Source organism: Arachis hypogaea, chromosome 1, assembly GCF_003086295.3.
Source record: "Arachis hypogaea cultivar Tifrunner chromosome 1, arahy.Tifrunner.gnm2.J5K5, whole genome shotgun sequence".
NCBI classification, from domain to species: Eukaryota; Viridiplantae; Streptophyta; class Magnoliopsida; order Fabales; family Fabaceae; genus Arachis; species Arachis hypogaea.
Window position 1 is genome coordinate 111702938 of NC_092036.1, and position 133306 is coordinate 111836243.

The 133306-nt window shown below is 34.5% G+C and overlaps 13 protein-coding genes and 1 long non-coding RNA gene across 22 annotated transcripts; 8 read left to right on the forward strand and 6 right to left on the reverse strand.

Annotated features, from left to right (window-relative positions):
• Positions 1-4775: 4775 nt before the first annotated feature.
• Positions 4776-11727, forward strand: LOC112710495 (delta-1-pyrroline-5-carboxylate dehydrogenase 12A1, mitochondrial). Of its 6 annotated transcripts, none has more exons than XM_072203337.1 (16): positions 4776-5134; positions 6120-6199; positions 6557-6660; positions 7046-7113; positions 7629-7686; positions 7824-7937; positions 8220-8303; positions 8941-9045; positions 9351-9464; positions 9608-9739; positions 9830-9919; positions 10075-10164; positions 10637-10846; positions 10959-11073; positions 11256-11331; positions 11432-11727. In XM_072203337.1, exons 1-16 carry the CDS (start codon positions 5055-5057, stop codon positions 11568-11570), a joined length of 1659 nt encoding a protein of 552 aa, XP_072059438.1. In that variant the 5' UTR covers positions 4776-5054; the 3' UTR covers positions 11571-11727. The 6 variants fall into 6 exon arrangements, with proteins under 6 accessions (XP_072059438.1, XP_025618522.1, XP_072059436.1 ...); XM_025762737.3 differs by having other exon boundaries at positions 10959-11069; positions 11252-11331; XM_072203335.1 differs by having other exon boundaries at positions 4985-5134; positions 6108-6199; positions 10959-11069; positions 11252-11331.
• A 4316-nt stretch (positions 11728-16043) lies between these two features.
• On the forward strand, positions 16044-20732 carry LOC112710518 (uncharacterized). 2 transcript variants are annotated; one of them, XM_025762765.3, is made up of 2 exons: positions 16044-18442; positions 19357-20732. In XM_025762765.3, the coding sequence occupies exon 2, from the start codon at positions 19384-19386 to the stop codon at positions 20587-20589; it is 1206 nt and encodes a 401-aa protein (XP_025618550.1). In that variant the 5' UTR covers positions 16044-18442; positions 19357-19383; the 3' UTR covers positions 20590-20732. The 2 variants fall into 2 exon arrangements, with proteins under 2 accessions (XP_025618550.1, XP_025618556.1); XM_025762771.3 differs by having other exon boundaries at positions 18053-18442; positions 19375-20732.
• A 2335-nt stretch (positions 20733-23067) lies between these two features.
• LOC112710531 (uncharacterized) lies at positions 23068-31447 on the forward strand. 2 transcript variants are annotated; one of them, XM_025762785.3, is made up of 13 exons: positions 23068-24150; positions 24261-24417; positions 24764-24876; positions 24977-25078; positions 25683-25752; positions 26257-26312; positions 27138-27188; positions 27451-27555; positions 27690-27734; positions 27833-27932; positions 28716-28921; positions 29546-29632; positions 30967-31447. In XM_025762785.3, exons 1-13 carry the CDS (start codon positions 23272-23274, stop codon positions 31129-31131), a joined length of 2136 nt encoding a protein of 711 aa, XP_025618570.1. In that variant the 5' UTR covers positions 23068-23271; the 3' UTR covers positions 31132-31447. The 2 variants fall into 2 exon arrangements, with proteins under 2 accessions (XP_025618570.1, XP_025618579.1); XM_025762794.3 differs by having other exon boundaries at positions 28716-28838.
• Positions 31448-31449: 2 nt separating this feature from the next.
• On the reverse strand, positions 31450-34118 carry LOC112710542 (pectate lyase-like). The gene is given in 5 exon segments (XM_072203357.1): positions 31450-31907; positions 31996-32198; positions 32201-32237; positions 32320-32974; positions 33860-34118. Coding segments are annotated over 5 exon segments (1293 nt in total). The 5' UTR covers positions 34039-34118; the 3' UTR covers positions 31450-31688.
• A 15618-nt stretch (positions 34119-49736) lies between these two features.
• LOC112710554 (uncharacterized) lies at positions 49737-51260 on the forward strand. Its single transcript, XM_025762824.3, has 2 exons — positions 49737-50281; positions 50560-51260. Exons 1-2 carry the CDS (start codon positions 50140-50142, stop codon positions 51129-51131), a joined length of 714 nt encoding a protein of 237 aa, XP_025618609.1. The 5' UTR covers positions 49737-50139; the 3' UTR covers positions 51132-51260.
• Positions 51261-51488: 228 nt separating this feature from the next.
• Positions 51489-56912, forward strand: LOC112710547 (protein QUIRKY). Its single transcript, XM_025762817.3, has one exon. It carries the CDS (start codon positions 53584-53586, stop codon positions 56752-56754), a length of 3171 nt encoding a protein of 1056 aa, XP_025618602.1. The 5' UTR covers positions 51489-53583; the 3' UTR covers positions 56755-56912.
• A 2589-nt stretch (positions 56913-59501) lies between these two features.
• Positions 59502-61374, forward strand: LOC112710574 (mitochondrial outer membrane protein porin of 36 kDa). Its single transcript, XM_025762853.3, has 5 exons — positions 59502-59714; positions 59885-59971; positions 60065-60126; positions 60222-60448; positions 60781-61374. Exons 1-5 carry the CDS (start codon positions 59666-59668, stop codon positions 61088-61090), a joined length of 735 nt encoding a protein of 244 aa, XP_025618638.1. The 5' UTR covers positions 59502-59665; the 3' UTR covers positions 61091-61374.
• A 76-nt stretch (positions 61375-61450) lies between these two features.
• Positions 61451-64235, reverse strand: LOC112710562 (hypersensitive-induced reaction 1 protein). Its single transcript, XM_025762836.3, has 6 exons — positions 63861-64235; positions 62926-63124; positions 62521-62641; positions 62329-62420; positions 62141-62237; positions 61451-62020 (listed from the first exon to the last, which is right to left on the reverse strand). Exons 2-6 carry the CDS (start codon positions 63112-63114, stop codon positions 61653-61655), a joined length of 867 nt encoding a protein of 288 aa, XP_025618621.1. The 5' UTR covers positions 63115-63124; positions 63861-64235; the 3' UTR covers positions 61451-61652.
• Positions 64236-64973: 738 nt separating this feature from the next.
• Positions 64974-70257, reverse strand: LOC112710585 (protein NRT1/ PTR FAMILY 4.6). The gene is made up of 5 exons (XM_025762870.3): positions 70089-70257; positions 69886-69988; positions 69578-69795; positions 66945-67391; positions 64974-66316 (listed from the first exon to the last, which is right to left on the reverse strand). The coding sequence occupies exons 1-5, from the start codon at positions 70089-70091 to the stop codon at positions 65348-65350; spliced, it is 1740 nt and encodes a 579-aa protein (XP_025618655.1). The 5' UTR covers positions 70092-70257; the 3' UTR covers positions 64974-65347.
• Positions 70258-78630: 8373 nt separating this feature from the next.
• Positions 78631-79392, reverse strand: LOC112775190 (uncharacterized). Its single transcript, XM_025818713.1, has one exon. It carries the CDS (start codon positions 79390-79392, stop codon positions 78631-78633), a length of 762 nt encoding a protein of 253 aa, XP_025674498.1.
• Positions 79393-88964: 9572 nt separating this feature from the next.
• LOC112782944 (uncharacterized) lies at positions 88965-90049 on the forward strand. Its single transcript, XR_003193236.3, has 2 exons — positions 88965-89104; positions 89239-90049. It is a non-coding gene; the product is annotated as an uncharacterized lncRNA (long non-coding RNA).
• A 985-nt stretch (positions 90050-91034) lies between these two features.
• On the forward strand, positions 91035-93282 carry LOC112710591 (uncharacterized). Its single transcript, XM_025762878.2, has 3 exons — positions 91035-91660; positions 91931-92334; positions 92736-93282. Exons 1-3 carry the CDS (start codon positions 91525-91527, stop codon positions 93114-93116), a joined length of 921 nt encoding a protein of 306 aa, XP_025618663.1. The 5' UTR covers positions 91035-91524; the 3' UTR covers positions 93117-93282.
• Positions 93283-119003: 25721 nt separating this feature from the next.
• LOC112710599 (uncharacterized) lies at positions 119004-120914 on the reverse strand. The gene is made up of 5 exons (XM_025762889.3): positions 120413-120914; positions 120207-120340; positions 119987-120134; positions 119693-119799; positions 119004-119590 (listed from the first exon to the last, which is right to left on the reverse strand). The coding sequence occupies exons 1-5, from the start codon at positions 120651-120653 to the stop codon at positions 119549-119551; spliced, it is 672 nt and encodes a 223-aa protein (XP_025618674.1). The 5' UTR covers positions 120654-120914; the 3' UTR covers positions 119004-119548.
• Positions 120915-124338: 3424 nt separating this feature from the next.
• Positions 124339-128359, reverse strand: LOC112710611 (LRR receptor-like serine/threonine-protein kinase FEI 1). Of its 2 annotated transcripts, none has more exons than XM_025762898.3 (13): positions 128112-128359; positions 127853-127991; positions 127661-127732; positions 127512-127583; positions 127304-127375; positions 127148-127219; positions 126992-127063; positions 126741-126847; positions 126129-126302; positions 125718-126050; positions 125394-125642; positions 124910-125043; positions 124339-124814 (listed from the first exon to the last, which is right to left on the reverse strand). In XM_025762898.3, exons 1-13 carry the CDS (start codon positions 128200-128202, stop codon positions 124593-124595), a joined length of 1809 nt encoding a protein of 602 aa, XP_025618683.1. In that variant the 5' UTR covers positions 128203-128359; the 3' UTR covers positions 124339-124592. The 2 variants fall into 2 exon arrangements, with proteins under 2 accessions (XP_025618683.1, XP_072059423.1); XM_072203322.1 differs by having other exon boundaries at positions 126129-126308; positions 126747-126847; positions 128112-128351.
• Between the last annotated feature and the right edge of the window lie 4947 nt (positions 128360-133306).

The window sequence follows — 133306 nt, forward strand, 5'->3', positions numbered from 1 at the left end:
GCTTGTTGCAGAGGCCTCCTTAAGAATCTCTCAGGTTTAGGACCAGGATCATGAAGAGCTTCTCTATCCCTATTCCTGCTCATAAACAAAAAGAAAAAAAAACAAGAAGAGTAAAAGAAAGAAATCTCTATGTCAGAGTATAGAAAACTCCTTGTGAGAAACTCAGATAAAGAGAAAAGAAAATAAAGGAGTATTTTATTTAAAATGGAATTTTTGAAAATAAAGAGGGGGAAATGGTTTGAAAATTTTCAAAAAAGATGAGAGAGAAAGAAGTTAAAAATTTTTGAAAAAAGAAGAGAGAAAAATTAAATAAACACCAAACTTTTAAAATTAAAAGAAGCTAAAACAAACAATTAACTAACAAGATTTAAAAATAAGATAGAAGATTTAATTTTGAAAATTTTTGAAACCTAAAAAGGAGAAGTCAAAAGGGAAATTTTGAAATTTAAAAATTAAAAAGATAAGGTCAAAAGAGATAAACAATATAAGATAAGATTTGAAAATTTAAAGATTTTTAAATTCAAATTTGAAAGAAAGAAAGACTAACAAACTACTAAACTTTTGAAATTTGAATTTTAAAATGAAGATAAAATAAAAAAATTTTGAAAATCAAAGAAAAAGATAAGATAAAGAAGATAAACAAAAAAATTAAATGAAAAGATTACCAACGGGACACCAAACTTAAAATTTTTCAAATCAAGAAGGAAAAAGACTCAAAGATTTTCGAAAATAAATATATATATTTTTTTTTCAAAAAAATTAAAAAGAAAAGACAAACACTAGACGGACACTAAGCTTAAAGATTTTGAAATTAAAGATATTAATTTCAAAAAAAAAAGAAAATAAAAAACACTCAAAGAAACCACCAAACTTAAAAATTTTGAAATCTAATAAAAGGAAATAACCTAAAAATTTCGAACAAAAAGGAAAGAAACCAAGAATAATTTTCAAAAAATTCAAGAAAAATCAACAAAAACCAAAAGGACACCAAACTTAAGATTTGACACAAGACTCAAACAAAAGAAAAAGATCACTAAAAATGACATTTTTGAAAGAGATTTTAAAAAAGGTTCGAAAATTAACAAGAAAAGCAATTAAAAGAAAAACTAGTAAAAAGTACCTGATCTAAGGAGCAAGACAACCGATAGTTTGTCAATTATGAACAATCCTCACAACGGCGCCAAAAAGTTAGTGCACGAAATTGAACTCCCATAACTTCACTGGCAAGTGCACTGGGTTGTCCAAGTAATACCTCAGGTGAGTGAGGGTTAATCCCATGAGGATTGTTGGATTGAGTAAGCAATGGTTATCCTGCAGATCTTAGTCAAGCGAATAGAAAGATAGTGGTTGTTGTTGTAAGCGCATAAAACAAAATAGTAAAGAAAATAGTAAAGAATTCACGTAGAAACAATAATGAAAAACCAGTTAAGGCTTTGGAGATGCTTTATCTTTCTAGATTAATACTTCTTACCAACCACCTTAACAATGAATGGTTCATTCTATGGAAAAGCTGTAAGTGATTAACGCCATTGGTCGTGGTCAATTAATCTCCCCTAATTCATATCAAACGCCGTTTTCAATGGTGTTTTAATATGAACGAGGATGAAACTCATGCAATTCACTCTCACTTGATCCTACTTAAAGTGCCACAGACAAGGTCAGATCTTTCGGATCGGAGAATGAAGCCGAATATTCTAGCCTTAGCGCCACAGGAACCTCATTACCCATAACTAACGAGATTTTATGTCACATATCCCAATTAGCTCAGATAAGTTATTGGTTCAGGTGACGTATGCTCAAGCTATAGCTTAATACTATCCGGGTCAGGACTCGCAAGAACTCATAGAGAATAAGGGGTCATACTCTCGTTCCACCCCAGATTCATTAAGATGAAGAACGACAATACATAATAGAAAGGAATCAAACATATATTAAAGGAGAAAAGTAATAATATATATTAATCCATAGGACAAGCAGAGCTCCTAACCTTAACCTAGGAGGTTTAGTTGCTCATAATTTACAAAGAAAACTTAGATGTCTAATAAAAAGTCTCCTTTTAATCCTAAGTGATCTCCTCTTTAAATAGGAGATGCTAACCCTAAAAGATGTTTAATTTAAAATTAAAAAGTACAAGGATAAATGAAGCTAAAATTCACTCTGGGCCCACTTTAGTTGAGTGCTTTGTCCAAACCTGGCGTTCAACTTCGAGAATGGGCGTTAAACGCCAGTTACGGGGGGTGAGTGTGCTGTCTTCTGGTCCCTGGCTGGCATTGAACGCCAGTCTTGGGCGTTCAACGCTGGGCTTAGTCTTTCTTGGGCTTTGAACTCCAGATGTGGACGTTCAACGCCACTTTTAGGGTATGATTCTGGAAGAGAAGTATAAACTATTATATATTGCTGGAAAGTATGAAAGTTAGCTTTTCAACTCCATTGAAACCGCGTCAATTGGACCTCTTTAACTCAAAATATGCTCATTGGAATGCGCGGAAGTCAGGATTTGACAGCATCTGTTATGCTTTCTTCGTCTCTAAACCAGACTTTGCCAAATTCGCCAATTTTGCCTAAAAATCCCCTAAAATCATAGAAAAATACAAAAACTCAAATTAGTATACATTTTTGTACTAAAACATTCTAAATCTTAATAAAGCATACATAAAATATAACTAAAATACTAAGAAAATGCAATGAAAAAGTGTATATCATATCCACTTATCAGTGGCGCAGCCTGAGACATGACATTCTGATAGTAAGGATGTTACAAGAATTCTATAGAATAACTTCTCCACCTATTTCACACCTTGCATCCCCAACTTTTGGATTATAGTCTTCTGAAACTCGGTGAAACTCGTTGAAGGTTTGAGGAAAACACTAAGCAGATCTTTATTAGTAAATTTAATTCTAGATCGTATTTTTTTCTTAATTGATTCTCTATAGTGTCCCAAAACTAAAAAAATATCATTACTAGCCATTGTGGATCCTACTATGATAAGAAATTCACGTTTAACTCCTATTTATATATGTTCGCATCATACTAAATCGAATTACTTAAATTCAATTGATATATATAGCTCAATACATACTAATTTTGGCATAATGAATTTGATTTACCACTAACCATCATTGAGCATAAATCAAATTTGTTACATTCGATTTACTAAGCAACTGTAAATTGGATTGACTTAATTTGATTTAATAGTGCACCATATAATTCGAATCATATTGATTCGATTTAGTACTACGAGGTATAATTCGAATTCGATGAATTCGATTTATACTTAAATCTGGTTCACCATGTAATCTGAACACATTTATTTCGATTTAATACTATAATGTATAATTTGATTCATTGAATTCGATTTATATAAAAGCATAATTGAAGACATCTACGTAACGTTATTTATTTTGGGAGATTTATGTAATATTAGCATTGATTTGATTTATTTGCATGTTTTATCTTAATAAAAATTATTTTTTTGGTAAAATAAGAACTTTTTTATTTAAATAGAAAACCTCTCTCTATAGCATTGTTGGTATAGTATATTTTTATTTTTTAGTTTTGGGTCATGGTGATCGGTGAGTATGGTATTCTGCTTGAAACTATGACCGAAAAACAAAAAAATGGTTGGACAAAACCAGTAGAAAGCTTGTGAAGTTAAGTTTTCTTTTTAAAATGTTGGACCTTGGACTTGGACTCACTCAACTTTTCCCCATATTTATCTTTAAGTTCTTTGTTAAGCTTTGGATGGATGGACTATATGTTAGACTCAAGCTTTTTAATATTATGAGTTTACAAGTCCAAAACAGTAATGGGCTAATTGATAACGAAGTTATTGACAATGTAATTATTGACGCACAGATTCGTGTTATTAAGTGCACATTATTTTTAGTGTGTGTGAGTATGTATAACCAAAAAAAAAAAAAAGTGCACACTACCTTATGTTTGACCAAAACAAAAGAAAAATATATTTATTATGAATTTAATTTTAATATATTGAGAATATTATTCATATACGTAATTAATAAAAAAAATAATTATTTTTATTGATATAAGATTACGTAACTAGATAAATATATATAAAATTATTTTATATTAAAAGTATATCAACATTAAATTCATTTATTATATGAGAAATTACGGTGTACACGGCGCAAAAATCATAAACAAATTTCATCAGTTTTATAACGTTGACAGTTTGCATTGGCAACCTTAGAAAGAAGAAAAGTCAGATGATGAAAATAGAGAGTCAGATACAGCGCAATCCTTATCCTGATCGTTGAGGGTTTCATCACGCTATTGAAGTCTATCATATTCTGTTTAGAGTTTAGACATCCACCCATGCAACCATCTTTATGTTGCACGTGTAATAAATTGAGCGAAATATACTTTTATTAGTATGGTACCATTATTACAAATCACCTATACGTATATTTGTTGCTTAATAAAATAAAAAAAATTTAATACATAAAAAACTTAAAAATTATAGATTCTATTTTATAAATTTTATCCTATTTGTAGTGCATAATAAAATACTCACACATATTTTTCTTTGATGAACTTGGACTAACTTTAAAGTTACCACAATAAATAATTATATTTAATATTCTCATGATAAAAAATAGTTTCTTTCATTAATCTAACATAATATCACTTGATGTAAATTTATGAATTACAAATTTGAAATAGTATTTACTATTTAGCATGAGAACAGGGGAGTCCACTTGTCCACAAAATAAAATAAAATATATATATAAAAGACGGAGATTCATGAGATGCTATGACCAGTACACATGGTGCAGTAATACTTGGACAACTGACTCATTGATACGTGTAGAAACGGACAAAGATGATTAGAAATGGACACGTGTCCCCCTTTTATGGGTCCCTCCATGACTGCTTTCGTTCAGAAACTGTCACTACGATCTGAAAGCTACGCGCATTTCTCAATCCCTCTTCCTTTTATGCCCTTATAAATAGACCACAACGCAGAACTGAAAACTCAACTCAGCTTGGAGAGTGAGTGAGTGGAAAACCTAGCATAATCAAGAACAGAAGCATGTTCAAGATCGTTGCCAGCAGAGCGAGGGCTTCAACTCCACATGCCCGCAACGCTCTACTTTCTTACAATGTCTCTCGGTATATTTTCCTTTTCCTTCTTTTAATCTTTTCCCTTTTGTTTTGTGCGAAATGACTAAGGGTTGGAAATGCATCGGGCTTCTGATTGCAAAATGTGTCTTTTTTGAATTGGCGAAAAATCATTAATAGTTGGATGCCTTATAAAATCAAAGAGAAAGTGATGAAAGATGCGTATTTTTGTTATATTCATTCAATGATTACAAATGTGTTTATATCTAGGAGAGAATTCTACTCTGTAAATGATATTATAAAAGAGAATCCTATTCAATGACTCAGCGTAACCAACTATTTCTAAATGATGGGAAATAGAAGATGCATGCCATGTATTAGGTTGGGCATATAAAACAAACGAGAGGAGTAGGAATGGCATGTCATGCATTATGTTGGGTCTTTATTTCAGTCTCTGTATTATCTTGTTGGGACAATTCTGGTGTAGTGTTTAACAATACCTAACTTGATCTAGTCACTGCGAGTATTTTAAGTTGAATTAACTATTTAACCGCCGCTAACCTATGAAACCGTTGAATGTTTGCTTGCTTGCTTGTTTGCCCTTCATCCATTTACATACAATGGTTGAACTTGGAAGGCTGGTGTTTAGACATTCTTTTTTTCGCAATTTATTTAAAATACAAGAAAAAGGAAAGAGAAAGAGGGGGGGGGGGTGTTAAGGCTTTAACCAATTCAGCTAGTGATTACCGCTCAGAATAGAGAAGCTATGATCTTCAATTTATTAGTATCAATCTTCTGAATCTGGGAATTCCTATATTCTGGCCCGTTTCGTCTACTAAAGTGACTGGGTTGTCAATGTCCATTAGAACTGAACTTAAGGGTAGTTGGGTCATTGGGTTTGATCATAATCGTTAAGAATAAACAACTTATGAGGCTGCAAGAAAAATGCCACTTTTGTTTATTTCCTCCAAATTTAATGATAAAATATTCTTATTTGGCTTACGAGCTGTGAACTCATTTTTAGCTTATCAAGCAGGTCTGGTCATGCTCTATCATCTGCCACAGTAGAAGCCGAAGAGATATCAGGTTCTAGACCTGCTGAAGTTTTGAACTTGGGTAGGGTCTGCATTTCCTAGTGTCTTTGTTATTATCATATTCGCATTAATATCTTATGAGTTTCAGAATATAGGTGTCAAAAGTCACAACTATCTTTGTATTTGAACAGAAGTTTGTTGGTGGTTAAGTTTATAAGAGACTGAATTGGAAATTTGATTGAACAAATAAGTATTGATACTTTTTACTCAAAAGTCTATCTTAAACATCTTTATCATAATTTTTGTTTCCTCTTTTATCTGTTGAAATCTGAATGGTACCGCTAATGTAAATTTCTGCACGGCATATTTGTTGATACTTCAACATTAATCAAGCATACTATGCCATAATTCCATGACCTAAGTACATCTGCACTTTCAGTTCAGGGTAAATGGGTCGGAGCTTCAAAGTGGAACACAATTGTGGATCCGCTAAATGGAGACCCCTTTATTAAAGTTGGCGAAGTTGATGAAACAGGCCTTCAGGTGCATTATTTTCATGAAATCTATGTCAATTTAATATTTTATTAAGATATATGTTTTTTGTTGCACATAGAATAAGCTTCTGCTTGGTGAGAGTACATGATATATCCAGAAGCTATATTGTTTTAATATCTCCTCAGTCACCCTTGCACGTTTAAATATTAAGTGACCGAGGCATTGTCTAACTAGTTGCTCTAGACCTGTTCTATGAATGAGACACAAGTTTGAAGCTTCAACCTAAGTCAAGATTCTCATAAATTTGTCAAAGAATTAATAAATAAATAAATAACAAAAATTCCATTTTGAAAGCTATACATGGATTGTTTGGAATTGAACATTTGGGTTGAGATGCTCTTAACTAAACTTTTCCATTTGTTTGACTTATTAGCCCTTTGTGGAAAGTTTGGCCAGCTGCCCCAAGCATGGTCTGCACAATCCGTTTAAGGCTCCTGAGAGGTATGTGCAGATTGTCATTATCTCATCTCCATTTTCTTTATAGAAACATATACAAGTTTCTTTTTTTTTTTTTTTTTTTTTTTTTTTTTTTTCCGGATTGGCTATGGCATTATAAAAAATCAATAATTGATGGGAACTCATACTTCAATATGAATTTATGTTGTCTATTATACGGGACAGTTATCCACAGGGTTTTTATGCTGTGCATAATGGACTTCAATCTTCAAATGAAATTTGTTTCAAACATCATCTGAGTGGACTAACTAAAATACATGCAACCTTGTTGTTCTAAAGCATAAGATAAGGAATGAAAACAAATAATATTTCTACAGTGTTTTATAAATATCATTTTCACTTAAAGGATGGGACTCACATGGGCACCTTATTTATAAGTACTTTATGTGAACCTTATCTATATATAAATACTTTATGTAGAGTATGATATAAATTCTTATATTCTTACATTCCTACTTTGGGAGTGCATAAAGTTGTTTATTACTGTTAATATTTTGCAGATATCTTATGTTTGGAGATATATCTGCTAAGGCAGCTCACATGCTATCACTCCCTAAGGTATTTTGAACTATAGGATTTTTTGTTGCTTTTGCAGTACTTTTGTGAGTTATGTTATCATGAGTTATAGTCAGGATCTTACTTTTTTTCCCCTGTTATTGGAAACTTTAAATAATTTATACTGCATTGGCTATCAGGTTTCAGATTTCTTTGCAAGGCTAATACAGAGAGTTTCTCCCAAGAGTTATCATCAGGCCTGTGCAGAAGTTTATGTGACACAAAAGTTTCTAGAGAATTTCTGCGGTGATCAGGTAATCAAAATAAGATATGTTGGTGCCAAATATGTGAAATTTCAAGTAGGAGTATAACAGTTTCTGATAAGAATGAGTAAGAACCTAAACTGGTATTCATTTAATTCTCCCTTTGTTGGTAGATAAATTTCATCATTGAGGCTTGGATTCTCCTTTAGTGGAAGCTCCCATACACAACTTTGAGCATTATTTGTATACTTAGTTTCCCTATTCTTAACAGATTCAATCATTCCTTTACTGATTCCGCTTTTTCCTTGCTTCATTTCTACAAAATCTCAACAGGTTCGTTTCCTGGCAAGGTCTTTTGGGGTGCCTGGAAATCATCTTGGGCAGCAAAGTCACGGTTTCCGTTGGCCATATGGTCCGGTAAGACTTTTTTCCTTATTGGATAGTTGTTATACCTTATTCTGAACTACAAAAATTATTCTGTCTTCCCCTTGTAGGTTATACTGTTGACTGTGCTAGAATTACCAGTTAGTTCTGTGAAAGTGATTGATTCAAATGTACTCTAGGATATGGAAAAAGATGAAAAATAAAAATAATTTTCCTAAAATAAGTACTGGTAATATGATATATGACTTTGCGGCTTTGATTTAGTATTATGAGGGTCGAACATGGTTATATGGTATAACTGTAGTATACAAACTCAGCTGCCTCTGACAAAACCCTGACTTGGATATTCTTCTTAAAAAGAGCTCAGTGTTTGCAAGTCAAATGCTTTTTTTTATCAATTAAAAGTTCAATTATGTTTTATACTTAATATTACAATATTCTTTTCTTACAATATCTTATTTATGTTCTTGTACACAAAAGGATAAGGTGCTATATCATGTTGAATTTCTGTTTTTAATTTTGTAAATTAATGGTCCATGCGATGTCATGCAGTTTTTCCATGAGTTTCTGTCTTAGTAAGTGAAGAGTTGGTTTGTTTTCCATCACACCACAAACAGTCACCCTCCATGCTGGCTAAATTTCACAACTCAAGGTTATTATGCTTTTGCAGGTGGCTATTATTACTCCTTTCAATTTTCCATTAGAGATTCCAGTCCTTCAACTGATGGGTGCACTTTACATGGGCAACAAGCCAGTTCTTAAAGTTGATAGCAAGGTGAGGCCATGTGTCTCTCATGCTTTAAAAGAATTTTATGGCGTTACATTGGTTGTTTGGGGAGATAATTGCAATGTATTGGTTTCCGTTTTCCTCGTGGTGGAAGGGGAGGGGTGTATGGAAAGAGATTATGTACATTTCCTATTATGAAATTTGTTATTATTAGGTTGGTTTAACCTAGAAACCTATGTTCTTTGCCTTTCTTATTTTGATTTTCTTGTGTTGAATTTTGGAAATATCTGTTTCACTTGCTTTTTAGATCTTTCTGGTGTGTGATTCTGAATTATCATCTGACATTTTTGTAGGTAAGCATTGTCATGGAGCAAATGTTGCGTCTGCTTCACACATGTGGTTTACCTGTAGAAGACGTAGACTTCATAAATTGTGACGGGAAGACAATGAACAAGCTGTTGCAGGAGGTTGGTTCTTTTTGCATTAGATGTTGACCTTGATATTAAGGAGAATATTACTCATGAAGATTGCCAACATTTCAATTGTAACTACATGTTCTTTAGTAATATGATATTGATTCATCAAGTGGTAACATATTTACATTTTACAGGCAAATCCAAGAATGACCCTTTTCACTGGTAGTTCAAGAGTGGCAGAGAAATTGGCTGTTGATCTGAAGGGCCGGATTAAATTGGAAGATGCTGGATTTGATTGGAAAATACTGGGCCCTGATGTTGACCAGGTTTTGTTAATGGTTTTGTTGATTTTTCAGAATGTGCTAACTTATCTTTCAGTTTTATGACCGTTTTTCTCTCGTTTTACTTGGTTGCAGGAAGATTATGTTGCATGGGTCTGTGACCAGGATGCTTATGCATGCAGTGGTCAGAAGTGCTCAGCACAATCATTATTATTTATGCATGAGGTCAGTCATTATATTATTTTGTGCACTTCATTAAGTGTTAAATGTCCCACAAAATTATGCTGAAGTTGTACTTTAATGTATTTTATGATGTGTTACGTATTCACAGTGGTGCATAGTGTTACTAACTCCACAAATTTTTTACTTACTGTGCTTAGAACTGGGCTTCTACTTCCTTGGTATCCAAATTGAAAGGTCTTGCTGAGAGAAGAAAGCTAGAGGACTTGACAATTGGTCCAGTTCTCACTGTAAGTACATGTCTTCCATTTTCTTAAATTTAAAATTAAAACAAGTGTTGGCAGCTTCATACATTTGTGTATTATTCTCCCTAATATATGATTTTTGGAGAGAGAACTAATCTGAAGTGCAGTAAGTGAGAAGATATGAACGAATTCTAGAGTTAATTGAAATAAGTTATACATAACTATTCTAGTGTTCATATCCATGCTTTTGATTGGATTAAAAAGGAGTTTATCTGGTGGGGGTGGGAGCTAAGGACAATTTGCTGCTTTCAGATTAAACACACATTTCCAAGTTTGTGCCCTAGTTGATATAGGTGTGCATTATTTATTTGTTTGACATGATTGGTAATGGTAGACTGCAGACTGTGGAGTCATATATCCAATAGTGTATTAGTCGTTTGATAAATAATTACTCAAGAGGTTCTTTTTAATTTTCTTACTTTATTTTGCTTCTTTTTTTTATTTTTTTTATGTGCAGTTTACAACTGAATCAATGATGGATCACATGAAACAATTACTTGAGATACCAGGTTCAAAGCTGCTCTTTGGGGGCAAGCCTTTAGAGGGTCATTCTATTCCACCTATTTACGGTGCTATTAAGCCCACTGCTATTTATGTTCCCCTTGAGGAAATTGTGAAGGACAAGAATTATGAGCTTGTGACAAAAGAAATTTTTGGACCTTTCCAGGTACGAAAATGAGGGCTATTAACATGAAAATTTTCAAGTGTTTCCCCCTCTTTAAATTATAATATCAATATACACTTTGTATGAGATACATGAGTTCTATTCCTTTATCCAGATAATTACTGACTACAAAAGCAGTCAACTACCAACTGTGTTGGATACATTGGAAAAAATGCATGCACATTTAACTGCTGCTGTAGTTTCAAATGATCCTCTCTTTTTACAGGCAAGTTTTTCTGACTCACATTGGAGTTACACATTTACCTTGATGCTTTTATTCGCACAACGAAAATATAGATGTTTAGCTTTGGATTTGAGGTTTATACTGCATGCCAATCTTGGAAGTTTACTGTAATTTTGCTATACTTATGTGTTGGATTCTCAATCTGAAGTAGTTAACATTTTCAGGAAGTCATTGGTAGATCAGTGAATGGTACAACTTATGCTGGTCTAAGAGCAAGGACTACTGGAGCTCCACAAAACCATTGGTAAGTGCATGATCTTTTGGATCCTTTTTAAGTCTCATTTAATTTTGGGATGGATTATTGAGCCTTCAATTTTGTCAAAAATAAAATGGTGCCACTACAGGTTTGGACCTTCTGGAGATCCTAGGGGTGCTGGAATCGGAACACCAGAAGCTATAAAACTAGTATGGTCTTGCCACAGAGAAGTTATATATGATTATGGTCCAGTACCAAACCGTTGGGAAATTCCTCCATCAACATGAGAAATCCAATTTGTGCGGGAGATGAATAAGTTTAGCCTTGTAGACAATGAGGTAGCATATTAGGATTATATTAGCTTGTATTAGCCGAGGTTGAGAACATGTTACGCTATATCTAGATTTGGGTAATAAATTTCACGATATTACAAGTTTTCTTTAATGTTTTTTCCGTTTTCAGTATGTTTTTTCTTCATAATAAAGGAAACTAAACTCATCTAGACTAGCATTCTTGATGCTGAACTAAGATAAACACAAGTAATTTAGCGTTTGCAATTGTGAATTAATGACCAAATTAGCAAGTTTTAATTTCTTGATTTTAGGGACACGTGTGTTTGTGTGACTACTACTACTACTGCTATTACTACTGTTACTGCTATTGTTTCTACTTTCTACTCCTTTTTCTCTTCCTTCTCCTAATAATAATAATAACAATAATAATAATAGGGTGTAGTAAAGCTACAACAACAACAACAAAGCCTTATCCCACTAAGTGGGGTCGGCTACATGAATCAAACGACGCCATTGTGCTCTGTCATGTATCATGTCTACAGAGAGACCGTTTACATGTAGATCTCGTTTGACCACCTCATGGATGGTCTTCTTAGGTCTTTCTCTGCCTTTCGCCCTTTGTCCATCTTCCATCTCATCCACCCTCCTGACTGGATGTTCTATCGGTCTTCTTCTCACATGTCCAAACCACCTGAGACGCGATTCAACCATCTTTTCCACAATGGGTGCTACTCCAACTCTCTCCCTTATATCTCCATTCCTTATTTTATCCAATCGCGTGTGACCACTCATCCATCTCAACATCTTCATCTCTGCCACACTCAGCTTATGTTCGTGCTCTCCTTTAGCCGCCTAACACTCCGTACCATACAGCATAGCCGGTCTTATAGCGGTGCGATAGAATTTACCTTTAAGTTTTAAAGGCACTTTTTTGTCGCATATAAAACCAGATGCACTCCGCCATTTTGACCAACCTGCTTGGATCCTATGATTTACATCATGTTCAATCTCTCCATTATCCTGTATGATGCACCCAAGATACTTAAAACTTTTAACTTTTCGTAAGGTGTTCTCTCCAATTTTCACCTCTATATTGGAGTTTTCCCTTTTCAGACTGAACTTACATTCCATATATTCCGTCTTGCTACGGCTTATGCACAGACCATACACTTCTAGAGCTTCTCTCCATAACTCCAACTTCTTATTTAGGTCTTCCCTTGACTCTCCCATAAGGACGATATCATCGGCAAAAAGCATGCACCATGGCACAGGCTCTTGGATGTGCTCTGTGAGTACTTCCAAGACTAATGTGAAAAGGTATGGACTTAAGGATGATCCCTGGTGTAATCCTATACCAATAGGGAATTCCTCTGTCACACCACCTTGAGTCTTCACACTAGTTGTGGCCCCATCATACATGTCTTTAATTGCCCGAATATATGCGATCCTTACTCTCCTCTTTTCTAAAACCTTCCATAAGACCTCCCTTGGTACCCTATCATACGCTTTTTCCAAATCAATAAACACCATGTGTAGATCCCTTTTATTACTACGATACCTCTCCATCATCCTTCTTAATAGGTATATCGCTTCAGTGGTAGATCTGCCTGGCATAAATCCAAATTGGTTCTCTGTTACTTGTGTCTCTTTTCTCAACCTCCGTTCTATCACCCTTTCCCATAACTTCATAGTATGATTCATAAGCTTAATCCCTCTATAATTTCCGCAACTTTGTATATCCCCCTTATTCTTGTAGATAGGTACCAAGGTGCTCTTTCTCCACTCATCAGGCATCTTCTTTGACCTTAAAATCTCATTAAAAAGCTTGGTTAACCAGTTGATGCCTTTTCCTCCAAGACCCTTCCAAACCTCAATCGGGATATTATCAGGTCCTACTGCCCTGCCATTTTTCATCTGCTTTAGAGCCTCTTTTACCTCGAAGTCTCGAATCCTTCGATAGTAGTCAAAGTTTTGATCTTCTTCCCTTGTGCATAATCGACCAAGGCTCGGAAGAGTCTTCTGTCCCTCATTAAATAACTCGTAGAAGTAGCTCTTCCACCTTTCATTAATCTTCTCCTCTTGAGCCAACACCTCTCCATCCTTATCCTTTATGCACTTAACCTGATCCAAATCTCTCGTTCTTCTTTCCCGGCTCTTTGCAATTCTATATATACCTTTTTCTCCTTCTTTCGTGTCCAAAGACTGGTAGAGACCCTCATATGCTCTTGTTCTTGCTTCACTTACAGCCACTTTTGTCTCTTTCTTAGCCGCCTTATATTTTTCCCAGTTATCTGCATTGCGGCATAAAGACCACTCTTTAAAGCATTCTCTTTTTATCTTTATCTTTTCTTGTATACTCGCATTCCACCACCAGTACTCCTTGTCTCTTGGTCCTATTCCTTTAGATTCACCAAAACTTTCTTTTGCTGTTCTTCTAATAACTTCTGCCATCTCCCTCCACATCTCTTCCGCGCTTCCATTCCCATCCCACCTTGCCTCTTCTCCTACCCGTCTTAGGAAGCTTCTTTGTTCCTCACCTTTCATCCGCCACCACCTCGTCCTTGGGTTCTTCGTATGATGTCTTTTCCTCAACTTTTGCTCAACGCGAAAATCCATGACGAGCACCCTATGTTGTGTTGTCAAACTCTCTCCCGGGATAATTTTACAGTTAATGCAAAATTTCCGGTCGACTCTCCTCAACAAGAAGAAGTCGATTTGAGAGCTTGTCATGCCACTCTTATAGGTTATAAGATGTTCGTCTCTCTTTTTAAAACATGTATTTGCGATGAGAAGATCAAAAGTTGAGGAAAAGTCCAAAATAGTTTTACCCTCGGCATTGATCACCCCGAAACCATGGCCTCCGTGAATACTCCCATATCCAGTCACTTCTCTCCCAACATGGCCATTTAAATCTCCTCCTAAGAAAATCTTATCTCCCAAAGATATGCGTTGAACTAAACTCTCTAGATCCTCCCAAAACCTTATCTTATGTTGTTCGTCCGAACCCACTTGCGGTGCATAGGCGCTAATCACATGAAAAGCACCTCCCTCCACCACAAGTTTGATAGAGATGATCCGATCTCCCACCCTCTTGACATCAACTACGTCCTTCTTCACTGCTTATCCACAATTATTCCAACTCCATTCCTATTCTTCACCTTTCCTGTATACCAAAGTTTGAAACCAGAAGAATCCAACTCCCTAGCCTTTGCACCAACCCATTTCGTTTCTTGTAGGCACATAATGTTAATCTTCCTCCTTATCATGGTATCCACCACCTCCATGGACTTTCCTGTTAGAGTGCCTATGTTCCATGTCCCAAATCTCAACCTTTTGTCGCTTCGACCTTTACCTTTTCCTTTGTGAACTAGCTTATTTACCCTCGTCCGTTCACGAAAACGCGAGAACCCTTGCTCATTTAACACTACATCCGGGCACCGATGCAGCGGCTCTTGCTTTGACACCGTACTCGAGCCATACGGCGCGTTACTTCCGGGTAACGACCTAGCTTTAGCGCAATAATGTCTTTGATTCATGTCATGGGGGGTTCGGCTATATTTTTACGTTGGTTGCCGAAGACCTAACACAACCCTCCTCCTTTATCCGGGCTTGGGACCGGCTATGTACCGCAAGTGTAACATAGGCGGAGTTAGGGTGTAGTAAAGCTAATCTTAAATAAATTGGTTTAGGCTTTTTCTGGCTGATATTATTAGAACTCTCCAAAGAGATTTTATTTCTAGGAGGGGTACAATTGATAATATTATTTTAGCCCAAGAAATTACTCATTTCATACAACGCACTAAGTCGAAAAGGGGGTCATGACTTTTAAAATTAATTTAGAGAAAACTTATTACAGGGTAGATTGGAGGTTCTTAGAACATTCTTTGCGAGGATTTGGCTTCTCAAAGAGAACTGCTAGACTTATCTTGACTTGTATTTGTTCTTCATCTTTATCGGTTCTTTGGAATGGTAATAGGCTGCATGGTTTTAATCCTCTAAGAGGCCTAAGGCAATGTCATCGTATCTTTTTGTGATTTGTATTGAGAGGTTAGCTTGCTTTGTTTCCCATATGGTTTCCATTGGTTCTTGGATTCCAATTGTTGTCTCACAAGGTGGTCCTAAGATTTTCCATCTTATGTTTGCCGAGAACTTGCTCCTCTTTTGCAAATCAACAAGTTGAGATGGTAATGAATATTCTTGATATCTTTTGAAAAGCTTTTAGTCTCAAAGTCAATGTCAACAAGTCTAATGCTCAGTGTTCCAAGCATGTTTCTCAAAGAAGGAAAGATGTTCTTATGCAAGCGTCCAGCATCCGATTCATTCAGGACTTGGGGAGGTATTTTTTTGGGGGGGGGGGGGGGGGGTTTAATCTGGGACATGCTAGAGTGACTAGGAGAACGACGAAGGAGGTCATTGAAAAGATTCAAGAAAAACTTGCAAATTGGAAGAGTCGACTTCTCAATAAAGTAGGAAGACTGTATAGTGAAAACGGTAATGTCCTCTATCCCGATTTATCAAATGCAAGTTAACTTGCTGCCTAGTTATGCCCGTGAGAAAATTAATGCCATGATGAGACCATTTTTGTAGAAGGGCCAATTGGATGGAAGAGGGTTGTCTCTCGTGAATTGGCAGACTATTGTTGCGCCTAAAAAGGCTGGAGGTCTTGGAATTAGAGACTTTCACTGTATTAATATTGCTTTAATTGGTAAACTTGTGTGGCAACTCTTGGCTTGTAAAGATAAATTATGATTTGTGAGTCCAAACTTTCTTGGAAAAATATTGGAATAATGCTTCAAATGTTAAACCTATAGTGCAGCAGAATGGCTCTTCTTGTTGATCTAGTTGGTTGAACCGCCGATCACCCAAATCTTAGACTGAGTCGAGCCACCAGTCAGACTGGGCCTACCTGCTTCAATAAAAACCGGTGATCCCAACCGGTTTTCTAAAAACCGAACCAGGTCAAGTTTGAATTTTTTTAGGGAAAAAGATAGATAGGTTCCTGATTTTTTAAATTTTTGACAAATACATTCCTGACAAAATTTAAATACAAAAAAGTCCCTGACTTTAACAAACGGAAGACAATTTAATCTTTCCGTCTATTTGCCTCTTATACACCAAACGGAACTGGCTGACGTGGATGAAACGATATTCAGGTGTCCGTCACGGTGCCACACTGAAAGGGGAATAAAGTTCGAAGGACAAATAAGTCATTAATGTCATTTTACAAATAAAGTTCGAAAGACAAATAGGTCCTTGAGAATTTAGTTCATTATACTTCTATTATGCTTCTATTATGAGAATTTAGTTTATAAAATTATGCTTTTATTTTGAAATCTAGTTAACTTGTTGTATTTTATAATTTAGATTATTTGTATTAAAATTGCAGAAATTGAACTTGTTATGTTTCTACTTTTTTTTCTTAAATTGCATTAGTTCAGTTTTCTCACATTATAGTTAGCATTAGTTAGAATTAGTATATTTGTGTATTATATTAGAATTTGTTAAATTACATTACTTCAATTTTCATCTTGGCATTAGTTAGCATCAGTTCATTTATGCATCAAGTATTCAAGTTAGCATTAGTTCACTTGTACATCATTCATGTATTAAGTTAGCATTAGTGCATTGTGTATTACAGTAGAACTAGTATTTTTATCCGTAATAATATTATGGGAATAAAATTTTTTTAAAATTATAGTTCACTTTGTCTGACAGTATAAGTTATGCATGGCAGATGGCACAAAAGATTTATAAAATCAAACTTCTTTTACAAAAAGTCATAAGTTAACAAAAGTCTCTCGCTAAGAAAACCAAGATATTTGTAAATAAAAAATTAAATAATAAGATTTTTAGTTATTATTTTTATATAAAAAGTCTAATTTTTTTATCAATAATTAATTTTAATATTCGTTATCTAAAATTTAAAATAATTTAACGTGTATAATTTTATATTTAAAATATTTTAATTGTAAAAAAATATCGGATGATATATTTTAATTTGTCAAATTATTAATATAAAATATAAATTATATATAGAGTAAAAATAGTAGAGAGAAATAGAAAAATGGAAAGAGGTAGATGAGAGAATTTAGGAAGAAAGTTTATTAATTTAAAAAAAATATTTTCTCTCAATTTTAATAAGAATGTCATGTGACACATTTGATTACTAAATTAGATAGTAATATATGATACATAATATATGTATATTTTAATTAGATAGTAATATATGATACATATAGAAGCATAATGAACTAAATTCTCAAGACCTATTTATCCTTCGAACTTTATTCTTCCAACGTAATACTGTAACAGACACCTGAACACCATTTCATTTTGTTTGATATATGAAAAATAAATAGACAAAATAATTAAATTATCCTTAATTTATTAAAGTTAAAAACTTTTTTGTATTTTAAATCTTATCAAAAATATATTTGTCAAAATTTTAAAAAGTTAGAAGCTATCTATCTTTTTCTCATTTTTTATTCCAACTCCAAACCCAAAAAAAAAACAACTTCGTTTGACCCGTTTACCCCAATTCTCAATCTCTCAGTAAGCCTCACTTCCCTCCTTGCAGCCCCCCTCCTCTCTCCCTCTCCCTCCTCCCTCTCTCTCTCTGTCTCTCTCTTCACGTCTGTTTCTCGTCTTGATTTTTCTCGTGCTTCCTTATTCCGTTCGCCGTCACCGCCCTTTGGTTATCACCGTCGACATCACAGGTGCGAGCATCCGGTTCTTCCTCTTTCCATCAGCCTCTGCACGTGCTTCTTGCCTCTGGGTCCCCATCTGCCTCTGCTCTGCCTCTTCATATTCTGGTTCGTCGTCTGCCGCTGTTTCTCCTCTGAATCTACCGCTGCGTGTGCAATCTGGTGAGCATTTTTTTTTGTTTCTTTCGTATTTAACTTTTTACAATTAGTTGATTGATGCTGGTAAATATGTAGAAGAATCAGAAAGCTTTGTAGGGAAGAATATATTTTGGGTATAAGAATGAAGGAACCATGACTGAAGAACAAACGTGAAAAAATATTTCTTTTTGTTGTGTGTCTTTTTAAAAACTGTTGTGCCGCTCTGTTTTTTTTTGGGCTCAGAAGAGAGGGTTTTCCCTCTGGGTGAAAGGTTATAGTTCTATGGCAGAATGGTACATGAAAATCGAAAAATGAGAGGAGAATAAGAAAAAGTAAGAATAAAAATACAAATTTGATGATGTGAATTTAGTGTGTTTTGGGTATTGTGATATGATACCCTTTTTTTGTCTGCTTGCTTTATTTCTGCTGAAATGAAAAATGGACCATTGAATTGAATTGAATCTGTCGAGACTTCTAGGAATTTTATTGTGAAAATATATGCATAACTAATTTTGGTCCTAATTAATTAGTAATTAGTGACTTACCAGTTGAATCAATAACCCGGTAATCCATAGTCCAATCAGTTCGATTGTGATTTTGGTTCTGATAACTATGATAGGTCTACAGTAAAACTCACTCAACCTAGTGTATAGAACATGTTTTGTTTGTTTTGTTGCCTCAATGTACTGAAGTTTTTTTTCTATGTTATTTGTTTTCTACTTTGAGTATTCCTAATTAAAAATTTCATGCCTCAACTAGAATGCAAGGGTTTTCTCTGTTAAGCAATTAAGTTAAACGAATTTGATATGTAGTGTATGATTATCTATATTATTTTATTAAACTTCTTCTTATTCTGATATGTTCTCTCTTTCTCAACATGACTACTTGTCTTATTACCGTTCTTGTTTTTTTGTTTGTTCCCTCTTCTTGATTTGCAGATTTTTTTCCCCTTGCAGTTTTCAGTCATGAGTTTGCTTGAAGTCATTAAAAATGCTTCAATCAATTCGAAGCCACTTGATTCTCCATTGGATTATCCTATTGTTCTGAACCCTGATACTATTATACCTAACTTGAAGCCTGAACAAGAAGACGCAGCCGCCTTGTGTCTTGTAAAACCTCTTAGTGGATGGAAAATTTCACAAGCTGATGCCGAACTCATTGACATTGGGAAGAAGTTCTTTATACAGCTAAAGGCAAAGCTCAAGAGTGGTAATAGTTTGGAGAAGGATGAGTTTATTGGTGATTTGAATTCCTATCTGAATAGCATCGCTGAGAAAATAGGTGTTTCGGTTGCTATTAATCCATCTATGCCCAATTATACTAAGTTTTTGATTGACAAGGTTGGATTTTTTATGGGTAAGGATGTTGTTGGTGTTGTTTTGGATGTGTGCATTTCATTTGATATTTGGGATATAGTTGAGGCTTTGATTGAGCATGGTGTTATTAAGCATTCTTGTCATTCGGGCTTGGTTACTAGGTTAGTTGAAAAGAAGAGGTCCGACTTGATATGTTCGTGCATTAAGCACGCGTTTGATCTCGGGTCATCTGAAATACTCAGCATTCTGAGGTATTTTCTTTCTCCATCCAAAGATGCTTATGAGAGTATGATAACTGTGAAGAAGGAATGGGAGAACCAAGCACAGTTGGCCATTGATGGAATTCATGATAGCAGTTGGAACAAAAAGAATCTGCTTGTGGCAAAGGAGGCTTCCATTTTGCTTATGGTAGCTTATGATGATTTCTCTGCATCTGAGATTTGTTTGCATTATCTACTTGCATCGTCAAACATCAATGATGTGCTGTTATCATCTTCCTTCAGTAAGTTGAACGGCAAAGAGTTGATTAACTTAATTCGCTATTTATCGAAGTGGCTAAAGAAGTACGAGAGGTTTCCTCAAGCCGGTCCCTGCCCTGAAGCTGCAGCAACTTTGGGTTTGACGGTTTGCGATTGGGTTCCTAAACTCGACGATGTTGTGAAGTTTCTTGGTTTTGTGCTTGATGAGAACTTTTCTTCGTTGGTGTTGCATCCGGAGTTTCATGCGCAGCTAAGATTAATTGAGGAAGTGGTTAGTTCTTTGACTGCTGAATCCAAATGTTGTTTTTTGATGGCTGATGTGGTGAACAAACTAAAGATGGAAGTAAAAGGTGGAAATACGTATGATCTTTTTTGAAACTTAGTTGTCGATTTTGTTATGTTTATCAATTTTGATAGGATATGAACACGTGTGTGAAGTGTGAATTGATAATCAAATGATCAAATCATTGTAATTTTTGGTTCATGATCTCGACTGCAATTCATTTAGAGGTTTATCTATTCTCACATTGTGCTTTTTTATTTAAGAATTATTCCGTGCCGTGTTCATTAGTAGTCGATTTCTTCTATTCGCTATAGTGTTATTAGTCTACTCCTGCCACTTGTTACTTGGTAAAGAATCTTTTTTTTTTTCCTTCTCAAATGATATCGTTGCTGTTTTTAATATTTTTTTCCTATTTATATTCAAACATTTTAAAAGTAAAGAATATTTACATGTGATCTGAATTTTTTTATTTAAATTAATTAAATATAATATTTACTAAAATGTATAAACAATCAAGTATTTTATCAATATGCATAACATGACATATTCCGGGTACTGTGTTCGTAAACACATTAAAGGCATATACGTAGTCTCCGGAATAAGACACATACGAGTGGATACATCCGGGATATTAAATAAAAGGAGAAACGAGTACTGAATACTCGAGATATGCATATAAAGAGTTAGCGGACTCGGTACTCGAGATATGTTGAAGCGGCTATAAATAGGGAACAGCCGAGATGTTTGGATTCATTTGATAGTTTTTTAGAGTTAAACCTAAAGTACGAAATTGGAAAAAATGCACCTAGTGAGTCCTTTCTCCCTTTTCCGTTGAATATCCTTCTCGGCGGCAATGATGTGGCATTTTTTTGCCATGCTGGAGTAACTAACGGTTACCTGACGTGGCCCATGGAAAGTTTGTAACCCAATGTGGTCCCTGAGTCCCTTTTTAACTCTAACTGCTGATGGAGTAGCGTACGAGTTCTTCTTCTTCTTCATCATCTTCTTCTTCTTCTTCTTCCCTGTTCGATTCATTCGTCGTTGCTGTGTTGGGTTTAACCATGGTTGGACGTGCAAATGAGGGAGACGGGAGTTCTATTCGATCGACCATAAGGACGCCTAGTCGCAGCAGAGCCTCACGAGTTCCAGATCGCTGTGGGTGTGGGAAATGCCCTGTGCTCCGATGGTTTGGAACGGATGCCCACCCAGACAAACCCTTCTTCGGATGTCCGAATTACAATGTGAGTTTGAGTCTAAGAGATGTTGTTTCTATTTTTTAATGTTCAACTCCTGAATCCCTAAATTTACTGGTGACAGTGTAGTGAAAAACGGTGGTGTGGATTTTTCCGATGGGCAGACGTTGTAGAAGATGATAATGGCAATTTTGAAGAAGCTGCAGCATATAAGAATGAAGAAATTAGCATGAGTGTTGCAGTGAGGATTGGCAATTTGGAGGCTGAATTAAGGAGCCATAAATATGTAATACAAATGATAGGATTGTTGATTTTTTTACTGTTAGTTGTTATAGTGGTTGTGATTGTTAAAATGTAACAGTTGTGTATTGTTTATGAATGAATGGGCAATCTTTGGATTATTGGTGTGATCTGTGTAAATAGTTTACAAAGATAATAACAAAACTGAATAAATAGAACAGAATAAGTAAATTGATAAAACCATATTTTGATTATAACTAAGATATTGTCAAACATTGTCAATGGAGTAACAGCTGATAAACACCAAAATACAACACTAAAAAGGAATACAATAAGAGTTCCAAATTTAAAGGTTTATAACTACCAAAAGTAAAAGTTAACCATTACATTGTGGTTATGTGCTACTCCCAAATGAAAATAACCAAAATAAAGAAACAACTAGTGCCTAAACTCCATATCTGATCAGTCAGACTTCAGTAGCCACAGCATTCAATTACTTAGTATTTTTTTTTCTTGGTGGTTTAAACCCTAGAGTCGGAACAAACTTCAAAAAATGAAAACGTTTTCTTCTATTATCATCTTCCTTTCTAATTTCTATTTTTTTTTCCACAAAAAATGAAGCTGCTTGTTGCTAAGATAATTTTTTTCTAGTTAAATTAGTATTTTTCAATATTTTAATTATAGGCAACACCATGAGAAAATACTAACTTGTATTTAATAATTGTCCTGTTAAATAATAAATGTCTAATATAAGACACATTTAAAGTTATTAATGATTTTTTGTATAAAAAGTATAAAATTTAAAATTTTAATTATCATTAATTATTAAAATAAAAATTTTATAACTATATCTTACATGATAGCTATAGCTAAACTTTAATAATAATAATAGAAAGCGACAAATTGATCTCTAATTTTTTGGTTAGTGAATATTTAAATTTTTTAAAATTTAAAAATATATTTAAATTTTTAACATCTTTAAAATTTAGACACATCAATTTTTGAGTTAAATTTATCTTATTTTAAAAATTTTTCTATAAAATTAATGTGTTTAAATATTGAAAAAGTAAAAATTTAAATATATTTTTAATCTTTAAAAATTTAAATATCTATCAATAAAAAAGTCGAAGACTGATTTATTATTTTCTTTAATAATAATAATAATAATAATAAGAAAAAGATGAAGAAGAAGAAGCCAATGTATAAAAATTATTGGACGGGACGCATCGCAGGTGGCGGTGAGTGATGTTGCCCCCTTCGTCTCCGAAAAGAATCAGTCTTTCCAGTTTCCATTGCGTTAATTGTTATTAGGCCTCTTACCTTCCATCTTCTGCTAACAACCATGGACCGTCAATGGTATCCTAACCCTAACCCTAACCTGAACCACAGACCAATCCAACCCAATGTTTGCCCTTCTTGCTTCATCCCACACTTCCCCTTCTGCCCCCCTCCTCCACCCACTTCCTCCTATTACACCCACCCTCCACCACCTCACGCGCCACCCTTCCAGCCACCACCTCCCCACGCGCCCTCTTATTGGCCCCCCGACTCCGACAGAACCTTCAAGAGACAGAGAATCGATGATCCTCACTCCAATTTCTTGGAAGACGAGCGAAGGCTCAAGCTGATTCGCGATCACGGTGTTGCCCTAGCTTCGCAGCAGCAGCACTACCAACAACCACACGAAGAGCTTCGCAACCACAGTAACTACACTACACATGTTCATCAAAACGGGTTCCTAAATTTTCCGCAAAACGGTCAATTCAGTAACGGTTCTTATGCGCACGATTCTTCTAGCGGTAGCTACCATTACCAGGCTCACACTCCTCCGCCACCACCTCATGATTTTCGAAATCTCGAAGGGAATCAGGGTCAATTGAATGGGAGAGTTGTGCAGTACCCTTACCCTTATGCCCATTCTGATAATGTGGCTCATGTGGAAGCATCAAGATTCTTCAGGGGCCAGCCTCCTCTTCCTTCTTCTCCGCCGCCTCCTCTTCCTCCAGCTGATCCGCCTATTAATCAGTCTTTGCAGTTGAATGCTTCTTACTTTTCCCCACCCAAGAAACCGGGGTTTCTTTTTCCTGTTCATGGAAGTTCCCCTGCTTCTGTGGCTCCCTCTCCCTCATCGTATTCACAGGTTCCTGAAACTCATGCGTTGCCCCAGCCTTATTTTCAGAATAAACAAGTTCCAGAATTTTCCACTAGTTTTCCTCCTGAGGTATGCTTCATGCTTTCATGATTGAATAAACAAGTTCCAGAATTTTCCCCAGAATTTTGGGGGGTTGTAGTATGCGCCAGGTGTTTAGTTTTGACTTGCATTATGAGCAGGAACCATCTAAGCGGTTATTGGGGGATGCTCAACCTTTTTCACTAAAGCATTTGCCTGCTGATAAACCTAAAGTCACTGATGCGTCACACTTGTTTATGCATCCACATCGAGCTTCCCGTCCTGATCATTTTGTGATCATCCTTCGAGGTCTTCCAGGTGTGTTTTCATGGTGTATCATTGATTGTTTAGTATTTTGCTTATTTTGGATTGGAAAAGTTTATGACAAATCTCTTTATTTATTGAATTGCTATTTTTATGAAAGCCGAGTCTTAGTGATGGATCTTATAAGTTTTTGATTTAGTGGAAGGTAAAAGTGTTAGTCGTTTCCAGAGTATTTCTGTTGCTGATCTTCATGAAAGCTTCTCCTTTTGCATCTTCTTTGCCTATGAACAGAATTTTATGCTTCTTTTTGGCCCTCGGCACTGAATTTCATGGCCATTTTACATGTGATTTCGATAGGTCCTTCTGTTGATATCTTTGCTGTGTGTTGGTGCCCTTTCAGGTAGTGGTAAGAGCTATTTAGCAAAGATGTTGCGTGATCTTGAGGTTGAAAATGGTGGTGATGCTCCACGGATTCATTCAATGGATGATTATTTCATGACTGAGGTTGAAAAGGTTTGTGCTTACACGCACACACACACACACACTGTCCTTCCTATGTTTGTTTTGATTAGGTCTGATGGAGACTGTATCAACACTTTTTTTTTTTAAACAGGTTGAGGATAGTGATACGTCAAAGTCTTCGAGTTCCGGCAGAAGCAAGAAACTGGCAACAAAGAAGGTCATGGAGTATTGTTATGAACCTGAAATGGAAGAGGTAGCTGTTTCGTTTCATGGAGATTTCACATTCATTCTTAGAACATGACTTTTGTTGAAGTGCTGGTGAAATGATTGCTTCTTCTTCTTTGGGTTGGGTTAGCTTGGGTTGGGTTTTTTGTGTGTTGGTTGGGGGGGGATGTGAAGCTTGTCCTGTGCGGGACAGAGACGCTATGTTTGACACTCTTTGACAGAATCGGTATCCACTGGACAGTGAAACTTAACTTTTTACACCACAAATTGAGCTAACCTTGAATGCAATATGGTTGCAAATTGAGAATTAGGCCATGGAAGCCTTGTTGCAGGAGAATTTTTTCTTTTTCTTTCATTCCTTTATTTTAGATACTTCTCATCAATAAAAATGATTTAGTGGTGTCATGTTATCCATATAATCAATCCCAACTACTGACAGGGCTTAGTGGTTGTTGTAATCTTTACATATGTTTCTTAATTGTGATAGAAAATCTCAGTATATTTGTGGTCTACAACATTCTACACTTGTTTGTCATAGATGACTTCTGTTCAAGTCCTCTGTGAATACCAGTTGACTTGACACGGATTTATTTACCAGATTGACATTTTCCTTCTATTTTCCGTAATTGCAGGCTTATCGGTCAAGCATGTTGAAAGCATTCAAGAAAACTGTTGAGGAGGGATCTTTCACATTTGTCATTGGTATGCATAAAAGACAAATTATGTATTGAAGCTACTCTTTAAACAAATGATTCCACATTTAATGGTTTTAAGATAATTATATGTCATAATTATAGTCTTGTTTGAAAATTCTGCATTGTGTTGCGAGTTCCGCACTCATTTCTGTGACAATGTCTTTGTATATTTTGTCTTGACTGCATTGCACTAAGTGCTGACTTAGACTTAATATCTTCCAGAGAATGAGTTTAGTTGAACTTCACCTAAATAATAATGACTTCTTAAGGAAACTGAAAGGAATAAAACGGAAGTTTTTAGGTGAATTACAAAAGTTTTAAGCATAGAAGACAAAGTGGTCAGGTAGTCTGTTCTGGCTTGCTGTGGAATGTGATAAGTTTAATGATCTAGTTTCGTTTTAGATTAAATAGAGATGCAGTGCCCATGCACTGCCTATTTGTTCACTAACTACAGATGCAGTTTTGTTCGACAATTGACCCTTTTCTTGGTGGTATTTGTGCCTCGTCTTAGTGGATGACCGCAATCTGCGGGTAGCTGATTTTGCTCAATTTTGGGCAACTGCAAAGGTATATACTTAATTCTTTCTTTCTCGCAACATCTGCAATGTGTGCTCAAGACAACCCAAAATATTTATGTAATACTCTTTCCAATCTTTCAATTTCCCCTCAGAAATAGGTGAAGAAGTGGTTTAGGCGAAGACATGTTTCATGTGCCTTGTGTTTATAAGATTTCTTAATTCTCGTTATGATTTTTATGTGGAACAGTAGATAAAGTTGAGGGAGAACTAGTTTATACAAATAGTATTATTAATTGTGAACAACCAAGCTGAATAGTTGAAAGTGCTCTATATGTTCTGAACACTCTCATGTTGTTTATCTGGTTTAATTCCAGACTTCGTATACCCATTTTATGCATAAGGATGCCATGGAAGATTGATATCTAAATGTTAACCAAGGAATTCTTGCATAAACTTAGGTGCATAGGACAATAAATTATTGAGATGTTTTTATTCATTATATTTAATCTTCCATAACCATAGTAGTTTACATTATATTAAATATTAACATGTCAAAAAATGTTTAGTCTAGTGCACTGAATGCAATGGATTTCTGCAAAAAGTTCTATTTAAATGGGAGGGATGGTGCTACTTCTTGTGTATCACTTGCTCATTATGAAGTGAGGTGCTTGCAACTGAAGTTCAAGCTATCATTTTTCTGAATTAAAAGATTTGGTCATTTGAATTGCATGCTTGAATGCCAGTGACTGATCAACTGTTATGATCATTAATACTTATTTTTTGCCTAAATAAATCTACAAATTAAATAGCAGGTGCCCAATATCTGTTGCTTCAATATGTTTCCTTTTTTCATATTATTTCCTCATCTTTTCAGAGGTCGGGCTATGAAGTGTACATTTTAGAGGCAACTTACAAGGATCCTGTGGTGAGTTTAGTTGTTCTTTCCAACACTGAATATCATTTTGTTTTGCTTCTGGGTTTCAATGGACTAAGATTGTAATATTTGTTTGGTGGCTCAATGGTAGAGAAGAATTTTCATCTTTCCTTTTGCCCTTTCAGAATTGGGGATTAGCCATTTGGATAATGGATTCTCTTGTTTTGCCTGTTTTGTTGCTGATCAATCATTGACTAGGCCATCTGCGCAAATTTCTTTGTTCTGTGTTTTACATTTTTCTCCCTATACTCAGGGTTGTGCAGCAAGGAATGTCCATGGATTTACACAGGAAGACATAGAAAAGATGTCTAGGCAGTGGGAAGAGGCTCCTTCGTTGTATTTGCAGCTTGATGTCAAGGTTTGGTGTATTTAGTATTATTTGGGTTGAAGTTTTGGGGATTATAGGCCATAACAATACTGGTGTTAACCTTTTTTTTTTTTATTCATTGCTTCTTACTTTTTTCTTCACTGTGTCTCTTACTGGCTTCCCAGTCATTATTTCATGGAGATGATCTAAAGGAAAGTAAAATTCAGGAGGTATTTGTAACTTCTTGATATATTTTATCTTGTAAGCCTATCCCAACTTTTTTCACATAACACTCTGGAGTGACTGTTTCGTATGTCATATATTCCAGGTAGACATGGATATGGAAGATGATATTGGAGATGCTTTGCCTGCAGCACAAGGAAGAGAAGCCGAGAAAGTTGTTGACCCTCCTGTCAGGGATGACACAAGTAGTGTCCTTTAGCCCATTACCGTTTTATGGCTGTATTTCACCTATGCTATTAGTGTCATTTTTTAGGTGCATTGGATCAGTCTTACCCAACCATAGTGTAGCTGGGTTCCTTCTATAATGTTGTAAAAGTGTATGCTAGCATAGACTTATTTTAAATTATAAATAAATACCTAAAGAAGAATGCCAGTGTTTAACTTAGAACTTGAAAAATTAGTATTCAGGCTAATATTTGAGTCCAGTTGGTATCTGTTAATCCATTTTCATTGGCTTGACTTGGTCTGATTGCAAAGTCAATATACTTAAGGGAGTAATATAGAATTTCTGAAGACTGTTGACTAAATACAGATTTTTATGCAGGGAGTCATCATAATCATAGTTCAAGGAAATTAGATTCATAATTTTTTGTTTGGTTGCTTTCTTTTCTTATTTATTTTAATTGAAGTAAGCAAATATGGCTGTTGTTATCTTCTATGATGACAAGCAAACCAGATTTATCTCACTAGGTTGGGTTACATGGCTCTATGTTTCATCCTAAAACAATGGCTTTAGTTCTCTTATTATCACTTTTTGTTCCCTGGATTTGGATCTTAAACTGTATTATATATAATGGAGGTTTATTGCATAGTAAATAGGATTTCTGGTGTATCACCTCTTAAATATTGATGACTCTCTGTGCTATACTTCATAATATCTTCATAATGTTTTGAGTAAAGTTTTCTGGGATGCTTTTTCTTGTTTGTCTAGCATGTCTTTTCATTGTTGTTAGCCCTTTAAAATATAGGTTCAATTAAGGAGGATGTGAAGGGAGGGGATGCTGAAGGGGAGCATCCAACAGAAGTCAGGGAATTGGGCAAAAGCAAATGGTCAGAAGATTTTGGTGAAGATGACACTGATCAAACTGAAGGTATGAGGGGCAATATTAATGCTCTATCTGGGTTAATTCATCAATATGGCAAGGAACGAAAATCTGTACATTGGGGTGATCAGGTATGATACGTATGATCATGTTTGATACATTTGAAAGCTTGGGCCTGTTCGGATTGTGTTTATGTTTTCTAATTTTAGGAAAAGGAAAAGGTGAAAATAGGAAGTGAAACAAAAAATAGGATCTTAGTGTTTCACTGTTTTTTCTTCACAAAATTTTAGAAACAAAAAGCACTGAAAATGAAAACAGAAAATGTTTTCTTAAACCAAACAGGCCCTTTGAAGTTCCATTTGAAGACTGTTCTAGTTTCATACTTTTGTAGCAAAAAATGCATATTTTCTTTTCCGGTTTCTTTTTGGGTTGAATAGGAGGTAGGGGAAGGGGGATGGTGCAGGGATTTTCCATGACATCAAGTACACAGGAAAGAAAATATCTCTGTAGTTTTCTGTTTTCTATATTTATACATACATGTTTTATTTCCATCCTTGGTTTCTGCTTTGTTATCATGATTCATTTTTACCCTTGAGGTCTCTGAGAAAGGGGAATCACACATATTGCAATTATTTATATATAAGTTCGAAACATGGCCACAACAATAACAGTGGTACAGCTTTTGTGGCTTTTCCATTGTACGTGTTTCCTTAATCTCAGCACCCCCACCCTTCTGCCTTGAATTATCATTTCAGGCTGGCAAGTCAGGGTTCTCAATAGGAGCTGCAAGGAAGTTAAATGGTTTGTCTTTAGTGATTGGACCTGGTGCTGGATACAACCTGGTTAGTTTCTTGCTTTGTGTCTTCGTTTTCATTTCACTACTGTTCTTTGGTTTTCCTTTCTATTCAGTGTTTTCTGATATCTGTGCAAAGATATTCGGTTTGACGGTTTTCTACTTGCATTTTCCTACTTTTCTTTACAACGAAGTTAAGGCTTTGTTTGGTTTTTGCTTTTATTTTTCGTGGTTTACACTTCAGTTATCCATTTTCATATTTCCCTTAACAAAATCTTAAAAATGATAACACTATGGGTGAAGCTAAGCACACACCCAATTTAACTAATGACACACCCTTTGTGTATGGACAAAAATATTATTTTCCCCCCACTAACTATTTCTCTCTTGGAAGCTTTTTGTGAATGAAGATGCGGAGCATAAACGCCATTATCGTTGCATCTCCACCCTCTGTAGTTGCCTCCAATGTTGCTGGTCATCACTACTCGCAAATCCGTCTCCTTCTCAGTCGCCTTCTCCCTCTCTAACTCGGTCCCCTTCTACTTCTGCAAATCCGTTTTTTTGTTAATTAAAAATATTTTATGTGGGTGAGAGAAGAGGTGCTGGTGAGGTGGCAGATGAGAGGCAAGGTGGAGGTAGGGTGGGGTGACGTGGATGGCTGTTGATGGAGTGGGATCCCGCTGGTAGGGGAAAAACAAAAGAATTGTATGAAATATGAACACAGTTTCCATGGAGTGGAATGTTGATGTAAGGATGGTTTCAAAGTCCTAACTTTAGGTGATCGATTAGGGGTTCTGCCTTCTGGGAGTGTTTTTAACATGTGCATGTCGGCTGGAATTCCTTGCAGTGGCAGGATGATGAGGATAGAATTGGTCTGCGCTTGACATGAGACCTCAATATCGGGACTCCCTCTGTGATATGCTTCTGTCTGTGGTTGTTTGTCTAGGATTTGCTATTTTATGCTTATCTGTAGTGCTGTGCTTTTGTTTTTTTGTTTTTTTTGTTTTTTGTTTTTTTTGGTAGGATTGTGTTGTTTATGCCTTCTTGTTGTTAGGCAACTTCTGTGCTTCAATTTAGTTTTTGATATTCTATTTTGCTGAATCAAAAGAAAAGAGTTAGAGGGAATAAAATAAAACAGTAAGGGATGTTTTTGTCCATACTAAAGATAATCAGAAACCCAAGTTTAAGAATTTGTTAAGAATTCTATTTGCTGAATATATATATATATATGAGATCAAGTATGGAATTCTGCTTACTCTGAAACTGAGTATCCCTCCCCCCCCCCCCCCTTTTTTTCTTGCTAGGATTGAAATATATATATATATATATATATATATATATATATCAACTAAGTTTTTGGTTTGGGTTTTTGGTTTTGTACAGAAGTCAAATCCATTGCATGAAGAGGAGAGCCTAACTCATAATAGCACGGAGCCGAAGAAGGGCAGCATATTTCAAGAACAAATCCGTGCTGAACGTGAGTCTTTCAAAGCTGTTTTTGACAGGCGACGGCATCGGATTGGTGGACTCAGTTTGGAGGAGGACTGAATCAGAAGTTTTGGCTTACCAAGTATGATTCATGCACAGCACATTGAATTTATACCTTATTATTGGACTAAGTCCATGTAACTGGGTAAGAAGAAAAAGTTGATATGTTGGTTGGCTGGAAAAAGAACGTTTTCCCAGCGTCAGTTTTTTGTGAATGATGTTGTAAACTTTTATCAGAATGCTGATATACATATATCTGAATCTGATAGGTCACTCCGGTACCTTTGTATATTAGGCTTTCATTTCTTTCTTATACATTGTATCGTATTTGATATTTATATATTGAAAAAAAAAGTGAAAATATTTCTTGGATGAAGATAGATTAGGAATACTTGCTATTATTAAATCGAACTCTTTACAATATGAACGCTGATATATGGATTGCTAAGTGTTTCCATGCCTAGAGATAACAGGCTTGCTCTAACTTACATGTACAACTCTCACTTTAACTTGTTCTCCTCTAATCCTATATTATGATCAAAGGGAAAATGGAAGAGAAAATAAATGAAAAATAGAAAACACTAAATAAGCACAAAAACTCTGATCTGGTACTTTGCTCAGCATGGCTTGTGTACTACACATTTGAGAGGACCTGCAAAGCGAGTGAGACTTGATGTGAAACTCCCAGGCTTTGCAGTAATACCTCCTGATTTGGGAAAGTTTGTAACCTTCGTCCCAGACTCAACAAAGAAGGCTCCATTCAGCATTAAGTCACCCTCTGATCTCCAATTCCAATTTTTCCACACACTTTGAGGAGCATAATCCCTCTTGGTAACCTAAATCACCAAGCACAGCAATGTTATATTTTTCTTATTTGCAATTTGAATATTCACATGGAAACAAATAATTCTTCACTTTATATACCTCTTTTGCAGCTGGGTTTGGAGGTGCGATAAATCGGTTGCCCTGGCTGACGATGGTGGGATGTTGGCTACCACCGACGGCATACATAAGCCAGTGAGTGTAGTCATTGTTGACAATATGGAAGAAACCCCATCTGCACCTTGGCATCCTCTGCACCAATCCTTGCCCAAAATGGTTGAATGCCAATGTTACTTGCATGATTGATCTCCTGAGTAGGCATCACTTGCACCAAGTAATATAACCTGCATGACACAATACATGTAAGCATATAACAAAATATTTCTGCAGAAAAAGGATGTAACAGAAAGTGATGATGTAATTTACATCATTATGGCGAGTCATGTGGCAGTTGGATATGGTAATAGCTGTTGATCCAGCAACGGCATCAATAAGTCCATCATCACAATTTGACAGAGAAACATGATCAATCCAAATGTTAGTAGCTCCAAACAATGAAAGCCCATCCCCATCGCTCTCAGTGCGGATTCCAAAGTGGTCGACCGAGTCTCTTATCATGCCGCCGGCATGTTTCCTGATGCCGTGAATATGCAGTCCATGAACGATTATGTTCTTCACAAACTGTAGAGTCATTTGGGCACCATTGGCAATGTGAACATTGGCACCACGTGCATCTATGGTCTTGTGACTAGTGACTATAAGCTCACTACTAAGCTTGATGGTCATGTCATGTTTAAAAATGATCCACAATGGCTCCTTCTGAATCACTGCGAATCGCAGAGTCCCAGGTTTTGGGTTGAGGAGATCATGATCTGAGGGATCATTGACAACGTAGATTTTGCCACCTTTGCCGCCCGTCGTGCCATGGCCGAAACCAATAGCACAGTCTGCTAACCGTTGGCGGTTTTTCTCCCAGTTGGGGTCACATCTCCAGCAACGGTCAATGGGATTTGTAGCCATACATGGACCTTTGTATTTGCCGGATAAACCCCTTCTCGTTTTATTGGAACCTTCAAGGTCCCTGCTCCATAACAATTTATTATCATGTGCAAAACATTCTCACTAAACACACAAAGGTTTAACATAACATACTATCCCAATTTTTTTTTGACACAATTCAATAATATTAATTACGACACAATAATTCTTTCAAAAAATTATACTAGGTAACTTATTTTTCATCCAATGTATCCACTATCCAATATCCATGGCTCACTAAGTCAATGGGGTTCAGGTATGATTTAAACTCATTTAATAATAAATGATAGATGATAGTGTTCATGTTTTCAGTGACGGAACTTAGGGAGGCCAGCATAGACCATGCTCATATATATATATATATATATATATATATATATATATATATATATTTTTAGTTAAGTGTTTATTAAACATAATTTTGGTATAAGTATATTTAATTTTATTTTAAAACAAGTTAAATTTAAAAAGTTAAAAGCTAAAAATGTAATAGATTTTTTTAGAAAAAAATATTATTAACTATATTTTTAATCCTAGTCTCCTTAGTGTTAGAATTCTGATTGTCAACACAATGAAACAACTATTGGAGATGATCCAAATCCACTTTTTAATAACAGAAATGATGTTTGACGAAAACAAAGACATGAATGCTATCACAAGAGAAATAAATAAGCTCACCAAATGTTTGCACATGTTTTTAGTGTGGCAACCATTTTAGAAAAATAAAAATGAAAAAGGGAGGAGAGAAAAGAAAGTATTATACCGAATAAAGAATTTGTTGCATTATTGTAACAAACTAATGCAAGCTTGAACTTGAACTCAAACATATGATTTATGAGAAATTCTGATTTATATATAGTGCTGTAGATAATTTATCGTTACATGTATATGATTCATACAAAAAATGAGACAAAATAGTTAGACATACTTGTTGACATGTTGATTGAATTCATCAGTGACTGCCTCAGGGTTTGGCTTGAAAGCCTTGCGAGCTGCTTTTTTGGCTTCTATAGATCGCTCCATCCATACTTGGTCGAATTCAGCTATATTAGCATTTAAGGTAGGGAACACACATAACAACACCAATATAAGCATTTTACCTTCCATTAGAACAATTTTTTCCCCCTTAAATCTTTTCTCTTCAATGTCCTTTGTGCATTTCCCTTTGTTTCTCAATTGATAATTTATTTAGCTTTCAATGTTTAACTTGTACTCTTTATTGACCTTACTATATAGATCCTTTTGAGATTGGTTCTTACAACAACAATAGAAGTAGGTGCGTGGATTTCGGTTCATATGATCTATATTTGCGTGATTATAAGCCTTTTAGGCATGGTAGGAATAAAAGCATCGAATCCTCCAAATTGTATACATCAGCCATATGAATCTAAAATAAGATCAAAAAATCCAAAAATGAATAGTTATGAGGAAAGCTTGGAGAGCCTTTACTTTGAGCGATTTCCTTTTGCTCTCTTTGCTTTCTGCACCTATTTTTTTTTTTCAGTGAAATTTTGACTGCATAAGATTGATTAAATAAGATTGTATCAGCGAATGAGACCTTTTCGCCCACTCTATCAGTATTAACCGTTTCAATCATTGTGATTTTTATTTTAAATAAATAAAATAAATATAAAAATTACGAATTTAGACATACTAAAAGAATTATAGTTTTTCTATTTATTATCTATCAAGTTGGCGGTACATATAAAATAGTTATAAACATATTTCGTTTGCAATGTCAGGGACAAAATTAAACCTTTTTTAAAGGGATCTAAACTTTTTTAAGAGAAAAAAAAATTAATGGATAATTTTAATTTTTTTATTTATTTAATGATATTGTTAAGGTGATTTAATATATTAAATAAAATAATTATTCACTTATTTAATATAATAATTTGGCTGCTAATCTCGCCATTTTCAACTATGCTGTTAATCTTGATCTTTTTTATTCCAACGACATACAGTCAATCATAAACTTCTTCCAATATACAAGAAAAACATATCCAATTTGAAAATATGTTGCTTTTAATGAATAAAAAATCACAACACCAATACTTATTTTGTCTATAAATTTTTGAAGGAGGTAGGATTTACAAAATGAAGAAATACTTTACAAAGATAACTGGAAACGTTAAAAATGTTTTTAAAATTTCATATGATGTGAAAAAACATAATAAATTTTTGAAAGAAATTCAGAGTAACAAAAGCAAAAGAAAAGTGAGTTTTAGTGAAGAAGATGATGATAAGATAGAGGATGTAATTGATGAAGTAATAGCGTAAGAAGAACAACAATATATTTCAAGTCAGCTACCATCTAATAAAAAAGTATTTGGAGATGATAAAAAAAAAAAAAAACCAAAGTCATTTCTTCTATGTTTGCACCAAAAATAACTCCACGAGCTCAATCAAGTATTAAAAGTGTTTTTTAGAATAAAGAGGCGATACATGATATTGATAAGCGGTTTGTTAAGTAGCTTTTGGATTGTAGAATTTTTTTCAATGTAGTTATGTCACCATTTTTCAAAATATACTGAATGATTTTGCTAGTATTGAATCTGGTTATATGGATCTTTCTTATGATAATTTATCTGTTTCCTTGTTGGCTAATCCTAAAAGAAAATATTAGATGTTAGTTGATAGTAATAAGAGTGCTTAAAGAGAAAGTGGATGCACTCTCATAGCTAATGGATGAATAGATCAAAAGCAAAGAATATTGATTAACTTCTTGGTGTATTATTCTAAAAGTTTGTACTTTATGAAATCTATAAACACTTCAAATTTGGTAAATAATGCTTTAATGTTGTGTAATTTATTTTCTAAGTGATTGAATGGATTAACCCTAGTGATATTGTGCATGTTGTGACTACAACGAGACTAATTATGTTGCGGCTGGTAGACTTATCAATAAAAAATATGAGAATATCTATTGGTTATTATATTGCTGCTCATTACCTTAATCTTATTTTAAAAGATATATGCAGTATAGTGTATATTTCTAATCTTGCATCACGTACTTCAAATATTACAGTATTTGTATATTATTATGTGGTCTTCTTATATTGGCTTAGAAAAAGGCCTACTTAAAAAGAGAATTTCGTCCTGGTGCAATTCATTTTGCTACTATGTTCATCACATTAAAGAGCATCTTTAACATAAAACTGATTTACAAGCATTGATTGTAGATTTATACTTTACCAATCACAAATTAAAAAGAAGTGCTAACTGTAGAGCTGTAAGTGTCATTATCTTGGATAGCGAATTTTGAAATAATTGTTTTACTATGTGTAAATTTGTGAGCCCTCTGATTAAATTGTCGAGAATTGTTGATGCTGATAATAAATCATCTTTGGAATATGTATATGAAAGAATGTTAAGTATGGAAGATGCAATCAAAGAGATATTTATTTAACTCAAGATGTGAGATAAACATTTGAAGAAAGACCTTCTGGAACAACTTATTTCCTAAATTATGCTTTTTTTTATAAAAATTATAAAAAAGCACCTGATATCATACGAAGTTTACGTGATCTTGTTACCTTGTATTGCAAATGTAATAATTTGGATTCAGTTGAGGCATTCAAAAAAATACACTTATATAGAGATCGAAAGAAAAGTTTCGACAGACCATAATCTATTCAAGCGACAAAAAAACTTAAGCCTGATAAGAATATTCGTTTAATAATATGTTTTGTGTTTTCATTTTCTTAATTGATAACTAATAGTATGTTATAGATTTTTAATTCATAGATGAATGATGGAAGTTATTTGGTAGTTCTGCTCCACATTTACAAAGGATAGTTGTTCACATTTTTAGCCAAGCATCTATTTTCTCTGGGTATGAAAGAAATTAGAGTTTTTTTTATCACATTCATACAAAAAAAATATATTGGAACATGATAAATTAAATGATATTGTGTATGTTACTTATAATTTTTTTAGAAAGAAAAAAAAAACAAAAGGTACAATATAATCCAATTAATTATGAAAGTATTAATTTTATTGATTTTTGGGTGATGGAAGTGGTTGTAGAGAAAGAGTCTGGTTTTTTTAATAATGTAAAAGATTTATTAGATGAGTATTATAGTTTATTTTCTGATAATTTATTAGAATATTATTAGTTTTTAACATAATGATAATATGTGTATTTTATTAGGTAATATTAATGCTGATTTATATCGAAATGGCAATGGTAATAATGGCCTTTATACTACATCTTTTGATTCTTCTACTCAAGAGGGTGGAAACGAAGGTGAAGATGATTGCAAAGCGTTAAATTTGCAGCAAGTTTTTGTAGATTCTGATAATTGATGATAAACTTTTATGTTGGCATTTCATATTTAATTTTTTTTTATTATTTGACTTTTGAGTTTATATTTTGATAAGATTATAAGATTTTGGTTGATGATATTTTATATAGTGCTTTAAATTTGGAAGATGTTTTAAAGTTTGTATTAGACTATAATTATATTTTAGGGTGTTTATTTAAAATGGTAAAGTACTAAATTGGTCCCTTACGTTTCCGTCTAATCTTGTTTTGGTCTCTAAGATTTAAAGTATCTTATTGGAATCCAAAAAAAAATTATTTAGCTTCAATGTAGTCTTTCTGTGAAGTCAATATTAAATAATTACCAAACCTAATGCCCTTCCTTAAAAAAGAAGTAGAAACTCGAGAAGCACAGGATCAACTGCAGATACATCACCGCAGATACATCACCACGAGCCACTGATGGCCTTAGTTCAAGCACATGGAGAACATCTTCGAGAACACGCTTTTTGCGAAAAAGTTTGCTGGTGGTGATGAGGACAATGCCATCGTCACCTCTACTGCAGGAAACTTCCGTCGGCAACTAAAGAGTTTGATTATATATGTTCTGAAAACAGACTTTCGTTAATTATTTAACATTAACTTCACGGTAGGATTATATTGAAACTAAATGAATTTTTTTTATTCAAATAGAACACTTTAAATCTTAAGTACCAAAACATGATTATACCCAAATATAAGGGATCAATTTAGTATTTTATCTATTCATAATTTATTTATTATTTTATTATAAAATAATTTTTCAATTGAACCACGGTTAAACTGGTTAAACTAGTAAACTAGTAATTAGAACTGTTTGAACCTTGACAAAAAAATAATATTCTGAACACTCTTATATTTATAAATTTTATATTTATTTTATTTATTTAAATAAAAAATTCTAATTTTTAAATAATTATAGTAATATTATGAAGTTTTCAAATTTTACTCTTTTTTACTAAGATATTATGAAATTATAAAACTAAGACACTTTAAAATTGTGATCTATTTCAAATTTTCTCTTTTTTTGGATTCTAACTTCTTATTTCTTTGGTGTGGAGTCTAACTTTTCTATTTATATTTAGTGTGCTTTTCTTTTGTTAAACCAAAAAGAAATTTTAAAAGATCAATTTCAAAAAAATATATTTTGCTAATAAATTAATCTTTAAAAATCTTTGTTAATATTGAGCAAAATGATGAAAATAATTTTTAAAAAATTAGAATTAAGATATATTTAGCTACCAAATATCTTGTGTAAAACATATTTACAAATATTTTTATATTTTTATATTTAAAAAAATGATAAAAAATTGATTTAGTTTTAAAATTAATCCAACTAAATTTTCGTCATCTTTCTAAAGTTTTGGATCTATCCTTGCAAGTAACAAGATAAATAGAACTTTATTACGATTATAGTGCACTGAATTTGTTACGCTCTCAACGAATTAAAGCTTCTCATAAAATCCATTTCGAAACTAGCTCTAATTCAAATTTTAAAAGACACCAGCTGCGTTAATTTTTTATGCGTGACAATTTAAAACATATTTACAATGTCCATGCTAATTAATTTGATGCTAAATAATATGGATTAGTGTTTGCATTACAAGAAATGATGAAAAAGTTGGTGAATAATGCAAAACAAATTATATTTTTGAGTATTCATATTTTTTAGGAGTAAATATGTCTCCATTTCAATCGGATATAAAATTTATGTAAAAGTTTAACAAAAAATTATAAAAAAAAATATATTCCAAAATTAACTACCAAATCATCATATTTATATGTATAAATATATTTTATTTCACATATTTTTTTATATGTATTTCGTATATATATATATTTCTTTCAAAATTCGAAGAACTAACCATGCTTTTAAAACATATTATTTTATTAGTCTTCTGTTTACCAAAATCTTGACAAATTTTTTACTCATTATTAATTGCTTTTAAAAGCATATTTATTGGACTGCAACAATTCTATTGGAACTTTAATAGTTCAACGTCTAGAAATTAAGATAAATTAAGGTCATGAATGTAATTTTGTCTGTCTGGTAAAGGAAATTTTTACCATGATCGTTCTAACAGCTGATGCAACTGTTGCGGTTGCATATTCTCCTGCAAATATAAAGAAAAAAAAAAAAGAAGTATCATCTAACTCACTTAAAACTTAAAGAAAAACGATATTTGCATTATTTTGTATGCACGTATCTTTTATATATATATTTTAATCTTCTCTCAATCTTACATCTTATTAGTTAATTTCAATACCAAAACTAAGAGATGTATAAAAAAATATAAAACGTAGTGGATCAAGTAATGATCTAATATTTGTTTCTAAATCTAACAAGTATCAAACTCAAATAAATAATAAAAAGTTTTAGTAGTAATATGCAAATGATTTAAGCTTTTTCATGATTGGTTTCTCTATAATGAGCAAACTACCAATCTTTAAGGGTATTTTTTCTCTAGAATATATCATTTAATAATATGCATAAATTAAAAGGCATAATTAATTCTATTGTAAGGATTTCTCTTGCACTAAGAAGAATTGGAATTTGGATCTTCTAAATTTTGAATTTTTATTTTAGAGGGTAAAGTGTGATCTTGTACCTTTGAATGGTTTCTCTCTTATATTTATTCTTGGCCTCACCTATAAAATAAATGGTGAGAGATCACATTTTACTCTCTAAAGTAAAATTCAAACTTTAGAGGATCCAAATTTCTAGAATTATAACTCTGCCGAAATTCTAAATCAATCAATAAATTAGTAGAAATTAAGATCAATAGGATAATCACTCTTATTTAGCAATTCTCCCAAAAATTTAGAGAGATCAACAATTTCGGCCATTACAATAGACATATACAAAAAAAAATAGTTCAAAATTCCATTTGTGTACTTCAATTTTTTTATTTTTTTAAACACAAATTGGACAGTTATAAAAATTGGACGATTCGATTTTTGTATCTAAAAAACAAACAGTCCGATTTCTATACCTTTTAAAAATCAGACGGTCCGATTTTTATATCTCTTAAAAATCGGACGGTCCGATTTCTACTCCCTAAATTAAATCATCCGACATCTTAGAAAAATACCACAACAGTTCACAATTCAAGAAAACACCATTGTTAATCTAATATTAAAAATAAAAATGTGAAATTTTTCTATCTCAACAATAATTTTGTTCAAGTATCACTACTGACAAGAATAAAATAAGTATACAGAATTAAAGTCGCGATTCTTGTCCCTTCTCACTACTTTCATTTCTCACTCTCAAGGTCACCACGAGCTTGAACCGTCGCCATCATCTTCGGCAGAGGCAGAAGCGTTATTCACCATTGCTGTCTTCATTTTCCTTTCTTCGACGGAGATAGAATGTATTCACTGTCTTTGTCTTTGGCAGAAGAAGAATCGTTCTTTGCCGTTGTCATCGCCGTCTTCGCCTTTTGTCGTTGCAATTTTTGCCCTTACAATATTTGTTATTTCTTTTATTAATTATCTTGTGATTTATGTGTATTTTTCTAATTTCGTACAATTATTTTGTGGTTGTGTCTCATAGATATAATTTTTTTTAAATAATGCTACGTGGCTAAAAGAAATTGGAATTGAATGTTTAAGGTTTTGTATCATGGTATGAGAATATATGATTGTGGATAATTGAATATTTGAAATATTAAAGGTAAGGTATATTTTTGTCTTAACATTTTTTAAATTTTTAAAATTATCTCTAACATTTAATATGAATCAATTTTAGCCTCAACGTTTAAATAAGTTTCAATTATATCCCTAATGTTAATTTTTGCCCAGTCAACTATTAGTCAAATTTTTTCTCTCCAATTTTAACCTTAATGAAAAATCTAATTTTAATCCCTAAATCCATCTAAATATCCTAATCTAATTCCAACCCTTTATCAAATCCACCACCCTCTGCCGTCGTAATCTTTCCTCCTACCTTATTCTTTTTCATTGTCTATCTACCTTGCACTCAACCATCACTATCACCTACCTTTACCACCGCAATAAAGCTTTAAATTTTAAATTTCCATAAGAGTAAATAACTCATTTAGACCCTAAAGATTGAGATGCTTAAGCTTCCATAAAACTAAAATAAAAAAATAAAAAAAATGCGAAGAGAGAAGAGAATAAGAATCTAATCACAAAGAAGTAGAGGTGTTCAAAGTCGTGCTTATTTCAATCCTTGACATGACCAGAGAAAAAATCAGCATCCTCAAACTAATTCATAAAACAAGAAGTAGAACAACAAAAAACCAGTATAAAATTGTGAGCGTCCAAATAATAGTGCAGTAGAATTAGTGTCTACGGAAGAAGTTTGACCTCCTCAAATCTAAGATGCCATGGTTCGTGCTGGTTCACTTTGAGCCCATAAAGGGTTACAAGTTCATCTAGGATACATAGGGGGAGGGTTTCAAGAAGAAGTTGATGGTAATTGTGATTGATCTATTAGAAAAGATTCAACACCCTAATGCCTTTCATATGATTCAGGTTTGCTAAAAGAGACCTTAATGTCCTGAGAAAAAGATGTGATGCCATGTTTGGGGAGCCTCTATGATGCATGCGAAGAATAAATAATGGCTACAGTAGTCAATTTCTCTGGCAATCGATGCGCCGCGCTCTGCGAAGTAGATTTCACACCATATACCATAGTTATCATCCTCTTCGCCACTATCGACCTTCTTCGATGCTTTTTCGATTTTGAGGCACTAAATTGAGAGAGCTGGCCGATATGGTGGTGGTAGTGAGAAGGAAAGAGGTGGGAGTTGAGGTTACGGTGACAGAGGGTGGTAGGTTGACAGAGTATTGGAATTAGATTAGGATATTTAAATGAGTTTAGGGATTACAACACCAACGAAGCCTTGTCCCACTAGGTAGGGTCGGCTACATAGATCAAACGACGCTGTTGAGCTCTATCATGTATCATGTCTATAGAGAGACTATTTACATGTAGATCTCGTTTAACCACCTCATGGATGGTCTTCCTAGGTCTTCCTCTGCCTTTTACCCCTTGTCCAGCTTCTATCTCATCCACCCTCCTGACTAGTTGCTCTGTCGGTCTTCTTCTCACATGTCCAAATCACTTGAGACGTGATTTTACCATCTTTTCCACAATAGGTGCTACTCCAACTTTCTCTCTTATATCTTCGTTCCTTATTCTATCCAATTGCATATGACAACTTATCTATCTCAACATCTTCATCTCTGCCACGCTTAACTTATGTTCATGTTCCTCTTTGACTGCCCAACACTCTGTACCATAAAGCATAACCAATCTGATAGTAGTGCGATAGAATTTACCTTAAGTTTTAAAAGCACTTTTTTTCACATATAAAACCATACCCACTCCACCATTTTGACCAACTTACTTGGATCTTATGATTTAAATCTTATTCAATCTTTCTATTATCTTGTATGATACACCCAAAATACTTAAAACTTTTAACTTTTCGTAGGATGTTTTCTCCAATTTTCACATCTATATTAAGATTTTTCCTTTGGCGGCAAACTTACGTTCCATATATTCCGTCTTGCTACGACTTCTGCACAGACCATACACTTCTAGAGCTTTTTTTCATAAATACAACTTCTTATTTAGGTCTATCATTGAATCTTCTATAAGGACGATATCATTAGCAAAAAGCATGCACCATGGCACAAGCTCTTGGATATGCTCTATGAGTACTTCCAAAACTAATGTGAAAAGGTATAGACTTAAGGATGATCCTTAGTGTAATCCTATACCAATAAGAAATTTTTCTGTCACACCACCTTAAGTCTACATACTAGTTATAGCTCATCATACATGTCTTTAACTGTACGAATATTTGTGATTCTTACTCTCTTCCTTTCCAAAACCTTCCATAAGACCTCCCTTGGCACCTTAGTATACGCTTTTTCCAAATCAATAAACACCATATGTAGATCCTTTTTATTACTAAGATACCTCTCCATCATCATTCTTAACAGGTATGTAGCTTCAGTGGTGGATCTGTTTGGCATAAAACTAAAGTGATTCTCTGTTACTTGTGTCTCTTGTCTCAACCTCCATTCTATCACCCTTTTCCATAACTTAATGGTATGGTTCATGAGCTTGATTCCTCTATAGTTTCTACAACTCTATATATCTCTTTTATTCTTGTAGATAGGTACCAAGGTGCTCTTTCTCCACTCATCTGGCATCTTCTTTGACCTTAAAATCTCATTAAAAAATTTGGTTATCCAACTGATGCCTTTTTTTCAAGGCCCTTCCAAACTTCAATAAAAATATTATCGGGTCCTACTGCCCTGCCATTTTTCATCCGCTTTAGAGTCTCTTTTATCTTGAAGTCTTCAATCCTTCAAGAGTAGTTGAAGTTTTGATCTTCTTCCCTCGTGCATAATCGACCAAGGTTTAGAAGAGTCTTCTGTCTTTTATTGAATAACTCGTAGAAGTAGCTCTTTCACCTTTCATTGATCTTCTTATCTTGAGTCAAAATCTCTCTATCTTTATTCTTTATGCACTTAACCTGATCTAAGTATCCCGTTCTTCTTTCACAGTTTTTTACGATTTTATAGATATATTTTTCTCCTTCCTTCGTACCTAAAAGTTGAGGATAAAATTGATTCAAGTTAAACGTTAAGAATTATTTTAAAAAATTTCGAAAACATTAGAGATAATAAACATATTTTACCAAAATATTAATTTTTGAATGTTTGAAGTTTTTAGTTATATTTTACAATTTTATTGAGGTTATGTTTTAAATTCTAAATCTTAAAATTATGGGTAAAGGATAAATAGGTCCCTGAACTTTTAATTCATGGACATTTAACTCCCTCGGGAATGGAAAATATGAAACGATCCCTGATCTCTCAAAACGCCGTACAAATTGGTCCTTCCGTTCAATCTGCTCTCTAATGTCAAACGGAAAGGTCTGATATGACATCCATGTGGCGATAACAGAGTGATGTATCTGTTACGGGGTAGGTTGAAATGTTGACATTCAAATGGAGGACAACTAGGTCCTTCTGCTCTGCCTCCAAAACGATGACGTTTTGGAAGGTGCCCTAATTCTCCAAATTGGTCCTAAACACCATCACACTTGTATAGTTAGGGGTTTGTTGCGTCTAGGGCGTCTATGGCCAGTGACAAAGGTTCTTCAAGCACCCAATGAGTCCAATTGATGTCTCACATTCGTTGCATGGGGGCTGGAGACAAGAAGGACGACATTGTTCCGATGTGCAGGTGTGGCGTGTATGTTGTACTGTACAAGTCCAGGATGCTAACTAACCCTAACCGGTTGTTTCTTGGGTGCCCTTTCTTCAAGGTAACATGGTTCTGTGAAGTTTGAGGATGGTTCATGTGTTTAGCTGAATTTTGATTTTGTTGTTGATGTTGCAGTTGAAAAATCTATCCCACTGCAAGTACTTTGTCTGGCTTGATGATTATTGGGTTATTATTGTATGTTTGATAGTAATTTGTGCTGCTGTTGTTGTTATTAGGTGTTATTAGATGTTGAGCATCGCTCTTGTGAGGAACAATTGACATAATATAGTTATGTTTATCTTTTGATGAATGATAATATGTTGTTGTTGTAACATTATGTCTTTAAATGTCTATATATAATATCATGTTGATGGTCCGGGTATGTAAAATTCATTAAACTAGTTGGATCATTAAACATTGAACCATAAGATAAGTTTAAAGGGTTACAATCCTAACAAAATATGATAAGCAGTATCATAACAGGTCACAACCTGAGCATCATAATTTTTCCAAAAAGATACTACATTGCATAACAAAGGAAAATAAGTTTGTCCAATTTTTTACATCAGCTATGACTGACTTCCTAAGATAGCAACATCATTTCTTGGAACTGTTGACTCCTGGGGTGGGGATGAACCGAAACATTCTTTTAGTTCCAGTACTTGCTGTAGCCAGAGTCTCATCAGATGGTCCTTCAGTTGCTTCTGCACTTGGCTACTATGATCCTTGAACATGTTGTTTGCGATCATCCTTCCTTCTAATTAGTTGTTTTGATCGCAAGATTCTGTTGGATGGCCTTGCTGGAACTCTGGCTGGAGGTTTGAATGGAACATGGTCTTGCCTCGCAGGGACTGCAGAAACAGGCAGATATGCAGCTTCTAGAGTAGCTTGTTGTTGGACCATATCTGGAGTTGTGGTAGTTGCAGAATGGTCCTGGTTGGTTGGAATAAATGAATTATGCTCTTCACCCTGAAATGAAGAAAGACGGTAAAGTCATCAAACAAATTTAAAAACTACAAATAGGTCCTTTAACACTTTTAAAATTGACAACTAAATCCTTCAATATTTTATCGAGGGGATAAAAAGATCCTTAGTCGAGTCAAGTACTTCTGCCTCAGATGCTGATTGTGAAAGTGGCAGAACCACAAAAGAAAGGTTGTCATGGGTCTTTTTCTTTGGTTTCCTGGTCTTAGGTTTCCCATTTTTATTAGATGGCGCACCCTTGCAAGTCTTATAGTTATGCCCTGTTTGACCACACTTGTTGCAGGTCACATAGAAACTCCTCTTCAAAGTTTCACCTTCAATAACAGTTTCTGCTGGGTCTTTCTGCCTATTATGGACCTTTGGACGACCGATTGGTCTCTTGATAATAGGTGCAGCAGGCCTTGTCTGATCAGTCCATGTCCAGAATTCTTCACTAGTAACAGACTGGATAAAGTGCTCGTAAGTTTTCTTCAGAGATTCCATGCATAACCATGGATGCACATAATCTTCCATGTTGTCATGCCTTTTTCTGATTGCTGCAACTGCATGAGTACATGGCATTCATTTTCCAAAAAATCCAACAAATTCGTAACAGGCATGCATGAAAGGATAACAATTAGGCAAATACAATTTCACGTAATAATAATAATACCAGCAGGCAGGCAAAGACAATAAAAAACAAGTAGAGAAACATAAGTGTACACTGACCGGTTAGTTGCCATCTGTTACATGTGCATGTATGCTTGATCAGGTCCACATCCAACTTAGATCCCATGTATGTGACCTCAAATCGCATGCGCTCGTTATCACCAATCCACTCCACAATCTATTTGTTACTCGCCTTGACAAGCCGCTTCAACCTTTTCTCTTGAACTGGTGCAAGCTTTTCGTGATGGCAGTCTATTAGTCTCTTGTGCTGAACCATACGCCTCATGAGGTAGCAGCGCACTTCCTCGCACATTGTGAGTATAGGGTTGCACCTATACTTGACAATATTGGAATTGAAAGACTCGCACATATTGTTAGTAAGGTTGTCCACTTTTAGACCATGACTGAAGTAGGCCCTTACCCATGTTGCAGAATCAAATTTTATCAGGTATGACCAGGCATCCTGATTAACTTCCTTCAGCCTCTCCATTGTTGCCTTGAACTCAGGCACAGTCGTATATTTTGCATAGTCCCACACAATTTTCCTGATGTATAAGTCCTTCAAACGATTGATGAAGTTCTTCCACATGTGCATGACACAATTCCACAAATGTACATTTGGCATTATCTCTTTCAATGCAGGCATCAGACCTTAACAGAGATTGATTCGAGAAGGGTTTTCATCAAATTGCAAGATAGATATTTAAATTAAGTAGAGAAAGTCACTTACTAACCTTTTACTGGTCGGACATAAAACTTCAACCATGTTGTTGCACATCTCTAATGTCCTTTTGTAGTAGGCTCAGAAACCACTTCCATGACTCCTTTGATTCAAACCTGGCCACAGCATAAGCAATCACATAAAACTGGTTGTTAGCGTCCTGTGCCACAGCAGACAGTAATTGGCCTCCATGATAGGTCTTGAGGAATGCTCCATCCAAAAGAATCAAAGGCCTGCATCCACTCTTAAATCCCATCTTGCAGGCATCGAAACATATATACATTTTTTCGAATGTTGGGGTGCTTGTGGTTGGGGAATAACATGTAGCAAGGCAGTAGACCTTGGATTGCTTCTATATATCTCCATTAGATAGTCTATCATCTTCCTATGCTGTTCTATCTCGTTGCTCATGATCCTGTCTTTGGCTTCCCTCACAGCTCTATAAACCATTTTAGGATGTAGAACTAGATCGAACTCTTCTCTTAAAAAATCAATAGCCTCATATGTGTTCATGTGGGGATGGGTGGTCATCCTTTTCTCCACTTTTTTGCTGACCCAGTGTTAGTCAGTTGCATTGCTTCTCAGATCTTTTGCACACGTATGTTCACTCATATATGTTTTCACTTGGAAACATTATAGTTGTTTATTATAAGAGAGATGGGCAATCCATGGACAATCCTCACCCTTGCAGCCAACTCTAACCCTTTCTTTGTCATTTTTAATCCATACCAACTCTCTCCCCCCAGGAATAAATGAATCCTTCACAACCTCCTTGAACTTCTCTATTGTATTGTGCCTAGCTCAAATCTACCTTCTCCAAAGCCATACTGTTTATCAAACTCAGGCCAGTGTGGTTTGTTCCCTTGATCCTCCGATGAGACAGGGGTATGCAGCTCCTCAGACTCACACTCAAACACAATGTCCTCATCTTCTGTGTCTATATCACTGACATACTCTGCAATGACTGACCTCATGTTAGGCTCTTGAGCAGGCCTAGATCTATTGGACTGTCTTCCTGGCCTACTTGTGTTGGACTGTTTAGCAGGCCTAGTAGACCTTGAGGAACCTTCTCCAAATGAGCCCACTCTTCTTGCTTTAAATCTCTGCCTTTTAGACTCATGTGTTGCTTGTTTTTTTGGCTTCTCCTTAGGTTCAACCCCTTTCATCGACGATGGAGACACTTGTTACCTCTTCCCTTTGTCAGCTCTAACCCTTATGCCCTCATCATCTTCATCACTCTCACTCCCACTTTCATAACCAGTTGGTGGTGGTTTATATAGCTCATCTTCCTCACTGCAATCGCTATCATCATCAGTAGATAAGTCATCAAACTTCTCCAAGTCATTTGGATCGACTTCTTCCTTAACCTCGTCATTTTTCTCACAATCATCATCTGCGATCTCAGGTTGGTCAACATGATGGTAAAAAAAAATTGTAAAACTCTTCATATCTTTATTCCTCAAATTAGCCTGTCGCATTTGGTTGATCCCTGCATCCCCCCTCAGTACATACAACCCTGACTCCATATCTTTACTTTTTGGATCATACTAGTAAGCCTCCTTATACGATTGATATCTTAGTCCTTTGAACATCGTGACCAAATCTCCAAAATTGACAAAATCCAAGTCCATCGGAGAAAACTTCTCAACTTGACTATGCAGATATACTAACTCACCGGTAGGTGCCTTGAAAATTTATCCCCATGATAGAACACGGGAATACCAAATACATCAACCATCTGCAAAATTTTCAATCCACAACACAACACAAAACCAACCCTTATTATCAAAATCTCCAGAACCTCTCTAAACAATACCTGACAAATGACTAACCCCATAACTAATCACCTACAACAGTCACTTACAGTCCCTATCAGTCCCATCCTATGACATTGATAACAAAGAACGGGCATAAGCACAACAAATTTGAATAATGTACTTATCGCTCTCCACGGCAGATGCAGTATAACCACAAAGCTTCAATGGAACTGCTTTACAGAACAGCAAGGACGACAACACGGAGACGAAGCGTTGTATTTTTTGGAGGGAAAAGGTTAGTGATAGGGCTTCCTGCAATTGTTTGTGACTGATATGGGCAGCATTGGCATATCTCATACGAACCATTGCAAAACGTTGTCCGAAATGACGTCATCTTAGTGTCCAAGGACCACAACGTCCCATTACTTTCTCCAGTCGATCACGTCAGCCCCGTTCACACCATCCTGGAGACATGTACCCATTACTATGCCACATAAGCGCCAGGTAATTCGAATCTATAACGTGTTGCAAAGCAGATTAAATGGAAGGACTAATTTGTAAGGCGTTTTGAGAGGTTAGGGATCATTTCGTATTTTCTATTCTTAAGGAAATTAATTGTCCACGAATTAAAAGCTCAGGACCTATCTGTCCTTTACCCTAAAATTATTACGTAATTCCTTTTGCCAATTGAGATAATATTTAGTAAGAAAGCAACAATATTATTACCTGTAACCGTGTTAAAAAAAAAAAACTAAAAACTTACAAAAATGCTCTTTTGATTGTTTGGCGGGATGTTGTTCGTATGTTTCAAATTTCCTATTTGTTACAAAAGAAAATACATTGAATTAGATGTAAGATAAGTTATATTAAGAGTTAGTTTAAGAATTTTATATAACTTTTTAGAATTTGGATACATCAAAGTCTATTTTATCTGAGTATAAAATGAGTTTATTTTCTCATAAATAAATTTGTCAGTGTTTTAAATATTAGTGGGTAGAAATAATAGTTTAATCATAAAAAAATAAAAAAATATTAACCAGATATATGGTAAAACTATACTACATATTTGGGTATTAGAAGATTCAAAAGGATTATATGAACCATAATATAAGGTTTAAAAATGAGTTAGCGTGTTATGAAGTATGAACTAAACTCCGCCGAAAGAGGGTATAGCCTGGAAATAAGCAAAGCAAGGAATAGTGTGCCTTTGCACATGCTATGCTACAACGCTACAAATAGTGTGCCTATCCAAATTCACAGGTTCCTGAAGCTTAAGTTTGGAATAACATTAATGTTCAAGCAAGCAAAGCAAGCTAATTAAGGCGCCCAATGAACTTGATCAACAGGGAAAGAAACTACGCAAATGGTAGCCACAGCAAGCAATTTATCTCATATAACATAACAAATTGTCAAATATATAGCTTCTGCAAGTTCCAAACAAATTGTCTGAAATTACCATTACTAAACTTGTTGCTCCTGAACATCAAATTCTTGAAATTTAAAGCAGAGTCATAATCATATTATAGTTTGATAATTGCGAATGGCAAGCACAAGGAGCAGCGCAAGAGTTGGAGCAGGAGCAAGAACAAGCTCATCACGAGGTCCTGTCGTTGAAGAGATCGTGCCCAGTTCTGGTTGGACAGAGGATTCTGCAGGACATTATCTCTTGGTGGATCTTCCAGGTACTTCACCAAACACCCCCAAATGCATTTGAACATTGAAGAAATAGAATATGCATATATGAATATGAATGAATATGAATGTAGAAGAATAAACAAACTCCATAGTAAGAGAAAGTGAATCTATTTTATTTAAGTGCTTGGTTATATCCTTATTTTTGTTTTCTTGCTTCATTTGTTCACGTAAGAATCATTTAGTTACATTCACGAGACTTCTTGTAGAAAGAACTGGTGCTCAATTTTCCATTTTTGGTTTTTAACTTTTTATCTTGTCTCTTCAGAATTCAAGAAGGAAGAGGTGAAACTTCAGATTGATAGCTATGGTCGTATAATTGTTAAAGGAGAAAGGCACCCAAATGAGCGGAAACGAGTCCGATTTCATTTGACCTTTCCGGTGCCGGTGGATTCCGATACTGATAAAGTAGCCGGAAGATTCGATGCTGGAATCCTTTACGTGACTGTCCCCAAAGTGAACAAAGAAAGTGAGGCTGTGAAAGCAGCAAACGGAACCGTTGAAAGAGCAGAAGAAAACAAAAGGCAAGAGCAAGCTGCAAATGGCAATGCTGAAAGAGAAGAACAACATGAACGCCAAGAACCCATTGTTGATGATGATAATGTGGGGAGAGATCGCATCCAAGAAGACAGTAACAGGGAGAAGGAAGTAAAAAGAATTGAGAATGCACAAATTGGGGAGTTTTCTGAAGGAATGTTAAGGAAGTGGGAGCATGAGCCTATGGTAAGAAGTGTAGTTGAGGTTTTCAGGAAAAACAAAGGAATTGTTATAACTGCTGTTATAGCATTTTCCTTGGGGATTTTAATATCTCGCAAGTTTCAATCCTCTGCACCATCTTAATGTATATACCCACTACTTCAGGTCATGGATCTTAATTTGTATATTATATCAAAATATAAAACGAAGTATCACTATCATGTACTTAAACAACAATAATATAATGTCCCCTTTATTCTTCTTTATTTCCAACGTTAATATCTACAAACAGGAGTTATGTCATGATCCATTATCAGTCAGAAGGATATATAGAATGAGTATGGGGGAAACTTTGGTGGCGTTAATTGGGACAGGTTCAAGGCCACATCTCTGTATGCTCTGTATCTCCATCACAATTTTTCATTCATTGATTCAGTATCAAGTTATCCGGCATTAACTTATGGATGAAAGAAACACAAAATTGCTGCTGCTCAAATCTAAACACCAATTTATAGCAATATATCAATGTCAAGTATTTCAACTTTGCGGCTCAAATCTAAACACTATTTTACACCAAATCCAAACTAATTTAGTCACCCAAAATAATCCAAACTCATTTTAACAAGAAGAATCAAAAGATAGCATAAAAATAAGTGCATCTAATCAAGACAATCTTAAGCAGTATACAATCAAAATAAGGTTATTTCCTAGGAAACTTTCTTCTCATTAGTTCCTTCTCCAACACCTCCTTTGCATATGATTCTCTAAAATATAGTGCTCATCAATCTTCATTGACCTCATTCAGTACCCTGATCCAAATTATGCCAAATCGGAAACCACCATATATCAAAATTTACTTTTATCTTACAGCAGGATCAGATTCTGCAACTATCCACCAATTTGAAAAGATCAAAAGACCACAGTATAGTGATGCGGGATTGGGAAGCTTCTTTGGAATCTGTGCTATAAAGTTGTGAGTCATGGCCATCAGTCCTATCTTCTAACTTGTGAGTGTTCATAGAATATGAGGAAATTAAAAAAAAAAATTCCCTTCCCGATGTTAAAAGAGAGGCACTTTGCTTGAAGAACCTAAACTGTTTAGGTCTCTCTTAATACCATAAACTATTTTCTTTATATTCCCGCCTTTCTTAAGATATATTAATGTTATAGCATCACTCCCCGAACATTCCAAATCTATTATACACTAGTAGAGGAAAGATAAGCATTATATATTATTATTATAATACATCATAGGTCAATTTTGAAATGCTGAAAACAGAAGAGCTTGTTGAACACAAGTGGGATATATGGAAGTTGCAGTGGTAACTTGTGGGAGGTGGAGGAACACTAGTTTAAGCGATGGACGACAGTGCTTAAGACCTTATTAGATGTTGACAAACGATGCATGGGAAGGAATAACGGAACCAAAGGGGAGATAAAGGCGATGCTTTGTCCTAGCACTTTATTCAAAATGTAGGTGCTTTTTGACAAAAGGGAAGGCCCCACGGTTGGGACGCGGAATCAAGTGCCTTCCCTTTTAGCTTCCATTGATTTGGTTATTGTCTACGTAGCCCTATTTCTAAGGAGGATTACATGCCCATGTTCATATACATGAATATGTTCAAACAAAGTTTCAAATGTTTTGAATAATCATGGGGATATGGCTTGGTATACATCTATGATTCCTTTTAAAAACATTATTTTGTATTTTCTAAGCTAATAGCATTTTTGCAAATAGGACTATAGGAGATTCAAAGGGTGATAAAGAGAGCAAAAGTAAAGTTTCTCTCTAGTAGGCATCACCTACTTCTCATTGAAGGGAAAGCTAAGACAAAAAATTATGTGTGAAAAAATTATATTGGCATACAGCAAAAATAGAAGATATTTAATGAAAAAAAAAATCCAACATTCAATTCTATAGTATGAAAGTTTAATCATTCAACTTATGTAAGTAAAACGAAATGTTATTATCATTATCGCAAGTACACATGTGGATTTAGCAGTTTTATGTCTCTTAAACCTAGATATAGAAATTTAGAATAAAGACTTTTCACAATTGGTATTTTGTTGCAACAGCAAAAGAGAGATCAAAGAATCAAGAATAGAAAAAAGGGAGGTGCTTGGGTCATTCTCACAAGTCAGGGAATAAAATAAGATAAAAAAATATCAATAAACAAATCTAAAACATATATTCTCACAAAAAAATCATTTAAGAAGAAGTAACGCTGAGGTGGATAACGAACATGTAGTGGAGGAAGAGAGAAAGAAGAAGGAAGGAAAAAAAGTTGGAAAGAAAAACCTTCGCGAGAGAGCATGGAATCTTAATCTGCCCACTGTCATCACAACCATCTCCAAAATCGAAATTCCGAATTCCGAATATAAAAAATAAGAATAAAAAAGAAAATAATAAAAAAAATTAAAAAAGGCACACCATAACACCAAAAACAAACCTTTGTTTGTTTTCAATTTTCATTTTCCCAAACCCAAACACCCCATCATCAAAACAATAGTACCACTCACCGCCATCAACGGCCACAGTGTCTTTCTCTGTGTGTGAGAGAGAAATACATCATTCCAAGGCCAACAAGATGAGACCATGACGACGCCATTAAACCTTCAGCAGCAGCAGCATCAGCAGCTACAGCAGGCGGCGAGAACCGTGAGGAGGGTGGTGGTGGAGGTTGTTGACGCTCGCAACCTTCTTCCGAAAGATGGACAAGGTAGTTCGAGCCCTTACGTGGTTGCGGACTTCGACGGCCAGAGGAAAAGAACCACCACCCGGTTCAAGGAGCTGAATCCGGTTTGGAACGAGCCCATGGAGTTCATAGTCTCCGACCCGGAGAACATGGAGTTCGAGGAGCTCGAAGTTGAGGTCTACAACGACAGAAAGTTTGGTAACGCTAGTGGGAAGAAGAACCATTTCCTTGGAAGGGTGAAGCTGTACGGAACACAGTTCGCGAGGAGAGGGGAAGAAGGCCTTGTTTACTTCACTTTGGAGAAGAAGAGTGTGTTCAGTTGGGTAAGAGGTGAAATCGGACTCAAGATTTATTACTATGACGAGTTGTTGCCTGAGGATGATAGGCCGCCGCAGGTTCCGCCACCTGAGGAGGGTGGACCGCCGCCGGAGCAGGAGCAAGAGAGGGGGAGACCGCATGGGGTAACGATTGTGGAGGAAGGGAGGGTTTTTGAAGGTCCAGGAACAATGGAACCGCCGCAGATGCATCCACATTGTATGCCTTTTCCTGAACCACAGCCTCACTCGCCGCGTGTGGTGGTGGTGGAGTCTCCGCCGCCAGTTGTTCACGTTCATCACGATCCGCCACAGGGGACGGAGATTGGCGGTGGAGGTACTGGTTCTGGTGGTCCGCCGGAGATGATGCAGTACCCTCCTCCCGTAGGCCCGGCGGCGGCGGAGGTAAGGAGGATGCAGGCGGTGAAAGGGGAGAGAGTGAGAATTCTAAAGAAACCAAACGGCGCCGGCGATTACTCTCCGAAGGTTATTCCGACGAAGCAACACGGCGGCGTTGAGTCCGAACGTGTTCACCCTTACGATCTGGTGGAACCAATGCAGTACTTGTACGTCAGAATCGTGAAAGCTCGAGGGTTAGCACCAAGCGAGGGTCCGTACGTTAAGGTTCGAACGTCAAGTCACTACGTGAAGTCGAAACCAGCGAGTTACCGTCCCAACGAATCCAACGACTCGCCCGAGTGGAATCAGGTCTTTGCCTTGAGCTGCAACAAAACTGATGCTAACACCGCCACATTGGAGATCTCAGTTTGGGACTCACCGTCGGAGAATTTCCTCGGCGGCGTTTGCTTTGATCTCTCCGATGTGCCAGTTCGTGACCCTCCCGATAGCCCACTTGCTCCGCAGTGGTACCGTCTAGACGGTGTTGCCGCCGATCAGATTCCGGGAAGAGTTTCCGGCGACATTCAGCTTTCTGTTTGGATTGGAACTCAATCTGACGATGCGTTCGCTGAAGCTTGGATCTCAGATGCGCCATACGTGGCTCACACGCGCTCAAAGGTATACCAATCGCCAAAGCTTTGGTACCTGCGCGTGACTGTAATCGAAGCTCAAGACCTAAGCATTGCTCCAAATCTGCCACCATTAACGGCTCCAGAAGTTAGAGTGAAGGTGCAGTTAGGGTTTCAGTCAGGTAGAACAAGGCGAGGGAGCATGAACCACCATAGCCTGTCGTTCCACTGGAACGAAGACCTTCTCTTCGTCGCCGGTGAGCCTCTAGAAGATTCCATGATTCTACTTGTTGAAGACCGGACGAGCAAGGAACCTGCACTCTTAGGCCACGTCGTGATTCCATTGACATCAATCGAGCAGCGAATCGACGAGCGCCACGTGCCTGCGAAATGGTTCCCCTTAGAAGGAGGTGGAGGTGGTGGATCCTACTGCGGGCGAGTTCACCTCCGTCTCTGCCTAGAAGGTGGCTATCACGTGCTCGACGAGGCCGCTCACGTGTGCAGCGATTTCCGCCCCACTGCGAAGCAGCTCTGGAAACCACCGATCGGAATCTTGGAGCTGGGAATCCTCGGCGCCCGCGGCCTCCTTCCGATGAAAACAAAGGGCCCAGGGAAGGGCTCGACCGATGCTTACTGTGTAGCCAAGTATGGCAAGAAATGGGTCCGAACCCGCACCGTAACGGACTCGTTGGATCCACGTTGGAATGAACAGTACACATGGCAGGTCTATGACCCCTGTACCGTTCTAACCATTGGAGTCTTTGACAACTGGCGCATGTTCGCTGACGTGGCAGAGGACAAGCCAGACTGCCGCATAGGGAAGGTACGCATACGAGTATCTACGCTGGAGAGCAACAGGATCTACACAAACTCATACCCACTATTAGTCCTCACACGAAGCGGGCTCAAGAAAATGGGTGAAATCGAGTTAGCCGTCCGGTTCGCCTGCCCATCATTGTTGCCCGACACGTGTGCCGTCTACGGGCAGCCTCTTCTCCCCAGAATGCACTACCTCCGCCCCCTTGGCGTGGCGCAGCAGGAGGCCCTCCGAGGTGCCGCAACGAAGATGGTAGCGCAGTGGCTGGCGCGGTCGGAGCCGCCGCTGGGGCACGAGGTAGTACGTTACATGCTTGACGCAGACTCGCACGCATGGAGCATGAGGAAGAGTAAGGCCAATTGGTTCAGAATCGTTGCGGTTTTGGCTTGGGCCGTTGGGCTTGCAAAATGGTTAGATGACATAAGAAGGTGGAGGAACCCAATAACAACGGTTCTGCTTCACGTTTTGTATTTGGTTCTTGTTTGGTACCCTGATTTGGTTGTCCCAACCGGGTTCTTATACGTGGTTCTTATTGGAATTTGGTATTACCGCTTCAGACCAAAGATACCAGCCGGGATGGATACCCGGTTGAGCCAGTCGGAAGCGGTTGACCCTGATGAGCTTGACGAGGAATTTGATACTATGCCGAGTTCGAAGCCCGCAGAGGTGATTCGGGTTCGCTATGATCGGTTGAGGATGCTTGCGGCCCGGGTCCAAACGGTTTTGGGCGATTTTGCTACCCAAGGGGAGAGGGTTCAGGCCCTTGTGAGTTGGAGGGACCCACGGGCGACAAAGCTGTTCATTGGGGTGTGCCTTGTTATTACTATAATACTGTATACGGTGCCGCCCAAGATGGTTGCGGTGGCGTTGGGTTTTTACTTTTTGAGACACCCAATGTTCAGGGATCCCATGCCGCCGGCGAGTTTGAACTTTTTCCGGCGACTTCCCAGCTTGTCTGATCGGTTGATGTAGATGATCCAAATTCAACAGACTAGAATTTTTCTTTTTCTTTGTTTTATTATAGTTTTTTATTATTTTTTTAATTTCTCTATATTAAGTGACAATTTTTTGTTAGAGAAGAACATTTATTTAATATATATTGGAATAGGGATGAATTGATGGGTGACAAATTTTTTTTATTATTATTATTTTAGAGTTGAAAAAGTTGTGAAGCTCAAGAAGGAGGAGTGAAAAAAGAAGTGGAAAGTTACTGGCTGTCATCATTTATTTTTTGCTGTAATGAAATTGATTTAATACTTGTACTAGGAGTAGGAGTAACTATGGTAGTACTATTCAATGCTCGAAATAAGAGAAAGGCACAAAAGAGGGAGCAGAGTGTGCGGAAATTTTTTGGCTGCATGCCTTAATTAGTGGTGGGGAGACTCTAATGAGGGCACATGTTATGTAACTTCAATTAAAAGTAAATTGTTACATGTGTAATTTCAATTAGCTACTTAGTGATTTTAATTTACACATCATTGTTATTTTTTTTTTCATGGCTTTACTTCTATGTTGTCAAATTCTGACTTTAAATTGTTAGGGTGGAAATAAAAAGGTAGAAATCTTTGGAGTGCATAGTATGGCTTGTTCCGAATCCATCCAAATGGAAAAGTAAAGGGAATGAATGCATAGCATAGCGTAGGCTTAGACAGCCACATGACACCTGCAAATTGTAAACCTAAAATTCAAACCAAGGCTCTGCATTCATCAGCTTTTGAGGCATAAGTATGTCCGTCTTTACAGAGGATGGAGTGAGTGACTATGAAGGATTATTAAAATTAAAAATAATTTTTTTATATTTTAATAATATTAGAAGTATTATTAAATAATAAAAAATATTATTTTAATTTTAATAATATTTTTAAAAATATTATAATTATTGTAACTACTATAATATAGAGATACTACAATGACTCTGATAATAAACCTCAAAACAAAAATTAATTAATTAAGTTCATAGAGAGAGTATAGTCAATAGTGGCCGTGCTTTTAATTTGGGCCACAAATTTCTAAAAAGACGTACCCTGCCTCTGCACACAGTATATGCCACTCTCTCTAGTGTGGAAACCAGTCATGAGTATTTGCTGTCAAGATTTTCTCAATGATTTTTTGTGTGGATTGCAATGAGCAATGCAATCTAATCCATACCCTAATATTGTATGCGTAAAACATATGGGGAAGTGTGGCAAATTAGGATTATCAACCATGAAATTGATAGTAAAAGACGTTGATTTGATAATTTAAAAAAGGTTAATAAATAAGGATTATGAACCATGAACTTGGGTTATGGCTAGGCGTGGACAGCGGAAACTAGTATTTTATTTTTTTTTGCTTGAAAAGGGGCATTGACTGTTGTGGATGTCCAAGGAACCAAGAGTGATGCCATGCTCCAAGATTTGTTTATTGCTAGTAGAGTAGTAGTAGTATTTTAGTAGGTTGCAAATCTTTGTCTCCCATACAAGACAATTACAAGTTGGACACCCCTAGCCCTAAGATCCTGGTGATATGTCCTTAACATTTGAGTAAATGTTAAGTGTATATTTTGTGTCTACTTAAACTACTTATGCATCACATGCACTGGTAAAAAAATAAATTAAGCTGCAGTAGTATGGTACTTCCAGGAAATTTACCACGTCTTTTTAGGCTTTTTTTTTTCTTTCTTTTCATGGATTGGACCGTTTTAGGTCTTATATTGGAACTTTATTGCAAAACCCTTCGGTAAATTTGGGCTTCACCAAACAGTAACCTTTATTGCCCAGTGTTGATAATTGGCTAGTCACTCATTGTCTTTGATTATTTTCATCTGAATGACCATAATTTACTTTGGGTCAAAGTAACAAAATATTTGGGCCTCTGGCTCCTTTGTATATATATAAAAAAAAGTAACAAAATATTTAAATACTGTTTGAAAATTTAAATAGAATTTTTTAACTTATTACTACAAGCTTGATTATGATATCTTCATTATTGATTTTAATTATAACAGGATATGATAAATGATAACCTATGCCAAATCAGAAAGTGGTAGAGAAATCATAAATCCTAAACTAAATGTGTCAGTAATCTAGGTCTCAGTGTCTCACACATAAAAGAATTGACAAAGCATGGAACTTATTTTTGTTTGAGAAAGTTATTGCAACATTCTCTTGTGAAATCGTTTCAGTGGCAGTGCATTGTTCAAACTTCACACCATAGTAACCATGACTTCGAGGTTACTCAATCATTAACACGAGAGCTATTGTGTACCCTGATTAAGAACAAGCGCAACGGTAGAGAAAATCAGAGTAATGCCTAAGGATTTGTCCCATTCATAACAATCATAAAGCTCATTAGAACTAATTAATTATTTTAGTAATATTTTAGCATAGTAGTAGTTAAACAACGACAAATTGTTTCCAAATAATATAATATTATATCTAAAAATATTAATAACCATATAGTCAGCTTAACCTTAAAGTAATAATCATTGAATAATATAATGGTTAGCCGTTAAAATTTCCATTTCTTTTGTTGTATGAAACATAAATAACAACCCTATTTAAGGACAATAGAAAATGTACAAGAGGCAGAGTTCAGAAGTATCAGTGTTTGTCTATAACCTAAGGTTAAGTCTTACTCTCTCTATTTTGTTATTGTCTTTTTTTGTACGAAATATTAGTCACTATTGGTTCATGGAAATTTCGTTTTATACAGGAATTTAAACACAGGTGGGTCTATTTTTTTTGTACAAGAGGAAACTTCCCTTTGCCACAATATTTGATCCTAATAAATACTTGGGTCAATAAATCATAGAGGTGAAGAAACACTCTCTCACTCACTCACACCGAAGAAAAAAAAAAGAGAAAAAAGAAAAAAAAAAAAAAAACAAAAGAATTTTAGCAAAATGAGCAAGTGTCCCGGGATATATTTTGATATTGGGAAGAAGGCCAGAGGTTTTGTCAAATCGTATATATATATATATATATATATATATATATATATATATATATATATATATATATATATTTTTTTTTTTTTTTTTTTTTTTTTTCTAAAAGAAATATCTTATGAATCCTGATATGGTGCAGTAATGTGACTCATATTTTGTTTACTTTTGTGGTAGGTGTTCTTCAAAAGGACTATGCTCATCAATCACCAATTCACTTTCACTACCAGTTCATGGACTGGAATGTAGACCTCTCTTGTCAAGGTAATGTAAATAATTAATCAATATTTGTTCATTTATTAGGATATAATTAAGTTGCACTGAGGAAACCAATTCATATCATTTTATCTGATGCAGTAGAAGAAATTGTACCTGGATTCAGGAGCCTTTTCAACTGTACCATACCTGATTCTGGAAAGGTAAAAAGAAAAAACTACCTTTGACTTGTCCATGTACTAATCAGTATCATCATTATTTCTTTGATTTTATTGCATCTTACTATATGGATTCTTAGGTGGAACTACAATATTTGAACAACTTCAGTGGAGTTACTGGATGTATTGGATTAGTAGGAAACTCAAATGGAGGATATGACCCTGCTGTAAATATCTCAGGCCTTGTAGGAACAAGCACTGTCTCCCTTGGAGCCAATGTCGCTTTCGACATAGCATCAAGAACAATCAACAAATTTAATGCAGGCTTAAACTTCAACACTGCCTTCCTTATTGCTTCCTTAACCTTGTAAGCTATCCTACAATTCAGACTATGCTTTTAAATTGTGGTTGCAGTTGCGATTTTACTAAAGAGAAATCATAGTATACCAACTTTTAGTTAGTTAATATTAGCCAACTTTACTGTTTAGGTTTATAATTCAGGATTCAAGGTTAAAAGTTTATGATTCAGGGTCTAGAATTTAAGATAAGTAAAATAATTTATAAAAAAGTTGGCTGATAATAGCTGAAAAAAGTTGGTTATCTAGCGTTACTCCTCAGTATTCTTCTATTTCTTTCTTCACAAGCCTAATGAAGATTGTGTCAAATTATTGTGCCAAACTGAAGATTTGTGTTATGCAGAAATGACAAATTTGACAATGTAAAAGCCTCATGTTATCATGAAGTGAATCCTCTGACCAAGACAGCTATTGCAGCAGAGCTGAGGCATAGCTTTTCGGAAAGCGAGACTGGTGTTACCATTGGTGCTCAACATGCTTTCTTACCGGACACATTGGTGAAGGCTCGGCTGGATAGTACTGGCAAGGTTGGCGCGCTCATTCAACAAGGTTTCTTGCAGAGATTTTTTGTAACTATGGCTGGGGAAATGGATTTTACATCCATAAATGATAAGGCTCCTAAAATTGGAGTCTCTCTGGCTCTAACACCTTAATAATTTTCCAGGGACATGAGTTCGGATTCAATTGAGAGGTTGTTCCTTTTTAAGGAAGATGAGTTCACTTTCTTTTCTCATATGTCAAAATTAGATAAATTGGTAGAATTGTAGTAGCTTCCATGTTTGTTCTCTATTATTTGGTTTTGGATAATTGATAATTCTACTACTTGTAAAGGGGGGAGGCAGGTTCATATTTCTTCATGAAAGATTGAACACTCAGATGCATGTTGCAATAAAAAATACTGTAACATAACTTGCTACATAAAGCTGTAATTTAAATAGAGGCATTGGCCACTAGAAGCATTTTTCATTTGTGCAAAAAAAAAAAAAAAAATTGATTGTGAAGTAGCATACTACTAAATTCAACAATTAGGCTAATTTTATGGATACTAGATGGTGCATCATTCCTTATATTATCATTTTATATATATTTATTTACATTCTGGTTGAACACCAATCAGAACCTTGTTACTGAGTATGAAACTATATCACATTGCACACTGCACATAAAAGAAAATCATAGGTATATATATATTGCATCACCATATTCCCATGCAAACTACTCATGTGTCTGATGATGAGAAGCCTGAAGAAGTCCATCGCGAATCTGCGTAGCTACATCACGAACCGCGCCAGGTCCGTGTGGAATGAACACAGCAGAGGACTTGGAGGCAGCACCAATTTCTTTCATAGTATCAAAATATTGCGTGACAAGGACCATATCCATGACATCTTTCGCAGTTGTCCCCGGTACATTAACTGAGAATCCAAGAACACTGTCTCTCAAACCATCCACAATGGCTTGGCGTTGGCGAGCAATACCCAGCCCGGAGAGGTATTTAGACTCTGCCTCGCCCTCGGCTCGCTTAATTTGCAAGATCTTCTCTGCCTCGGCTTTCTCAGTCGCGGCCACCCTCAATCTTGCAGCTGATCAAAGACAGAATAAACAAGCATATACTATTAGGCATAGAGAGAAACTTTATATGACAAAAAAACATGCTGTAAGAAAACTCATTATCTTATAAATTGAAAAACAAAAAGGTATACCAGCATTGATTTCATTCATTGCTCTCTTCACATGCTCATCTGGCTCTATGTCAACAATCAATGTTTGAACAATTTCATATCCATATGCTGACATAGCCTGTTATAGCCATGAAATCATCAGATTCATATTTGCATCAGTTCATACTTTACAATATCAGTAAAATACTAATTAAATAAAATCATGAAACCTTCTCAAGTCCTTGTTCCACAGCTCTGGCAATATCATTTTTCTGCTCAAAAGTATCATCTAAGTTGAGTTTTGGAACACTCGCCCTAATCACTGCAATCAAAATAGCAATGTCACAATATCACAATAGATGATAGTTTATCTTCTTAACCACAATGTGCTTCTTAGTGTATAGTAGTGTTATGATTTATACCATCGAAAACATAGGCTTGAATTTGGCTCTTGGTATTGCTAAGTTTGTAAAAAGCATCACTGGCTTTGTCTGCCAGGGCTCGATATTGAATAGAAGCAACAACGTTGACAAATACATTGTCCTGTAAGCCCAAAACAAAAAAAAAGGCCAAAACCAATCAAGTGTAATTCAATAGAAAATTATACAGAACAACATGTTATTATGCATAGAATTAATTATTCAAAAAAAGTAGACTGAAAATCTCTCAAATTGATTTCTTTTTGTTAAGAAAATTTAACAAAAACACTTTTGTTAACTACAAAATATTGTGGTTAATAAAAAATATTGTAAAAATGGTAAAAGTATGACCTTTTTAATTTTGCAATATAATTTAGTTACAACCAAAGTATGAAACAAGAGCAAAACCTTTGTCTTAGTCTCACAGCGAACATCCAACTGCTGCAGGCGGAGAGAGAGATGACCGGCAAGCCGGTCTCCGGTGACCCATGGTATGCAATGGCACCCTGGCTCGAGAACTTCTTCAAACTTTCCAAATCTTTCTTTTATAACCACCGTTGATTGTTCAACTACCACACAACAGAAAAGATTCCCCATTTGCTCTTAACTGTAACAATTCAAAAATCCTATCATTCTCTAGGATCATGTTCCCTCCTCCTATCAGCTTAAAAATAACTATTTATATTGCTTTATCTTATGAGCTTATGCTTTTGGAATAAATGGTTTTATGAAATAGTATTAAAATTCTATGTCCAAAGAGTTAAGAGTTCAATTTTTGGTGAACCCAAAAATGTAAAAAATAGCATAACAATTAAAAAGAGGAAAAAAAGCCGCAAAAATCAAGCAAACTGTGTTAGAGTCATGTTGCCTACAAAATCCCAACCAAATCAATGTTCATCATGGTAACAAAATAAAACCCCTACAAAAACCCCTTTTGTTTCAATTGGTGCATTCATGCACTAGAAGTGAGGCACATTTATCAAGGAATAATTGAGTGCACCATTCAACAAAACAGAAGGCAACATGAATAAACTTTGAGTTTAATCCAAAGATCACCAAAATCAGATAGGAATTAGTTGAAAGAAATAAAGAAAAAGTTTGAACAAAACAATAAATAAAATGAACTGTTATGCAGGAAAGAAAACAAAATGGCAAATCAAAATTCACCTTCCGACAAGGATTCCCAAATATTAACAAGTTATGAAACCATTAGCAATCTCATATAATCATTGCATCTTAACTCTTAAGTTATCTGCACTAGTGAGATTATGTTGATCCAAAACTGTACATAAGAATTTAACAGACAAACATAATTAATGACTCAAGATTCATCAAAACAATACCTCAAAATTATAGATAGGCTTTGAAAAGCTGATTTGATGAAAGAACTGAGAAGGCTCTCTCTCTTTGATAACTACTTAATTGGGATTCGGGAAAGAGAGAATTTCATGTACAGTTAACTTAAATTACAAGCGAATCGACAATTACATTACATCCTAATCCTATTCTTGATATTCATGTTCATTAACTATGGCAAAATTTGTTTTCTAACCATATATTATTCTATTGGAATACATATAAAAAACAAATTAGTAACACTGTCTATGAATAAAATTTTATAGCTAACTAAAATGACAAACAAATCCAGCTAAGTTAGCTATCATGTTGTCACAACCTAGAAAAGTATAGGCACTTGGAGATGAAAACTTCAAAGGGATAGAGGTATATGACAGTTGTGACTGTTTAAATAATCTGCCGAATAATTGAACCTATGTTCTGATTATTAGAGGCAATTGAAGCTAAATGACAAAGGTGGCAAAGCATAATTAAATTGTTAAGATTCGCCCGAAATCAGATAAAGCATCTTTTCACTGCAAACAAACAGTGTAACGCATAGTGAAATTGAGCTACAATGCAAGGTAGCTATGAGTTATTTACTAGGGTTTTTTTTAACAAAAAAAAAATCCGTGATCTTTATCTCTCACTCTAAAAGAAAAAAAATATATATAGTTTTGTATTGGATAAACTAGTTTACTTTGCCAAATATGGTTGAGGATTACATTTATTGTCTTTGGCGGAACCATAATTATTAAATTCGGATTGGACCAGATTGTTTAACCGAAAAACTAGTGGCTCGGTTTAATTTTTTTTTTTTTTTTTTTGGTGAGAGCTCGGTTTAATATTTTGATCATTGAAACAAGTGAACTGGTCAACTTCAATAAAATCATTGTGAATCCTCTCTGAATCAGAATAATCAAACCACACACTGATATTAGCATTATAAGTTAATGAAAGCTAAAAATATTGTAAGTTAATTTTTCTTTTAAAAAAAGTTAAAATTAATTTATAAAATTTGAACTTTTAGTGTTAGAAATTTAGAATTCTATTTCCAAATTCCAACAGTAGCTAGTGAATTTGTAGTTGGATTGGATAATATTTCTCAAATGGCCACAAGCTAAGATAAGGTATAATAATATTAGTTACAAGCAAGGTATAATACCAAACTATCAATTATATTGTTCCATGCAAACACCTCAACTCTCAAATCTCTTGCCCTTATTATTCAACATTCCATGGAAGCTAGTAAGGATTCACACCTAATACATAAATAACTAGTCTCGAAAAATTTCTTTAAACGAGTTAAATTTATCATATTACTTTCTAGACACGTTCACATAAAAATTGATGAATCCATGAATAGCAAATGCTTCGTAAATAAAGCTAATCATGAAACTCATTATTATTGTAAATAACCGTGTTTAAAGTTGATATGATAAAGTTGAAGAAGCTGCAAGAAATCAAAGCACTGATCTAGGTGGTGGTATGATTATCATATTTGTGTTGTGTATTTGTAGGAAGAAGCCCAGAATAGATAGTGAAGAAAGTTGATTCCACTAAGAACACAGAGAAACCAGTAAAACCTCTCAAGATGATAGTGATTCAAGTTGGAACCCAACAACCATGGCGTGTGTCCAACCACACTTGTGACCTTGTTAATGAGCGAAACAAGAACAGTGCTGGAGTAATAACCCATGGCAAGAGAAGCCCAAGAAAGCGCGGTTGCAAGAGACCTCATGCTCCATGGCGCTTCAGTGAAGAAGAACTCCATCATCCCAGCAAGAGTGAAAAGATCAGCAGAGCCAAGAAACAAGTACTGTAACGCCACCCACAAGAACGTTATGGGAAGAGGCTCCGTTGAATCCGTTAGAGCATGAATCAACGCCGTTTTCTTTCTCTTTGTTTCGACTAACGCGGCAACTGCCATGGCCACAATGGAAAGAACCAACCCTGTTCCAATTCTTTGTAAATGCGTGATTCCGGTTTCGGTTCTGGTTATTTTTCTTGCGAATGGGAGGATGGCGTGGTCGTACATGGGGGCAAGAACCATGATGAAGAGAACTGGGAATACAGGGAGAGAAGCTGGTGGGACCTTGAAGGAACCAAGATTTGTGTCCATGGTGGATGATTGTTGGATTGAGAAGGTGGAAAGTTGAGCTAGGCAACAGTTTAGCATTATGGTTGACATGAAAATGGGGAGGATTCTTAGGACTACTTTGACTTCTTCAACTTCCTTCACTGTGCATTGGAGCATTGGGTGGCATGGTTGTGATGTCACTGCTCTGTTCAGGAATTTGAGGCTCTCTGATAACGGGCTTTGATGATGATATTGATGATCTTCTTTGACATTGTTGTTGGTTTCCTCTGTTTCAAGTATTTCAGATGGGCTCATGTTCATTATAGCATTGCTTGAGTTCTTCCCTGCTTTGCACCACTTGTCGCAAATTGCTGCTGCAATTACCTGATTGTGTTTCATTTTAGTTTATTCACTGAACTTTATATCTATATATATATATATATATATATATATATATATATATATATATATATATATATATATATAGTAGGTTGTTTTAGTTTTTTCCGGATCAATTATTTTTTAATTATTATCAACCATCCTACCAACTAAAAATTAGTCGTGAAATTAACAATTCGCACAAAATATGTACTAAAAAACTTTATATTATTAAAAGTGTGTAAAACAAATATATTAGAAATATGTGAAACAAATATTATTCACATAATATTTTTTATTATTATATTTTATCTTATATATATGAAATTAACTAATTCAAATGTCAAATATTAAAAAGATCGCGTGTATATAAAATATTAATCATTAAATTAGTCATATATATTTATACATAAATATATATTATTAATTTATTTTTAATATGTATTTTATATTTAGTGATTAATTTATTGTGCAATGGTTGCAGTTTAATGATATGACATGAAATGTAATATTCGGTCAATGTCATCTCAGTAACGATACACTTAAATTTTTTGAAAGACTATTATAGTGATATAATTGTAAGAAGTAAATTAATATTATTGAAAATATATATAAACGGTTAGAGTATATAAACCTTGAGCATGGTTGTGATGGGGCTTCCAACAGGAAGCTTGTTCCTGTACTTGTGAGAACCAAGAAGAAAAAGTGGAATAGAGATCAATATTGATGCAGTTGAGACACCCAAACCCCATTGCCAACCCTTGTTGTCTTCAATCCAAACCACAACAGTGACTGCAATCAAAGCACCACATGAGAGGCTAAACACATAGTAATTAAAGAATGAAGACCTCTGCTTCCTTCCCTCTGCTGTGCTCTCGTCAAACTGCTCTGCACCGTGCGGAGGAAGCGATCCTTTGATGCCGCCGACGCCGAGCGCCACCAGATACAGCCCTGCAAATAGCATAGCTGCATCTCCACCACCGCCAACTTTCTCGCATGCACCACTGTTGGTGGTTCCCATGATGCAGCTTGGTGGTTTCAGTGCTGGTATATGAGCTTGTATTGTTAGAATTAGTAGACCCTGTTTCCATGCATGCATTCATTAATCATGTATAACTATTCATGTTTAAATCAACATTGATGAACTCACATGAAAATTATGTATGTGATCGATCTTGATTTGATTAATCCATGGTTCTGGGTTAAGTTTAGGGTTTTGCTAATTATAATAAAGAGGCTAACATAATTTAAAAATTGATTCAATTGGAATTTTGTTCTACATTATCTTATATCGAGTTGACTATTTTTTTATCATTGAATATAGTGTGAAACCAAAATTAATTAAATCTCATTCTCTATCTTGTAATTGAAAAATAAAAGTTTAATACATAAATATAGAAGAGCAAAGATAACGAGAATATTAGATGACTAATATTTTTTAATTTTTGCTTGAAGCAATACTAATGGATTCTCTATGTTTTTCACTAAATTATTGATTCTCTAATATTTTTCAAAATTAATATCAAAATATTTATCAATTTTGCACATAAAAATGGGGACACTAGCTGGGTTATGTCAAGCTTGAGCATAATGTAACTAAGTGTGGGGCTTGGAACTTTCATATGTGTGCATATTGTGGTATGTGTATCAGTGTATGTATATTTATCATGATTCTTTTGTCTTTAATCAATTTTGTTCTCCAATTTTACTTCACATTTGTATATATATTATGTGCCAGACCCACAGTATCTTACACATCAAGAACTAATTTATCGTAAATTTAAATTTTATTTAAGAATTTATCACTAATTAATGAATTACTAGATAAACCGAAGGAAATTTGAACTCCCAAATAATACAATATTAGAGGTAAGTATTAAAAAAAGAAAAAAACCCCATATATATCATTTATTTCTCTATCTTTCTCTTTTTCTATATCTTTTCACATTCTCACTGTGTATGCGAGCAACTAACTTATCTTAATAGCGAGTTAGCTAGGTTGAGTACTTTTGAAGCAGGGCAACATACATCAAGGTGGGGCTAGGCACCTTACTATGTGGAACCTATCAAAATGGGGACTACATATGGTTATCACGTGCTTTAATATATTTAATTGGTTGAATCATTAATCTAGAATTGACCTTCTAGATATTTCATAGCTGATTCTTCATATATTCCTTTTTAATTGGTTAATTTCGTTTATTTGGAAACTTATTGATCTTATTTTTAGAATATTTTATCTGCTCTATATAAATATTAGAATATTTTAAGTCACTATTTGATACTTATTATACTACTATTATTATTTACCTTCTTTATTTATTTTCTTTTTCATTCTTAGTATAATGAACTTCAAAATAAATACTAATACTAATCTATCTAAAAGCATGATCTATTGTGTGGTAATTAAACACCAAGCATGTGTATGTATTTATTTTATTAGTTTAATTATTTTATTGGTCTTTATAATTTTATTAAATTTATAATATAATTTTTATATATTTTTTAATTGATTTTTTATATTATTTTTAATTTTATAATTAGATTATTATTATTAGTATAAAAGATATTAAAATTAGTATAATATTTTTTTATAAATTAAAAGTATTCACAATTAAAAACCTAGCTAATTATATCTTTAAATACATATTTTTTGAAAGTAATATTCCACTAAATTTAATATTTTCGACTCAAAAATGATATAATTACAAAATTAAAAATAATGTAAAGATCTCATTAAAAGAAAAAAAAATATAAAGATCAAATTATAGAAATTAATAGAGTAATTTTTCATTCTATATATAATTAATAGTATTTGAAAAATATTAAGAGCTAATATTTTTACTAAAAAGAAATAGCTAATAATGTCTTAAATATAAAATAAATAAAAAATTGGTTACCTAGTATTTTTTTTAATAAAATAAGTATCACTAATTATATATATTAGATTCATCATTTAGTTTCTAAAAACATTATTATATATAGAAATAAAATTCTATTCGTATTATAACTATATATGTTTTATGGCTTAAGCTAATTGACCAATAACAAATAGTCTTAGATGAGTTATTATGGTATGACAGAAACTTATTTAACCCTGCTTTTACTTTGCCAATGATTATGTATGCATATGATATTCAAGCACCTAGTAATAACGGAAATAATCTTGAAGCATTTTCCTACAAAATCAACAATATTACTGGCCAACATAATTAAACACTACTAATAGTTGAGGGAATAAGAGAAGAAGGTTAACTATTATATTACCACAAATTCTATAGCAGCACTTATGAGATATATGGAATAAGTGGTGAAGAAAGCATCTGCAAGGAATCCACCAAGAATAGCAAGAAGAAAAGCTGTTCCCATGAAGTTTGTGACAATGTTGGCAGAGCTGGATGGCGAAAAGTGCATGAATTTGGACACGTACATAACAAGATTGCTTGCATTTGCAATATATGCTAGGTTCTCCAATACCTCCACCGCTGTAATTTAATTAATTTCTCATGTATAAAGTATCTAATAATTTTGTTAGAAAGACGATATATATTATGACGTCAGCAAAAGTAACTAACCTAAAACGAAGGAAGCTGCAAGCATTCCACCATGAACTCCTCTTATGGCAGGTCTGTTCCTCCAATCTATGTACCCTTCCCATACCTGCACCTGTGCTTCATCCTAAACAGTTTACAATATATATATAAGGTGTTAATTATTATAATAAGAACTAAGATATAAGAGTAAAGGATCGATCAGCGAAGGTTTTGAAGTGTGTTACCATGGCTAATATATCCGGTGAGTTTATCTTAATTAATGTTTATGAAGCTAATAATAAGGAAAAAAGATATAAAGTGGTGGCATGCACAATTATAATACTGCTACTTCTAGTACTAGTTCTTGATATATATTCTTCAAGAATGTGCTTTAATTTATTTCTGTTATATCTTGGAAGTGTGGTGAACAGATCTTGCATTTATAGCTGTGGCAAATGGAATTTATTACAGAAAGATCCATGGAAAGATCTAGATTCTAGACTTCATGAAAGCGACCTTTCTGATCTTTTCACCCTTACGTTGTGTGTTTGTTGGTGACCTTGACACTTTTCTACTGTGTCTCAACCTCTACTCTAATCTTGGTTTTCATATTGGTCTGATCTAGAGAGAAAAAGTATAGACATAGCTAGAGAGACATGCATGGAAAAAAAAAATATTAAAGAGTTATTAGAATTTATTATTTTTTATTAATTAATTATTAATATTTAAAAATATAGAATAAAATATGTTATTGAATAATTAAAAAAATTTAAAAAATTTTACTAAAAAAATTAAATTAATAATTAAATAATAATTAAAATAATAAATTCCGATGACTTCTAACACTTTTCTATAAAAAACTATGATGAGATTTTTTGTTTGGCGTTTGCTCTATATTTGTATGTGAGTGTTCTTCTTTTATATTATGTCATTAGTAAAATAGTAATTATATTCTGTATATGAATTGGTTAAATAGTTAATTTACTCACTTATATATTTATTAAATATTTAAATTTTATTTAATTTTATGTCTGTAATAATTTATTGATCAATAATAAATTTTTAAATAAAATTTAAATTTACACAAAATTAATTATTAACCTATCATATTAAAAAATATTATAAAAAATTAAAATATATATATTCCATATATGTCTATTTAACTATGTAAATTTCTTATATATGTTACCTGTTAATTTCGGTTGCTTATCGATAAGATATGATTATGATTACTACTAAAATTTTGTTAAGTAAATAATAACTTTTGTAAATAATATAAATAATTAGTTCTAAAATTGATTTAATAAAATAAAAAAATATTTTATCTTTAAATTATCTTTTAAATTTTAGTATTAGAATAAATATGTGTACATCTAGTAAATTGAATATTCACTCGTTATTAATTGTGTATGAGTAAACTAAATAAAAAAATTATATAACTAAAAATAATCAACATAATTATCTGCATATCTATTAAATTAAACATTCGACATATTTATTATTCATATTATTTAATATTTTTATTATTTACCTATACCTTTTTTATTACTATTGGAGAACAAAAATTAAACGAAATGATAGCAAATAAAACTCAATTAGCTAGAAAATTTGAGACATGATGAGGTGTTCACGGATGATATGCTATTATTCTATATATGCATATGCGCATGTGTTGTTGGGAGTTAAAAGGTGGCATTACATAATTGCGTGAAACAAAACCATGCAGCAAAAATATTTTCAAAGGAATATAATTCAATATTAGAGCATCACAAAGTGAGATACACAAATTCAATGGTTGCAAGCTAAGTGGACAACAAATTAGAAAAGGTCATAATTGTATGATGATTTTGTTTGTGAGGGTAAAGTTAGAAATAAAGAAATCTTGTGTTTTAATGAAATGGCTAGCTCTCTTCAAAAGCTTATTAAATTGATAGAAAGATACATATATAAATGATTTTATTTTTAATATATTTTTTAATGTAAATCCTTTTTTTTTTGCATAAAATTTTTTTATTTTAATTTGTCTTATACTATGCTAAAAAAAATTTTTAGGTTGTATAATTGAGATTGATTAGGACTTACTATTATATTTGATAACCAAAGACTAAAATTAATTAAAATGTCAATCTTAAGATACAAAATTTTAGTTCATTTAGTATTTTTAGAAAATAAAAACACAAAAAACTAAAATTTTTAGAGATAGAGACTGAAATTTTAATAATATTTTTTTAATAACTAAGAGTATTTTAGTAAATATTATTATTATTATTTTATTTCCGTATTTATCTTGAATTAAACAAGATACTAAGATATAATTCAGTGTTATATACTTTACACCAAACATAATATAGAAACCTAATTTAGTTCTAGTCTTTTAATTTCTATCTTTTAATCTCAATTTCCTTTTTAAATACAACCTTAAAATTCACAAAGAATGAAAATCTAAATTTGACCTTTTAATTGTAGAAATTTTGATATCATATTATAAAATATTTTTTAATTTAAATTTATAAAAAAATATATGAATAATTATATTTTAATATGTATATTTATTTTTTTAATAATAAAAATAACATATATGAATTAAATAAGACATTTTATTCAAAAATGGCCACACAACACACATATATGCCCTTATACAGTGGTTAGTCCATTGATGTGTGGCTTTATGATAAGCTGGAGATATGATAGATTTGTCTGCTTCAGATCAGAAGCTGTTAATTAGCCTCACATTTAAGTCTTTTTGACCAATAGGAAAATTAATAATAATGGAAGAGGGGACCATCCTTATTCTAAAATGTAAAATAATACACAACCTTGAAAATTAATTAATTAATAGTGTTTGTTTGAATTTGGGTACGTAAATAGTGATGGCGACTATGAATTGTATTTGTCAAGAGGCCATTGAAGGTCATGTGAATTTTGTCTCATTTTCAATTTTCTTAAAGAGAAGGGCTTTCAGTTATGGATTGTTCTCTATCTATCTGGGGTCACTTGAACAGCATTTTCGTATTCAATATATTGTATTCCCTTCTGCTTAGAGTATCCTTTTTTGGGACACTAGTGAGTAACCTCTATCCATGATCATATAAAAAATATGTGGATGTAGCTTTTTGGCATCCAAAATTGATGATATCCGAACTCTTTATGTTATTAAAGATATTAATATTAAGGGTAAAATATATTTTTTATCTCTAAAATTTGGTAAAAGTTTTAAAATTACTCTTAAGTTTTATTTTGTTTTAATTTTGTCCCATAAGTTTTCGATTTGCATCAAATATATTTCTGGCGGCTAAATTTTTAAAAAATTTAAGATCAATCTAACAATAATGCATGAGAATGATACTTGATTTGCTTGTGTTGATGGTTGTTCTTATGAAATTATTGTTGAATTGGTGTTAAATTTTTTGAAAAATTAGCCGTCGAGGGTATATTTGATGCAAATCGAAAATTTTTGGAACAAAATTGAAACAAAATAAAACTTAGGAGTATTTTTGAAACTTTTTGTCAAACTTCAAAAACAAAAAGTATACTTTACCCTAATATTAATTAGATAGTTAGAGACTTTTATATATACATTTCACAACTTATACTACAAGGAGTGCTTCGTTTAGAGTTAATATTCAAAACGACTATTGAAATTTGATTATCGATTCAATTTGGTCTTTTAATTTTCAATCGATTCAATTTGTATATATTAAAATTTTAAGACATGACTAATAAGCGGATAATTTATACGCTTTTTGGGATTGTTTTTAGGTAGTTTTTAGTATGATTTAGTTAGTTTTTAGTATATAATTATTAGTTTTTATGCAAAAATCACATTTCTGGACTTTACTACGAGTTTGTGTATTTTTCTGTGATTTCATGTATTTTCTGGCTGAAATTGAGGGACCTGAGCGAAAATCTGATTTAGAGGCTGAAAAAGGACTGAAGATGTTGTTGGATTCTGACCTCTCTACACTCGAAGTGGATTTTCTGGAGCTAAAAAAGCCCAATTGGCGCACTCTTAATTGCGTTAGAAAGTAGACATCTTGGGCTTTCCAATAATGTATAATAGTTACGTTCATACTTTGCCCGAGATTTGATAGCCCAAACTGGCGTTCCAAGTTAGCATAAAAATTCTAGCGTAAAACGCCCAAACTGGCATCAAAGCTGGCGTTTAACTCCAAGAGAAGCCTATGCACGTGAAAGCTTCAATGATCAGCCCAAGCACACACCAAGTGGGCCCCGGAAGTGGATTTCTGTATCATTTACTTATTTCTGTAAACCCTAGATTACTAGTTCTCTATAAATAGGACCTTTTACTATTGTATTTTCATCTTTTTAATCATCTGTGATCTGTTGATCATCTTTGATCTTGGGATCATGTCTTTGAACCCTTTTTCGATTGTTTCATGCTATTTGGGAGGCATGGCCATTCGGCCATGTCTAGACCTTGTTCTTATGTATTTTCAACGGTGGAGTTTCTACACCCCATAGATTAAGGTGTGGAGCTCTGCTGTTCCTCATGAATTAATGCAAGTACTATTATTTTTCCTTCAATTCACGCCTACTTCTTCTCCAAGATATACTCTTGTTCTTAATTCAGTTAAGTCAGAATGAAGGGGTGACCCGTGACAATCACCCAATCTTTGTTACTCGCTTAGCCAAGATCCGCGTGCCTGACAAACACAAAAGCGGTCTACATGAGGTTCAACGTAGTCATTGGACGCCAGCTAGAGTATACTCTCTTGGATATCTAATACAGGGGACCGAGTCTGTGAGATTAGTATCTTCGTAGTATAGGATAGAACCAGTGGCAGCATTCTTGGGATCCGAAAAGTCTAAACCTTGTCTGTAGTATTCCGAGTAGGATCCAGGATCCGGAAAGTATAAACCTTGTCTGTGGTATTCCGAGTATGATCTGGGAAGGGATGACTGTGACGAGTTTCAAACCTGCGAATGTTGGGCACAAGTGACAGTGCGCAAAAGGACAATGGTCCTATTCCGACGCTAGCGGGAACCGACAGATGATTAGCCCTGCAGTGACAGCGCAGATGGATTTTTTTTTCATCCTAGAGGATCATACAACTTGCCATGGAAGGAGGTAACACATGGTTGGAAGAAAGAAGTAGAAAAGCAGAGGTTCAGAAGCGACAAAGCATCTCCATACGCTTATCTGAAATTTCCACCAATGAATTACATAAGTATTTCTATCTTATTTTATGTTTTAATTACATTTTAATTATCAAAACCTCATAACCAATTTAATCTGCCTGACTGAGATTTACAAGGTGCCCATAGCTTGCTTCAAGCCGACAATCTCCGTGGGATCGACCCTTACTCACGTAAGGTATTACGTGGACGACCCAGTGCACTTGTTGGTCAGCTGCACGAAGTTGTGTATCACAATTTCGTGTACCAACGACTCAAGTTGGCTTTTTGGTTCATTTTCGTCACTGAATAAATGATGTAGCAGGTTTAGTTGGCACCTGATTTAGTCTCTCATCATTAATTCTAAAGCACACACCCCATACTCTAATTTCTCTCATTCTCAGTCTCTCACAAACAGCTGAGAGCTCATTGCTCACTCCTAGACACCACCACGCCATCAAAGCTCACCTCAGCGACTTGGCCCACCTCCATTCACTGCCAATGCACACTCGCCACTGTCGTCGTGTTTCTCGCTAAATCCTCGGCATCGTGAGTTCGGGTGTCGCCACTCTTCTCCATCTGTGCTCGACTACTAGCATCTCAGCCTCGCTGCACCTCTGTCGGTGAGTGCTTGAGGCCTCGAGCTATCCTTCTTAGTTCCTGCAGCGTGTTGTTGTCGTATGCCATCACTGCATACAACCAAATGCCTCGTTTGCTTGCGAAAATTGCCTAAGTTGTTCGGGTCTCACCGCGCCTCCCTCCGCCAATGAGTGCTCGAATTGTGCGTGGTTGTTGTGCTGTTCGTCGCCCGTGGTTATTGCTGCTTGCACTGCATTGTTCGTCTACCTGCATTGCTCGATTCTTTCATTGCAACAACAATGAACAGATAAACTTTTGTTTTCACTTATTCTAATATTCTATATTAATTTTTAATAATTGATTTATTGATGTTATTTTTGTTAATTTTATTGTTGATTGATTTATGAATTTGATTAGAATATAACAAAAAAAAGAATATTCAAGTAAAGACTTTTGGACTTTCATATTAAAGATCAATAAAAGAGTAATGAAATTTTATTGTTGAAGCTTGATTTAACATATTCAACAAGTTTAAGTAGACGAATCAAATAAATTATGTTTTGTATAACTATTACTTTAATATGCTCGAAAATTGAAAATTTTTTGTAAATAAGTTGGAGGAGGTGAGAGAGATTATGCTGAAAGTGAGGTATGATTCCACCTTTATCCACCATTATTATAGGTCTCAATCTTGTGGAGAGTGTTATCATATCTGCAGGGGCGAAGCTCGAACTTCTTTTAGGAGGGGACTAACATATAAAATATAACTAAATAGAGAACAAAAAATAAAATTAGGAAGGGGCCAAATTATAAAATTAGAAGACTTTATAAGTAAAATTTATTTATTTGGGAGGGGCCATTGCCCCCTTTCATGTATACTAAGCTTCGTCCTTGCATATCGGCACATAAATTAAATTCACAAATTGAGAGAGTAATAAATTAATCAAATAAGAAGAGAAGAAAATAATCCAATTAAAAACGACACTTTAAAAGAAATTCGATGCGTGCCACGTTATTTTTTTAGTGATAAAAATAGACGAAAGGATTAACTTAAATCACATTTTAAAATTTCAAAATATAAATTAAATCAATTAAAAAATTAAAAACTTAAATTGAATAAAAATCAAATTTCAAGAATATTTTGAATATTAAACCGCTTCACTTATAACATTTTTCTTTTTTTATTGTTATATATATATATATATATATATACTTATTTAGCAAGATATCATCAAAGTTTTCATCATCTATCTTAAAAAAAGGCAATTCACCAAAATAAAATATTTAAGTTTCAATATTACCAAAAAATACAAATTTTGATGTTTTAGGACGAAAATGCAATTTTTTCTAATTCTATATAATCCGTAGAAAGGGTACCATAGATTTTGAATGAACGTAAATCGTGGTTGGGATTCCACGATTTACGTTGAAACGCCAATGCATGAAAACTGTGGTAGGAGTTCTACGGTTTCTATTTGAATGTGTAATGAGCATAAACCGTGGAAGGGGTCCAGCGATTTATGCTCTACTATAAATACGTGAAAGGGGTGCAGCAGATTATTCAATTCAAAACACTTTCAACTTTAGTGAGAGAAAGTGGAGTTTCTAGAAAGAGGAAGAATAGGAAAAGTTGAGTGTTTGAAAATTTTCTTGGGCCGGGATCATGGTAGACAAACGCAGTCTTTATCTAAATGATGTTGCTCACGTAACCGGCAACATCAACGAAGAGGTAAGCCTGCTATATTTTATTCATTTTATTTCATTTAATAGAGAAATGTAGGTTACGGATTAGGATTATTTAGGTTTAGGATTAGGATTATTTAGGATTAGGATTTGTTAATTAGGACTAGGATTTTGAAATTAGGAGATAGGTCCAAATGTTTAAGTAGAGTATTGTTTCTCTCGTAACTAAAACATAGGGTTCAAACTCAAATTTGATGTTTTCTAAGCGTTCATGTTTGAAAACAAAGTTTTGAAATTTGAACTTTTAAACATGTAGGTTTAAAAAGTAGATTTTGTAAGTTGAACCTCGTGGTTATATTTTCACTCTTAAATTTAAAAAATTATAAGTGTTTTTTTAGCTTTGTTGAACGTTCGATTTAGATTATATCATATTATGTTTAGTAATTGCTTATGTTGAATTAAAGATTCATGTCTTATATTATAGCCTTATTAATTTGAACATAGAATTGTTGTTAGTGATGCAATCTCACTTGATTTTTGGTTTTTCATCTCACCTGCTACAGCCTAGTAGGTGCATCACTAGTGTCCGGAGGTAACAGAACATGCCTTTGCATGACAGGATCATACCGTATCTGGAGAAGGCAGGTCTGTACTACCTGGCGAGGCTCAACACGAGGTGGTTCTGGTTGGATGAACCCCTCGTCAGCGCATTAATTGAGAGGTGGCGTCCTGAGATGCACACCTTTTATATGCCATTTGGGGAGTGCATCATCACGCTGCAGGATGTTGCATACCAGCTGCGGTTGCCCGTGGATGGTTTGCCTGTATCCGGTTGCCTGACAGATTTTGAGAAGTTGACGGAGGATGGCCGAACCACTTGGGAGTGGTTTCAAGAACTCTTTGGCGAGCTTCCCCCACCGAATAAGGTGAAGCAGTTTACGGTTCACTTCACCTAGTTTCATGAGAGATTCAAGGTGCTGCCCAAGGATGCCACTGAGGATACTATACGGATATATGCACGGGCCTATATTATGATGCTGCTATCTACTCAGTTGTTCGGTGATAAGAGTGGAAATCGGGTTCATATTTGGTGGTTGCCCTTTGTGGCGAGACTTGATGACATGGGCAGTTACAGTTGGGCTTCGGCAGCATTAGCCTGGCTATATTGATGTATATGTCGGGTTGCGAACAGGAATGTGACGAACTTGGCCGGCCCACTCCAGTTACTGCCGTCGTGAATCTTCTGGCAATTTTCTAGTCTCAGATCGCGTGGATTCAACGATTTTTCTTTTCCGTTAGCTTCCAGGTATCGATACTCAAGAAAATTAGAAATTCGGTTTTCTTTTTTTAGGTTAAAGTAATTAACTTATCTGTTATCAGTTTATTTGATTATTTAACAATATCTTCGTTCCGGTGGGCCACGTATTTATCGACATTCGACCGTAGGGAGGAGAGAGTCACATGTTGATGCAAGTGGGATAAGAAAAAAATCCAAGATTCCGCATTCTCCCCCTCCACGAGAGAAAAGGCTACGGGCAAGATATTCGAGTTTCCATCTTGTGGGATTGCTAAAAGTAAAGTCCCACCATACTTCCCACAAAGATGAGTCCCGTCGATGCTAACTAATGGCTTGCAATGACTAAATGCTTCAATGCATGGAGGGAATGTCCAGAAAAGACGATGAAAGTACCTCGTAGACTCATCAATCTGATCACCAATACGCACCAGAGAAGTCTTCAGCACTGCCACGGTTTCGTCCCTCGTGGCTTGTACCCCTAGCATCCAACGTGGCAACTCGGCATAGGACTCCTCCCAATCCCCATATATCTGTGCAACGGCTTTCTGTTTTTCCATCCACACCTTCCTATAACTTGGCTTGAATCCATGCGTTGTCTCTGTAGCTTCTTGTAGCACCTTTATCGTAACCGCTGCATCCGCCTTCACCAATGGAAATATCCTGGCACAAATGACATGGTGATCGAGTTGTCGATGGTCGTTGGAAATCGACGTCGCCAAGCAAGTGTTAGGTCTGTTGTACCTTCTAACCTCGTAAGTACCCTTAGGCTGTCGAAGTGTGATGCGAATCAACCACGTGCAGTCATTCCCAAACTCTTTGCATCCCCTATGAAACTTTAGATGATCTGACTCCATCACTCGATACTGAACTCCACGACGGATGCTATAATCCTTAACACTCAACACAGCTTCCTCCTTAGTTTAGAAAGATTGGCCAATCTGAAAGTCTCCAGAAGGATTTCCCTTGTGTAACCCCTGCCTCCCAGAGGTGGGATCTATGTCTGGGTGCTGGCCGATTGCTTCGATATTCAACGTGGAGAAATGTGGCGGTTGTTGGCCTAAACCAGAACTCGATAGCCTCAGACATGCTGGTGGCGTCCTCGGAGTATCCTCCTTACTGTCTCCCAATATGTGATCTGGCTCATCATCCGGATCATCCTCTCGCATCGCATTCTCAATATGATCCGGCTCACCCTCACCAAATAGTCCAAGAATCAAACCAGGTGACCTAGCTGCCACTGGTGGAACAGATGGATGTTCAGCCAACAGACCACCAGCTGCAACGACAAGCATCGAAGTTAATGCACCCCCACTGTCATCGACTGAGGATTTGGCGCCGATACACCAGAACTATCAAAACCATCTTCCAACTTGGTAAAAAGCTTGTGTATTCTCACTTCCGAAAAACTGCGCCGACAATGAAACAAAATCACTATGTCTTCGTCCGACCCTATCACAAATGTTTCATACTGCACCCCAGCTGAAATAACCGCAATCGAAATCTTGTAAAACAGCTTCTTCACCCACTTGGACCCACACAACCCTGCCTTTTGCAAAATGCTCATCTTTAGTTCTGACAGAGTCATCGTGGAACGCACAAAAACACTAACTGGTTTTTTGTCAGTAAACTTAACTCCATGCCTTTCGCTTTTTTTAATTTTCCCAGAGTTGTGGACTAAGACCAAAAAACTCTCCTCACTCATTTTTGAACAAGTGAAAATCACTTTCTACATCACAATAGTTCTCCTGGGTGGGTATTTATAGGCGAAATAGGTCCATGCATAAACTGCTGAACCCCTACAGCGGTTTATGCTCATTGCACATTCAAACAGAAACCATGGAATCCCTACCACGGTTTTCATGCATTGGCGTTTCAACATAAACTGTGGAACCCCAACCACGGTTTGCGTTCATTCAAAATCCGTCGTACCCCTCCCACAGATTACATAGAATTAGGAAAAATTGCATTTTCGTATCAAGGATTCAAAAGTTGTAGTTTGGTAATATTGAAACTCAAAAATTTTATTTTAGTAAATTACCCTTAAAAAAATCTGCTTTGATATGGAGTTTTCATGAATCTCGTATTTTCTATCTTTTTTTTTTAAATTATTTAGTATTTTCTGTATGTCCAAGTTTAAATTTATTAAACACGAATAAATCTAATTAATTTAAAATTTAAATTTTAAAATTATAATTAATTTTTTTAATTTATTGTTTACATTACTAAAAAAAACGTTATTTTCCTCTACTTTCTCTTGTTTCTTATGCAGTTATACTCATTCTATGCCCCAACAATTATTATCAGGTTAATGCCCATCCCAAAACTTAAATAATCGTTCAAAAACTCACCCCATTTAAAGCGATCATATCAAATTGTCATCCCTGTTGGAAAATATTTTTTTTTTCTTTTACCAATTAATATTTAAGGAGCTCCGTACACTTCAAATTTCATAATAATTAATGTCCCTTACTGTGTGTTCAAATAACACTTACTCTATATATGATTGATTTATTATTTAATAATATTTAAAAAATAATATCTAAAATTATCTCATATATATAATATAATATTTATAATTTTATATACATAATATTTATAATTATATATTTATTATATTTAAAATTATATCATTATTTTAATAATAATTTATAAATATTAAATAAAATAACTTAAATTATTTAAACTAATTTTTTTATTGTTTTCCAATTATTTTCATTATGTCATGTCCAAGTTGAGTGGCCAAAAGCCCCTCACATAAATGGCTTGTACCTCACCATTGACCCTACCCCATTATTTCTACTATATATCCATATGCAATAGTTTCTTCTATCTCATCAAAGATAATTTATCTAAATAAAAATATTTAAAATTTATATTTATGTAAATATAATAATTTCAAATTGATTATATGCAAGTCTTATTTTAAATTTATACCAATCGCAAAATTTGTATCATATTTTATTATTTACATATAAATCCTAAAATTTTTATTACAGTTTATAAAAAAACGAATTTACACATAAACCATAAAATTTCTACCACTTTATGAAAAAGTCGATTTACATATAAATTATAAAATTTTTATCACGATTTACAAAGAATTATGTCTCTATATAAGAGAGAGAAAATTGGAATAGTATTTATTGTAGAAAAGATGATAAAATTATATTTTAGGTAGATTAAATATGTAAAAAGAAAATTGATAAAGTATTTAGTCAAAAAAATAGATGAAATAAAATACAGATGAATAAGGAATGAAAAGTAGAAAAAGATCTAAAAAGATCATCTATAAGATGATCAAATGATAATAGAATTTAACAGTATTATTTGATCTATATAATCGATCCTATTTAATAGGATAAGATTTTGTTATTGTTATTGTTGATATAAATAAGTCTAGATAATAAATAAATAATAAAAATGTCTTTATTGAGATAAATTAATTGTAATTTTTCTCTTAGTAACTATTATGTAAAGAGTGTTTATTAGGATTGATCAATCAATAAAAAATGTAAGTGCGAACCATCTTACTAAACTATAATTAGTTATTGTATCGTAAAAATGAAATACCGTGAACCATGTTAAAGTGATAGCAGTGGGGATTTTTTGAATGAAAGATAGAGGTAGGTAATGAAAATATTAAATAATATAAATAATAAATATATTAAATGTTTATTTTATTAGATATATGGATGATTATTTTAATATTAAAATTTAGATAATTAATTTAAAAATATAATATATTTTTATTTAATTAATAATTATTTATATTATTTAAAATGATTATTATTTATCTAGCATTTCCTTTTTTGAATTTAAGTGTGTGATTATGTACTAGTAAATCACGAATAGGTTCAGGTTTTTATCTGATTCATTTGGTTTTTATCTTATGATTTCAGATAGGAAATGATCTTTTTGTGAATAAAGAATTATATTTTTTTTTAATTGTTCTAGGCTTAGCTTCTAGCTGTATTTTTTTTAATTGTTCTAGACTTTGGATACTTAGGTTTATTTTAAAGAAATTTTTTAATAAAAAATAAAATGGAGTGAAAAATAAAAATTTATACTTAAATGTTTAAAAAATATATGCATCGTATATTATAATTTTTTTTAGGTTTTCCATTTATTCTAAAAGAATAATCTTTACCTTTTACCAAAATATTTTTTTTTAACCGTGATATTATCTTTATGTTAAGAAAAAAATAATTTTTTTACCAAAATAATTTTCTTCAGCTAGTATACATAGAGACGTAGTTTTTCATAAACTATGATAAGAATAGACAGTTTATGATCAAACATGTTTTTTCATAAATCGTAATAGAAGTTTTTCAGTTTATGTTAAATTTGTCTCTTCATAAATTATGGTAAAAATTTCATATAAATGGCAAAATATAATAGGAGTTCTGCAGTTTGTATAAATTTAAAATAGAACACACATATAATCAATTCAGAATTAGTGTATTTACATAAATATAAATTCTAATTATTTTATTTAAATAAATCGTCCTAACTTTATTTTATTACGAGAAAACATTTGCCTTTTGACATAATTAAAAAAAAACACACACACACGTAACTTTGTGGGAAGCATGAGAACACGGTTGCAGATGAATAGCCTGAAACTATTTGTCTTCTTCCCCACAATGTTTCCCACTCTTTTAGCGCGCTAATGGGTGCCATTCCATCTGTCCCTTGAACCCATGCCACAGTATAGTGATAGCTATGTCTTGTTGCATTATTGTACTGTGGATAAAGTTCATTATTAATTATCTGTGTTATATTATATATATATGCCGGATCAAATATATTTTATCTCTTGGAATTTTATTTATCCGATTAGAATATATCCATATGGATTTGGAATCAATTTGGTTAATTCAAGGGTTGCATATTGGATTCTTCTCGAGCAGTAGTACTTATATTTAAATTTATTCAAGTCTTATGAAAATAATAATAAAAGAAAAAACTTGTTTCGTCATAATATAATAAATATAAATAAATAGTATAAAGAATTAATTTTTAAATAATTTAAAATTTATGATTAAAATTTAGAATTCAAAATTTAAAATTTAAAATATTATATATATTTTCATTAATTTAATAATTAATTTTTAAAGAACATAAAATATTTTTATAAATTTATTGGTGTATATATATTGACTAAATTTATAAAAATATTTTATATATACTAAAAATTAATTATCAAATATATATATATATATATATATATATATATATAAACAACTTCTAAAATAATTAGGGTAAAATACACCATTAAATCAAACCCAACTCAATATTATACAATTCATCCAAATAAAAAAATGTTACATAGATCTCCCCAATCACCTTTCTATGAAAATCAAATGAATCAGATTAGATTTAATTCTCTATGTAAATTTAATCAGCCTGCTTCAATTTATGCATGCATGCATGTTGTCTTAATAAATCTAATCAGGCATGCATGCATGCTGTCCTAGACATGCATAAATCGAAACAAGCTGATTAAATTTGTAGAGAAAGTTAAAATACACAAAAACATATTTTTGACATTTGAAAAAATTAAATAAATTTTACTAATAATTTAGGTTCAACTAGAATTTAATTTTGGAAAAAAAAAATCAAATTTCGAGCCCATAATAACTATCTATATGTTCACGCACTATTGCTCGTAACTAGTATTCACACAATAGTAGTATCATCTTCAACCTTTGGATAGGTGACTAGATCCGATTTGTGATTCAACCAATGAGAAACGAGCCAACAACCATATCTCTCTTATTATTTGTCTATGATTTTTCATGTTTTTGGTGACTATATATGGATTTATCTCTCACTCGCTCTACGAAGCTCGTATACAAATATATTTCTCGGCCAAAAACTTTTTAATTTTTCTTAGCAAGAATAACAAGATTCAGGTTTCACCATTGAAACTTAAGTTTTGGGTAAAACCACTACAAGAAACCAGGATTTTGCTATGCTTTTAAAGCGTGGCGGAAAGTGGAAAAAGCGTGGCGATAGTTTTTTGTCACGCTTTTTAAGCAACCGGTACGTTTTTTAAAAAGGTCACATCTACTAGCGTGTCGGTTGCTTTATCGCCACGCTTTTTTTGTTGCCACGCTTTTATATATTACTATGCTTTTAAGCATGGCCGTATACGAGAGGATATGGCTACGCTTTTAAAGCGTGCTAGTAGCTAGATACGGCTACGCTTTTAAAGCTTGACAATAGTTAGAGATACGCCTACACTTTTAAAGTGTGCTAGAAGTTAGAGATATGGCTACGCTTTAAAAGCGTGGCGAAAAGTGACTGCTGTATGGAATAGATACACTTTTAAAGCATGGCTATAAATTTGTTCAAGTTCAATTGTTTTTTTTTTTAATTTTCGTAATAAAACCTAACAAAATTCATAGACAATGTAAAATTTAGACAACATAAAACTTTCATAAATTTGTATACCAAATATAGTGGTTGATCACATGATAAGCTCTAACAAAAAATCAAAGTGATAACAACAATCCATAAATTTGTAATACATGCATTACAATTCCAACAACTATTACATTATATACTTTCTTTAAAACTACAAAATACACATTAAAAACTACAAAATACCCTTCTCTCTTGTGATGTCTTGCATATCATAGGCCAACCATTTCCATTTGTCCTTATCTATTTGTCTGTCCTCATTGATCGCCACAATCTTGAAGCTTCCGGAGGAAACCTTGTTGTTGTTGGGGATTCTTGATGTAACCTTCTTCAAGCTGCTTCCGAAGAAAGCTGATAAACTGGGAATTGATGAAGCCACAACCCACAGCTCCAGAACCATTCAAACTCACCTGCAATGTAAAATTACATTATTCTCTTTTTATTTAAGAGTTACTACTCTATTCAAAACTATAATAAAATTCTGTCGTCACGCTTTAAAAGCGTGCCTGTTTCTCTCTATGGCTACGCTTTTTAAGCATAACAAAAAAAACGTGGCCAAATTTTTAATCAATTGCCACCCTTATAGAAGCGTAGCCATTGATTCTTTTCGTCACGCTTTTGAAACGTAACAAAAAAAATATGACCAAATCTCTCTTCAATTGCCACCCTCATAAAAGCATGGTCATTGATCACTTTTGGCCACGCTTTTAAAGCGTGGAAAAAAAGCGTGGCCATAAACCTTCTTTCTTGTAGTGAACACACAATTAAACCAAATCCAACTCAATATTACATAGATATCCCCAAACACCTCTCTATGTAAATCGAGTGAGTCAGACTAGATTTAGCTCTCCATGTAAATCTGTTGAGTTAAGAAATCAACTAACATAATTGATGATGACAAATATTAATTTTATTGGGCCAACAACCCAATTAGTTTTGATGATTTTGTTTTAAGTGATGCAGGCTAAATTTCAATAATGCAACAGCCCAAATAAATGGAACAAAAATCTGAAGCTTTCATAGTGTACTACTCTTTCAAATAAAGCCCAAATTAATTTAGAACAAAGAAATATAGTTGCAGCAGCCCAAAATAATAGAAATCAAACCAGAAACAAAGTAGGCTATAAAATACTAAAAGCCCAAAGTTGTTAAGCAAAAAAATCACTTGGGCTGAATATGAAGAAAGCCAACCCAAACCCGAGTTGCTCACCCAAGTTGATCCCACCAAGCTTCTCATACAAGTTTGAAGTCTACACTATCTCTTATTGCTTCGGTCAGCAACAAAATAAAAGAAAGAGAGATTTGTTCCTCCTGCTCATTTTGTCGGAGAAAAAAGAAAGAAAAAGCTTAATCATAAAGCAAAGATCTAATCACCCACATCAATCCATATTAAACTGAGTCATAAATTAAATGTGATTTATTTCCATTTGCATGCAACTTACTTTCTTCTCTTCATCTCAAATCTTCTGCTTTACCATTTTTGGATAAATGAAAAAAGTGTTCTCTGTTCTACACTGCTGGGCATCTACGGTTATAAGTGTGTCTTGGGGACCAAGTTGTGTTTCAATGGCCAAGATTTGGGTTTACTATTAAAAATTTGTGTTTGTTGTCCTGTATAATCATGACCCACTTTCTCTCTTGCACCTTATCTGCATTGTGCATACAGCATATACTAGCTACTAGCTAGGTTAATGATCCTACTCCTTTTAGTAAATCTTTAGCATAAATTCCGAAGTCTCTCTGGCCATTGAGAGCTCCCCACAGTGGCTCAATAAGTGGTATCAGAGTCGATTTGGTGGCCGAAAACTTCCACGATGACTCAACAAAGTGGTATCGAAACTGATGGTTAATCAGTCTGGTGTTTTAAGAAACTTGAGGGGGAGATTGTTAATATTATAAATGTGAAGAATGTATGAAATTAGTCCCGCATTTGTGGAAAGACACTCTCCTTCGTTTGTGCTCCTCCAGGGATGCACAACCTAGAGACAATATCCAGGTTAGCTACCAAATGTGTCGGATTCTGACAAAATAACTGACACGTGAGCTCACAGCCAATAAGACATGCATGCATCATACTACATTTGTTTACTTTATCTTGGTGTGCGTAAGTGTTTTGCATCATACTATATTTATTTGCATCATCCTTATATATTTTTCAACCATATGATCCAAACTATTAACAAGAACAAACAAAATATCAATTATTTTGTGTTCTTACCATGAAAAAATAAACCATTATTGTGATGAACATTACAAAAATGATATGCATTGCAAACTAAGTCTAACTTGACAAAATTTATCTTTTTTCTACTAAAAGAATTAAAAAATAAACAAAATAGTAACAAAATCTATCTTTAATCGTGTTAAATGTTAAACCATTAATATCTACATATGAGTTGACAAAATAGGTACAAGAGAGTCAGAGTTTAATACCTGACAAAAGAGCTTTGAAATATATTAAGATGCAGTATTTCAACAAATAAGAGTGTCATTAACCAAACACAATTCTCATTATCCAAATTCACACAACAACATATATATAAGGAAGGGAAAAAAACTAAATATAAGAACAATTAATTCATGATTCTAGTATACCTTGAGTTGTTCTTGGTGCTGCGACTCATATACAATGATCTGTCACTCAGAAAAGAGTAGCCATAAGAGGAATTGGCTGAAGATGTGGCAGGCCTTGATGAGCTTGGTGTGCTCATCACTGATGGCGGATATCACGACTGCGATGAATTTTGAAGGAAGTTTGGAAAATCAAAGGACAAAGTGAAAAAAAAATGAATTACCGTAGAATTACTAAAAGAAGAAAATCCTAAAATTTTGATAACGAATTTTTGAATCACTGAATTATACGTTTAGTTTGCAATAAGTGCATGCAATCGAAAACTAAGAAAAGTAGAATCCAATCTGAAAGAACAATTAACTCAGATAAAACCACAAATTGATAAAAGATATAGAAAGAGATTACAGTAGAACGTAATTTTGGAAGCACAAGAACATAACTGAGAGGGAGATTAAGGAACTTGTACCTTATGATTAGAGAGCGATTCAGATTTCAATTGTAATCAGCACAAGCTTGTTCGAAAAAAGGATTCAGATCGCAATTAAGATTGAAATGAAGTGGAAAGAGATTCAAACGATGAAGAAGATGGAATGATGGAAACGTGAGAGCAAGATCGAGAAAAAGAAGAAGATCGATGGGTGGTTCTCAGAGTCCAGAGAGAATGAGGTACCAGAGATAGTAGTTTGAGTGAGGAAAAGCAGTGAGACATTGAGAGAAGAGATGTTTCACAGTTTCAGGATTCAGTTGGTTTTGTTATTTTTAAAAAATTTTAGCATTTTTTAGTGGTAATAATTTAAATAGCTATTATAAAGTATAGTATTAATGACAAATGAACAATGGATTTTTTTCAATTATAAAATAAAAAATTATTATTTTTCCAAACATGGACAACAAATATGGCTTCTTCAAGAATTTTTTTTAATTCAACAATGACAAGTATTGTTATTCGTCTCTAAAAATACATAGGTACACCGGAATAAGTCATATTTAACAAGGATTTTTAGAGACGATAATAATACTTACTATTGTTAAATATGGCTTTTTTATTTATAATTAAAAATATTCTTAAAGAAGTCATACTTGTTGTCCGTATATTTTTGTGTACTTTTATATACAGTTTGTAGATTTATATACTATTTGGAGATGATGATAATGAAATAAAAACGTGAATTTGAAAAAACTTAAAAAGGGAGTTTGTCGAAAGTTAGGCAAACTTGCTAATTTTTATAGAGTATTTTATTTTATTTTATAAGTGAAAAAATTCCAATGTACAATTGCCGCTAAAAGATTTTTTTAAGGAAAAAAAATTGTAACAATAATACTATTGCCACTAAAAATTTATCACTAAAAACCTTTTTTTTTTTTTTCTTATAGTGGATAGAAATCATTGCCCAGGTCTATGACGTCCAGCCCGCCTAGCCTTCCCCATATCGCTTCAATACGTCGTCCAGCCTCCCTAGCCTTCCCCATATGGGCCATATCGCTTCAATTCTCCTTTTCATAACAGGATAGCTATTTTTTCTACCCATGAGTTTGATGATCATTGAATTCCACCAAAGTTTCCAAAGGTCCTGTTTTGCTTTTTCATTTATGACTATATTGTAAAGGCCATCTCCCATGTCTTCTACTTTTATATATGTGCTCTCTCCTTTCTTTTTGTTGTCTTTATCGACTTCTTTCTTATTTTCTTCCTCTGTTTCAGGGACGTTTTATCGATCACTGTCCATCTCGTCATCTCCAATTTCTTCGGAATCGTCTTCATCCTCTGACTCAGGTGCGGCTCTCTTCAGCATGCTTGCATAAGTTCTAGTGTTGTGCCCTTCATCATGGATGTCTTCCATCCAGTCTTCATGTCTGGGAGTTAGCGCTGAGGTTCCTGAAAACTCTCCCTCCACTTTCCTTCCCTTCCTGGTGCTTCTTCCCTAATGGGAGGTTCGTGCTCGTTGGGCCATGAGCCTTGGTATCTGCAGATTAGAACGCACAGTACGGAGAGAAAAACAACTTGCTAACGGCTAGGTTTTTTCGTTATCAGATTAAATCTGTTAAACGTCTCATTTTCACCGGCCTATTATTTTAGCAAAAGTCCAACCATTTGGGGTGTTAAACGAGACAACCCGATAGGCAATGTGCATTTTGATAGCCTTGTGTTTTTTTAAGTCAGGACCTACTTTTGTCTAACTATTAGTTTTCAATCAATGGCCCAGCTACTGTGATGTGGACCTTTTTTGAGTGGTCCTATAAAACTCCCAGGTAGTAGATTTTTTTTTGTCATGCTTTTGGGTTAGAAGTTATAAGGAATCTTCGCAAGGGAAAGCATCATATATATTGGGCCTATGTGATTATATTGTAGCCCGGGGAAAGTTATTTCCTCTTGACTCTTGAGGAAATTTTAGTAGGAGGATTTTTTTGGTGACTTGGTAGGAGGATTAAATTTATGTTTATCACCTCTGTCCATAAAAAAATAAAAAATAAAAATATTGATAATATTAAAGAATTAACCTCATCTTGCAGCCATAAAAGCATAATAAATTAATCAATCAATATTGCGTTCCACAGCCTAAGTGAGAAATGATAATCCTTATGCGGCTTATTTTTTTTAAAATTTATTATTAAAATTTTATTTTTAAAAAGTAATTACCTGTCATCTTTTTGTTAGTGTAGCAGTTGATTTATTATTTTATTTTTAATTATAATTAATTATAATAATATAAAAAATGATATCTAAATAAATAATTTTAAAAGAGTAGTATTTTAATATTAAATTTTAAAAAAGGTGACACATTAATAAAAAAATTTAAGGATCAGTATTTTTATTTTATTATTATTTTTAATTAATAATCTGATATTTTTAGCTTAATAATATAATAATATATTTTTAATCAATAAGTTTACATATTAATAACTAAATAACGGTAAAAAATAATAAGTTTAGACGAGGTTTTAACATTATTCAACCTCCTCGTGTTGAACCAAAACAAAAAAGGGGAATAAAACTAACTCTGAACAGTGAACAGATTAGGAAAACAACCGGCGGTAATTAGGCTCCGTTTGTTTATAAAGACAAAAAAACAGCATTTTAAGATATAGATACAGAGATATAAAATTATATTTAATAGAAAAGACATAGATAAAAATAATATGTTTAGAGATATTGAATTAGTGTATTTTGTGTCTATTTTAATAGTAAAGACATATGAACACTAATAAAAAATATAATTTATTTTTAAATTTTTTTATTATTTTTGTTAATTTTTTATAATTATATTTTTTATTATTATATTTTTCATTTCAAATTTTTTTAATAAAAAAAAATATAAATAAATTAAATTTTTATAATTTATTTTAATTTATCATTAAACAAAATATAATAACACAAAATTTTGTGTCTCTATCCATTAATATCTATCATATCCTATTTTTAGTATCATGTTCTATCCTGTTCTAGAAACAAACGCACGCAGCCTAAAAGAAAAGAAAGGAGATTTGATGTGAAAAACCATCTAAACCATTAACATCACCTGACCAAAAAATAAAAAATAAAAAAAAATTAACATCACATATCCACATTAAACATCTAAATGTGATAAAAGGGGCATCATTAAATAACCCTCCTTCCTCCTTTCAGCCTTAGGCTTCTTATTATAAACTCAACACAACACCCTCTCCATAGTCCAAACAGAGACTCCTAGTTCTCTTCTTTCTTCTTTCTTCTTTCTTCTTTCTTCTTTCTTCTTTCTTCCAAGTGAGTCACACAGAGACTCTGTTTTTGGGGGGGGGGTTTGTTGAATCTTGTTGCTATTCTGAGTGATGGGTATGCCCTGCCGGTGTTCTCACACCTCACACATAACAGAGATCATAATCACAAGCTTCTTCCGCCATAAGTCTTAGATCCTTTGCTTCAGTTCTCATCTCCATGGCTCCTTGAGAAACATATCCATCTCTATCTTCCATTCCTTTTTCTTTTATCCCTTAACACACATCATCGCCCATGGCGGGTGGGAGGCTCTTCAGCTCTGCCTTCTCCAACACCAACAACAGTAACACTCTTCTTCTTCATCAGAACCAAGCTTCCCAGCCTCTTCCTCCTCCGTCTCTCTTCCTATCTTCATCACTTCCTTTTCTCGGTCCGTAATTTTCTTCTTCTTTTTTTTTCCTTGTACTTGTTATTGCTTGTTGTTCTGTAATGGCTCTGATGATGTGATTGAAGTTTGTCACATCGAATTATTAATCTAAGCTAGCTATTTAATCCACTACAACAAGAATTTTCAAAATATTATATTTTTATATTCATCAAAAAAGCGCACTCACCAAAGATTTGATTGGTTCAATCTTATTATCCAATTAATTGAATTGTTTAAACGACCCATGTTCAATTGTTCATGTTAATTGATCAGGTTCTCGATCCATGGTGAGCTTCGAAGATGTTCCAGGAGGGAAGGGGTGTAAAAATGGGTCGTTCTTCCGGACATACGACCCGGCGGAGGAGGACGGGGAGGAGAGCATGGAGGAGTACTTGACGCAGCCGGCGGAGAAGAAGCGGCGGCTATCGGCGGAGCAAGTTGAGTTCCTGGAGAAGAGCTTCAAGGAAGAGAACAAGCTGGAGCCAGAGAGGAAGACGAAACTGGCGAAGGAACTTGGGCTGCAGCCGCGGCAGGTGGCGATATGGTTCCAGAACCGCCGCGCACGGTGGAAGACGAAGCAGCTGGAGAAGGATTATGATTCCCTTCAGGCTACCTTTGACACCCTTAAGGCCAACTACGATAACCTCCTCAAGGAGAAAGATCGCTTGAAAGCAGAGGTCAAATTCAACACTCTCTTCTTTTTTTCTTTTTTCTTTTTTTAGAGCAAACAATTTTTGGGATAGTTTATCAACATATTAATCTTTTTAAAAAAATATTATGTATACGAAACAGTTCAATTGATATATTATTTTGATAACTCCTACGTTTAAGTAAGTACTGAGTGTTCCAATTCTATCTTAAATATGTATCAACTCATTATTATATATTTATATATTTATATACATTTAATATATATTATGTATTTAATATGCATTAGCTAATTTTTCGATGGACATGTAGTATAACTATTTTTTTTTATATCTCATCAAATTCTAGCAGAAAATAGGTGTGGGTAATTAAATTATTTGGAGAGTGAATTATGAGCAGCTGAATGTGTGAGTGCAATGTTTGAATTTAGGTAGCAAGGCTGACGGAGAAGGTGGTTGCAAGGGAGAAAGAAGGCGAAGACAAGAGTGATGAAAGAAAGGGAATGCAGGAGGCAACCGCAGCAGCAGTTTCATCAGAAGGCGAAGGGTCCAAGATATCAGTGAAGAGTGATATGCTGGATTCGGATGACAATATAAATAGCCCCTACTACCACACAACCTCTGGAATGTTCGAGGCAGATCAATCGGATCTGTCACAGGACGAGGAAGAGAATCTCATAAATCGGAGCCTCTTGCATCCATACCTCATCTTCCCTAAACTTGAGCATGTTGAATACTCCGACCCGCCTGAGACTTCATGTAACTTTGGATTCGCTCATGAAGATCATGCTATTTGGTCCTGGTCTTATTGACCATTACTCTCATGTTTCATAGTGTAAAATCAATCCATCTATTTAGTTGTGCTTTTCTTTCTTGCATTGTAATCGATCTTTTGGTTCAAATGTAACTAAATAATGTCTCCTAGTTAAGGTTGTAAACTATGAAATGGATTTCACAAGAGTAAGTTTAACGAGAAAAGCATATGGTCGTTCTTCTGTCTCCACTTTGATGATGGGGTTACGGGTCCCCGTTACGTTTCTTGGCTTCAAGTGGTCAAAATTTAGCTCCGCTTCACTAAGTTGACTTATTCCTTTGATTGCTTTAGTTTTTCAGAAATGAAAGGGGACTTTTTTCTATTATTTTTAATTTTCAATTTAATTTTTTTAATTTAATAATTTAATAACATATTTTAACTTACACTTTTAATTATTATTAATTAATTAATAAAAATAATAAATTTTAATAATCTTCTCGAATTCTTACTAGTTTTTTTTTTCAAAATTTTAGAGACACTATTACATAATAATCACATCTTAATAAATATTTTATTTATTAAATATAAATATATTTTAATTATACTATTTATATATAAAAAATTAGTCAACATTAATCATCGCATACAAAATATGTATTTAAAATTTCATAAAAATTTTTTAAAATGACTAATATTTTATGTTTGTTTTATATGCAAACCAAAAAGATAAGTACTATTTTAGTTTTTAAAATTTAGAGTCAAAATTAAAATTATCTCAATTTTTTTTGTTTAAAATGATTTTTTATATTTTATTTAGTATTAAAATAAACTTTTTTATTATTGAAAAGCTAAATTTACCCCACAAAAACATAAACTCACACTATTCTCTTTATCTCCAACCTTCATTTTGCATCTCCTTCTCTATTTATCCTTTTTTATTGTCTGACAAATCTGATGACATTTCGATCACGACCTTTTCTGTATCTGCAGTCGCGGAACATATTGGCGACAGCAAAGGCTGCTCAACAATGACGACAACAATTGAAGAATTCTCACATGACCTTATTCTTTCTCTTTTTCTCTCTCTCTCTCTTTCCCTTTATGTTTTTTTCTCTCTTTAAACTTTCTTCTAACGATGGAGGTGCAATGAGTCTACCTTCGCCTGTGCCACATCTCCTCCTACTTCCTCTCTTTTCTTTTTTTTGCAATATATCTTTCTTCCTTCATCTATCTCTATTTTTCTATCTCCTTTTTCTTTTTTTATTTTTAATTAAATAAATTAATTGTTGTGTTGTTACTATTGTTATTAAATGTATTGATAGTGTAAAAAAATTTTAGTAATTGGAGATGGTGGAAAAAGCAAAGAGAGAAAGAAAAAATTTTACATAAATAAAAAATATATTGAAGATGGATGAAAAGAGAAACTAAAAAAACAAATTAAAAGAAGTCAAATTGAAAAAGATTTTGTTTTTTTTTCCTTAAATTTTACAGCTAAATAAAAATTAAAATTTAAAAAGAAAAACAAAATTTATGGTTCAACATTGCATCTTGTTCTTAGGTTGTGTGAAGAGATGCAGATTTTTAAAGATTTTCATAGAGAAGATGATAATACTGGAGAGTTTAAAGGGTATTTTTGTCATTTAAAAAATTATTGTGTTAAAAAAGGTGATTTTAATATTAAATAAAATATTAAGGATCATTTCGAACTAAAAAAAGATTTAAGACGATTTTGATTTTGACCGCAAACTTTAAAGATCAAAGCAATATTTATCCCTAAACCAAAACTAGCCACCTCTCTTCTTTTTTACACTAAAAGTATTGGATATTTCTATTAAAAAAAAGAGGTAATGACCAAATCAGTACTCGAAAGATTCAAACGCTGACATTTTAGTACCTGACTATTGTTATTGACAAAATGGTACCTGAATGTTTTAAAAATTTACCAAGCGTGTCCTCGTGCTAGCCGGACCATGGCTCCGGCGAGTAAGATGCTTACGTGTTCACCGGTTTTTGCTGACAAGAGAAATTTATTTTGAGTTAGAATTTGTAATTAAAAATATTATTCCAAACCCTAATCCCTCCCCTTCCCTCATCGTAGCCCCCTTTCCCTTTCCCTTCCCCTTCCCATGGCAGCCCCTTCCCTCTCCCTCTCTCTCATATCATCTCATCTTATCTCATCTCATTTCTGCAATAAAAAAGAACAATAATCTAATATCTCAAAATTCCATTCTTTCAAAGCAACTACAAACCAAAACTTTCGATTCTCTCTCTCAGATCAGAGAAGAACAGAACGAGAATCTGAGAAGAAGAAGAAGAAGAAGAAGAAGAAGAAGAAGAAGAAGAAGAAGAAGAAGAAGAAGAAGAAGAAGAAGGAGGAGGAATAATAGATCTAGCACTAGAGGAGCTACAATTCCTGAACATCCCAGAAATCTGTTACCTTTTTTTCCTCTTCACCTTCTCTCTCCTCTCCACTGCCGCCACCGTCTTTACCGCCGCTTCCCTCTACATCAACAAAGCTGTCTCCTTTTCTTCCACCCTCTCTGCAATTCCCAAAATCTTCAAGAGTTTGTTCATCACTTACCTCTGGGTCACGTTTTTTATGTTCATATGTAATTTTGTCTTCGTGATTTTCTTGGTTTTGCTTATTATAGCAATTGATACACAAAACTCGTTTCTGCAGTTTTTCACGATTATTGTGGGTGTGTTGGTTATTGTGAATTTAGTGGGATTGTTGGTGCAGAACATTTTTTACTATTTGCCAGAGTTACCATCACCAAGAGATTGATAAAAGTACTTTACATGATCATCTTGGTAAGAAATTTGGGGGGTTTGTAGGTGAATTTTTTCTTTTTCTTCTTTTTTAATGTAATTGATGGAATAGTATAATACATTTGAAAAGAAACACAAATGGTATTGGTGGATTGTAATTTGAATTGTGATATTGTGTTCTGTTGTGTATGCTTCTATCTGTACCTTTATATGGTCTGCGATCGGAGGGAGAGGGAAGAGGACAGCGATGGAGAGGAAAAAGGAAGGGGGATGCGATGGGAAGAGAAAGAGAATGGGAGAGTGTGTTGGGGGGCTGCGATGGGGATGGAGGGGGAGGGGAGGGGGCTGCGTTGGGCAGGGAATGGCTATGATGGGGAGGGAGATGGATGGGGAGTCTGCGTTGGGGAGGGAAGGCTTAGGATTTGGGGGTGGTTTGCCATGTCACCAAAATACGGTGGCCATGTCAACATAGTGTTTGTCGGAAATTTGCTCCGGCAAACTCGTGGGTACGCTTGTCAAATTTTAAAATCTTTTAAGGACCATTTTGTCAATAACAATAGTGAGGTACCAAAATGTCAGCGTTTGAATCTTTCGAGTACTAATTTAGTCATTACCTCTTAAAAAAATGACATTACTATAAATAAAACAATAAAGTAAAGTCACCAAGTCCAACCAAGTTTTTTTTTTGTATATGCACGCACTTCTTCAACGGCTGTATCATCTTTTTTTGTTTAATTTTTTTCTTCTCTTTGTTCTTTCTCTTTGTTCTCCTTTATTATCATTATTATCATCGTCTTCTTTAATTTTTTCTTCTTATATATATATATTAAGAAAAGTAGACTACATGAATTTTGACCTAAAACATTGAAATTTTGCTATACAGTATAAAAAATTTGATACCCATCACAAAATTTTTTAAAAGATTATATATCCAAAATATTGACACACAACTAATAAAATACGTATAATACATAAATTTTAACATACAATACATAAATTTTGGTATATAACATATAAAATTTTGGTGTGCAATACACAAATTTTAGAAGATTATATACTGAAAAAAAAGAAAAAAATATAATAAAAAAAGAAGAAGACGACCACGACAATAACCATGTTAAAAACAACACAGGTATTTGATTTGATTGGGACTTAGTCAACAAAATTATTTGGCCCATAGCTTTATTGTAAAATTGATTATTATCTCTTACAAATTTAATTATTTTATAATGACAGATTTTATCATTTTAAGAACTAATTATTTAATTAAAAAATGTGTAAACAAATACGTATAAGTATATACAAATATGTAATAATATATTTAGTGGCTAAATTTTAATGTATATAAAATATATTTTAATAAATAATAAAGAATTAATTTTTAATTAGTCTAAATTATTTAATTTTTATTGTAAAATTAATTTTTAACTTTTAATTTTTTAAAGAATTTAGAATTAAGATTTAGAATTTTAAATTTAGAACTTAAAATAAAAAATTAAAAAATAATTTTACAAATTAGCTGGTTGAAAAAAATTAGTTCTTTAGTTGAACTTTGAATAAATATATTTACATCATAATATTATTTTATGATCATCGAATGGCCTTTCGATCATAGTGTGTAATAATGTAAGGGTGTTAGACTAAATTTTTAAAATGGTCTTTGAAATTGACGTCGTACACTAAAATTGTTCATGAAATTCTAATTATACTAATTACGTTCCTGAGATTGAAAAAATTACAACATATTAGTCTTTGATCCATTTTCTATTATCGACATGCTGACGTGGTTTGATGGCGTAGACTTTTAGTGACACGTATCAACTCATAGTTTGGCCACGTGTAATGATATGATGATGTGTCGGTTAGCAACACGTGACATGCTAACGTGGATGATTATACCACGTATCACAATACTATTTTGTCACGTGTCGCAATATTATTGGTCAACGTGTCATCCAGACCCCTATGCCATTATTTACATATGTATCAAATTGGATGTCATGCATCAAATTAGTCCTTTTATCAATTTTTCTCATTTTTTTATAAATTTAAAATTTTTAATATCTTTAACTACACTAATTTTAATTTTATCTTTTCACAAGTTATTTAAATACAAATACTTTTATAAAATATTTTTAAAATTTTAGTTTTAAGTATACATATTTTTTTCTATAATATTTTAGTAAAAGAATTATATGAGATATTGATATTAATTTAGTAAAGAGTGTAAGTTAAAAGTATAATGATATTTTTTAATACAAACTTTTTAATATTTAACACCTTAATAAATATTTTAAGAATACTTGACAAGACACTTGTTAATTAATATAAATTCATTATTCTCATCCGTTTTAAGAATGTTTGATTCTCCATATAATTGACTTCTCACTAAATTAATAAGATAGATTTATACTGTCAATTATAATCATTCATTTTATCTATAACTTAGTTAGACGGCTTTTTCATATATTACACTATTAATTAATATAAGCAATTATTGTAACTATGGCTTGAACAGTATTAAAACGAATAAAAATAAACACAAGAGGCAATAATAAAATTTTGGATTTAGCTAACATGTGCTCCAATGATACAAGTTAAAAATATTAATCAAAAAATTTATTATAAAAAATATAATTAAAATTAGTGTATAAAAAATATTGAGAATTTTAAATTTACAAAAAAAAAATGAGAAAAACGGATGAAGGGACTAATTTGGTGCATGACATTTAATTTCAAAAACTAAAGTAAGTCATTTGATGTAAAATAAAGGACCAATTTAGTGCATATATAATGATGACATAGTGAATAACACATGGATAATAATATTGTAACACGTGGCATAATCTAACATATGACAAAATAACATTACAATACGTGACATAATCATCTACGTCAGTATATCATATTTCGCTAACCGATACATTATCACACTGTTATACGTGATCAAACTGTAAAATGACATGTCTCACTAAAAATTTATGTCATCAAGTCAGTTAACACGTCGTTAATAAAAAATAAATTAAAAACTAATATGATACCATTTTTTTAATTTCAAAAATATAATACATGAAATTAAAATTTTAAAAATAATTTTAATGTATAACGTCAATTTCAAGGACATTTTAGAGATTTAGTGAAGGATGTCACTTTCTTGGTATAAATTGGACAAAAAAGTGGCCCTCGTGGGCATGCCTCTCCATTGAATTAGAATCACGGGCTTCTGTTTCCATTTCATGTGCTCATTACTCGAATTTAAGTCATATAATATCATGTACCTGGAGCTTTTTCTTCAAGAGTGGAGCCTTACGCTCTCCAGAAGTGGAGTTACACTGCTTCGATAAGCGAAGCTCTTAGATCAAATTATAACTCAAGTACAGTTCAAATATAAGTCTGAAGACAATCACGAACAGCTAATAGAAACAGAGAAAGGAATACAACCCAACAAGGCTACTCATGGAAGGGACAGAGAATGCAGCCATGGAAGGGGATGTCCTAGACCTGGAAAAATCTCCAGTTCAACATGAAGACAACACAGGTCAAAAGCTAGTAGGCCGGGTGCTGACGGAGAAGGTGCTAAACACGGTCACAGTGCGCAAAACGATCCTCAATATGTGGGGAGATCCACAGGGGCTGGTGATCACCAATGCAGGATCAAACTCCTTCATCTTGAACTTCAAAAGTCAGGAGGAGGCCAGAAGAGCATATGAAGGTGGACCATGGAGAATAGCAGGGCATATGCTAAGTCTGCAATGGTGGAGTTCAAACCTGTCCATAGAAGAGGTAAACTACAATCAACTTCCTATTTGGGTCCAAATACATGGTTTACCTTATGATAAAATTAACATTAAAAATGCTGAGAAAATAGGAGCCATAGTAGGTAGAGTGATAAGTGCAGAAGATCCATTTGTTGAGGGAAACATGCTTAGAGCTTTTCTGAGGGTCAGAGTGGAGATAAATATTCAAGCACCATTGAAAACTGGATTTTGGTTTAAAAGGAATGATGGAAGCCATTCATGGGCTGAATTCAAATACGAAAAACTGTGTGATTATTGTTACAAGTGTGGGAGGATTGGACATGATAAAAGAGCATGTGAAGAGGAGCTATTGAGATCATTAGTAAATCCAGAAATACCTAGATATGGGCCTGAACTCACAACTCCAGGGCTGAGATCAATAGAGAATGAGGCTAGAAGAGCAGGGATAAGGAGGAGGAAGGAGGAACAGAACAACTGGGTGGAGGAGCTATGGGAGGCGCGTGAAAGAAGCTGGCAAGGTAGGGAATGGCTGAAAAGACAAGCACAGAAAGGCAGAGGGGAGTCAGACCTAAGAAGTGTGAGAAGCTCCCAAGCAAGTGCCTCTGCCAAATCTTGGGACAGATTAGCAAATCCACAAGAACAAATGGGGGAGAGACAAGTGGCAAGACAAGAAGGGCAAGATCAAGATAAAGGGGCTGATGTTTATGGAGTGAATGGTGAGAAGCACAGTAACATCTTTGGTTCAAAAGATGATGGGACAGCAAATCACAAAAAAGAAAAGAAGGAAGAGGCTACCCCACAAAACCAGCAGGCCAGTGAGTCAGTATCAATGGGAAACGTGAAGGAGGCCAAAGGAAAAGACAAGGCAGAATACAATGTGGAGGAGAGCAACAGGATTCCTAGGAAGCATAAAGAAAGAAGTGGGCCAAGCATAAGAAGAACATTCATTACAGAAAGAGGGGCATGGGCTTTCACTAACCAGGGGCCCAATAGAAATAGACAACAGGCTAAAAGTGGGCCAATTGAAGAAGAAAGGAACCTTACCATTAGAGAATTATTGAAGGAGTTCAACAAAAACATGGTGGAAGAAAAAAGGAAGAAAATCATAGAAGAAGGAGAAGAGGAGGCCCACCAGAGAAACAAGATGGACATAGATGGATTAATGAAACAATATAAAATAAATGAAAGAGAGTCAGAACAGAAAGGCAAGCAGATAGTCACTGAGAGCGAAGGAGGTTTCTATTACGTAGAACTAGCAGAAGAAGAAGAGGAAATAGAGCAGAAGAACAGCAAAGCAATTGTAGTAGCCAGGAAATACGAAACAGAACTTGTTCAAAGAATGGAGAGAAAATTACAGCTTAAAAGAGGAAGAGAAGAGAACCCACTGGAGCAGACTGCAGGAGTTGGGATGGAAGAAGAGGAAGCCACGCAGATGTTGAGGGCCAACAAGAAGAACAAATGGAGCAGAAAAGAAACAGAAGAAGGAGTTCATGAGGAAGGACCACAAATCATACTTGACTTGGAAGACTCAATGGCTGAGGAGGCGGGCCTACACATGCCCCCAACTCAACCATGAGCATAATAAGCTGGAACTGCCGCGGGGTAGCGGCTCCCGCGACAGTTTCTGAACTGCACAGCATGTGCAAGCAACTGAAGCCCGCAATAGTGTTTCTAATGGAGACTAGAGCTAGAGAAAGTACTATTAAGAAGTTGAAAAGAAGATTACATTTTGAGCATGTATTTCACATAGAACCCCGGGGGCTGTCCGGAGGGCTATGCCTTTTGTGGAATGAAATATATAATATTAATATTTACTTCTGGAATGATAACCATATAAAAACTCAGATTGATGATAGAAAAGGAAGAATATGGGAGTGCAATTTTATATACGGAAACCCATGTTTTGAAAGGAGAAAAGAGCAATGAAGAGCTATCACAGAGAACAACATCAACAAAGGGGAACCACAATTATTCATTGGGGATTTCAATGACATTTTAAGCCAAGAAGAGAAAATAGGCCTACATCCAAAGCCACAAAGTCAGGTAAGAGAATTCAGGAAGTTTGTAGATATGAACTATCTTATGGACTTAGATATCAAAGGAGGAAGATTCACATGGTTCGGAAATCCGAGGAATGGATTTATCACAAGGGAGAGGATAGATAGGGCACTAGTTAATTGGGAATGGAGAGTCTTATATCAGCAGGCATCACTCAAAGCTTTGCCAGCTATTAGTTCAGATCATTGCCCATTAGTGCTGGTCATAAATCAGGTTCAAAAGGTAGAGAAGAGCTTCAAATTTGAGGCTTTTTGGACTGATCATGAGGAGTGCGAGAATATAGTGAGAAAGGGATGGGAAAAGGAAAACGTCCAAGGATGCGCCTGGAAAGGAATTACAACAAGAATGGAAAATTGCAAAGAGGAGCTTACGAAGTGGAGCAGGAGGACAATAAAACGAGCAGACAAAGAAATTCAAAAGCTAAAGGAGGAGCTAAAGAAGCTACAGGATTCAGATTTAACACCAGATAAACAGGAGAAAACACAGCGGATAAAGGAGAATATAGTTACATTATGGAAACAGGAGGAAAAATATTGGGGGCAAAGAGCCAGGTTGAAGTGGCTAAAATGGGGAGACAAGAACACATCTTTTTTCCATGCCACAACCATTCAAAGAAGAGGAAGAAACCGAATCGAAAAGCTTAGAAATGAGGCGGGCTCATGGATAGAAGATAGGAAAGAAATTATGAAGCACATCGAGGAAAGATTTGACGCGCTGTTTACATCAAGCAAAAACAGGAATTGTAACCCGGTCATAAGGAATATTCCAGTAAGAGTCACGGAAAGCATGAATAAGGAGCTGATCTCAGAAGTCACAGAAGAGGAAATCCGGAAAGCAGTTTTTAGCATGGGTAGCCTCAAGGCTCCTGGACCAGATGGCCTGAATGGACTATTTTATCAAAAACATTGGGAGATAATCAAGAAGGAAGTATGTGCAGTAGTCAAGGAATTTTTTCGGAATGGGTTCTTGCCGGAAGAGATTAGCGAAACCATAGTAGTTTTAATTCCAAAGGTCAAGGATCCGGAAGATCTCAATCAATTAAGACCAATAAGTTGCTGCAACTTTATTTATAAAATCATAACTAGGATCATTGTGTTGAGGCTGAAAGGGCTCCTCCAGGAGATAGTGTCCCCAACCCAGAGTGCTTTTGTGGGAGGAAGACTTATACAGGATAATGTAGTTATTGTTCAAGAAGTTTATCATAGCCTGAACAAAAGAGGAAGAGAGGGATCGCAAAATATGGCAATTAAGTTGGACATGAACAAGGCATATGACAGGCTTGAATGGGATTTCCTTGAAAAGGTGCTCATAAAACTCGGGTTCGCTGAAAAATGGGTTGAGTTGGTAATGAAATGTGTAAGAAGTGCAAGTTATAGGGTAAAGGTTAATGGAGAGCTATCGAAGAGGATCAAGCCTCAGAGGGGCCTTAGATAAGGGGATCCATTATCCCCATACCTTTTCATTTTAGCAGCTGAGGTATTCACGATCCTAATGCAGGACGCAAAGGTGAAAGGCAATATAACAGGTCTTAAAATAGCCCCAACAGCTCCGGCAATTACTCACCTGTTGTTCGCAGACGATTGTATCATATTTGCGAAAGCGGATGAGGAGGAGATATATCAGATTATAACCGTGCTAAATGAATACACAGAAGCATCCGGACAAAGGATCAATATGAACAAGTCAAGCATTTCCTTTGGAAGCCAAGTATCGATACAAACGAGGGTAAATATAGAGGATATTTTAGGAATGAAAACATGGGACACGCCAGGAAAATACTTGGGGTTACCATCTATGTGGGGAAGATCTCAAAACAAGGCTCTAGCATGGATTGAAGAGAAGATCATGAATAAACTAGAAGGATGGAAGGAAAAGTTGCTGAATCAAGCAGGCAAAGAAACACTAATAAAGGCAGTAATTCAGGCAATGCCATCATATATCATGAATGTCATAAAGTTCCCTAAGAGTTTTTGCAGGAGGATTTGTGCTAATGTAGCAAGATTCTGGTGGGCAGCATCGGGGAAGGAACGGGGCATCCATTGGAAGAAATGGGACAGCATTACTGAGAGTAAGAGAGATGGGGGGCTGGGGTTCAAGGACCTGGAAAAGCAAAATACTGCCTACCTTGCAAAACAAGCATGGAGAGCATTGAAGAACCCGAATGCAATCTGGGTACAAATACTGAAATCGATTTACTTTCCGGGCGGCAACTTTTGGACAGCGAAGGGTAAAAAGGGCGCCTCATGGGTCTGGAAAAGCATACTACATGGAAGAGAACTACTAAGAGAAAACGCAAAATGGAGCATAGGAGACGGTTCCAAAGTCAGCATTTGGAAAGATAATTGGATTGCTGGAAGGAGCGGGCCTCTGAATATAAACAGCACAGATGATGCGAGGGTAAAGGATCTTATTGTAAGTGGGGAAGGGTGGAACAAAAGGAAGATTGAAAGCAAATTCTCCCAAGAAATCTGCAATGAGATCCTTAGCACCCCAGTTAGCGCAATAAACAGAGAGGATAACTTGTATTGGCCATGGAGGGAAGATGGAAACTACTCAATAAGAACTGGATATTATGCTGCAAGGAGAGTTGGGCAGGGAATAAAATTTGGAAATCCATCAACGAGTGAAGATAAAAGAGAGATATGGAAGGAGGTGTGGAGAATAGAAGTCCCGCAGAAGATTAGAATGTTTATATGGAAAGCATGTCATGATATATTACCAGTAGGCTCTAACTTATACAAAAGAAAAATGGCATCAGATCCAATCTGTCAAATATGTTTAAAAAGCTCAGAGACAGTAGAACATGCACTACTACTATGCGATTGGGCCAGGGCAACATGGTTCGGAGCGGAATGCCAATGGATCCCAACAAAAGAGACAGTTACCTCAATCGGTAATTGGATGGTCGAATGCATCAAGAAATTGAGAGCAGGTGGTGGAGGGGACCAGGAGAGAAGAATAAGCAAACTAGGATTTCTCATGTGGGAAATATGGAAAACGAGGAACAGCAAGATATTTCAACAACAGCAGGTAAATCCTAGATGGACAATTTGCAGGGCAATAGCACTAGAGGCAACATACTGGAAACTAGCAGAGAAACAGCAGACACAGAAAATAGAAGTAAATAGGAGCAAAACTAACCTGCTGAATTGGAGACCTCCCCCTGAGAACTGGTTGAAAGCAAACGTTGACGCAGCCTTCAAGAAGGATACTGGAAGAGGTGCAATATCTGTGGTAATCAGAGATCATAAGGGGAGGATCATATTAGGCTTCTCAGGTAAAATTCAGGCCAAATCAAGTATTATTGCAGAAGCTCAGGCTATAAGACAAGCACTGATCATAGTAAATAATCTACAAATAGGCAGAACTCTAATAGAATCTGACAACTTAAAGCTAGTTCAAGCAATTAAATCTAACACAGCTTTAGGTGAGGCGTTGGCCATAATCCAAGACATTCATATTTTAATGGAAAGTCTACCTGAGAAGGGAATAACTTGGACCCCCAGGAACGGGAATCGGCTAGCGCATGCAGTGGCCAAAGCAGCAGAATCAGACACATTACAAGCAAATTGGAGCATTAAACCACCTATAGACATACAAAGCATCATTACAAGAGAGGCTCAGATGTGAAACAGTAATTACAAAAGAACAAAAAGAAGATTGTGAGCAGGGAGATTGGAAGTGTTCGAACCAGGTAATGAGAGAGGAAGGTTAGGGGTTTATCCAGATCATCAAGGATCTGAGACAGAAGATCAGCTGCAATCCAAGACGATTCTAGTGGTGCTGCGGGATTCCGAATTCTGGGCAAGGGAGAAAATGGGTCGGAAAGGGCTTTTCTTGCTCCAAACTCCTGTCGGGAAGAAGCTGGGACGGACCAATGCAAGACGGCGAGGGAAGGCAATGGTGGGAAGGCACGGGAACTGCTGAGGGTCAAGGTGGTGGGGAACCCGTCGTCATCCTTAATGCGGTGGCGCCAGCATCATGCATAGATCGCCAGCTAGGAGCAGAAAAGATCCTCCATAAATTCATTTTGCGGCAGACAAAACAGGAAAGGCTCGAACCAAAATTCAAGGCAGGAAAGGCAGGTTTTATCCAGATCCTAAAGGATCTGAGACAGAAGATTGCATGCAACCCGAGGCGAGGCTGTTACAGAGTGGGAGCTGCAGGATCGAGAGGTAGAGGAGGACCAGGGCGGATTCAGCGGCGGCGACTTAGGAGGGCCACGGATGCCATGTCCAGGCGGAGGCTTCGAAGGGAATTTGGCGAGGGGTCCTCTCACTGCTCTGAATCTTAGGGGGTTGAATAGGATCTATATAAATGCACAGCTTCAACTGGTACGAGGGCGCTGTCGAGAGATCAGGTTGCGACCACAGAGTCAAGACAGATTAACGGCGGCCAAGCTTTTGAAAGTTTTCAGCATACTCCTCCGGCGGCGATAGCAACCAGACAGGGGTCAGATGAGTTGCCGGCTAGCTGAAGAAGAAGAATCAGGGCGCAGCACAGGCTGATTCAAATCTCTCACTCTCGCGGCAGGGGTGACATACACCCTTGGATAACGGGTCGGTTCGGTGGCATGGATCTCTGTTCTGGATCCGGGCTTTTGTTGGCCCGGGTCCCCGTCCAAAAAAAAAAAAAAAGTCATATAATATCTAAAAATTTGAGATTGCCTTTGCACTTTGAGTGATTCTAGAAACATTTATAACTTAAATTTGTTCAATATCGATCAATTTCGATATAATGTATTGTATCTATGTGCCCACCTCAATATGTATCATTTATATTTTATTGCTTGTGTGTAATTTCTTTAAGGTAATAACCGTAATAGTTATGTAAAAATAAATTCACACTTTTACTAAATGACATTAAATTTAGAATTTAATTTTAATATATTATTAATATAAAATAATTTAATACGTATATCTAATTATATTTTATTACATCAATAACAATAATTATATTTTACATTAACTATAAATAATAATTTAAAAAAATAGATATAATTAAATAATTATATAAAATATTTTATATTATCAATATACCAAAATATTTCAATGCAAAAATAAAGCGTTCTTGCACATTTCTTTTGTTCAATTAATTTTTTTCCCCTTTTTTTCAATAATACAAAAACTGAACACAGTAGAAAATGGGATTAAGATTTAAGAATTTTTTAGATTTTCATTTTTGTTAAAATTTCTTCCCATTAGCACCTTATTGACAAATAATCACTAAATCACACATCTGATCTGTTGAAAAAAAAGATAGCACCTACCCCTTTTGAGATGTGGACTTCATATTATAACTCTCTTTTTTTTTTCTTCAGTACATTAGATTCTATAATACTCCTAATATTAACATTTATTAGCTAAATCATATGTTGTCTCAACACTATTCATGGGTATTATTCAGGTGATTATTCAGGTGATGATGATTGGTATCAGCGACCTGAATATTCTTTTATCCCATCCATTATTCTACAAGTGTAATGCGAAATCAATCTCCATCATAATTACGGGTCTAATGACCATGATATATAATATGATTAATTTTTTATACTTAGCTTGGTGAGGTTAACTAAGATTATTTTTATTAAATCATTATATACGTGGCTGAAAAATGCCATTGTTTAGGCTTTAGGGTCAACCTACTCTTCACTGCTGGCGTCTATTTTATTATTATTATTATTATCAATTTCATATTTTCATCCATGTTTGGAAGGAAATTGCATGAGGTGACCAAAGAAACAAAAGGAATCAGCGTACTAAAGTAATAACATACAATAAATAAAAAAATAAATTAAAAAGATAATTTACCCTCTTAAAAGAATAAATTATTTTTAAAATTTCAGATAACAATTATATATTTTTATTTTATTTAAGGAGTAAGATGTTTTATCCTTTTTTTTTTCTTTTTCTTTTTAACAAGCAATAGGAAGAGTATGTAAGAAGTATGAACAAACACAATTGCCACAAATCTATTTCACATTGAAGCCGAATCTTGAACATACAGGTCATCCTAGCTATTTGTATTCTCAAGTCAATTCACATATCCTTAAAAAAGAGAGTATGTATAAAAAATTAAAAATCCAGATCTAGGGGTTTTGATTTACATATTTTTCCGGTTTAAAAGAAAGGCGTCTATACTTTAATATAAAGACTAGATTTATATTTCATTATCCTTATTTTAATTTGTACCCTCTTTCGCATGAATAATTAATTAATAGATGAGCAAAATAAAAATAAAAATATAGTTATCTTTATATTATAATATTTTTTATTTGATATTGAAATTTTATAAAAGAAAAATAATTTTTAATTGAATAGCAGAGAAAATTTTTTGTACTTTTTGTAAATTAAATAAATTTATTTTTTTACTTATTATATTTTATATCAAAGATTCAAATATAAAAGAATAATGTACTAATCAGTAGATTAAGTTTTTATAACATTATAAGTAAATAAAAACTCAAAACTTTGCTAATTTATTTGTCTTTCTCTATGTCACCTAGATTCTAAAATCTTTTAATAATGTTATTATTATAGCAAAAACTCACGTATAGTTATTTTTATGTGAGGTTAAAAATTAAAAATTATTAAATAATAATTTAGTCAAATTTATTAAATTATCTAATAATTTTTTAATATTAATTTCACATAAAGATAATTATATAACGATATTATCTATTATTATATAATGATACTCCCTTTTGTTATAAATTCATAGAAATATAAAATATAAAAATTTATGTATAATTATATGTAAGGTGATATTATAAAAAATATCTGATTTAGTGATTTATACATTTATCATGGGAAGATGCCGATGGGGTGGAGTGTGTGAATCATGGACCGTTGGTTCTGAAGGAACGTCCCAATCTGAGGGTGCCCCACCCTTTACGGCGTAGGGCGCTAAACGCCAATGGGAAGAAGCCACCTGTTACTACCTCCTCAAAACGTAAACCGTCTTTTCCGTGGATTTGTTTGCATTTCCCTACCGACCGGGTCAACCCCACATGACCATTTCCCCATCCTCAACCGTCTGATTGAGATTGTGTGTACAGCCAAGATCATATCACGTCCCCTTCTGTCTTTGCCACCTTTTTTATTTTTTATTTATTATATTAATACTGTTGTGGGTCAAACAAAAAGATTTAGAAAAAAAAAAAAAAAGATAGTGAAGAGATGTAAGAGCACATAAGGTAAGAGGAACAAGCAAACTCCAAAGTGGAATCTCTATATCCTGTTTCGGCCCCACTGATCTTGACCTCTCGCGCAACGTGGCTCCTAATTTGTGAATTGTAAAAACATATGAAAAGAATTCAAAAGATAAGCGAAATTTATTATTTTTACTTTTTTAGTTAATGTTTTTAATTTATTAGTCTAATAATATATTTTTAGTTTATATTTTTAAATATTATTAATTAATTGTTAATAAAAAATAATAAATTTTATTAATTTGTTAATATTTTTCGAAAACATGATTGATATACTAGACCTTTTTTATATTTGAATAAAAATATAATTAGTATTAATTAATTATATAAATTAGATTATCTGGATTATTTTGATATATAATTAGTATTAATTAATTATATAAATGTAATAGGAGTTCAAGGTCATAGAGTCATCATAGTAATAAATGCTCACACAAGTCTCAATTTATTTTGAAGGATAACTAAGGCGGCTAAAAGGTGCTAAATTTATTTATATTTTTTTTTGTGATTTTCTTTTTTTGGTGACTTGCTAAATTTATTTATATAATTGATAATATTATATTTTGTTATTATTTTTAATAAAAAATTATTAATAAGTACTATATTACAATAAAAAATTATGCTAAAAATAATAATTTTATATTTGACGTTATTGATAATAACTAAAATTTTAATTTTAAATTTTTTTATTATAAAGAATATAACATGAATAATATAGATCAATTATTTTAATATTTTTGATATATGTATTTAAAATAAATTAATGAACAAAATATGTAAAATATTCATACTAATATCTAATTTATTTAATATGTTATTATTTTAATATCATGAAAAATAAATAAATATTAAAATATTTAATTTTTATGTACATACTTTTTTGTTACTCAATTAAAATTTGTTATAAAAATTAAAATATTTTTATATGATAATAGATTTAAAAGTTAAGAAAAAATTAAAAAGATAGAAAGAACAATAAAAAAATAATTCATCAAAACAAATGGTTAATAAAAATAGAAAAAACAATTAAAAAAATTATTAAACAAAATAGTTGACCTAACAAAATATAAGACACTATTAATATTTAAAATACAACGATTTAAATCTAAACCTAGATTATGGGACAAAAATTATTTTAATTAGCCACTAAATTAACAATTCAATTTTAAAGTTAATTGCATCATTATATAATATACAGAAGTTCTAAATTTTTTGCGAAGGAAGAGGGATGACATGCCCACCGGCCCTTCTCTAAATCCGTCCCTGAAACAGATTTGTGAGTGGTGCATAATTATAAAAGAAGTAGTTATTTAAATTATTTTTAATTTTATTAGTAATTATTTCTGTATTTGAATTTTTTAATGCAACTATCTAATTAAAATATTTATTAATATGCGATTTAATTTAAATAATAACAAAATATATTATTTTTTATTTTTTAAATTGGTTTAAATTAAATTATTAATATTTTTTATTTTAAAAATTATATTTTTATATGTATAAAAATTATATTTTTATATTTTAAAATACACATATCTTGTTTATAGTTCAAATGACATAATTTTAAATGTATCTCATTTGTAAACGAGATAAAACCAAATAAAATAGTGTCTTATCTCATTTATATTTATTTACAGTTTAAATAAGATATGTGTATAATTATTTTATTTACACGGTAAACAAAATATATAAAAAAATCTAAAAGTATAAATAATGTCTAAAATATATATTTCAATAAATAAAATAATTAAAATATTTATTTAAAAATCTTAAATTTATAGGTCTAACTCACTTTTTTAAGTAAATAGACATATTTTTATTTTTAAAATTAGATTCATTTAAATTTTGAATTAAACGAGTTGAATCTGATTAACTAGGGGTAAGTTTGGTAGCGGGTACCTGATTACCCGTTCAAATCCAAATCGAACCAATTAAATTGGTTCTAAAACCAATGGGTAATCGGATCCAACTCGAACCAAACCGATAACTTTTGTTAGTGATTGGTTCGGGTATCGGTTTTGGAGGTGCAGAACCCGAACCAACCCACAAATCCGATCATATATTAATTAATAAAAAATAAAAAAATATATATGACTTTTTCATTAGACAATAATTATTCATTATTAATATATTTGAATTTTAATGAGTTTAGTTTTTAATATATTTAGTATTTAACATGTTTGAATTATTTCTATTGATGTTACATGTTTATTGTACTTGTTAAATTTTTAAGATAAAAATTTGGTTTTTTTTTTTAATTTCAAAGTCATCGGGTATCTAATTATCTGAACCGAACAAATCCGTTCTTAATCGATTTGGTTTGATTCGGATACATGTACACAAAAATGTAAATCCAAACCAAACTGAACTAATTATATTTTAATCAATTTGATTCTAATTTTACCATAAATTTGAACCAAACTGACTCGTACTCAACCCTATAATTAACCTTAAAATATAAAATGTTAAATGGACCAAGTCTGAAAGCTAATTAACTAAATGAATGACCCATTTGTTTATTTATTTATTTTTGTATTTTTTTAAAAAATCCAAGATTTTTTTTAATATATCCCCTAATCGCCTAGGCGAACATACACCACCTAAACGGACTAAGTAAACCATTAAAGACTGTCACGATTTACCAAGAGGTTGCGTGAACATACTTTTATGACAAATATTTTGTACTCTAATTTTAAGAAAAAAATTTGTATTTCTAAATTAAATTTGCTATTCTTAATATGTTTAAATTTATATTTTATTAGCTAATGAACTATAATTTAAATAGCATAATTTTTTCATATTTATCTATAGATTCGAATCTTACTCTTATTTTTTAAAAAAATTATCCCTTATTAACCGCGTTAATTAACTACCTTTGGCAAACAGGATTGGTTTGTTATTAGACAAATTTTACATTTGAAATTACATTTAAATCTATTATTGAAAGTAACATAAAATAGCGGAAAAAATCACTTAAAAAACTAATATATTTATTTAAAAACGAAAATATGAGAGTAAGTAATATTAGTGTTGTGCATTAACACGTCAAGTTGTTGCACATAGTATATTTTAATTTTTGTTGTCCAATGTCGCCAGCTAAGTAAAAAAGCATTACTATAACGTGCCTGATTAAGAAGGTGATATTAGTGGTTAGTGATGGATGCCTCATCATACATCAATTAAGCAAACCAAAGATAGAAAGTTTAAGAATTAAGAATAGAATGCGTTCACATAAGTGGTGATTAGGGACTTGGGAGAAGGCACTTGGCGAATATAATAAAGTCCATGGAGATAAAGGAGAGAAACAGATTTCACTTCAGAAACCAAAACCATAATCATTAGATTTTTTGACTATAACATAACATGGAATGCAACATTCTTCATTTGAGATAGCATTAATTAATTAATTGATTAATTACATATTAAATATGTAATATATTATGATTCCCACTAATGGAATATTTTTTACATTAATAAATTCAGGTGAATGACCGATGTTTAAGATCCCACTTTAATAATAACGTAACATCGCAATTGGCACATTACACATTACAGAATCGGATATTGTAGTTGATGAACATTAATTCCAACCACCCATTTATTTTTATATTTTTCAGTGAACAATGTTGTTTAGTCAAAATATATGCAATGTAACGATATTCAGAGTGTCACAAAAAAAAAAAATAAAGCTAAGTTCGTGTGTCATGTGTTTTCAACTTTTAGGAGACCATGCCACGAGTGTTGTGGTTGGGTTAGTGGGTTCCGTTTTCATGGGGTCACTTTTATTTTTAGCTTTTATCATTGAATTTGTTCATTTATTCTTTGCATCTATACAAGTTGGCCAAGTTGCACGAGTATATATCAGAACAAACTGCGGCAGAATGGTGGATTGCCATTTGGCATTAACCAATCAAAGATACGCTCATGATCAAACCAAAATCAAATCTTAGCACTGTGTATAAATCTTCTTATGAATAGTTATTTGAAAACATTAGATTTGTTATGAAAATTTTCAAAAGATTCTAAAATACTCTGAAAAATATTTTAAAAATCACTCTAGAAGATTTTAAAATGCGCTAAAAATTCTAAAAGGTTCTAAACAATTCTATAATAATGTGAATATATGTCAAGTATTCTATAAGTATAATATTTTATATTGATAATTCATATAATTTTTTTTAAATTGAATTACCTTTCTCTTTTATCTAGTCATCCATCATAGTTAATATTAGAGGTGTTAAAATCATACCGAATTTATTGGATTAATTTGTTAAATTTGCTAAAAAAAATTTAACTGAAATTTTATACTTATTAAATTTACGAATTTTGACGGATAAAGCATGTAACACTTTACCACACAGAGTCTTATGCTTAAGTTATAAAACTTAGGTGACAATGTATTACGACCTCTAAAAGTAAAATATATATATATATATATAATAATAATAATGAAAAAGAGATAATATACTAAGAGCCTTGAAAGATAGGTAAAACAAAATCGAAAAATAAAAAAAACGCAACCCTCAGCAAACGTGGTTACTTGCATGAGAAGAAAACTAAAGTCCAATAACTCATAAATACAGATGACACGAGTAGAGGACCAATAATACAAAATAACAAGCTCCTAACTCAGTTTGCGAAGGCAAGGCTAGCCAGAGAATATATACGTGCATATATATACATAATAATAACACAAAAGAACATGTTCAAAACCTTAGTTCTCCACAAAACTTCTAAGAGATACATAACAAAGTGTTCTTACATACAAGTGGAGAAACTATACATATATATACATCAAAGAACAAAAGGAGATCCCAAAGTAAACCACTTCACCGCAGAAGCATCAGACGCCTACTGAGGTGCCGCTCGACCTGCATCTGAAAACAACAACACAGTATGGGATGAGAATCCTTATCTCTAATTCCAAGTTCCCGGGTGCATCCTTATCTCTAGTTCGATTTCAAACAACCCTTACTAATGAGACTCCTCTTACTCAGAGTTTCTTGAAGCTGACCTCATACTTGATACGTCAATCTCCCTTCCTCAAACTTGAGGAATTTTCTCCTTAGGTCTGCATGACTCTTTTGTCGGCTTTTTCATTGTCGCTACTATCAATACTCAGAAAATAAGGTATTTGATACTTCTAGTTCCACATCAATACAAAGACGTCTAGCACACCGTGAAATCTCACCTTTTTCTTGGTGTATAGTCTCGTTAATATTTTCGATAATTAGTTTTCTCCGATGGACGGAATGGACTTGGTCACTAGTTCCACGATTATCTAACAGCATCACCTTCTGTCATAGACCTCGGCAATCTATTCCGAAATCAATGGCTATCCTTTCTCACCTTAAGTGTAGAACCTTCAATGGTTGCAGCATTTCGAATGGTTTCTATTGGTTACTTTCTATTTCCTAACATGTCAACCATATAATCACACTTGCCGCCATGTCATTTCATCAAGCCACCCGTAAATGTCTTCTTTGGATTCATGACACGTTTCGGTAATTACAAGGTGAATCAAAAATCCGCTCTTGTAGGCTTCAGATATCAGTTCATGTGTCAACTTTTGACGTTGGGCACACTAACCTCTTCCTATACCTTTAATTTCATCCCTTCATTCCTCCAAATTTTTCTCTTGTCTTCCTCCATCTCCCCTTGATTTTCTTGTTTAAGACTTCAATATCCTCGATAGCTCCTTATCCTCCTTGGTCATACAAGCAATACTCAGAGATTTCCTGCTCAGGTGTCCGTCACCCTTCTCGAAGTTGTGTTCGCACGTATCCTAAATCCCCTATTTGCAAGGCATCGCAACCATTTAACATAGTTTACTTAAGTCTGGGCATCATGAATACTGGCACTGATGTTAGTCTCCTTTCAAGGTCTGAAAGCCTTTGTCGTATCTAGGTGTCCAACAAAAGGTACATCCTAAAGTGCTAACTTAACCACATGTAATATGGTTGTCAAGAATTAAGGCTCCAAAATTCTTCGTAGTGCCACAGGTGTATTTTTTGTGTTCGAAAGTCTTGCTATAGGGAATTATCCTTTTAATGGGTTCATCTAGGAGTTGTACGTGACGAAAAATTCAGGATGAGTTAATTTTCAAAAGGATGTTAGGTTCAGATTGACGAACGGGCAACGCGGAGGGTGTTTACAAGAAATCAAAAGAAAATCTTGCATGTGATCAAACAGAGCTATACCAAAATAATGAAATGCATAAGAAGAGGAATCAAGGTACATCTCAAGATAAAAGCTCAAATCAAGAACCTTTGGTAGAAGGAGCAGAGCGTATAGAATCAAAGAAGTGTTAGCTGATTTTAAAGTATACGATTTGCAAATGAGAGCAATTATACTCACAGTGAGTTTCCAGGATTCAAGGACTACGCGGCTATACCAAAATAGGCTCAAGCTCATTTTGGAAGGAACAAGATTCATGTGCATAAAGAGTAAAACTAGTAAAATGCTCAAGTCATTTAGGAAGGAGTCCAAGTAGAGTTCCAATGCAGGTCTCAAAGAAGATTAGATCGGTTCGCACAAATTTCGTTGGCACACTTCCCCTCGCATAAAGCCTTCTGCTGTTCTCATCCTTCTTCACTAGCATAACCAGCGCTCCTCACAGAAAAACACTTAGTTGGACAGTTTTCTCTTCTAATACTCATTTCAACTCGATCCTAGGTTCTACTGATTATAATGGTGTCTTCACTTGTAGTACAATCAAGACTGATCCGGCTTCTGCCACCAAGCCTATTGCAAACTCGCTTTCTCTCCAAAATGGGGGGCTCTGGTACACTTTCAGGATTGTCTCAGAAATTCTCTCTCAATAGCGATTTGGTCTCATCTTCACTCGCCTCTCAAACGATTAGCAACTAAAGGTTGAATCTGTTCCATCCCTCATCCTCGCAGTTCACTATCACGGGGTTCCGAACAATAACTCCACACAGTTCTCAACACATCCGATCCCTTATATATAATCTAACCCGCTTCCGCTGCGCCACTCTGATTCGTTTGTCATTAAGAATTTGTCATTTGATGTCAGGACCTCGCATAGCAATCTTACGTTGGTTCCAAGTTAACTACCTTAAATCATAATTTGTCACTTCTATCTCAAGTACACAATATCACAACATTGTATATCATAATTGAAATTACTTTAGCGGTTTCACGATTACCTCCACCTCGTGGTGACCGACCGGCACCCTAAGTTCTCCCTTGTGGACAGTTTCAAGACATATGCCCAAGACGATTGCACTTATAGCATAATCCCGAACCAAAATGACACGGCCTATTCGGGTGATAGCTTCTGCATTTTTTACAACTTGAATCATCTGAAGTAGCCGCTAACTGTTTTCCTTTTCTCTTGAATTCTTGGCCTCTTGGTGCGAAGTTCTGATTATGTTCCTTTTGGTGAAATTCTCGACCATCATTTCTTTCTATAGCAGCCTTCTTTAAACATTCTTCTGCAATCCTACTCTTGTTTACCAGGTCTGAGAAAACTCTGATCTTCATTGGGCCCACTGAACTCAATATGTCACTCCGTAGTCCTCCTTCATATTTGATGCACTTCCATTCCTCAAAGTCTCCCGGAGCACCCTGAAAAATCTTGAAAAATCGACATAATTCCTCAAACTTGTTTGTATATTCGGCTACAGACATTTGACCCTGCTTCAATTGCAACAATTCAAGCTCCTTAGCTGTCCTGACCGAATTGGGGAAGTACTTTTTGTAGAATTCTAACTGAAAGGCATTCCAAGGTATTGCAATGTCGTCTTGCTGCAGCAAGCGTCGCGTACCTTGCCACCAATGCTGGGCTTCACCCATTAACTGATAAGTTACAAATTCAACACGTTGATTTTCAGGGACTTGTTGTGCGTGTAAAGCCCATTCCATCACCTGAAACCAGCTATCTACCTCTGTGGGGTCTGTCATTTCTCTAAAGATGGGCGGGTTTACCTTCAGGAAGGTTGCTAAGGTCATTGGCACCTTCTCTCCATCACTGCCATTCCTATTACCGGCCTGATTCCCTAATGCCGCAACTGTAGCCTGCATAGCAGCAGCCATGTTCTCTAGGACAGTCATAAAGTTCGCGGGATTATTCTCAGGTTCCGTATTACTAGCCCCATCTCTCCCTCGACCGTGATCGCGTCCACGAGTCGCCATTTGGTTCCTGTTCACACCAAACAAGTGATATCAAGGTGATCAGTCTCAATATCGCAAGTCTAGTGCTTCAAAGTTACAAATGCATGCTCATGAACTTTATGCTATGTATATCAGGCGGATATCCTAAATAGCACATAGACACAACTCAGAGTATGCTCAGAATCATAGTCAGTCCGTCCCTCAAGCTCTACAGGAACGAAGTACTCTGATACCATAATGTAACAGCCCAGACCACCCGCTAGCACGATATTATCCGCTTCGACACACAAGGCCTCACGATTTTGCCTTTGACGATAGGGATGATAGCCGAAGCCCCCCACACTCACTCGTTAAAATGCATCATGCTAGGGAGAGGTATACACACCCTTATAAGGCATGCTTCGTTTCTCTCCCCAACCGATGTGGGACCTTACAGACACAGGTTTGAAGACTCAGTATGAAGCTGTGGACGAATAGTTAGAATTGTTTATAAGTTAAGTTGTTTTCATAGAGTTTCCTCGCCTTTATTGATTAGGATTTTATTTTATCTAGAAGGGTAGGTATTGTATTCGAGTTTTATTTTGAATTTATTTGTATAGCATTTATTATTAGTAGTAATTATGTGATTACTATTACTTTGTGATCTTTGATATATAATTTTAATTAATAAAAACAAAATTTTCAGGCATTTTCTTAAAAATTGAAACGTAACATCGAACTAAAGGCTCAATATTAAATAGTTAATAAGGAAAACGAGTTAGTAACGCCTTACTTTTGGTACGATCATAACACACTAGAAGTTGGGTCGTTATACATACCCTAGTAGGGATGAAAATAAAGTGCAGAGAAACAATTTTTCATTTTGCTATCTCACATTTTGAAACTTCTTTCCATCCTCATTTTCATTCCTCATGACAGAAAAATTTTATATTTATCTTTGATCTTTACAAAAAAAACTGTTAAAAAGATTTATTTATTAAAAAATTTAAAAAAGATTAATGTTTATAATATATAAGAAGGACTAAACTTTTTTTTATAAAAGTATAAATATATCTTTAATTATTTATTTATTTATTTTTATAATCTTTATAGTAATGACTTTTATTTCTCCTAAAATTTTGGTTATATTTATAATTATTTATTTTTTCTCATTTATTTTTTTATTTAGGCATTCAGATATACATATGGAAAAATATAGAAAAAAGTGAAAATGTTAATCTTTTTGAACTTTTCTATTGCTTTGTTTTAAGAATGAAAAATGGAAAATGTATTATGATACATCTTTCTTCAAATTCCAAAATCACATCATAAATTATTTCATAAGTCTTTTTTTTTTCATACGATACCTGTTTTCAAACATATTGCTTATATAGTAGTAACAAGATTGGGTTTTTTTAGTTACTTTTATTTTTTATATTAAAAGTGAGTCATAAGAAGTGGAAGAAAAATAATACAAATATCATTTCTCATTTTAACATGCGGCTTATGGTTTTTTATATAACTGGCTACTTTTCTGCCAAGACTTGGGATCTCTAATCCCTCGTTTATAATATGGTTTCAACCTGTGTCAACCAAAGGATGAAATGCAACAAACGTTGATATAGGGATGGCAACGGGTCCCCATGGGGGCGGGGACATGCCCCCGCCCCCCGCCTCCGCCTCCATTATCCGTCCCCGTCCCCGCCCCATCCCCGTGACGGGTAACGGGGGCCCCATATCTGCCGGGGACCGGGTCTCCGCGGATATCCGCGGATTTTTATAAAAAAATAATAAAAATTTAAAAAAATTTAAAAAAAATTTAAAAAATAGTGTATTGTATATAATTTAGTATTTTACTTACATCAATATCTACTTTAATATTATGAATTACATGTATAGCACTCAAATGCTTAACCAAAAATTCAAAATCAGTAAAATAATAAAAATTTTAGAATAATTATAACAAATGCTTATCCAAATCACAGTAATTATAATAGAAAAAGCAAATAAAGATAACGAAGATGATAACAAATGCTTAATTATAATCATATAAGTTATATTTAACTTAATTCAATAATTATAACAAATGCTTAACAAAATCATAGTACACACAAATGGGGTATTCTAGTCTTTTTACATAAACGGAGTTTAAACGGGTCTCCACGGGGCGGGGACCTCTATCCCCGCCCCCGCCCCGTTTAATATACGGGGCCCCGTCCCCCGTCCCCGCGGGTACAAAATCGTCCCCATATCCGCCCCGTGACGGGTAAATCCCCGCGGATACCTGCCCCGCTGGGGATTTTTGCCATCCCTACGTTGATATACAATGTTTTGAAATAATTTTTGGATTCAATATTATGATCACAGAAGCCCCAATGGCAATACATTGTTGCAAGTTTGCAACTAGGAGCCCTGTTTGGTGAAGGAAAATGTACAATCGTAATTTTTTGTGGACATACATTCACATTTCACAAATGCTGATCAATGAATAATGTTCTTCTTCCATGCCCTTCAGTAAGAAAGTAAATTACTATATTGGAAGAAGGATTACTCTGGCCTTCAGAAATCAATGAATGGATCTCAGAATTTGACATTTTGCTTCAAGTATACAACTACCTCTTGCTGAAGAGAACAAAACAAAAGGAGCAATTCAGGTCTTCCAATTAGTAAAGCTTGCAATGAATCACAATCAAAGAGTCGAGAGTATAATGATAGATTACTTACAATCAAACTTAGAAGAATGCATCCAGCAGCACCAGGAAACAAAGCATACCAGAAATTCAAGTGATGCAATTTAACGGCGTCGATGAAAAGCAACGGCAAGCTTGCAGCTGCATATGTTAATTAGTCGAATAAATAGCATAACTGTTTCAGCTTATCAAAGATGTAACTAATTCATGACAAATAATGCTTACGAGGCTCCTTCTACTCATATCAGCTTAAACTTTTAGAATAAATGATTTTACAATGCAGCTTTAACAACGGATATTAGTAGAATTGTATTTGTAGTGAAAATACCTGGTGGATGAACGGTGCCGGTGAAGATCATGTAGGCAATGCAGGCAGAGAGAGCAGCACTCCTAGCGAGCCATCCGGGTCCGAATATGGTGAATGCGAGAACACCAATGGCTGCACAACCTATTTGAGCCATGAACATGTTGTACTTCTGCATAACGAACCACATTAGTCTTATCAACGCGGTAAAGAAGAGAATAGGGAGAACGGAATGGAATAATACCCTGGCAGCAGGTGCAGAGGGTGTGGCGAAGAGGACAGCAGAAACTGCACCTAAAGGCGCAATCGTCATTGAGAGGCCCTTTGGTGCCAATAGCTGATCCATCTTTCCCAGCAGTGCCATTGCCGCAAATGCCCCTGTTCATTTGAGTGATCCAAACAAGTGAATACAAACATAGAAAGAGAAAGAGAGAGATTGATTGTGTTGACCTGCAGAAGGCCAGAGAATGTCGCTGAGGGAAGGAGTTGAGGCTGATTTGAGGGGTTTCCAGTCATCCCATAGGGAGGGGGAAGGCGAAGCCACGTCGCTTGATGCCACAATCCCATGCGGTTGCCTCCTCCTTCTTGCCAAATAGTTCAGACTCAATCCCTTTCGGTTAATCAATGACAAGGAACCATAATTTGAGAGTGAAAACCTGAGTCCAATTCCAATTCCAATTGCAGAGGACATTTCTCAACTCTCTCAAAACAGTGGAATAGTTGAAACAATAGAAACCACCGTTGAGCCGTTGTAACACAACTCATTATTAGCCTTTCAACACCGCCAAAGGTCACAAACGGAGAGACACAAAAACAAAAATAGAAAATACAAGGGTAGAGGTGGGGGCATTGTCGACATTTTGAAAAGAGTGGTTGATTGTTTCATAAATTCTTGCTAGTTTTTTTTTTTTTTTTTAATTCGTCACCTGTTAAAGTGAATATAAAAAAATTATGTTATTTAAATTATAATTTATTAACATAAATTCTAGCTAATTATGAAGATTGTTTAGTAGCTTATTTATAAAAATATTATAATTATAATAAAAATTAATCACTATATACTATATATTTATATTCTAAAATATATTTCATATGAAGGACTGAATTTAAAAAATATATTTAACATGATTACTCGTTTATAACTATATTCTGAAAATCTATCGTCACCGCCCCGTCAACAGAGAACAAAAACTTATCTATCGAGGATTGTCCACCACCATTAGCAGTGGGAAGTAGTGCTTTTTTTTTTTGGTCAAGAGTGGGAAGTAGTGCTTGATTGCTTTCCCTTCTCTTTCACTTTGTGGACTGGACTGGACTACTCTACTACTTGGGCCTTTTGCAAACCATCATTTCTTCACATACAAAACACTAATGTTGAGCTAAACTCTATCAAGTCTAGCTAAATTCTGGACTCAACACACAACCAATCAAACCTAATTGTAAAACATAAGGCTAGCCCAAAACAAATTTACCAGGTAGCTAAAGTTTATGAATCTGTTTTACCCCAAAAACAATACTTATGAATCTGTTTAAATAACAGGAACATAATTCGTCAACACTATAAATATTCTGTCATCATAGACATATCTCAAAAGAATAACATATACATGGCATAAGTTCAAGAGGTATAAAATAAGTGATATATCACGAGTTAATCAATTGGATTGGGCCAAAAATAATTTGAATGAACTGTATTCGGTGTTTTTTTGGAGACACAAAAAACTTTTATCCTATTAGACAGAATTATTTATATAAATCAAATAATTGTCATTATATCATATCATACACATAAATCTCTTTTGAGTACCACGTGATAAAGAGACGGGAGACGTACTATTGGACTATATAATTGGTTTCTATATAAGACTAGGCAATATGTAAATATATTACACTAATTAAAATAAATAAAAAGTGTATTACGCGTTTAAGTGAAATTTTTATTGCTCGTTGCATGCCAACAGGCTCACATAGTTGCATGTAGGGTGTTCATGATTTGGTTAATCTAAAAATCAAATTAATTTTTTGGTTAATCAAAAATATAATATTGGTTAATTAATCAAATTGGTTTTACATGATGAAACCGGTTATTAATTGGTTAGTAAAATTTAAAATTGGTTTTTAATCGGTTATTAAATTAAAAATCGATTTTTAAAAAATAACCGATTTTTATATAGAAAAACCAGTTTTTATATTAAAAAATTGGTTTTATACTAAAAACCGATTTTTACATAAAAAACCAGTTTTTATACTAAAAAATTGGTTTTTATACAAAAATTGGTTTTTACATGTAAAAATAGATTTTTACACAAAAATTAATATTTTTACATACAAAAACCTAAATTTTTAAACCTTTTTTAAATTGAATTTTTTAATCTAATTTTTTCTTTCTAAATAATACGTGTAACATTATAACTAATGAAATCCCTTCCATTGCTTTTATTCCTTTTTCTTTCTTATCTCTTTTCAGCATTTTCTATAAATAATTTTTTCTAATATAAATAATTTTCTTTCTAAATGATACGAGTAACTTTTTCTTATCTCCTGCCCATCTCTCTCGTTTTCTCTCCCCCTCTTCTTCTCTCTTCCTTCTCTCTCTCTCTCTTTCTCTCTTTCTCTCTCTCTCTCTCCCCTTCTCCTCTTTCTCTTCCTCTCTCTCCCCCTCCCCTCTCTCTCCTCTTCTCTTCCTTTTCTCTCTCCTCCTCTCTTTTTTCTCTCTCTCCCCCTCCTCTCTATCTATCTCTCTCTCCCCATTTCTCCTCTTTCTCCCCTCCCCTTTCTTTCTCTCTATCCTTCTCTCCCTCTCTCTCCCCATGCTCTCTCTCTCCCCTTCCCGCTTTCTCTCTCCCCTCCTCTCCATCTCTCCTCTCTCCCCTCCTCTCTTTTTCTGTCTCTCTCCTTCTCTCTCTCTTCCCTCTCTCTTTCTCCCTCTTTGTCCTCTTTTTATCTCTCTCCTTTTTTTTCTTTCTCTTCCTCTGTCTTCTCCTTCTCTCTCTTCTCTCTCACTTTAGAGAGAAGAGGAGAAAAGAGATAGAAGAGAGATAGAGATTGAGAGAAGGTTGAGAGGGAAAGAGAAAAGAGAGAGTAAAAAAAGAAAGAGGAGAGAGAGAAAAGAAGAAAAGAAAAGAGAGAGGAGAGAGAGAGAGAGAGAGAGAAAAGAGAAAAAAGAGATAGAGAAAGAGATGGGAGGAAAAGGGGAGAGAGAGAGAAAGGAAAAAGAGAGGAGAAAGGAGAGAGATATGGGAGAGAGAGAAGGATAGGAGAGGAGAGAGAGGAGGAGAGATAGAAAAAGGGGGAGAGATGATTAGAGAGAGAAATAGGAGAGAGAGGAAGAGAGAGAACGGAGGGGGAGAAAGAGGGCAAGGAGAGAGAGAGAGGGGGGAGAGAAAGTGAGAGAGCGAAGAGAAGGCGAGAGAGACAGAGAGAGAAAGAGAGAGGGGGAGAGAAGGAGAGAGAGAAAGAGGGAAAGCGAGAGAGGGAGAGAAGGATAGAGAGACAAGGAAGAGAGAAAGAAAGATGAGGTGGAGAAAGAGGGAAAGGGGAGAGAGAGAGAGAGATGGGGAGGGAGGGAGAGAGAGAGAGAGAAAGAGAGGAAGAAAGGGAAAGAGAGAGATAGGGGAGAGAGAGGAGGAGAGAAAGAGGGAAAAAGAAGAGAGGGATGAGGAAGAGATGATGGAAGGGGGAGAGAGAGAGAGGGAAGAAAGAGGGAGAGAGAGAGAGAAGCGGAGAGAGAGGGAAAGGAGAGTGTGAAGGGGAGAGGAGATAAAGAGAAAAATGAGTGGGAGAGAGGGGAAAAGGAAGGGGGAGAGAGAGGGAGATGGGAGAGAAATAGGGGAAAAGAAGAGAGAGAATGGGAGAGAGAATAGAGAGAGGAGGGAGAGAGAGAAAAGGAGAGGAGGAGAGAGAGAGAGAGAGAGAGAGAGAGAGAGAGAGGGAGAGAGAAGGGAAAAAGAGAGATAGGAGGAGAGAGTGAAAATGAGAGAGAGAGATGATAAAGAAGGGAGGGAGAGAGAAAGAGAGAGGAAGGGAGAGAGAGAGAGAGAGAGAGAGAGGAGAGAGAGAGAGAAAGAGTATGTAATTTGGTTTTGAAATTAGGTTTTGATTTTAATTTAGTTTTGGTTTTAGTTAACCGGTTAAAAACCGATTTTTTTAAATTTGGTTTTGGTTAACTAATTCTAAAAAATATGAATATAGTTTTTAAAATTGTTTTATTAAACTGGTTAACCACAATGTGGTTATGGTTTTTTAACCGGTTAACCACATTTTGGTTTTTTTATGAACACCCTAGTTGCATGAGCCAAACCAAAGAGTGGTGCATGTTTCTGTATATCAGGGATGAATGAAATTTCAATACTTAAAAATAATAGCAAGAACGGAGCTAATTCCAAACACCAAACCCACTGCAATGTCCAATTGTCTCTCTTCAATGCTACAGGAAGAGAATGAGGCAAATGTATTCACAAAGCCACTTAGTTGCACCAATTCTCATTTGTCACTGGAACATACAACAAAATCTACAAAAAGCCACAAAGGGTGGCATGAAGCACTGACAAAACTAGAATACTTATGCAGTAGCAGTAGCACTAGCACTACCAACAATTAAGGACTACTTCGATTTTTCTTTGTCAGCGTCTCAGCGATCTGACTGAGACTCGTAGAATTCGCTAGGACAAGGAGACATAACTTCTTGCTCAAGCAACTGTAACACCTCATTCATCGATGGACGTTCTTCCGCATTTCCATCCGTGCATCTTGCTGCTATATCAAGAATCCCCTCAAGAGTCCCTGCATCCACATTGGTGCATCTTTTGTCTACCACATCATCCAATCTGTTTTCTCTCAGCAATGTGTTCATCTGCACCGAACAATTACCAAAACATAAAACATCATCGTGGCTGAAAATTTTGCAGACCTTAAAGTGATCAACATTGAATGAGTTATAGAGCTTACCCAACCAACAACATTTAAACCTCGCTTTGCGAAGGAAGGATCAGTAGGCCTCTTTCCAGTTATAAGTTCTAGCAATAGAACTCCAAAGCTATACACATCTGACTTTTCAGTGGCTCTACCACTTTGAAGGTACTCTGGTTCGCATATAAATACAAAACCATCAATCAATTAATGGAGTTTCATTAGCTTTGGCACCATAAAATTCAGTTTAGATATGATGCAAACAGAAAAGAGCTTCAATAATTGATGCATTGATGATAAAATTGTAATTTCAAGAGCTAAAAGTTAGTAATTTAATTTTGTTAATGTTAACATTATCAAATGAATAACTTGTATTCTGTCCTGACATTCTTATTTATCTCCACATTAATATCTAAGGAATTTTACTTTGCAAGGGACAACATTAAATTGTAAAATCTGATTTTCTAGTGTTGAAATCTGAAATATTTTACTACTTGAGACTATATAATATACGTACACATACCTGGTGCCAAATAGCCAAATGTGCCAGCAACCACTGTAGTGACATGAGCCTCCTCATCGACCAAAAGCCTTGCGAGACCAAAATCAGAAATACGAGGCTCCAAATTTTCATCAAGGAGAATGTTGCTAGATTTGATGTCGCGGTGTACAACTTTGGGACAGCACTCATGGTGCAAGTACGCCAAACCCCGGGCAGAACCAAGGGCTATATTTAAGCGATCGTTCCAATTCAGTGGTTGTTGAGTATTTTCTAATAAAAAATAAGTTATTCATTACAAGTCATGTTATAGAGAAGAATAAAGATTTCAAAGGAAATGAAGCATACCATGCAAGAGATCATCTAAGCTTCCCATGGCCAAATAATCGTATATGAGGAGCCTTGAAGAAGGGAGCCTGCAGTAACCGCGCAGGTTTACCAGATTTATATGCTTGATGCTCCCCAAGATCTCAAGTTCCCTCTCAAACACTTGATCACACCCTTCACGAGTTCTGTCAATCCGCTTGACAGCAAATGTGCCACAATCATTCATCACCATCCGGTAAACAGTCCCGAATCCTCCTGATCCTACTACATCCTCTGCATCAAGAGACTCCAGCTTCTCTATGATCTCGGATGATGCGTATGGAAGATCACCATGGAATGTAATAAGTTTTGCTCCTGTTACAACATCAGGTCATCGTTTGCAAAACAAGAAAAAGTCGATATTGTCAAAAGTGTAAATATCATTCTCCCTACTTGATTCTGAATCAACTTGTTTCTTCATTTCTGTGTATCTCCTAGCAGCTCTTTCCTTCTTCGATAGCAACCGGACCCACAGTAATGATAGGATTATCACAAGTGCAATCCCCATTGTTGACATTGCCCCAATTACCAACCACTTAATGTAATGTGAAGATTTTTTGGGAGGGACTGCATGTAAATTTAAATATTTATTGTTATTAGTTATGATACAAAGTTTAGCCAAGATTTCTCGGATTTTTTTATAAATATCAAGATATGTGTATATCTATCTATAAACAAGATATTTATACGGTTACAATGAGAAAAAAAAAATGAGATAAATGTACACCTATCTGGTGTAAACAAGATATGAAGAGAAAAGAAGTTAAGCATGTATCTCCTTTGCACCCAATATACATACAAAAAGGTTCTGACTTATCTCGTAAAGGAGACATGTGTATACTTATCTCGTTTATGCTGTAAACAAAATATGTAAAACAATATAAAAATATAAATATGCCCTAAATTATACATATTGGTAAATAAAACATTTAATTTATTTATATATAAAAAAAATCCAGATTTCCCAGTGTGCAATTGAGTTATAAATCCAAGAAGCTGACTTGCCTGCAGCTTCTTCGCTTTCAGCATGGGGTAGCACCACAGGGAAGCCAAGTGATGTTCGGCATGGTTTTTCGACCTGTCGCCCACAAAGATCTAGATTGCCAATAAACCTACACACATGGAAATGAATTTGAAACCAAATGAACCTTTTACACAGCAGTGACAGCACCAGACAAATATGTTACCAAATTAACCAGAATTAATAAACAAACAATAAAAAACCAGTGTGAGGCAAGACCGCAAGGAGTACATACGAGTTCTTCCCAAAGGTGCTTAGAACTCCAATGTCAGGGATTTCTCCAGAAAAGAAGTTGGTAGACAAATTCCTAAGATAAGGAGGTTCAGCTTTTACTGAAATGTAAGGTTATGATTTATGAATATCACTATGATGCAAGGTTAAATTAACTTACAGAACTTGCAAATGCGAGAGACGGCCAATAGAGGAAGGTATAGCACCTTTCAATGTGTTGCTTGATAAATCACTGTACAGTACCAATTGAAAAACGTAAGCTAGTGAAGGCCATAAACCTATTCAAAGAATTGAAAACATCAGAGATGGACTTTACAGTATATTTAGAAAAGATAGATTTCCAATAGCTGCTGGTATTCCACCTTGGAAATAGTTACCCCTTAAGTACCTTTTCAACAGAATCAGATTAAACCCATCAATCACTCAGCATAATATATAAGACGAGAGTATCAACACAAGTAGTATTCATTTAAACAATCAACATGGCAAACTGAACAAGGAAATGTACTATTTATTTCACTTACAGCGCTCTTAGCTCAGTACAATTAGTGATTTCATAAGGAATAATCCCATGCAAGCTGTTCTCATGAAGTGCCCTGATTCATTGTAACAAATTGTGTTCAGTACTTGTAGCTTAAAGATGAACCCAAATAACCCTAAATGCTCCACTTACAATCTCTGTAGTCTAGTGAGTTTGCCAATGCTGGGAGATATGATTCCTCCAAGTTGCATGTATGGAAGATTTCTGAAGAACACAAGCACACAAAGGAGTCATACTCAGCTCAGAAAGTAAGAGGTTCTTGAGAGTGGAAAACAAAAAAAGAGTAAGAATAAAATGAAGGGTGTATGATGCTTTTTTGCATACATGAAGCGAACTCTTTGTTCAGCATCAGGGTAACATGAGATACCAGTCCATGAACAAGGAGATTCATCAAACTCTTGCCAGTTGCTGAGAACATTTTTTGTGTCATTCAATGTGCTTTTCATTTCCAACAAGGCCAAACCTAACACAGTAATCAAAATAATGAAAATGCCTTGAAGTTCCAAACTTTAAACCCAGCAATGTAGCATATAGCAAGAAAAAGAGAGAACAAAGAGAAAAGGGGGATTCATATGGTTCTTACCATCTTGGGTGAGAGCAAGAGAGGAAGAACAGAATAAAAATGTGGTCAAAATGAAGAAACCCCACACTCCATAACCCATTTTCATTTGCATTTCCCAGAGTGAGCTCAATCAAGTTTGAACTTTGAAGATCTGTACTCTCTTTGTGAGTTGAAATGGAACCAGCCACCTTGAAGTGATATGATTCAAGTGGGTAAAGTGGAGGTTGGGAATGCTTGTGATGAAAATGTAGACCCAAAAAAGGGTTACCAAATTACCATGATTCAAACCTTGAAGTTTATTTGAAAAGAAAACAAAAAATAATAATAATAATTTGAAGGAAGGAGCAAAAAGAGAGTGCTTTGTGGCTCTGTGTTTTGATTTTACTCAAATTTATATATTTTATATTTTATGAAGAAGGTGAAAAAGGACAACTTTTTTGAAAGCTGGAACCAAAAGTGGTGCAGTGTGGAGTAGCCGTTGATCAGAGCGAAAAAACTTTTGAATAGAAACAATCTTTTAGGCCACTCTCTAGCCAAGGTCCGTGAATACATGCGCCTGTAAGAACCAATGAGAAGATGCCTTGATGGCCACGTTTCAGAGTAAGAGGAGAGTTGAGTTTGTGTAAAGTCGCGCGTGGCGCGTGGCGCGTGGCGCGTGGTGCGTGTCTGATTCACCGCAGAGACATTTGGAAGAACTATACGGAGGTAATTAATAATATAAACAGTGTTGCCATTACATTATTGCATTGTTATCAAACCCGGTTTGATCGGTTGGTCCGACCGAAAATCTGATCACTCAGTTATCTGGTCGAATCGAATCATTTGTTGAATCGATCATGCATAAAATTCGGTGGAACCTGGAATGACTCGGTCGGATTTCATCAAAACTGTCGGCCTAGTCGATTTATATGACCTGGACCGATTTGCTTTTTTTTTTTTTTTTTGTAAAATGGCGTAGTTTTCATTTGTAGAACACCTTCTTTCTGATTTTATTGCCCTAACCCAATGCCCAGTCCCTCACCTCAACGTTTCTGAGCTGTTCTCTTCTCTCGTCACTCTCTCGAATTCTCCCTCTGTCTTTCACCTTCAACTCCAAGCTCTTTCAGAGACACAGACTCTCCCCTCTCGTCACATAAAGACAGAGACACAAATACATAGAGATACCTAAACATAAAATATACAACATTTTTTAGTATGTTTGGTCATAGTGTACAAGACACATTTATTTAAATCAAATGTCATTTTTGTCCCAATATTTATCCACCGTGACATCACTTCCACGACTGCCATCATTGTTTTCCACCACTACCATTGATTTTTTTATCATCCAAATTACTATCATCAACGTCTCTAATTCATAATCAATTCAATAATTAAAAAAATTAGATAGAAAATCAAAAATAAAAAGAAGGAGGAGGGAAGAGAAGAGTTTTAATTTTCTTGTGTTCCATTACTATTATCATGAAATACAAATTTTAAAAAAAATGGTGGCACATCCCAAATACTCAAGTCATGCTTCCCTTTAAAAAACAAATTCAGATTTTGTTTTGAACATGTATTTTTTCCTTAAATAAAAAAATTTATAATTTTTGAGAGAAAATATTTAATAAACTAATATTTGAACAATGCTTCATCCATCATCGTTTAAAATTCTCATTTTGTGTGACTTTTTTTCATCATCCAAATTCATTGTCGCCACGGCTGGAGAAGAGGCAGATCTGGAGGCGGCACGGTCTGAAAAACACGACGGCGGAAGTACATGAAAGAGACAGATAGGAGAGCGCATACAGGTCTGGAGATGAAGTGAGGAAGGCATCGACACGAAGATCAGATCTGCCTTTTGGGGCGTGAAGAAGAAGATCATGGGTAGAAGAAGAAAGAAGAACAGAAGAGAGAAGAGAAAAAGATGATTATGACGATTAAATCTACCATCTGAGGCGTGAAGAAAAGAAGATGAAGGGTAGAAGAAGATGAAGAGTAGAAGAAGAAGGAAGAACAGAAAGAGGGAAAAGAAAAAAAGGGATCAGAAAAGAAGAGAGAAGGTGTTAATAGTATATGTTAAATATGAAATTTTAAAAAAATAATAAGGATAAAATTGTCCAAAACTATAATTCAATATGTGTCTCAAGTCAAAAATCCATGTCTCAGTGTTTTGGGAAGACACAAAATACACGTCTTTTGTGGGTAACCGTGTGTAACTGTGTCTTAAAAAAATTGTGTCTCAACAAACAAATAATAAACATGTACCACCGTGTCCATGTCTCTTATGGACATGGACAATAACCAAACGGTGCCTTACTTCTCTTGCGACCTCGTATAGATGCACAGTCTAACCTATCTTCATTGCTGCCTGTGTCTTCACCGTCTCGGATTCAGTGGACCCAAACTCGTCGTCATTGTCTCAGACTCGGCGGACTCAAGCTCTTCGCAGCCTTCCCTACGCTCGCTTCGCCAACGGCAGAGGTAGATCGAACGAGCATCTGGTCCCTCAAGTGGTGGTCGTCGTCGTCTTCTTGTCAGTTTGTCAGCTTCTTGCTTCTCTGCCTTTCCTCAGCTCGTCGTCGCTGGCAGCAGAAATAGGCGCTAGCAGTAGCTGGTCCTTGGGCTTTGTAAGGAGGAAAAAAATTAGAATAGAAAAGAATTAATCAATCAGAGAGAAATTAGGAAGAATCATGAGGGAGAGAGATGATTTAATACAAGGAATTTTAGAAAAGGAGATATATCCATTACTCAATTCATGGTTCCTCTAATAATAAATCAAGTACTAATGAAATTATCCAAATTGGACCTTGGCCTATATTTTTCTCATTACATTACATTTTTCTTAACGACATCATTACCCTCAAGATTGTGGAAAAACAAATTCCAATATAAATCCGAAGGAATTTTTTTAAATAAATAAAATAAATATATTAATTATTGAAATATGCATCTACGAGCATTTTTACCGAAAAATTTCACATCACTTATCTCATTTCACGTATTTGGTACACTGTAAACGAGATAAGACTGAGAATAAATGCAACGTATATTTCGTTTACAGTATAAACGATATACATGTTAACTTTTATTTTGTTTACATTGTAAACGAAATATGTTAAGGCAAATTTTCAACTGCTATAAAGGATGTGTAACTATTTGTATCCTTCACAAATCTTTCACTACTTCTTTGTTATCTATTCCTTCCGAAAATAAGCCAAAATGTCTAGTAGTAATAGTTTCTTGGTTGTAAGTGTATATCTCAATTGCTGTATGAGAAATAGTGATAATGAGATAACATTTGAGTGTGAAAATCCCATCTGTTGTGTACCTAGCCAGTAAACTCATTGGTGGAATTAAAGAGACTGATATTGGGTAGCGTCGGTGGAATTGGGAAAAGGGAGATCGAAAGGGTGGGATATAAGTTGCTAGCACTGATGGAAAATAGAATTTTTCGGTTCCATCTGTTTTGCCTCTATGGCGACGAGCATGTGCGCCTGATGTTTGACGTCCATGAGAAAATCATGGCAGAGCAAGTAATGGAACTTTTCACAGAGGCTGGCGACATCGGTGGTGGTGGATCTAGGTCGTCGGACCTCGTTTAGGATTACCCACCTCTCGCACCACCACCAATTCATGTTGCCGATCCAGTGAAAGACATGGAGGTCAACGGTGAGAACTCCAACGAGGAGTATGTTGTGGATAGCAACGAGAGCGGTCCCTCCGAGGATGATGATGAGGAAGAGTTTGTACCAGAGACCCCGGTTGAGGCATCACGAAGGTATCTTATGCCTCTCTTGCATCCAATTTCGGCTTTATCATCTGTACCCAGTCACTAATGTATATTGGATCTGGACGCGATGCACAAGAAAAACACATTTTTCAACACGGGTGAGGAAGATTACAACTTGAATGGTGGGGTGGAGTTTAGGATTGGCCACAAATTCAAAAGTAGAGATGCAGTAATACAGGGTGTTAACAATCACAACATTCATAGAAGTGCTGAATATCGAGTGGTGGAGTCCGATCGATTAAAGTAACTGATCCAACTCCCAACCTATCTGCAGACCCTCTATTCGTGTTGGTCCCTACTCTGCTGTGTCATCCCGATCAACCTGTGGACAGTTGCAACATTAACTACCATGCAGTCAATCTGTATTAATAATATTAAGCGAAAAATAAAGACTAGTAAAACCAATTTAAACAGTTAGCTTACAATCATAGGAAACATGTGAATCTGTCGCTCAAGGGACACCACTTAGGGAATCTCTAGTATATCCAAGAAACCAGCAGAGGAGTCTACCCAGTAATGTCTGTGGTCAAGCGGTGGGCCGATAAGAATAGGGAGTGGTATATCCATGCTAGCACTGCGGATCCTCATGACTGAATACGGCACCTCGCAAAGTCGTCCAGTAGTGGGAGTCACCGGAGATGAACCTGACTATTGGACTTATTACTCATCAGGTAACCTCCGATCATCAACAATATATAGCACTTCGCATACTGTCGGAGGGTGCTTGGGTCATCAGTACCAGACGGCATCTGTCGGACACGATCCCAAAGCCATGTCAGGGAGAAGGACTCCTTCCTTTGTGCTCCTTTGCTGCTGGATTGGAGGAGGCCTGGCTCCAAGTAGCTTCTCAACCAACTCCCAGACTCCGGTATCGTACCACATGTAAAAGTCACGAAAGCAACCACCCACGGGCTCTCCATTAGCGCGCAGTCCGAGGTGGTATGTGACATCCTGTAGGGTGATTATGAACTCACCCCACGACATGTGGAAGGTGTGGGTCTCTAGGTGCCAACGCTCGACGAATGCCGTGACCAAGGAGTTGTTGAACATAAAATCCCTGAGCGGCAACGCATCACTGAACCCGGCCTCCCTCAGATACAGGACAATAGCGGCTGGTGGTGAGTGTATGTGACTTATTCTCCTCGAAAGAAGTAGACGAGGTATCAAGTAAACAATAAAAATACCGAATTAGGAATTAATTTGGCTTATAAGTAAATTATTCAAGCAAACGATATGAATTTATTTGCATAAAAATGTTTACTTGAATAATAAAAATGTTCAAAAAAATAATTAGCTTTAACATTGTGTAATATAATGCAAATAAAAATGTCTTCTAAAATAACTAATGACTACATTAATAAACATTTATTTTAATTAATTTAAATAAAATTATTTAAAAAATAATAAATAACGAAATTCATTTCGCAACTCTTATATATGATAG

Excerpts from the sequence above, each read along its gene's own strand:
- LOC112710562 (XM_025762836.3), bottom strand. The coding sequence starts at position 63,114 with ATGGGGAATCTTTTCTGTTGTGTGGTAGTTGAACAATCAACGGTGGTT. Across the intron at positions 62,642-62,925 it reads GCTGTGAGACTAAGACAAAG|GACAATGTATTTGTCAACGT; the intron begins GTTTTGCTCTTG and ends TTGGGCTTACAG. Across the intron at positions 62,238-62,328 it reads TGGAACAAGGACTTGAGAAG|GCTATGTCAGCATATGGATA; the intron begins GTTTCATGATTT and ends TGGCTATAACAG.
- LOC112775190 (XM_025818713.1), bottom strand. The coding sequence starts at position 79,392 with ATGGAGTCAGATCATCTAAAGTTTCATAGGGGATGCAAAGAGTTTGGG.
- LOC112710599 (XM_025762889.3), bottom strand. The coding sequence starts at position 120,653 with ATGTCCTCTGCAATTGGAATTGGAATTGGACTCAGGTTTTCACTCTCA. Across the intron at positions 120,341-120,412 it reads CATTCTCTGGCCTTCTGCAG|GGGCATTTGCGGCAATGGCA; the intron begins GTCAACACAATC and ends TCAAATGAACAG. Across the intron at positions 120,135-120,206 it reads CCTCTGCACCTGCTGCCAGG|AAGTACAACATGTTCATGGC; the intron begins GTATTATTCCAT and ends TTCGTTATGCAG.
- LOC112710495 (XM_072203335.1), top strand. The coding sequence starts at position 5,055 with ATGTTCAAGATCGTTGCCAGCAGAGCGAGGGCTTCAACTCCACATGCC. Across the intron at positions 5,135-6,107 it reads CTTTCTTACAATGTCTCTCG|CTTATCAAGCAGGTCTGGTC; the intron begins GTATATTTTCCT and ends ACTCATTTTTAG. Across the intron at positions 11,332-11,431 it reads GGAGCTCCACAAAACCATTG|GTTTGGACCTTCTGGAGATC; the intron begins GTAAGTGCATGA and ends GTGCCACTACAG.
- LOC112710574 (XM_025762853.3), top strand. The coding sequence starts at position 59,666 with ATGAGCAAGTGTCCCGGGATATATTTTGATATTGGGAAGAAGGCCAGA. Across the intron at positions 59,972-60,064 it reads TGTAGACCTCTCTTGTCAAG|TAGAAGAAATTGTACCTGGA; the intron begins GTAATGTAAATA and ends TATCTGATGCAG. Across the intron at positions 60,127-60,221 it reads CCATACCTGATTCTGGAAAG|GTGGAACTACAATATTTGAA; the intron begins GTAAAAAGAAAA and ends ATGGATTCTTAG.
- LOC112710611 (XM_025762898.3), bottom strand. The coding sequence starts at position 128,202 with ATGCAAATGAAAATGGGTTATGGAGTGTGGGGTTTCTTCATTTTGACC. Across the intron at positions 126,848-126,991 it reads AGCACCTTTGGGAAGAACTC|GTTTATTGGCAATCTAGATC; the intron begins GTATGTACTCCT and ends CCATGTGTGTAG. Across the intron at positions 124,815-124,909 it reads GTTTAAATGTTGTTGGTTGG|ATGAACACATTGCTGAGAGA; the intron begins GTAAGCTCTATA and ends TGTTCGGTGCAG.
- LOC112710531 (XM_025762785.3), top strand. The coding sequence starts at position 23,272 with ATGGACCGTCAATGGTATCCTAACCCTAACCCTAACCTGAACCACAGA. Across the intron at positions 24,418-24,763 it reads CATCCTTCGAGGTCTTCCAG|GTAGTGGTAAGAGCTATTTA; the intron begins GTGTGTTTTCAT and ends GTGCCCTTTCAG. Across the intron at positions 25,079-25,682 it reads ATGAACCTGAAATGGAAGAG|GCTTATCGGTCAAGCATGTT; the intron begins GTAGCTGTTTCG and ends CCGTAATTGCAG.
- LOC112710591 (XM_025762878.2), top strand. The coding sequence starts at position 91,525 with ATGGCGGGTGGGAGGCTCTTCAGCTCTGCCTTCTCCAACACCAACAAC. Across the intron at positions 91,661-91,930 it reads TTCATCACTTCCTTTTCTCG|GTTCTCGATCCATGGTGAGC; the intron begins GTCCGTAATTTT and ends TTAATTGATCAG. Across the intron at positions 92,335-92,735 it reads AAGATCGCTTGAAAGCAGAG|GTAGCAAGGCTGACGGAGAA; the intron begins GTCAAATTCAAC and ends GTTTGAATTTAG.
- LOC112710518 (XM_025762765.3), top strand. The coding sequence starts at position 19,384 with ATGAGTTTGCTTGAAGTCATTAAAAATGCTTCAATCAATTCGAAGCCA.
- LOC112710585 (XM_025762870.3), bottom strand. Across the intron at positions 69,796-69,885 it reads TGCAGCTTCCTTCGTTTTAG|CGGTGGAGGTATTGGAGAAC; the intron begins GTTAGTTACTTT and ends ATTAAATTACAG. Across the intron at positions 66,317-66,944 it reads CCATCACAACCATGCTCAAG|GTAATTGCAGCAGCAATTTG; the intron begins GTTTATATACTC and ends AAACACAATCAG.
- LOC112710554 (XM_025762824.3), top strand. The coding sequence starts at position 50,140 with ATGGCAAGCACAAGGAGCAGCGCAAGAGTTGGAGCAGGAGCAAGAACA. Across the intron at positions 50,282-50,559 it reads TCTCTTGGTGGATCTTCCAG|AATTCAAGAAGGAAGAGGTG; the intron begins GTACTTCACCAA and ends TTGTCTCTTCAG.
- LOC112710547 (XM_025762817.3), top strand. The coding sequence starts at position 53,584 with ATGACGACGCCATTAAACCTTCAGCAGCAGCAGCATCAGCAGCTACAG.